Consider the following 139887-nt stretch of genomic DNA (forward strand, 5'->3'; position numbering starts at 1 on the left):
CCCAGGGTCTGGGGCGTCTGGGGCGTCTGGGTCCACCTCCTCCCCTTCCCCTGCTCCTAACTTCCCTCCCGCAGGGTAAGAAATCACATTTACCATGGCAACGTCCCTGGGTCTTAGCTGGCCACCCTGCTGCCCAGTCGTGGCCCGATGTGCAGCTGGACGCTGGCCCGACAGGTAGCCATGCCGCCTCCCCTACTGGCTTCCTGCTCAGGCCACCACCGGCCCTCGCCCGCTCCCCCTGGCCAGAGCCGTTCTCACCTCACCCCTGTGTGCAGCACACCCTTCCCTGGGTACAGAGGGTGACATGACTGTCCCGCAGCATTTAAGTGGCCGGAGGCTCCAAGGACAGGGAAAGGGGCCTTTCCCGTGGTGAGTCTGGGGCCGGCCTCCGGCTCAAGTCTGTTTGGAGCTCTGCACCCTTTACTGCTCAGGGGACCCGACAGAGCAACCCCCGGCCAAGCTCAGGTCAGACACACCCGCAGGCCCCTTGCCACCAGGGCGGCTGGAGGCTCCTCTCTCCCGGGGCCCTTGGCCCTCGCCAGGCCCTCGGCACCCTGTCCTGTGCTCAGTGTCTGTCTCTCTTGGGTGCCCTGGTGGCTGTCCTGGTACCTGTCTCGGCAGCACATGCTGCACGCCCCAGGCCGCGCAGGGCTCGGGGACAGAAAGATGACCGAGACCCAGTCTGTGCTGCAGGAAGACCCCGTGTCCTGCGTTCCTGGGTCCACGGACAGAACCCAGGGGTTTGCGAGTTTTGACTGGAATAATTACATCTTCGTTCTCTCCAGCCCTTCACCGAAGTCAGCGTTTCCTTCCAGGATGATGGAGGCCAGGTGCTCCGGGGTGCGGGCGCAGTCCCCCGTACGTGCTCCCCGGCACACACAGGCGCCTTTGTGTCTCTCTGCCACAGCCGGAGGTGACCGGAGGTGCTGCCTCCGCCCGACAGGACATGACAGCGGTCAGCGCCATCACTGCGCCTCGCTGTCGAATCGTGTCGTTTAATCCATCATGAAAAAGCACGTAAAGGACCGGATTACAAATGTGCTCTTTCAATGTTGTGATCGTTGCGTTTTGACAACGATGGCTTCCTTTGCGATCCTACGTGTTTTCTTTTATGTATTGAGAAATGCTATTTTGAGCAGGGGTGTCTCTCAGGTGCCCAAGGGGTTCGTGCTGCAAAAGCCACGAGTAGCACTGCTGGGTGGGGGAGGGGAGCAGGGCCTGGAAGGCCCGCGAGGGGTGATCCCGCCGGGCAGGTTCACCCGGCCAGAGGTGGGTGATTTGAAACACATGAGGGTCGAGCTGGGCACTGAGGCTGGTGAGGCCGATGCCACGGACGGACGGTGATGAGGAATAGGCTTTGGGGGGAAACGTGTTTGTGTGGTTTGCAGCATTTAACTTGGGTAACTCCAGCTGGAGAAGTCCCAGGCCCTGGCCTCCTCGACCGGCAGCTGACGACGGCCGAGCTGGCGATGCCAATTAGGGGACCCTTGCAGGAGCTCACGTGTCCTCACAGTGACCCACGTGGCCTGTCACCCAGGTTCTACAGTCTCACTTTACAGATGGCCTTTGGAGATTATGGAAATTTACCTTAGGACTTAGCTGCCCCCATTCCGTCCTGGGATCTCAGAACTCACAGACGCCCAAGGACCCCTCACTGTGCAGCCACGCGTGCCCGAGCACAGCTGTCACCAGGATGCTTGAGGTCGCCCTGGGTGGGGCCCGGGGCTCGGCAGGGCCCGAGCCCGCCCAGCTCCGGGGACGGGAGGCCTTCGGTGTCGGTGCCTCTCCGTCTGGCTCTGTCTCTTTCTGTCCCCTTCCCTCCCCCTTCTCTCTCCGTCCCTCAGAGGCTGCCCCCCTACTTGCACATGCACACACACACACACACACGCGCGCGCAACCTCACAGCCTCGCACCCACACTCGTGTGCAGAGACACGAACACGGCGTCGTTCAAAACAACGTCAGAGCCGAACGCGACATGTGACGGGAATGACATTCCCGCGCGAGGTTCGTGTCCAGTCAGCCGGCCCACTCAGGAGCTTCCGGTCCAGTTTTAGACGACACCTGGGTTTTGAAGCGCCTGTGCCGAAGATGGAGCCCTCGGCCCCTCCCCCGCAAACGGCTGATTTTAGTCCCCGAACAGACCAGGAAGCCGGAAGCCGGGCTCCCGTCCCCTCCACGCCCCTGCCCGCCCCGCCCTCCCCGAGGGCCCAGACTTCCTGCCGCTGGCTGTGCCACCCCCTCCGAGGCTCTGCCGGGCGGGCAGCAGGGGACCCGGGGACCCAGGCAGGGGCTTTGCGGGCACCAGGGACAGTGAAGGGAGGGAGGGGTGCTGGGTCAGCAGGACGGGTGGCGGGGGAGGGGGCGCGGAGAACCCAGGGAGCCCCACTTGCATCCGGTCCGTGTGGCTCTCCTGCAGACCCCTCAACACGGCCCCCTCCGTCTCCAACACTCCCCCTAGGAGCTGCCAGCCAGTCTCCTGAACTTGGCCTGACCCTGACCCCCGGCCCTAGCACCGAGCTTTCCGTGAGCTCCGAGGTAGCTGGCAGTCGGCTCAGGTGCGTCCTGAACCCCACTAAATAGGGAGACTCAAGAAAATGGGTGCTATCGGAAGTCACTAAGCGTGGGGTATTCGTCATGCAGTGACAGACACCAGAACTGGGACATGTGGGGACCACCCCCCAGTCCTGCCGCACCCTCTGCTCCAGCCTCCGCAGAGTCACCCTCAGAGACCCGCGGGCCCGTCGTCAGGGTGATGACGGTCAGAGTTTGCAGCAGGCCCCGGCCAGACTCCGCCAGGCGGCTCTGCGGGAACACTCGCCCCTTCTGCACAAGGGGTGCTGGCCACAGGGTGCCTGCTGTGCCCACAGCGCCCCCCATGTAGGGGAAGGACTGCTCACCGGTAGGAAGGATTCCAGTACTTTCCACAGTGGGACAGCCTGCTGGGGAATGAACAGCCCCAAGATATGCATTTTTTTACACTGTAGGAAAAAAAAAAAAAAGCAAAGTACAGAAGAAAGAGCTAATGTGTTCACTGTCATGTGACAAACTGGGGACTAAGCATCCTCGTGACTTGTCTGTGCACGAAGGCTCTGGGAGGGGACGGGGGACGGTGATAAACGCGGTTCCCTGTGTGTCGGGGGCACAGGACGGGGCACAGGTGCGAATCTTCAATGGCCGGCCTTCCTAATGTGTGGCTTTTGAACCCTGTGAGTGTTGTATCTGTTAACGGTGGATACAAAGTTCCAGATTGAAGCCGAAGGTGAAGGCGAAGGCGAAGGCGAGTTGCAGCCCGTTCTGCGCCCTGCCCCCACCCCCCTCATGAAGGCTCCCAGTTCCTAGACCTGTGGCTTCATTCTGGGCCGTGACAGCCCCACGAGGTCGAAGCCGTCCTCAGGGTCTCTTCTTCTTTTCCTAGTGACCCGTGCAGCCTGGTGACCCTAGGGAGCATCTGGGCCTGAGGGCGGCAAGCTGGCCTGGGTGGGGTGGGGGTGGGGGGCAGGATGGCTGGGGGGCTGGGGGAGCACTTCCTGCTGCTTTCGGTTTGGATTCTTGGGGTTTGAAATTGAAACTACAAAGCCAGGGTTCATCTTCAGCTAGCGTGGCCCCCTCCCCTTCTGGAGAGTTCTCTGGTCCTGAGGCCTCGGAGCACAGGGGCAAGGCTCTCTGGAAGTTGGTGGGACCCCGCAGGACATCCTGGGTGCCCAGAGGGGCTCGGGCAGCAAGATGGCACGATGCCAGGGCTCGAAGCCGGTCCCCCTTACACCCCCATCCCCTCCACCTCGTGGCCTGCAGGCCGCCGTGGGCCCGGACAGGGGTCCACACCCCCTCCATGCGATCATCCCGTGACCTGGCCCCAAACCAGCCACTTAGTCCCTGGGAGAGCAAAGGAGAGGCTCCGCGGGTGCGACCAGGGCCCCAGTCACCCCTCTGCATTGCAAGACCCCGCTGAGAGCCCACGGCTGAGCCCGCGGCTGCCCAACTGGCCGGGTCCCCGGGGCATTCCAGCTGTGTGACCTTGGTCAAGCTACTAAACCTCTCGGAGCCTCGATTTTCTCCTGTACAAAATGAAGAGTCTCAGGATCAGTAATTAAAAGAATGTTTACAAAGCGCTTGTCATGAAGCAGGAGCTCAAAACACAGTTGTCAATATTTGCGCTATCCAGGGCAGGGGTCCTTTGTCTCTTGGGGCTCATAGGGCCCCTTGGGAATCTGAGCGCGCCTGGACTTTCTCCCCAGACGAGTGCAGGTGCACACCTGATTCCCGGGGCGCTGAGCTGTGTGGCTCACATCCTTGGCGGCCGACCGAGCATCGTCACTGTCACCAGCAGGATCAGCTTGGCACAGTCGTCGCCGGTGGGATCGGCCTGGCATAAGCTCCCTTCTGGAGCCTGGGGCCGGGCACGCCGTGCCTGGCGGGCGGCTCCAGAGGAGGAACGCGTCTGCAGACGGGGAGCTGAGCAGAGCCGCGCACTTGGCCCCCGCCGCGCGGCCCCCCTGTCCTTTCCAGCAGCCTTGGGGCTGTCCGCCGTGGGGCTGTTGGCGGCGGACAAACCAGAGCCCGGAGGTGGAGTGGAGGGTCAGGGGTCCCCTGTGAACTCCTCACATGCACCGATTCCCAGGGGGGACCAGCCCCAGCTTTCGCTGGCTTCACTGCATCCAGGGAGTGACCCCCACTCCCGGCCTTCTCCCCTCCCACCCCACCGTCCTGCATTCTGGGGCCTGGTTAAAATATCTTAGGAAAAGACGCCACCACGAAGCCTTTTCAGATGCCTGCCCCGGGCACGGCCTGTCTCCACTGCCCCTTGTCTACCCCCAGTTCCCAAATCACGTGCGAGCCTCGGGTCGGGCAACTCTGCAGGCAAGCCTGGGAACTCTGACGTCGAATCGATCAGTCCATCGGCAGGCCTCAGGCTCCTGTACTCTTCCCCGGTCACGTCTGTCCCCGGCTCTAAGTGCTCACAGGGAGCACCGTTCCTGCGTGCGGAGAACGCGTCGTTTAACGCGAAGCTCCGACACGCGGAAGCGGAAGCCCCAGCTCTCCTCGGGCTCGGCCGTCCTCGCGGCGTGGCTGACCGGCCCTCACAGCCACCGCGAGCCCTGGGGAGTCACGGCCCTGCCGGGGCCCAGCGTCTGCCCACTTCTGGGGGTGGCTCTGCAGTCAGAAGCGCAGCTGACCGGCCCTTGGAGGAATACATTTTGCTCGTACAGGCGTCAGTCACACTCCCTGGCAGACTCGGGCGGTGTAGACGTGGATCATGGGTGGAGAAGACCCCGGCCACCCACCTGCACCTCCCGGGGCTTTGCGGTGCTGACTTGACCTCCGAGGGTTGGGATGCGGTAGGATGCGTGCTGTTGTGTTTTTTTTTAGGGCATCTATTAACAGTTCCTTATTCATAATTCATATCTCGACCTTGTGGCGAACCTAGCAGGGGATCGACTCACGTCCCTGGTGTCTGGAATTATAAAAGGACGGACTGCTCCTTTACCTGTCAGGGATTCCTCGAGGCTGCAAGTAACGGAGAATGGAAATAACGGCCCCTTCGGACAAGAAAAACTTCAGTGAAAGAAACCCAAGCAGCAGTCCCGGGGTCCAAGGTGCGATCGGGGAGCCTGGCTCCTTCCGTTTCTGTTCTGCCATCCTCTCAAGTCGCCTCAAGATCCAAGATGACTGCAGGAGCTGCAGCCATCACGTCTGCATCCCGGACAGGAACCCGGAGGAAGGGCTGGCCGTCTGCTTTGCCTCGCTCCCCCAAACCTCGCTTCACATTTCCTCCAAGGCCCTAGCTGCGAGGGAGGCTGGGAACTACGACCTTTTAGCTCTGCAGTTTGCCAGGATGAAGTCGGACTGTTCGTCAGGAAGGGAGTATGGACGCTGGGCTGCCGACCAGCAGCTGCCCCCAGATCCCATCGACGCACAGACCGGTCCGAGCCCCAGCCCGCCGCCTGCCGCCTGCTGGATGCTCAGCACTGCGCCAGGCTGCAGCGGGCCTGCTTTGCCCGCGCCCTTCGGCCCACAATGCAAGGCTTGCATCAGCGGGTTCAAGGAGCAGGTGGTTCTAGAACCCACGCGGCCGTGGTGGAGGGAGCTCGGCTTCCCCCCACCCCTGGGGCTTGGGCGGTGGGACCTCCCCCCACATGAAGTGAGGCTGCATGCGGGAACCGCACGCGCACAGAGACGGGGAACACGCGCCGGGGAGTGGGGCGAGGGGGCCTGGCCTCAGGGCCGGAGTTGGGGGACTCGGGTACGGACAGCGAGACCTCCCAAGCCCCCTGCGAAGGGCGGGCCTTTCCCAGGGTGGCTGCAATCTACCGTCCGAATCTGGATGCCTCTTAGTGGACGGGGGTGTGGTCAGCAATCAGCCTACGCCCTGGCGTAAGTCCCGCCTGTCCCGGGGAGCGGGGGCGTTCGATCCCCGCTTCACCCCACGCGCTTTACCCCACGCACGACATGCGGCCGGAGCTAAGCGAACTGCAGGTTAGGAGGGTGGCGAGAGATGAGAACCTCTCTAGCGCATCAGATTAAAAACACAGTGGAAAACACGGAAATGGAAAACTTTAATGCAAAGGAACAACGGCGCGGCGCACGGCGCCTCCGCCCGAGTCCCGCCTGCGCGTGCGTCGGGCGCGTGTGCGTCCCGTCGGGCGTCCCGGGGTCAGAGCCCCGCCCATGGGTCGCACACCTGCGCCCGCGTTACATTCAAGTGCTGCTCTGGCTCGTGCGGGCCGCTGGCCTCGGCCGGCCAGTGCCCTCCGGGGGCCCTGCCTCTGCCTCAGGATGGCGGGCGGGACGCCGCCGGGCCGGCCGGCAGGACGCGCGGCCCGCTGTCCGCTCCGGGCGTGCGCCCCGGGCCCGCGGGCGCGGTCGCCGGGCCGCCGGGTCCCCTCCGCCCGCGAGTGCGCCTCACAGCTGGTCCTCGTCCACCCAGACCGTCTTGCGCTGCTCCTCGCCGATGCGGTCCTTGACCACGCGCAGCAGCTCCTCCACGCTGCCCCACGCGTCGGCCTCCACCGTGGCGTACAGGCACGGCAGCGCCTCCAGCTCCTTCTCCTTCAGCCGGCACAGCCGCAGGAACTCGTCCTCCGTCTCGGGCCGCGGCAGCATCTTCCTGCGGGCGGAGCGGGCGCGGTGGGTGGGCCGCAGGGCGCGGGGATGGGCCCCGTGGCCGCAGCTGCCCCCAGGCAGAGCGCAGGCCCCTGGCCAGCCCCTGCTGCCGGCCTCCCCACGCCGCGGGGGCCACACTGACCGCCACCTTCTCCGCCCCGTGGACTGCTGATCACGGAAACCCCAAGCGGTGGGGATTTGCAAACATCGTTCTAATTTTTAACGGTGGCAAAGCGCACTCAACGAACTTTGCCGTCTGAACCAGCTTTAAGGGTCCTGTTCACAGCATTAAATTTCCTCCCGCTGCCGTGCAGCTGTCACCACCGCCATGTCCACAGCTTGTCATCTTGCAAAACCGAGACCCTGTCCTGTCCGACACTAAGCCCCACCCCTCTCCAGTCCCCGCGCCCCCACTCCTAGGTCTCAGTGCATCTGACCCCTCTGGGAATCACGCAGGGTTTGTCTTCTCGCGCCTGGCTCATGTCACTGAGCATTAAGTCCTCTGTGTCGGATTCACCCCTAAAGGCTGAGTGTGACCCGCTGCCTCGTGGCACCCATCCTGCCCATCCGTGCATCCATCCGTGGACGCCGGCTGCCTCTGGGCGCTGGGGACGTGGGGGCTGCAGGTGTCACTCCGAGTCCCCGCTCTCGGTTCTCGGGGCGCAGGCCCCGAGGCAGGAGGGGGGCTGCTGGCCCATGGCACCCTGCGCTTCACTTCCGAGGACTGGCCCGCGGTCTCCACCGCAGCCTCAGGGCTCCTGCCCCCAGCCCCTGACCCCTGCCAGCTCCGGCTCATGGCCGGCGGCCGTCCCAGAGCCGAGGCGAGGGGGGGGTTGGGTCTCGCGTGCTCCCTCGCGGGCTCCCTAGAGCCTGGCAGGTAATGGGCAGCACACCTGTGGTAGCAGGGCGGTGTGGCCTGCCCGCTCTGGCCTCGGCTGTGGTCGTGGGCAGGGGAGGTGGGGGTCAGACACTGCCATGCCACGGCTAGGCCCTGTGCCTCAGCGGCGCCCCAGGTCCTCTGCCTGTCACACCCCGTGGCCCACCCTTCGACGGAGCAGCCAGCGCCGGACCTGGGTGCGGCTCCTGCCGGGCTGTCGGGTGCCCGCCTCACACCGCAGCCAGGGCAGCCCTTTCCCCTGAGAGGTCACGTCACAAATCTGCTCACAACCTCCAGCGGCTCCCATCTCAGAGTAAAAGGTCACCCTTCCCGTGACCTCAGTGACCAGGGGTGGTCTGGACAGCCCTTGGCCGCAAGGTCGCCCCCACCACTCCGCCGTCACACGGGCCTGGCCCGGCGGCCCCGCCTCTGATCTGCTGCCCGTGTGTCTCCTCTCGGAGCTCTGCCCGGCCCCCTCACCCTTCCCCGGCCACCCGGTCCTCGTCCCCTGGGGCACGTTGTGTGTGTGTCACTGTCTCCGTGGCTGTTGGTCGGGGCTGTGTCCGCCTGGCCTGCAGGCCGGCACTCGGCAAGGACGCGCCGGGGGTGTGGGGGTGGGGAGTGTGGGGGGCCCCAGGGCGCCCGGGGGCCTACCTGAACCTCTTGATGTTCTTCTCGGACACCCGGATGAAGAGCACGATGGGGTAGATCCCGGACTTGATGAGGTCGCGGGAGCAGCCGATGCCCGCCTCCAGCAGGCAGTGCTTGTTCTGCGGGCGGCAGGCGGCGGTCAGCGGCGGGCCCGCCCCGGTCGCCACCGGACGGAGGGCGCCGCCTGAGCCAGGCCACACCTCGCGGCGAAGCCTGACCCCGTGGACAAGGCCCCCGCCCGCGCAGACACGTGGTCCCCTCCGTGCACAGAGACGGGACCCCGCCCCCCGCCACCAGGTGGACCAGCGGCGTGACGAGTCTGATGAACGTCAAAATCAGCGGCGGGAGCCCCTGCTGCGCCACGCGGCCTGGAAGGCGTTCCTGGCCCTCGGCAAGGGGAGGGGCCCCTTGAGGGACGGGGCGGCCGGACGGTCCTGGAGTGTCTGCGAGCGATCCCTGGCATGCACGGACCCACCGCTTCTCTTTGCTTTGCTGAAGGCGTCGCCTCAGCGAACGCAAGCGGCCCTCGCGCGTAACCAGCGTGGGCGCAGAGCAGGACACACCCCCAGGCTGGCCCCGCGCCTTCCACAAACCGAACGTGCCCGTGGGGCTCGCACCCGAGGCCAGAGGTAGAAACGAGCGGCCCAGAGCCCCAGTGCTCCTTCCGGCCACTGCCCCCCACACCCCCCCAGTGCAGCCGCCGCTCCGACTTCCGACGGCGTCGCCTTTTCCCCCAACATGACCGCGCTCCAGCCCCGCGCGCCCACTGTCCATCCCGTCCGCCGCCGGAGCCCCCTGAGCGGCCACGCCCGGCCTGGGCTAGCTGACGGCCCTGGCCCCGCTTTAGCCTGTGTGCGTGCCACGTGGGGAGAGTGGCCGTCAGCTGGACGGCAGGGGCGGCGCTCCTGGCTGGGCGTCTGCTCCTACCACCCCGACGTCGCTGCCCACCGTGGGGCCGGCCCCCAACTCTGAGGCAGCTCGCAGCCGCCGCAGGCGGGAGCCTGGACCGAAAGGGAGCTCAGGGCTGAGGGCCGAGGGGGTCGCCTGGCCCCGCAGGCTCGAAACTGCGTGCAGCCCTTTTCTGCACCGCGGCCACCGGCCCTCTGGTGCTCCGCGTCCCCCCGCCTGGCGAGCACGGTACCATCGCCCACTCTCCCTGTCTTTCCCCCTGAGGCGCTGTGTCTCTGGCCCTTGTTATCACAGCCAGACACGCGCTCAGCCCCACGCCACGGGAACTAGGACGCCAGGCGGCCGTCGGGAACGGGAGGAGGCTTCAAAATCCAAGCGCACGTCAGGGCCGCAGACAGGTGCGGAGGTTAACACGGGCGGGGCGGGGCGGGACGGCACACGGTCGCCCGCGGGGGGCGGCGGGGGGAGCTCGTCCGCGGCCGCGGTCGCCGCGCAGAGCCCTCCGGGCAGGTGTCGCCCGCCCAGCCCCCCGCCCCTCACCTTGGCTGCCACGGCCTCGATGTTGGCGGGAACGACACACTCGAAAGTGTTGGCGTTCTTTTCCCGGGAGTAGATGATGGTCTCCGTCTTCTGCTTCCTAAGGAACTCATCTCTGGTGACGACATCTGCGCACAGAGAGGCCAGTGCTGAGGCGGCACGAGGCCACCCTGGGCCGACGGTCCTGGCCAGACCCCGCCTCCCCCTCGGGCTGGACGGGACTCCACGCCGATCTCCCTCGGGCCACATCTAAATGACTCTCGCCCCCTCCACTAGACTGAGGCTCCTCAGGGGCCAGGGTCAAGGACATGCTCCTTCACACCCCCGGCAGCCCACAGAGGAGCTGGTTAGTGAACCCTCGTGGATGGGATTCTCTGCGGTCCACTTCCCCGGACAAAGCAGCTCAGGCACTTGGTCAGGCACCATGGTGCAGTCCTGATCACCAGATGCTAATCAAGAAGGACTTCCTGCTCCAGCCATCCGCTGACCCACCTATCCACCCACCTGTTCGTCCATCACCCATCCATGCACCCATCTACCCATCCATCCATCCATCCATCCGTCCGTCCGTCCATCCATCCGTCCATCCATCCATCTACCCATCTACTTCCCATTCACTGATCCGTCCACCCACATATCCACCCATCCATTAATTTAATAATTTAACATCTACTGAAAAATTACCAAGACCCAGATGTTAAGAATAAAAATACAATTAAAAAAACAGTTGTACTTAAACTGCGACCTAGCGGAGGAGATGAATGTGGGATACTACTAAGTATAAAACGGGTTAGGGGTGCAGTGATGGCCTTGTTGTGGAAGCACTGAGGAGGCATGGGAGAGCTGGGGAGAGGCGAGCAGGCGGGCTTCCTGGAGGAGGAGGTACAGCTTGGAGGCCCCACGCACTTGCTGGATGACCCTGAACGCATCTTTGACCCAGCTGGGCCTCGGGCTCTGTTTGTGAGAGGAGGAGGGTGGGACAAGCCCAGGCCACACCGTGGCGGACCTCGGGGACAGTGCGCCGAGTGACATGGACCAGTCGCGAAGAGGCAGACGCCATGCAAGGCCAATGCCACGTGAGGCCACCTACACTAGGCCCCGAGAATCACAATCAGAGACAGCGAGTAGAAGGGCGGGGCGGGCATCCAATGGGGACAAAGGTTTGCTTTGGGAAGATAAGAAAGTTCTAGAGATGGACGCGCAACGGTGCGAACGTCCCTAAAGCCAGAGAACTGAACGCTTAAAAATGGTTCAAGTGGTGCATTTTACGCCGTGCTGATTTTGCCGTAACTGAGACGCTGCCTGGACGCCCAGCGAGCGCGACACACAGGCGGCACTCAGGACGGTCCTGCCGTGTGGCCGGGACCAGGGCTCCGTGCTCCGGGGGGGGCCGTCGTCCTCCCCCTCCCACGAGGACACGAAGCCCCGGCGGCGGGGTGGCTCGCCGCCCACAGAGGGGCCCAGCGGGGGTCCCCAGCCGAGCGCCCCGCCGCCCCCGCACCCCGCGCCCACCTGGCTTGCACATGGTGAACTCCATCGCACCGCCCGAGTTCAGCAGCTTCTGCACCAGCGCCTTGGCCAGCATGGCGGGCGCGAAGAGCACGGGCCTTCGCCGCTCGCAGTGGACGGCGCGCACCAGGCTGTAGGGCGCCAGGCTGAGGTTCCGGCTGAGCTCGCTCTCGGGGTCCAGCTCTGGGAGGGGGCAGGAGAGGGCGGGCAGTGAGACCCCTGCCTCGGTGCTCCCCGGGGGGGCCCGCGTGGTGGGAACGAGCAGCAGACACGGGCCTGGTCACTCCGCGGCGCCGAGCCCCGAGGAGCAGGGACCGAGAGGGGACCTGGAGCGAGGTGGGTCTGAGCAGAGGGAGGAGAGCGAGGGGCGGCCAGCAGGGGCCCGGGAGGCCTCCAGGGCCGAGGCCTGGTCAATGCCCTGAGGCTGCTGGGCAGCAGCCTCCCCAACCCCCACGGCTGGAGGTACCGCCTGCCCAGAAACCAGAGCTCGTCCTCTGGCCTGGCCACGCCAACGCCCGAAGCCCCGGGCGCTCCTCCGGCCATCAGCGGGGCTGCTGGACGCGCAGCGCGGAGCGGGCGGTCGGCATGCAGACGGCGCACAGCGCACACGGCAGTCGGCCCGGCGCTGGGCCCGGCCAGCCACGGCGGGCGCTTGCTGGGCCGAGCCTGGCGGGACGCCACGCGGGGGCTGTGTGGCCCCCAGCCGAGGCCGGGCAGATCCTCCCTGGGGGGCGCCCATTTTGGGGGAGATGTCCCAGCCCCCCTCGTGGGGACCCCTGAGGCCGCCGGGCCTGCGGGGCAAGAGGGCCGGGGCGGTCAGTGCCGTACCTTCCTGTCGGTCGCTCAGGAGCTTGGTGGCGTCCGGCGAGGGCCGGGCCAGGCCCCCCCGCGGGCTCCCCGGCACCACCCGCACGCGCTCATTGCTGTTCATCCTCTTGTACTTGTTCTCAGACCTGCTGACGAACTGGGGGGTACGGGGGGGTGCGGAGGTGGCCGTCGGCCCCACATCTCTGTCCGACCCGAAGAGTCCCTCGCCCTGGCCTCAGGCAGACCTCTGTCACGGCCCAGCTCTGCCCTGGGGCCCAGGTGGTCCCCCCGCCCCGTGGACACCGGCGGTCCCCGGCAGCTGGTGTGGGTCCTCGGGCGGTGTGGGTGTCATCAGGTAGCTAAGTGGACAACACCTGCTCCCTCTTTCTTTCCCAGGCATGGGGCCCGCGGGGCCTGGCTCTGAGCAGGCCTCCCGGAACCCCCCCCACCAGGCCCTGGAATGCCCCGCCGCTGAAGGCCCTGGCGGGGAGCCCCCGCTGGCCACTCAGCCCAGGCTGCCTGTGGACCTCATGTGAGTCGCCCGGGAGGGTCAGGTCAAGGTTGCGGACTCTTGCAGGACGCGTGGGCAGGACCTCAGACTTCATCAGGGTCCCCTTCCACGTCTGTATGTATCTTTCTGGCACCTGTTTGCATCTACGTGGGTTTTAGGGTCACACCCCCTTAACCATGTGTCTGGGTCTCCCACGTTCCGACATCAGGACAGCACTGTGGGGTGACATGCTAGCTCTACCGGGCCCTAATTAGCACAAAACCTACACGGAACATCCCCACAGGTCACGGCTTAACGGGACTCCCTCAGCTCTCGTCAGCTCGCGACAGAGAAAGGGCCACGCTGGCTGCTTTCACAGCAGTTACGCGAAACAATTTCTGAAGATGTCACCCACTGTGCTACTCGACGGTCCTTGGATGTGAGTTACGAAAAAAAAATCCCTTTTAGAATTAAGTATAAGAAAAACTTGTTTTGGCCCCAAAGAGCTAAAATGTTTTTATTAGGTAAGATTATAAGAATCTGCTGGCTTTCCCTTTTTCCCTTGGCTGCCGGGATGCTCACAGATAAATTTATTGCTCAATCTGCGAGACTCAACTGACCTGGACAACTAAAACGTTTATTTTCCTTTCCGGATACACTGTTTGATTTTTCTATTGATTTTAACAGCTAAGTTAAGCTTCTTTTAGCGATAAGTTTCATCAAATTTCTTATGAAAGGGGTTTGCTTCCGACAGACAGAGACTGTCTGCTCCCCTGTCATGGTGAGGATGAAAGGGCGCGGGAGAGGGCAGAGCCGCGGCAGAGTGCAGCTGAGTCAGTGGGCACTCTGCAGGGCTTTACCTGGAGGAGCTGGCCGAAGAGGAAGCTCGCTCGCGAGAGGCGGGGACTGACCCGCGGGTCACTGGTGGGCAGCGGTTCCTCGGGCTGCAGAGTGTTCTGAAACCAGCGTGTCCATCAGCCAGACCCCTGGGCTCAGCAGGACACGCGGGTGCCACTGAGAACCAGAGCCGTGTCCCCGAGCCCCTCCGTGCTTAGGGGGTTGAAGTGGCCATTGGGGAATCAAGGTCCTCCAGCCGGGAGCAGCTGGAGACGGTGAGAGGTGCCCGAGACCCGCTCCGGCAGAGCCGGGCCAGCAGGGGGAAGGCCCAGGCGTCGGCTGGACCGCGGGCCCTGGCTCGGCCACCAGCGTGACCTTCACTGTCAGGGGCTGGGGAGGGCGCACAGGGCGGGCTCCTCCCCGAGCATGTCCCGTGCCTGAGAACCCGGTCCTTGTCACCCTTCATCCCCACGCACTAACGGCTCCTGTCTGCGACCCCCCGTTCCAGGAGGCCCGTGTGGGCGGGGCGAGGACCTACCCGGAGCGTCCGCAGGGTGTGGTGGGCGCTGTCGGCCTCCTCCCGCGTGCCCCTGTGCACCAGGCGCTGCAGCTTGACCAGCAGGAGCTGCTGGGCTCTGGGGGACGACAGGGGGCGGCGGAGCCTCAGGGCCTGAGCCGACCTTGGGCGGCGGGGCCCGTGCGGGCGGGAGCTCTGAGCTCTGGGCACCCCGGGGCGCCCAAGGCACCTTGAGTCTGGGCTTGGGTCCCGCCTCTGCTGCTGACTCGAGCATGGGCTGTGAGCCGCGGCTCGGTCACTTGGCTGTGGGGAGCTGTGGTTTCGTCCGTAACCCGTGCCCGCTGAAGCGGCCCTTGGGCTGGTCCGAGCGGCACCGCTAGTCTACGGGGCTCTGACGCTGACGCTTGGCCCTAGGGGCCACCGGCCCCTGCCGAGTATGGAACCGCGTCGGGGAGGGAATGGCTAGCGGGCGGGGCCTGACCGTGCACTGGGCAGAAGCCCCCCACCCCGTGAGCCCACGGCCGAGCTGCCCGGCCCCCGGCCCCGGCCCGGGTCCCGGCCGCACCGGCTGTAGCTGGGGATGGTGCCCTGGTCCAGGTCGTGGTCCGTGAAGGGGTCGACGCGTGCGCACAGCCACTCGTGCCTGTCCTGGTACATGGTGTCACGCACGTGCACGACATCGTCACACCGCAGGGACATGGAGCAGGCGTCCAGCTGGCTGGAGATGTTCAGGTTCAGCCGGATGTAGAAGGAGTCGCCGGAGGTGATGAGGCCCTCCTCCATGTCCTTCAGCAGCTTCCGGTACCCTGGGGAGGGGCGGGAGGCGGGAGAGGGTTCGGGGGCCGCCTCCCCCAGATGACGCGCCGTGTGATTCCTATGGGAGCCGGTGGCCAGCGAGGTGTCTGTGGGTTCCCCTTTGTCTCGGCTGCCAAGAAGCTCAGGGCTAAGGTCTGTGCCAAGCTGCAGCTCTATGCTCCCTGCTGCTCTCCACGCCCCCTCGCCCCCCGCCGCACGGTGCTCGTGTTCAGCTGACTCCCCTTAACCGACGCGTGACTGACACACGGTAAGCGGCATCGTCCTTGAGCATCCAGCCTGACGAACGCCCATAGGTGTCCGCACCTGGGCGAGCACCCCTCAGCACCCTCCCACACCTCGCTGACACCCTGCTCGGTGGCGGTCCTCACCGCGCCCGCCCGGGCCGCTGTGCCACGCCGCACGGACTCGCGCCCGCAGCGGGAGCCCCGGCGTGTGGCTGCGGCCGCGCGCGGTGCCTGAGCCGCCTGCTCTGCTCTGCTCCACTGCGGCCCGGAGCACCACGCGGCGCCGTTCCCTCCTCGTGTGCCCATGGGCACCGGTGCCCGTGCCGGCTCCTGCGCCAGCCCTGCCGCCGACACCCTCGCACGTGTCTCCGGTGGCCGTGGGTCCCTTCTCCCCCATCTCGTCGCCGCGGCCGCACGATCGGGGCGCTGGCTGCGTGTGCCGGAGCTTCCGCAGACGCGGCCCAACGGCCTTCCGAAGCGGGAGGACCACGGCACGCGCCGCTTTAACCTCGTCTAACGTCCTCGTCCTTCAGGGCCGATGTCCACAAAGCCCTTTGGAAGGGGCACGGCGTGCGCCGCGCACACGCTCACGTAAATCGTAACGTCCACTCTGCAGTCCGGCCACACGCACAGAGCTGCACGACGCAGACAAAGCCCAGCGGTCAGCGCCAGGCCCGGAAGTCACTCGTCACGTGTCCGCCCCACACTGGGAGACCTGAGCCACGGGTCGCCTGGTCATGCCCACGGGAACGGGGGATTCCTGGCCAGGCCCCCACCCCACGGGTCGTGGTAAGGCTGATTGCCTGCCGAGCTCCCTGCCGGAGGGAGCCGTCCCTCCACCGATGTCCAGAGCACGGCCTGCGCCGCCCGCCACACACCTCTGGGAACCACCCAGAGACTCTGCTAGCTGGAAAAGCCCGCCCGGGCGAGGGGAGGCGCCTGCCCCGCATGAGGAGAGGGGCCTCGTTTGGGGACAGCCTCGTTAGCATCTTCGCACTGAGACTGAGCACTGCCAGGAAGGAGTGCGGGGGGCGGGCGGGCGGCAGTGGGGAGCGGCCAGGGAGACGCGGCTGTGTGCACTCTGCTGGGACACTCGTGAGCCCCGGTGGTCAAAAACAGCGTCCAGCTGCAGAGCTGTCACGCCGGACGAAACTCGGAGGCGAGGAGGAGGACGCAGGCTGCGGGAGCCGGAGGACAAAGTCGGGGCTTGCGGCCCGGCGACCGGGCCCAGAGGCGCGGCTCGGGCAAGAGGCCGCTGGGGGCCAGGCCAGAAGTGGGGTGGCCTGGCTGTCTGGGAACCAGGGACCGCAGTGCAAAAGGCCTGGCCTTCAGCGTGGCTCAGTGGCCGAGCTTGTGCCAGAGTGGCCACCCAGAGCTGCTGCTGACATCACGGCTGGGGAGCCTGGCAGACGAGGCAAGCGCTGGCCTGGCAGCCGAGGGGCGAGCGGGCCAGCGGGGTACGCGGCCCTGTCCTCCTCCCGCGGGGCCCGGCGGCCCGCCTGTGGCCGGGGCTGCTGTCCGCACCGCGAGCTGGGCGGGCGGCCGAGGCGTGCGGGCAGGCGTGAGCCCTCCCCTGCCCGCCCTCCTGCTCCCGCCCCGTGGAGCCCGCCGACGGGGCCGGGGGCTTCTTCCTCCGCTGAACGGATGGGGAAGCAGACTAGCCCCCCCGGTTCCCGCCCCCCGTCGGGTGTCCGGCTGGCCGCGGCCGGCGCGGGGGACTCTGGCGGCCTCACCTTCCTGGCTGACCTTGTAGTGCAGCGTGACGGGGCCGCTGCACCGCTGGATGGTCCAGTGCACCTCTTCCTTCGTGCACGCGTCCAAGGGGACACTCTGCCGCTCGCCTCTGATGCAGCCCTCTAGCTGGGTACCAAAGACGCCCTGCTGCTCTCGGCTCCACGGGGAGCAGAGCTGCCGGGGCGAGCCTGCCACCCAGGGACGCGGAGGCGCTTCCCCCCAGCACCAACCCGCCCAGCGGTGCTGAGCGCGGAAAGCGCCCCGCTTCGACGGGCTCATCTGCCTGCTGTCTACCCGCCCACCCCCGCCCAGAGCACACGCATGCTGCTGTGTGTGTGCGTGCACGCGCGTGTGCACAGGGTCTGGGAACACAAGCAGGGAGCTGCGGGGAGGAGCCTGGAGAGGGACCCCTGGAGAGGGACCCCTGGAGAGGGACCCCTGGCGCGGGCTGACAGCCCTGACACCTTCCGGCTCCCTCCTCCTGGCCGGGGGAGGCCTGGGGCGGGGTCGTGCCTGCCGGCCGCGTGCAGGGCACAGGGAGAGCCGCGTGCCCGGCCCCGCCCCGCACTCTCACCAGCAGCAGCTGGTGGCCCTCACGGAGGCCTGCCTTCTCGGCCAGGGAGCCCGGCTTGACCGAGTGCACGAAGCTCCCGCGTGCGTTGCCCCCGAGCAGGGTCAGCTGCGAGATGAGGCTGTCGCCGGCCAGCGTGGTGTGCTGCACGGGGGCCCCGGCACCCCGCACGTGCCCCACGGACGTGACAGACGGCCGGAAGGGTCTGCGTCAGGAAACAACACAGGGGTCAGGCGGCTGGAGTCAGGACGCCCCTGCCAGGGCCGAGGCGGCCTCAGGGGCGGCCCCCTGGGTTGTCCGAGGCCCGGGAAGTTGCACCAGCAGCCACCGTGAGAGCCACGCGGCCGAGCTGCCCACCCGGCCACACAGGGACCAATGGGAGATGCTGTGGCTGGGAGACCCGAGGTCACGCACAGGCCCCCTGCGGGCACCAGGCGCACTGGCCACGCTGTCACAGGTGGGGCCGGGCCATCGTGACTCTGCAGTTTTGCTGCTTGGCCCCTAGAAGGTGTGTGGCCCTGAGCAAGGCTGTCCCCGGAGCCTGGCTGAGGAAGCGATTGATCATTCTGTGGGGTTCCCGGACAGGAATTCCAGGGGGGGTCGGGGTGCCGATGGACCCTTTGTGGGGGACCTGGGGCACGAGTGGCTGTGACCCTGGCCTGCCTCAGCCCAGCCCCGGCCCCCGTGATCACTGTACCTTTCTAGAGAGAACTTCCTGAACATGAGGTTGACCTGCTCCAGGTCGTAGGCGTCCAGGCCCTCGGACTGGTGGGAGGAAGAGGAGGAGTGGATGGAGGGGGGGCCAAAGGAGTTCCGCTCGTGACTGTCATCTGCAAAGGAGGAGGGGCCCCTCAGGGCCAGCGGCCACGTAGGGCAGGCAGTCAGGGGCCTGGGTCCTGGGAAATCCCCCTCTGGGCAGAGAAGCTGGGAGAAGGGGCCGCGTCAGTCCGCACCCCTGGTCTGAGGCACCCAGGGGAGTGGGGCCCAGCCCGCACACCCGCTTCGGCAGAGCCACTCCCCTGCCTCTGGGAGCCCCTCTTCGTAGGAAGCTCGCCAGCTACCTGGTTTCTAAAGACCCCTTTTGTTGTCTGGAAAAAGGCTTCTATTAGCAGCTGTTAGTTCTGTTTCTGAATTGGGGTTCATGTCTCCATTTTGGGGCTACCTGAGGTCTCTCTGCCCCTCTCAGCTTCCTGGCCTGGGCCCACACAGAAGCCCCCTCCCCAGCTTGGCGGGTCCGAGTGCCTGGGGGGAAGGCGCCCTGCTTAGCTCAGGCTGCAGGCTCCGCACGCCTTGCTCTGGGCTGGTGACAAGCTCTTCTGCAAAGGGAATTTGTCCCCGCACTGCAGAACGCTCTGGACAGCTGCCCGGAGTCCTCGGCAGGCCCCCTCCCCCGCCCAGGACTCCACGGTGCCTCTCCTCACGCAGCCCCCATTAGGTGCTAACCTCTCTTTAACACTCGATGGCTCCTGACGGCCCCCAATTAAAGACAGCCACTAATCTTTCACATCATCCGCTGGCAGCCTGAGCCGGCGGCAGCAGGGCAGGGCGGGGGAGCCGCCTCCACGCTGCCGGCTCTACGGGGGCCGGGCCCGGGGGCCAGGCCGGCGGACACTGCCGCCATCCCAGGGCGCCCGGCCGCCTCCTGAGGCTCCAGGTCTGTAAGTCTGCCTGCACTGGCGCTGCCCGCAGGTGCCCGGCTGCGCCCAGCCTCTGCCACGGCAGGACGGGGACGTGAGTCTGTGTCCTGCGCTCCCGTAACAGGGCCTGGCGAGGCGTGGAGACGCGGGGTGTGGGGCGCAGACTGGGCCCCCCGGCTCTGAGGGGAGTGGCCAGGGCCACACTCTCCCCCGAGGCCGAGCCGCTGTTCCTGCCTCTCTGTGCGGCACCCTCTGGGCCCAGGGAACATCACACCAGCGCTGCGGGGGGCGGTTCGGGGCGACTACGTACCCCCAGTCTTCCCAGCACTCGCCAGCCCAACTCCTCCGAGCTTAGAGGATGAGAAACAGCCCCAGTCGGCCGCATCTCAGTTCCGACCCCCTTGCCCTGTCCCTACTTGTCCTGCTCAGGTTGGTTAACAGCTTAGTGCGCAGGTTCTCACAAGGTCACCCTGCTCCGGGGCACCTGTGCCCTCCTGTTCCTTCACCTGAGACTGCTGCTTCTGCCAGCTCTGGACAGAATGGCATGTCTGCGAAGTCACTGAGTCGATTAACCGGACCAGGCGCACGGGGCGGGCCCTCGCGTGGACGCTGGCCACCAGCACGGGCCTGGCCTCTCTCTGAGTGCCAGACGCAGCTGTGACATGCATGTGCAGCCGGGTGGCTGCTGCCTGCGGAACACAGGCCGGGCCCCCACGGGCGCCTGGGACCCCGGCAGCTCTCAGGGACGGAGGCCCGGCCGCCGGGCACCTGTGCACGGCTCCCCGTGAATCCACTGCACGCGCGTTTCCTGAGGACCCACTATGCGCAGGGCTCCCGTGAAGCCTCCTGGACCCACTGGGCACCTACCGTCAAGGTCCAAGGCATCGAACCCGCCACTGTCATTGTCCTCTTCAATTGTGCTGCAGGACACAAGAGGGGCAGCGAGGGCCAGCGTGTGAGCAGCACGTGGGGGGCAGCGAGGGCGAGCGCGTGACAGCTCCGTGGCCGCGAGCCGCCGGTGGGGGAGGGGCGTTCCCAGAGCACCCTGGCTTCCGGGAGGCGGGGGGCGCAGGACAGCGGGTGGGTGGAGGGAGGGCTGGGAGGCTGGACGCCCTGCCGGAGGTGGGGAGGGGCAGGGAGAGCAGGCGAGGCGTCCCTGGCACCCCACTCCCCCTCGCCTGACACACAGGACTGACACCCGCTGGGACTCGGTGGGCCGAAGTGTGTGACAAGTTGAAAGAGCTGTCCCCAGAGCAGAGGGTGGCTCCTGTGCGGCTCTAGCGGCTCTAGCGCGGGAAGCAAAGCGCGTGGGCCCTGGCCCCGCCTCCGGCCTCAGCCCCGCCCCGGCCCCGCCTTCGGCCTCGGCCCCGCCCCCGCCCTCGGCCCCGCCCTCGGCCCCGCCCGGCCCCGGGTCCTCTTGAAACCAGCCTCTTGGACTTTGAGTGTGATGTGCACAACATCTGGCCGCTTGGTGACAGCTGGATGCCCAGGCCTACCTCTACTGTCGTTTTGCTAGTGGGGGACACTGATGGTTTCCAAGAGGTGAGGACAGGGGAGACGGGGCAGGGCCCGGGGGGCCATTCATGGGGGGTCTCACTCTTTGGCAGAAAAAGCCCTGGGGCCTTGGAGCAGAGGAAACTGATTTCTGGGTAGCACGGGACAAAGCGATGGAGGTTTGTCACTCGCTAGCCAGCTGGGTGCCCCTGCAGAGGCCAGGTCCCTTCTCTGAGCCTTAGCCGCCCCGTCTGTAAGGCGGGCGTTGTCCCGCCTCCGCGCCCCGCCTGCCGCCCACCTCCGGTGAGGCGCGTCTTCCTTGCAGCGTCTCACGATGGAGTCGTTCCCCGGGGGCTCGGCCGTGATGGACATGATGCTGGACCGGCTCCGGTGCGGCTGCTGCAGACGCACACACGGGGCGGGGCAGGGGGGTCACGGGGCGCGGGATGACCGCACACCACGCCCCACCGCGTGGACAGCGCAGGGCTGCCGAATCTAACTCCAACGCGGCCTCGCTCCCCTGCAGGGCCCGGGGCTCGCAAGCTGGTTCTTGGCGGTGACCTTGGCCAGGAGAGGCTCGAGCTCGGCCTGGGGTGGCCGAGCTCCGTGGCCATCTGTGTGGCCATCTGCGTGCACATCTGCTTGCCTCAGGAGGGAGACGGGGAGGACACAGGCGGGAAGAGCCGAGGCTCACGAGCCAAGGCGCTACTACCCTGGGCCCCAGATGCGCTGGGCTCTGTGTCCCCAGCTGTGCCGGCCCTGGGCCCCTGCTCTGGACCTGAAGACGACCTGTGGGCCTGGCATGTGCGGGAGCACTGGGAGCCCCCAGACAGCCGGAGGCTCGAGGGTGACATTTAAAACTGGACCTGCTGGCTCCTGGCAGGGGCTGCCCTAGAGAAGAGCCTAGATTTCACCCCAGAGCCCCATCCGACAGGAGTTACTGTCATCAAAGCTCTGGCGCCCCCCGGGCCTGAGTTTGGAGGCTGAGCTGACAAGCTTCCTCGGTTTCCCACGGGGTTAGAATCGCTAATCCCAAGCCTTCTGCTTCCTGGCTGCAGGAGGGACACTGGATTTGGTGGCTGAAATCCAGGCCGGCCCTTCCCGGGCCAGCCAGAGAGGAGGCGGCAGGGCGCTGGCCGGAGGGGGACGCGAAGCCTTTGCTCGGTGGCATCTGTGCTCCAGCTGCTCGCCGCTCTGCCAGTCCCCGCCCCCCAGGCTGCCGGAGCTGCCGGGCCTGAGCAGTTGTGGCGGAATTTTCCGCCGCCCGAGCAATTCGCTACAGCCCCTCGGAGGCCCATCTCTTCCTCCCACCAAGTGTCAAATTGGGAGAGGAGGAGGCAAGAAGGTGTAAATACATCATGAGGCTGTGGGAGCATCTTTAAATAAACATAAGGAGGGCCTGGGCTGCAGCCCCGGAAGGGGGGTGACGCTGGCACAGGCCGGGCCCAGGGGAGGTGGGCCCGGGCCGGGGACCAGGGGAGGTGGGCCCCGGGCGGGGCAGGGCGGTGGGGCGGCGTGGACCACACCTACCATCTTGGAGAACGAGTTGGTGATGGGCAGGGACCGAGAGGAGCCGGGGCTGGTGTCCATGCCTTCTTCTTCCTGTCCCCTCCCTGTCCTCAAGCGGACAGGGCAGGAGAGGTGGGGGGAACGGGGAGGGGACAAGGAGTTGAGAGCCATGCGGCACTGAACACAGGCGCTGTCCCCTCCGGGGTGGCTGGGCCTCCTCTCTCCCGGGGGGCGGGGGCTTTCTTCTCATTTCTCGTCCAGGAGCCTGGTCTTGCTCGTCAGCATGTCCCTGGCCCCGCCAGGCCCAGGGAGACCTCAGTCAAGGTCGCGAGCTGGCACTCTGGGAGAACACGACTCTCGTGGAGTGTTCCTGCCCATTACCCTTCCTCAGAGTGGAGCCCGTGGACAGGGCCGGCGACCAGGGGCTGGGCCGGGGGCGGGATGCCCCTCCTGCCTCAGGGTTCCTGGGGCCTCGTGCACACCTCCCTGAGCCCTGTCCTGCTGCAGAGCAGTCAGTCTCTCCGGCCGGGTCCCTGCAGCTGGCCGGGGGTGGACAGACACACGGACGGACGCGTGCACTTCCCTGACTGCAGCACCTCGCTCCAGGCAGCCACAGAAGCCTGGTGAGGAGCCACAAGGTTCCAGCACCCCGCTACACCCTTCCCTCTCTGTGGGGCGAACACCCTCTCTCCTTCTCGGGGCCCTTTGCACCTCCCTTCTGATGAAGACGGTCCTCAGGACACCTGATCAGGTCACCAGAGGGGTAAAGAGGTGCCTCTACCTTCATCAGGCCCCGGGAGACCGGCCCGGATCTGGACCCCTCACTGCCCTGCCCACCACATGGCCCCTTGGAGGGACTCGGTCACACCCTGGGCCGGCAGCTACTCCTGGCACTCCCTGCTCCGAGCTCCACGCCTGGCTCTGCTCCCCCTCTGCCCTGGGCTGCCCTTTCGGACACTGTCCACTGGCCGAAATTCTGTTTCCAGGCTCAGTCTAAGCATCTTCTTGATGGGGCCTTTACCCTTCCCCCAAGCTGACCCTCAGCTGTGCTGGGCACTGTGCCCCTCTCCCTGACGGCCTGAGGACACAAACTTGGACGGGTCTACTTGGCACACAGTAGGTGCTTGATTCACCAGGGCAAACCTTGCTAGCCAACCCCTGCCCGAGGGTCATGGTGGGGACCAGGGAGAGGATTCTGTCTCGGAGAACCCGGGGACCACGGTCGGACCCACAGGGAGAGGCGGTGGGTGGAGGGAACGAGGACGAGGCGTGGCTGCGGTGGCGGTGCCTGCCCTCTCGGGTGACAGTGAACCTTAATCGCCATCTGGACACCCTGCCACCAGGGGCCACGAGGCCCGTTCCAGGTTTGCCCACAGGAGGGATCACCCCAGTGGGAGGGACGGATGGACAGAGCGCGTCAGTGACCAGCAGGAGAGGGACCCGCGAGTCTCACTCACCCAGACAGTCTGACGTCTGCTTCAGGCTGATGGGGGACTTGGCCCGCTGCAGCTGAGGGGGGGAGGGGGCGGAAGAAGACAGGCCACCAATCAAACAAGGTCTGAGACACGTGTCACCGAGTGAAGGGAATGAGCATCTGGAGGCGAGCCCACGTGGCCATGTGGCCGCGGAGGCGCTGGGCAGCTGCTGGTGCCGATGTGGCCCGGATGGCACGAGAACCCGGGCTGGTGGGGGCCGAGCCGAGCCGCACGTGACGTAGGGGCCGCAGGAAAGTCAGGGCTTCCTGTCCCGACCACACCTGCACGACACGGCGTGCTGGCGTCTCCCCGCTGCCCTCGCCCTCGAGCCTGCTGCCTCTGGTCCCGCCTGTGCGGGGCGGGGCCGGGCCAGGGGCGGAGGCACCGTCAGCCCTGCGGGTCGCCGCCCCCCCCCCCACTCGCCCAGCCGGCCACGCCTCACGGATGCAGTGGGCACGGTCACTGCTGGAGGCCCGCTGCCCCACGGCCGTGCACCCGGTCAACAAGCTAACGGGTGACAGACACACGACACCTGGCTGCTGGGCACGCGAACGCATTTGGGAATAATGACTATTCCATTCTCTCTCTCTCTCTCTCCCCTACTGCATTTAGAAGAAACGGGAGAATTGGTCGAAACAAAGAGGCAGGCCCCATCCCCAGGGCTGAAACAGGGGAGGCTGTCCGGGGTGTGACCCCGTGTGTCCCTGCCCGGCACCCCGCCCCGCCCCACGCAAGCACCTGGATGCCCTTCAGATTCATCCTGCGCTTGGGGGGCGGGCAGGACAGGAAGTATCTGCTGTCTTCCGGTGACTCCTCCGAGGCCGAAGAGTCGTCAGCTTCCTGACCATTGGTCCTAGGGCTGGAGTCCCCAAAGCTCTGAGAGATGATGGTCACCGGCAGGTTCCTGGGCAGGCTCTGGAGACAGAGAAGCCCGGGCCAGTGACGGAGCACGAGGAGCAGCCACCGGTCAGCGAACTCGCCCTGCTCATGACGCCATCGGTCCCTTGGGGGGCTGTGCTCAGGACGGTGTGCACTGCCCTCCTGACCCTGCGCCCGACCCACACACGGCGTTCGCTCCGGCTCGGCTGCCTGTCCTGCCGATGACCCTGCCTGTCCCCATCGCCCCCTGGCCAGGGGCGTGGAGCAGGCCCTCGCGGTCTTGGTAACGGACCGCCACCCCGGTCTTAGCTCGTAGATGTGTCACCGTCATAGTCTAAATGTCCAGCCCCGTGCTAAGCTACAAGTGTCAAAAACACTGCCCAATGACGATGACGACATGAACAGCACCAGGCACTGTCCCCACGGCTCCCCGCCCACCATGCGAGGGGAGCCCTGCGGCACCCTCAAGCACACGGCCTTCCTCGCCCGCGCCAACTCCTGCATGGTCCAGGACGAGGAACTCGGGTCCGCGGCCTCCGAGCCCGCCCGGCCCCTCCCGCTGCCCCCGCCAGCCACACCTCCTGCCTGTCCTCGCCTCCCGGGCCACGAATGACAGCTGCCATCGTGGCTGCCGATAACACGCCGCAGGTGCCGCCCTGGCCCCACCTGTCACCCACACGCTCGGCAGGTGTCTGGCACCGAGCTGGGTGCTGGGCACGCTGGGGCCTTGCGGGCCCTCCGCGTGAGCGCAGAGTGGCTGACAGGTCGCGGGGGCTCCTGGTTCCCACTCCGGCCAGCGAGGGCCTCGCCCGGAGGGCAGGGCAGCGACGGGGTGTCTCTCGTGGGGAGTCTTCCCTGCAGCCCAGCAGAACGCAGCCCCCACCCCAGCTCCCCTCAGCATGTAACTACAACACTGCCTTGCTCCGGGCTCTGCCTCCAGGCCGGACGCGGGTCCTTGGAGGGGACAGGGCGCCTGTGCTGGTTTCCCCAGGCCACCGCCTCGGGGCGTCCCCAGACAAGCTCCTCAGCCGCTTGTATCTAGCCTCCTTCCTCGGCAGAGGGGTCCTCTAGGGGGCCGGTCCTGCGGGTTAGGTGCGCCCACGTGGAGAAGGCGCTCAGGACCATGCCTGCACGCGACAACGTGCAGACCCGAGCCGCCAGGGCGCCGGCGGCTTTGCGGCGGTGTGTGGTCATCTCTGAGGGCCGGGCCTGCTGAGCCGCGTGCTCTGAGCTGCACCCCTGCCCAGAAATGCACTCTCCTCGCGGGCGCAGATGACTTTAGAGGGCGTGGGATGCTTTAAACCCCATGACCGGCCTGATGGGGGCGGGACCCCGAAGGGTGGCCAGTGGCCGGCTGTCGGCACATGAGAAGGCGCTGAGGCTACGCAATGCTTGTCTGAGGTCGCCCAGCGAGCAAGTGGCCAAGGCAGGGTTTTCTCCTGCATTTCTAACCTCAAAATTAAGCTTCTACTCGCCACTACAGAGACACACGTGAGGCTCAAGAACACGGATTTCTCTGGGTGTGGTAGGAAAGGGTGGACTTCTGCCTGCCCATGTCTGAAGAACCGCCAGGTGCGAGGTGGTGACAAGGCCTGCCGCCCCCCCAGCGTGGGGGGCACCGGGCTTGGGGCGGGAGGCACCAGGCTTTGCCCCACTCACCCGCCCCGCCCCCTGCCCTGCCCCTGCCCTGCCCCGCCCATCGGGCCCGCCCCGCCCCCACTCCCGCTCACCTGCCCCGCCCACCCCCGCCCGCCCCGCCCACCTGCTCCAGGCTGCCGCTGTCCCGCGACAGGCGCCGCAGCTTGCTCTCCAGGTTGACGATGCAGGCCTCCCGCCGGACCATCTCGATGCGCATCTCGTCGTTCTTCTCCTCCAGCTCACGGATCTGCTTCCTGTACTTGTCCTTCTCGATCAGGCACTGGGAGTACTGCGTCTGCGCCTCGTCCCGGGAGTGGAAGGCCTGCGGGGGGCAGCGCGGGGCCGCTGAGCCCCCCATCCCCCGCCACAGATCAGCCGGGCCGCTCCCCACCCAGACGCCCGCCCCAGGCCGGCAGCAGCTGCGTCTCCCCTGCTCTCGCCTGACCCCAGCTCCTGGGCGACTCGGTCACACCTTCCTCTTCCACATGCATCGCGCTGCGGCCCGCCCAGCCCTGCGCTGCCGAGATCGCCCACGGTCTGGCCCAGGGCCCGCCCCGGCCCCTGTGAGGACACAGTTACTATCATTTGCCTTTCACAGGTGAGGGCGCCAGGGCTGCCAGGGGCGGCAGCTCGCCTGCGGTCGGTCACCTGCAGCTCGTGAGTGACAGGGCCTGAACGTGGCGGTGCATCTCTAGAGACCAGGCATTTAGGGCCCAAGCTCTGGTACCCGAGCTGTCAGAGTCCAGCTCAGGCCCCACGGCAGTCAGAGGCCTGCGAACCGTGAAAGCCCTTTGGACGGACTCCACCTCGAAATGGAGGCAGGACAGACGGGTTCACGGGTGAGTCCCGTGCGTCGCGCCGGCCCAGCAGCTGGCCGCCACCTGCACCCTGGCCCCGCGCACCTGGTCCCGCTCCCGCTCCACCTCCTCCAGCTGCAGCATGACCGTGTTCATGCGGTGCTTGTACATCTCGCAGTCCTTCCCCAGGGTCGAGCACTTCAGCTCCAGGTCCTCCTTCTCCTCCAGGTACTGGGGCGACAGGGGAAGCCAGCACATGCATCAAGCACTGGGCAGGCCGGGGCCGGCCAGAGCCAGCCGGCCCCTCCCCACGCGGCCTGTCCTGAGAGTCAGCTGTCTGACCCGCAGGGACCCCGCAGGAAGCCAGGCAATCAACTGAGATGTGCTCTGGACCTACGTGCCAGGGAGGACGGCGGGGGCAGCGCAGAGGCTGCGAGCCGCCCTGTGGCCTTCGCTCTGGCGGGGACGACGGGCGCCCCATGGAGATTCACAGGTAACGCAGGTAACGGCTGGGTGCCGAGAGCGGGCGCTGGGGGGCCTACCCCAGGGCTGGGAGGAGAGCGGGGCTGGGGCGGTCCCACTAACGTGCCCCCACTCGCAGTGACCGGGGCCCCCTGCGGGCACCCACTGGGTGGCCGCTGCCTGCCACCCGGGGCTCGCACCTTGTCCCGCAGCTCCTCCGCCTGGCGGACTTCCTCCTGCAGGTTGTAGATCTTGTTGACCAGCTCCTGCCGGTCCTCCAGCGCCTCCCTGCGGTCATGCTCCAGGATGTCCAGGATGGCCTTGTCCGAGTCCGGCAGGCTGCGCTTCCCGGCCTGGGTGGGCGGGAGGGTTTAAGGAGCTGGGGGGGGGGGGGCGGGGGCGAGCTGGGCCCAGAAGCCAGGGACAGAGAGACGGGCAGGCTCTGTGCCAGGAGCGCCCGGGCACCATTCGCTGTCCCCTGGGTTCCTTAGCAGGATGTAAGGACGTAAGGCCTTTATCGCCCGGGGAAAAGCCTGCTGGTCTGCCCCAGCTCTCATCAGAGCCGAGGGGCGCTGCTCCTCCAAACGCGACTCAGGTCACAACGAAGGGACAGCTGAGCCGCCTTCCGGGCGGCTCCCCGGAAACATCGGTGAGCCTGCTCCGCCCAAGTCGGGCTCGTCCTCTGCTCCGAGTCGGAGGCTTCGGCCCGGGCAGCCAGCCCTGGGGAGTGACTCTGAGGAGGGGGACGGCTGGCGTCGCCCCGCTTAGATGCATTCTGGGGTGTCACTCCACAGCGACTTGCCCTCCCCACGTGCTTCTGCGGCGATGCGTGCAGGGAGGCACCGGGGGTTCACTGGACCGCGCGGACCCAACCGCTGAGGTTTTGGGGTCTCTTGGCACGCAGGTGTCCCAGGGGCACCCTCCTCATGGCGCCCGGGGCGCTGACATCCGTGTGAACGATTGTCACGGAGAGCTCCATCAAGGACACTTCACACAGGTATTATCTCACGCGACGCCACGCCCGTGAGCGGTGGGCGGTGTGGTCACCCGGGCTGCGGAGGCGGCGGCTCGGGTGCCCGAGGCCGACGCACCCTGCCCGTGGCTCTGCAGTCGGGGAGCAGCGGCCGCGGCCGCAGCCCCGGCAGGCGTCCGGCCCCCCCCTCCGTGCCCCCCCCCCACCCCGCCCCGGCCCTCACCTGTATGATGGACTGCAGCTCCTGGATTTTGGTCTTCAGCATCTCGTTCTCTCGCTCCAGCTCCAGAACCTGCTCCTTCTTGGGCCGGTTCTCGATGTCGTTCTTCAGCTTGAGGGACTGATTCCTCTCCAGCTTGCACTCCTCCTCCATCTTGTTCAGCCGGTGTTTCAGCTGATCGATCTGAAACAGCCCAGGGGCGCCGAGGGCGGAGGGCGGTTGGCAGGGGGCACCCGGAGACGCGGCCCCGTCCCACCCTGCCGCACGTCGGGCGTGACCCGTGTCATGCCCCGTCTCTCCTTCCGGGCGGTGACAGAGAGGGGCTCGAAGAAACCTCTTCCGGTAGACCGGGCCGCCACCTCCTTGCTGATGAGGAGCTCCTGACGAGTTCATTTAGAATAGCTCTAAAGGGGCACGATGTCCCTTAGGGTAGCGTCCGCGGGTGGGACGGCCACGGGTGAGGAGGGACGCCGCCGACTGGCACGTCCCTGAAGTGTCATCCGCGGCGGTGCCCTTTTACGGTGGGCTCCGGACTCTGGTCCGCGGAACTCGGGGCCTGCCCGGAGGAGCCCCTGCCTTGTGGAGCAAGGGGGGAGACGGCCCGGAAGTGAGGACTCGGGCCGCCCGACCCGCAGCGGCTTTGCCCACCACTGCCTTGTCCTCTTGGGTTCACACGAGATTTGATTTGAACACACAGCGCGGGCGCTAAGGAACAGTTCGAGACCCACTGGACCCTGCGCTCACGGGCTCCCTGGTCTAAAGGACCTGCCCAGACTCAGCGCGAGAAGGAAGAGGTGGCCGCTACACCTGGACACAGGCCCCTGGGGCGAGCTGGGCGTCCACCTCCGGAGGGGAGTGTCAGGCGCGGGGAACCGTAAGACCTCCTACACCATTGTGACCAAGTGTGTCTGCGCCCCCAAACCTGGTGGCTTGGGTGAAACACCCGAGACCAGAGGCTCGTCTCCAAGGGCTGCGGGGCGTGCCGGGGCTGGGCGGTGCTTGCGGGGTCCCCCGCTTTGCCAGGCTTATGGTGCAGCGTCTCAGCAATCCTGGGGTGTAGGTGTTATTTTCATCATTGCCATTTACGAACGAGGACACTGAGGCTCAGAGCGAGAAGCCGGGCTTGAACTCAAGTCCACAGGCCTTAAAGGCTCACGCTCTCAGCGGGATCGCCCCACTGCCCGCCAGGCCACCGACTCCGTTCTCCCATGTTCTAGTGATTGTTCCCTGGCCCGTCTGCTTCAGCCGAACCGTATGCGACCTGAGCAGAAATCAGGTTATTTATTGCTGGGCACCCCCCAGCACGCTGCGCACGGTAGGTGCTTAATAAATATTCCGAGAGCCTATTCTCCACCCAGGAGGCAGGGTGATCCTTGCAGATATAAATCGGCCGTCACTCCGCGGCTCTCAATCCTTCAGGGTCCTCCCATCACTAGGGTAAATCGCAAAGTTCCGACCGAGCTCCCACGGTCGGGGCCGGCCATCTCTCCCGCCTCCTTCCTTGCCACTTGTGCATTCGGCTCCAGCAAAACAGAGAGCATGCCGCCTCCTTGGGGCCCCGGCAATCGCTCTTTGCTCTTCCCCCAGCCTTGCGAGGCTGGCCCCCTCCCTCTCCTCAGACCTCTGGTCCCGTGTCCCCTCCTCGCTGACCGCCCTGCCTAAGGTGGGGCCCCTCCCTCGCGTCCTCATGCTGTGTTTGTCTGTTATCTGATTAGCACGTGAGCTCCGGGGAGCAGGGCCTTGGTTTTGAGACACGTGTCCCTGGAAACGAGACTGGTGGCCCTCGATCAGTGAACGGGCTGAAGGCGGTAAGAGATGCCCCCCCCCCCCGTCCTCCGCGTGGTGTAAACGCGTGCGTGGCGCTCGCCGCCTGGCCGGGGGACTGTCCCTCGCGGACTGTGCCGCGGCTCCCGCTGCGCCGCGCTGAGCTCGGCGGGCACCGCCGGCGAGGCCTGGCGGACCGCGGGCCTCCTGGCCGCCCTCCCCGCGGCCAGCGTGTGGTCCCTGGGAGCTCCCACGCGCCACTCACCTGGCAGGCTGCGCTACCTGGGCGTGCACGACGGACCCGGGCCCCGCGCAGGGGAATCCCGCAGGGTCCGCGTGCGCACAGCTGCGCCTGCGCGTGACGGGCCCGCGTCCCGACTTGCGTGGAGGGGACCCCCGCTGGCACCTGTGCGCTTGCGGCTCTGAGCCCTAAACCGCCGCGCTGCGCGTCTCCGCGTCCGTGCGCGCACGCGCGCGGGGCCCCTGCCCTGTCCCCCGCCCGGCCCGGGAGGCCGGGGTCGCGCCCGCCGCCGCGCCGCGCCTCACCTCGAGCTGCAGGTCTCGGCTGCGCATGACCGCCATGTTCTTCTCCTCGCTGAGCTGCGCGTAGCGCATGGCCAGGTTGTAGTTGTCGTCCTTCACCTTGACCAGCTCGTCGTTGTAGCTGTCCCGCTCCTCCTTCATCTTGTAGTAGCGCTCCTGGAAGGTGAGCAGCTCCACGCGCGTCAGCGTCAGCTGCTTCTTCTCGTCCTCCAGCTGCCGCGACTTGGCCAGCAGCTCGCAGCGCTGCAGGTCCTTGGCCTTCATCTGCTGCTGCAGCTTGATGACCTCGTTCATCAGGAAGTGCGTCAGGCCCTCGTGGCCCTCCTCCACTGGGGAGAGGGGCCCCGTCAGGCCCCGGCCGCGCGGGGTCTGACCGGGGCGGCATCGGGCACGCACGCACTCACTCACTCACTCAAGGACACTCTCCCGGGTCTCACTACCCCCCGGGCGGTCGGGCGACCAAACGCCCGGTCCCCGGGCGCTTGCCGTCTGGGAAGGGGGGCAGACATCGGGAAAGCAAGTGATCACACGCAGCTACGTCCAAGACTGTGAGTGAGGGAAGGAGTTTGTGAGCGTGACAGGGGCCACTCCTGCCCGGTGGCCGGACGCGTCGGGGAAGGCTCCCGCAGCCGGGCCCCGCGCGAAAGCAGCTCTGGGAAGGAGGAGCAGCGGCAAGGGGCTGCCGGGAGGAGAGCGGGACCCGGTCCCAGTGACCGATGGCAAGCGGAGGCGGCCGGAGCCCAGGCAGAGGCTGCGGTGAGGCCGGGAGTGCCCGCGGGGCCTGGCCCTGGACGGCCCTTGTGGGCCGCGTTAAGGGTCGGCGTTTTCAGAGGCCGCAGCGGACAGGCGCTGTCCTAGAGGAGCAGAGAGAGCCCAGGCGGGAGGAGCCGTGCAGGGCTGACGGGGTGGCGGGGTCTGGACGGGGCGTCAGTGGAGACAGAGAAGCCTTAGGAAGGACAAGCGGGAGGACAAGCTGACCACGGCGCCGGCTCAGGGACGCCGGCGAGAGAGCAGGCCAGGCCAAGAGCGGGAGGGCAGTACGGTGTCTGTCCCTCCCGGCCGGCACCCACGGGTGTTCCGCAGGCACCCGCTTCCCTCGGCTCCTGCCTCAGGGAGCCCTGCCACCTGCCTTTCATCATCAGGCAGAAGTGCGTGGTTCACAGCCCGCAAGTGCCACAGGGCACTGTCCCGATGTCACAGACCCACAGCTTTAGAACGGCCCCACCACAGGACAGGGGCGCACGCACACGCACACGCATGCACACATGCGCACACATGCGCCTTCCCCCGCGGTCCCAATGCCCCGGATGGCCACGCCGCTCACCCACGATGGTGGAGAATCTGCGCGTGGGCTCCTTGCCCGTCACCAGTTTGTACAGCTCTGGGTAGTAAAACTCCAGGCTCTCCAGGAAGACCACGTAGCCCCTCTGGCCCTTGGTGTGCAGAATGTCCAGCAGCCGGCCTAGGGGAGAGGCCCGGTCACTCAGGGAGAAGGGAGAAGAGGCGTCCGTGGCTGATGGGACGTGCGCGCCCGCGTCCAGCCTCTTCCTGGACTCGCCACGTGCCGCCACTCCCGAGTCGGGTTTCGGAGCCCAGGCGACATGAGTCGCAGCGCCAGGCCCTCAATGGGGCTTCGGCGAGGGTCGGTCCCCTTCCTCTGAGAAATGGCAAGGGCCGGAAGAGGCAGAACTGCAGCCTCAGGAAACGAAGACTTTCAGAGAGCTTCCCAATTGACCGGGGTTCACATGACCCATACGGGTGTCTGCGGTTGAAGGAGGCTGGACGTACAGCGGCAATCACGGGGTGATGTGTGGTGCTCGGGGCCTCCGGGCCTCCGAGCAGGAAAACAGGTGCTTGAGTGGGGAGCGAGGAGTCGCAGGGAGCAGCACGGCGGCCCGTTCCCTGGGATCATCAGTCTGGAAACATCCTTAACCTAAACGCGCTTTGCCCAGCAGTTTTCCGTTCCCACCTACTGGTTCCACTCACTGTTGACAGTCCTCGGCCCTTCCTTACACCGTTTGGTTTCCGACGTTTCTTCCCTCGAGGCCCCGCAACTCTACCTTTCCCTAGGACAGACCTAATAAGTAAGTTTCATCTCGTGTCAACTGATTGTTCGGCGGAGCGGCCGGGAGCACTGTGCTGAGACGGAGTGTGAAGTCACCTCCGAGCGCAGCGGGGATGCCTGCTGTGATTAGTGATGTTTGCCGTGCGTGCCAAGGAGAGTCACAGCAAAGAGCCACTTGTCACCAGCCACACTGTGGGAACGTGACTGTCGAGCCCTCAAACCGTGAGCCACAGAAAGAAAGTCGTTCACACTGTGACCTCGTGCCCACACTCAAAGACAAACGCATAAGCATATGCATGTTTACACACACATGCACGCACACGTGCACACGTGCACACACACGTGTAAACCCCAAACAAGTTCCCCAAGCCACACTAATTACCATTAATGAATAGGGTGGAGGGTCGTGGACCACTGGGCAGTCTGGAAAAGTCTGCGGACCCCTTCTCAGAATGACAGTTTTAAAAAGGTAAATGATTTGGATTACCATGAAATACATGATCACATATTAAGTTCGGGATTCCATGTGCTTCTTCGTTAATGCATTAAGGAGCACGACCTCTCGGCGGGGTTCCTGACTGCTGCGGCAGCGAGGACGTGGCCGGGGAGGTCTGTAACACTGTGACGCGCCACGGGGCGCTCTGGTTTGTATGGCTGACAAAGTCGCAGGTGTCCCTAATTGCTCCTGTGACTTGTCGCCGGCCCCCACTCGTGATCGAAGGGGATGCGGGATCCCGGGCCGGTTAGTAAAGTAAACGTGATTTCGCCCCTGCCCAAGCTCGTGGACCCTCTCTGTTCTCTGCACAGCGCGGGCGGTGGGGAAGGGCTGGCAGAGGCCTACCGCTCGAGAAGCTACCTGAAGGGCACGTCCTGAGCCGTCCCCAAGGCCGCCCACCCGCCCGCCCTGGGGGCGGCCCGAAGGCTACCTGCCCGGTTGATCTTGGACGGCAGCATGGGGGCGTTGAGCACCTCGTCCTCATCCTGCTCGTCGATGACCTTGCACTGGCGCAGGTAGGGCGTGAGCTTGGCGGGGTTGATGTAGCGGCTGAGCATGTGCCGGTTGCACTCCACGTTCTCCCAGAGGGCGTCCTCCTCGTCCTTCAGCGTCTCCATGTAGTCGTCCATGTCAGGGCCCTGCTCGCGGAAGGAAGCCCACGAGGCCGGCGACTCCTGCAGGGGGCCCTCCAGGAGCCCCGAAGTTAAAAGAAGCCGATGGGAGGCACGTTACCTGGGTAAGAGGGGGGGGGGGGCGTGAATGGGGACTTCTGGGGGGCGGGGCGTCACGTTCTGCGGGGCGGGGCGTCATGTTCTGCGGGGCGGGGCGTCTTGTTGTGGGGGGCGGGGCGTCTCGTTCTGGGGTGCGGGGCGTCTCGTTCTGCGGGGAGGGGCGTCTCGTTCTGGGGGGCGGGATGTCTTGCGGTTGCTGCGTGTCCTTTCCACCCAAAGTTTTGTATCTTACTAAGAACTGACCTTTCCCCAAACTGTGTATACTATTATATTTTGCTGGACAGTTTCACATAACGATGTCATACTGTATGCTTCCTCGCTTCCTCTTTTAACTTGCTTTTCTGTTTTTTGAGATTTATTTAGGTTGAAACATATACATCAAATTTGTTCATTTTTAAACAGTTTTAATGAGATACAATTCATGTGCCATACAGGTCACCTTGTTACTTAATGCACCAATGCAAAGGTTTTTAGTATATTCACGGAATTGTGCAGCTATCACAATTAATGTCAGAACATTTTCGTCGCCCACAAAGGAAACTCCACACCCTGCGGTGGTCACTCCCCACTTACCCCAACACCCGGCCCCCCAGCCTCGGGCCACCGCTGACCTACTTCTGCCTACAGACCTGCCCGCCCTGGGCACCTCACGCGCCGCGGGCCCCGAATGATGTCATCCTCCAATGACATCCCTTCACTCAGCTGTCAGTGGAACAATCTCTGAACTTCAACCGGTTTATTAATTTTTAACTGTTGCATATGTTACTTCGTTGCGAGGATATGCCAAAATTATTTCTCCACTTCTACGCACTCAAAACATTTGTCATGGGGCTCCCTATCGCCGTTACCATAAAGTTCAAAATCTGTATCTTGACCCCCAAGGCCCCGTGCGGTTTGCTTCCTGCCAGCCCCACAGCCTCCTGCTGAGCACCCCAGGCACGCTGGCCTCCTCCGTGGCCCCTCGGCCCGGCCCGCTCCTCCCTGCTCCCTGTCGGGTCTCAGGGAATCCTCGCGTGGGTGTCCCGCACGAAGGAGATGCCACACGCGAGGTACCTGGCATGGAACAGGTGTGGAGACGGCAGCCGCTCTCCGTGACGGGGCTCGATCTTCACGCCCGGCGGCGGGGGCTCGGCCCGCCCTGAGCCAGGCTCCTGGGTCTGGAGTGGCGATGGCCGGGATCTGCAAGAGGAAAGGCAGACGGGCTTGGCATGGGGGTGGGGTCTGACACCGTTCAAGCACCAAGGCCATGCCGGGGAGCACACTGCTCCGGGCGACAGAGGCGTGGTGGGCCAGGCCCAGGAGCTGCTGGGGATGAGGGCTTTCGTTCCGCCCGTGGGCAGCCTGGAGGCCCCTGGCCGCAGGGTCTGAGACCTTGCAGACGGCAGCTTTAGGGTGCTCGTGGCGGGGGAAGGTGTCTCCCCAGCTTTGAGGTCGGGAGCAGCGACCTCCTTCCTGAGCCTGGCAGAGTCCCCTTCACTGTGCCCTACATCCTTGGGCCCTGGCCTGCCGTGGGTTTGGGCGGGAACAGGCCATGGCACGCTCATGTCCCCGAGGTGGCATTCCTTACGGTGACTGCCAAGGCCATCGCAGTGTCCAGCTCGGCTGGGCCAGGAGCCCGGCGGTGGCTCGGCGTTTTACGGGGAATGGCTGGTTCTCCTGGAGAGAGGGGGGCCGGGGATGGGCAAGGGGAGGCTCGGACCCCGAGGGCGTGAGGAGGGGGCCTGACTCCGGTCCTGACAGCTGCCGGAGTCCCTGCGGTGCAAGCCTAGGCCGCTGCTCCACGACCGCTCTGCTCGGGAGTGACAGGGATGCCGAGACGCCACTGTTTAATCAGGAACTCGCTTGGTTTTGGCTTTGAGGATTAATCACAGGTGACACCAGCTCTCCCAGAGCTGACAGAAGCTGTTCTTGTCTGGTGTCAGCTTGGATCGGAGTGAGCTGTCACAGGCCCTCGGCCACACGCTTCTCTGGAGGACACTGTCTCCTTGGTCTCCCCGTGGCCCCCTGCCCTGTGGCGGGGACAGGAGCAGCCGCACTGCTGCGGGCGCCGTGGGCGAGGGCTGGGGCGTGACCTGCAGAGCCAAGTGCCCAGCCAGGGACAGCGGGGCCATCCCGAGGCCGCTGAACAACGGTCAACGGAACAGACTTGTCTGCATTTGCATTTAAAAAGAGAGAACGTGTGTTTACAATCAGAAAAAAGGCTTTTAAAAAATTAATCGTGAGAGAGGTTTGAATCACAAAGAAAGGAAAACAGGTAGGTGTAGGTTGGTACAACTACCGGACACGCCACCACAGGTTGGGACAACTGAGGCACAGGAAGCCTGTCACGAGGCTGGACTTCCTATACCTGCCCTTAGAATCTGGGTTACACCCTTCGGAACTTGGCCCTAAGGCTGGGGACATGCACAGAATACGTCTCCTCAGAGACTGACCTCTGGGCGCAGCATTCGGCTGGCACAAATGTCACCCCGAATGCTTACGGACCGTTGACTGTGGACTGTGTGCCAGGTACTTTGCTAAGCAAACAAATAAACCTCAAGGTCTCTTTGAGATAAGTGGTATCACCATCACCATCATCACCATCACCATCGCCATCACCATCACCACCATCACCATCACCATCACCATCACCATCACCATCAACATCATCACCATCACCATCATCACCATCACCATCACCATCATCACCATCACCATCACCATCACCATCACCACCATCACCATCATCATCACCACTACTTTATAGCCAAGGAGATCAAGTCCGGGAGAGTTGAAGTCATAATTAGCATAGAAGGCAAGGTTTGGACCCAGGGTTCTCTGACTTCCTCTCAATCACCACTATACAGACCCTAGAATTGTCTTTTTTTTTTTTTTAAAGTTTGCTTTTTAAATGAGTCTCACCAGAAAGCGTATGTACAAAAGCTCCCTGAAATACCACTTCAACACAACAGCTTAAGACAGAACTAAAACCAAGTTCAAAGAGGGCAGATATTGGCTCCGAGTAAAGAAGAACAACTATTGCTTCACAAAAAAGGAATGGATTGCTTGGGCGAGTTATCGGCGTGTAATCCAAGCCTTGTAGGTGAAGCCCGTCCATCGGCTGGCAGGCAGGACTCACACTCGGTTCGTGCTGCCTCCCGCTCAGGAGTGAAGAAAGCCTGAGATCTCGGGACGTTTAAGGGCCACACCCATGAGGAAGGACGTGAGCAGGTGAGACAAACTAACCTGGGGAGTCTGCAGGAAGCAGACGATGCCCAGAACACGACAAAACTCTAAAAAGCACGATTTAGTCATGAAAATCCATCCGCAGATTAGATAAGATGTTGTAGCCATAAAACAATATTAGGATGCCATAAAAAGGGAGTAAGGAATGAATTCTTGGCAATTAAAATAAGGCAGCAGATATTCATAATTTGTAGAAGATTTGGAAGATAAAGTCAAAGAAGTCTCCCAAAAACTTGCCAAAACACAAAGAGGAGGAAGATGAGAAGGGGGAGGGATGAGGTCATCTTAGAAGGTCTAAAATCCAATAAACAGACATCCTGGAAAGAGATTACAGAGGCGGTATTTCCTTTCTTGTACATCTTTTGAGGATATAATATAAATTGAAGGATGAAATGATCAGAGAAATAATATTGGAAGGTTCTCCAAATGTAAGAGCATGAGTCTCCGATTTAGAGACTTGGAGCAAAATCAGTGGAAAAGAACCTTCTCAGACTATCACCAAGAAACCGCAGGCCACCAGAGCACGAGGGGACCGAACGCTTCCGCACAGGACGCATCGGGTGTCCGCAAAGGATGGGAGGTGGGTGTGGCCTCAGAGCTTTCAATGTCAACACCGGAAGCTGGAAGACGATGAGGCGACGCCTTCACATTTTTTGATGGAAAATGCTTTTTAACCTAGACTTGTAAACCCACCCAAACTATTTATTACGTGTGAAAATATAATGGAATTATTTTCAGAGAGGCAAATGCTCTGAACATTTATCTCCCAGGAGCCTTTCTTAGGGAGCCGCCGGAGGGCACACTCTAGTACGATGACAAGGAGGAGGAAGGGATGGGGCCCTGGAAACAGTGAAAAAAACCCCAAAAACCGGACGGAGCATTGAGGAGAGCCCAGGGTGCCACAGGGCGGCTGGTACGCCTCTGCCCGGCTCGGAGGGCTCAGTAGGGGAGGCCGCCGGGAGGAGTTCTAAGTGGCTGTCCAATGTAGTCGCTAGCTTAGGAAATAGTATTGCTAGCAAAGGACCGGTCTGAGAGTCAGGGGGAAAAAAATTCAGGACGGGTACATAAAAAAAAAAAAATCTCAGCCAATGAAAAATGAGAGAAAAGCAAAAAACAAAAAGAAAGGAAAACATCACCACAGCATACGAGTTGCCTCGGTGTGAACGATACGGACCCAGTCACGGCACGTAACACAAAAACCGTGAGCTGAATGCGTCGCGGGGACGGAGGGCGGGGCTGGGGCAGCGGGGTGCCCGCCGCAGACGGCTCCGTCCTGTCTGTGCACAGCGCGCCCGCGGGTGGAGCCTTGGGGCAGATGCCGCGGTGCGGTGACGCGAGCGTGTTAGTTACAAAGACGGACGTAAGGGACAGAGGTGGAGGAGGACGGAGCGCGGGAAGCGGTGGCCTCCGGGGACCAGGACGGGGCGCCCGCGGCCAGGGAGGGGGCCGACGCTGTCGTCACAAGCCTGCTTTACTTCTTAGCTCTGCGCGACACGCGTGTTAGATTAATAAATAACACGTCGACAGCTGGCCACGTGGATCCCTGCGGTACAAAGAACCGGTCACGCCCCTTCTCTGCACGCTGCCGCATTCCGGCTTGTGCAGCGCTCGCCGGACGGCTCGCCCCTGAGTGAGCCAGAGGGGCCGACCGCGTGCTGGGCGCTTCGCAGCTGTCACCTCACGTGACCTTCACAGGTGTGAGACGGTAGGTTCTGTCGTCCCCTTTCTGTGATGAGGAGGCGGGATCGGAGAGTTAAGTAATGGGGCGAGATCCCACAGCCACACAGTGGCAGAGTGGGGGTTCCCACTGGGCCCTCACTGACTCCATGTCGTCCGATCTAATCAGACTGGCGATCGGCACAGCTCACGGTTATTAAGCACACCCCTAATCTAACCAGTTAGAGTGCTTGCATCCCAGGCTCCCTCTCCTCCTGTTTGCTGCTTGCCTCTCCCATCCGGCTGGAGCACACCCTCTAACAGCTGTCTCTGAGAAGGGGCGGACACCATGTGGGCTGTCTCATCGGACACGACCACCCTGTGAGGTAGCTGCTTCCACTGCCCCATTTTATAGGGGAACAAACAGGTTCATGGGAGTGTGGCCCCCTGCCCCATCTCAGCCCCCACCACGGGGGGCCTACTCATAGTGGGTGCTCGATATCTATTTGTTGGATGAACAAATACAAACTGAATCCTGAAAGACATAAACCGTGGGGCGGCTGTTACTTCCCATGCAGAGTGCCGGTGACGTCCCTGGGGGACAGACGCCCTCCCCCTCAGGCGTCGCCCAGGGGGCCCAGGGCGGGCTGGACGGCCCGCTGGGGAAACGCGGGTCTGGTTAATCGATCTGCCCGGACTGGAGCGGGCGGCCTGAGACAGAGGGTGTAATTATTCCAATGAAGCCTCCACTTAACTGAAAGGACTTCTGGCAAAAAAAAGGGAAAAAGGTTATTTAAAAGGACGAACTCCTGCAGGTGGGAAGGGCCCGAGGTGACGCTGGCACCGGCCGGCACCGCGGCCGCCACGGCGTCCGCCGCCCCGGAACGCAGGCTTTGCGGGAGCCGTGCCTTCCTGCGAGCTCCCCACGCTCCCTTTCCTTGCTCCGAGAGGGGCCCCCGGCAGCAGCGAGAAGGGCCCCCCCGCCCCGCCGTGTTCTTCCTCGTGCCCGGTTTGCTTTTTAACTGACCCGGGCCCATCTCAGTCCATTCGACCGGAGTATCGAGAGGATCCCGCTTCCTGTCAATGAACACGTGCACAGCGACCAGCAGGGCTTCACCGACGCGCGTTTCGGAAGCAGCGGTTACCGCTCTACGTTCCCGGCGGAGCGGCAGGCATTGCTGACCCGACGCCCGTTTCCCCCACTCACTGACGGCGGCCTGGTTCTGCTGGGAGCCTTGCCGCGCCCGCCTAAACACCCGTGTGTCCAGCCGGCCCTGCAGCGGGAGGCGGCTGTGCGACACGGTGCTGGCCAGTGAGGCCTGAGTGTACGTTTCTGGACGGGGCATTGGGAAGGCTCCGCGGGGCAGGGGGCAGAATCGGGTGAGTAGAGGCTTTTATTTGCCCCTGTCTTCCTACCTGGAAGGCGGACGCAATGCTCTGAGGCACAGCGGCTCTCTTGTGAGCATGAGGACAAAGGCCGCCTAGGCTGCTCTAAGGACTTTGGGTCCAAGCTGGCCTTTGAGACCTTAGTCCGTGAGAAGAATAGAATCCCTAATAGGCACAAAACTCTGATTTCATTTCTAGCACTTGCAGTTAGGAAAACCCTCCTCCCAGATACATGTGATGAATGAGATCCAAGCCTCCGAAGACGGTCATCGCGACCTCAGCCACAGACCCCGAGCCCTACAGTCTGAGCGGCTGACGCCTTATCTATTCGTCCCGGCTCCTTTTACTCTGGCTACAGAACCAGACAAAGCAGGCGATCAATAGAGACTGGAGACTGCCTGTGAGCAGAGCTCTGCGGGGGACAGAGACAAATGCTGTTCGACCCCCCAAGGGTTACATGACCCGAGGAAATGAGGCCTGGCCCGGGGCAGCAGCGAGCAGACCACACTCCTGGCCTGGGGTGTGTGGGCAGGAGGGTCTGCCCCAGCTGCCCGCCATGGCCCTGCCTTGAGCCATGGGCCAGGCCCACACTTCCCAGCTCCTGCGTCCACCCTGCCCACCTCCCCCCACCCCCGGAGTCCATCTCTTCTCTCGCTTGGCCCTCACCCTTCCCCGTGTGCCCACACTCACCCCAGCTCCCGTGACAGCCAAGCTTCTCGGCCGCCATTGTGGGCATGCCCTGCCCGCCAGCCAGGCCACTGCCCGCCACCCCGGCCGTCTCCCCAGCCTATAATATCTACACCTGGGACTCCTCGGGGCACTCCATCATCTACGTTCAGGTGACCCGGGCAAAGGGCCAATGGTTTCTGCAGAATAAAAACATCTTGGTATCTTTTATGAAAAGAGGCGGTACCGAAAGGAGGAATTCAGGATTCGGGGGTGAGGGGGGCATGTGACACACCTACTAGACCCAGGGACCAAGCGCACGGCCATGTCAAACCCGCCCCCCCCCGCTGGGCCAGGCCCCGCCACACGTCCGTCCACACTTATCCCTCAGCGGCTTCCGGCGGGCGCAAGGCAGGGAGTGGGGGGGGGGCGCTTGCCTCCGGCACTGCCGGGCCGCCCTCCGCTCCTCCCGCCCCGTCTGCAGCCTCGGCCCCCGGGGAGCTTCTGAAAGACCACGATGAGGAACGCCAGATTGAAAACGCTCCGAAGTGCGTGTCCCTGGGTCGCACTGGGCACGGCGAGCCGACCACAGCCGCGGCTGCACCGTCTCCCCCGACCCCGACGCCAGAGCGAGGTCGCCCTCTGCTGCCGTGGGGGGCAGCCGGGGAAGGACGCCGGCCTTGGCGATGACCGAAAGCCTTCTCCCCGCGGCCGCCCGGCAGTCCGCCCTGCAGAGGCGCCTTCGCCACGGGGACCGGGACGTCACCGAGAGCAGCAGCTGGTTCCGACGCCGGAGCCCTCTGTGCTTTCCAAGACGGACCCTTGGCTTCGCCCGTGGGCTCGATGACGTTCTCCTTTGCCGGCATGTTTGTCAAAGCCTCGGCCGCCGTGTTATTACTTGGGTTGGAAGCAACTTGGAGAGTCCATGGTCCCTCTTCAAATTTGTCATATCGGTCCCAAGACCTGGTTTGCAACCATGCTGTCTAGCACGTGGCGGGTTTTCAATAAATGTCTGCGAACTGCGAGCTCTAACGACCTAAGGTTTAACGATGAAGCATCCCATCGGTACGGAGCCAGGTTCAGCCATCAGTCAACCAGGAGGAACTTGCGGGAGCAAGCGATCCGGACGGGCCAGGCGGTGCTCTGGGACATCTCGCCCGGCCGTCCTGTGCTCCTCACGCATCTGCCAAGTGAGCGGACGCACGAATCTCCCCCCAGAGTCCGGCCCGGGAGCTGGGCTTGCGACTCCACAAAAGCGAGCCCGCGGGACGCACAGAGCACACGGCCTGCTGCGCGAATCGCACAGAATCAGGTGCCTGCACGGGAGGGCGGAGGAAGCCGCGACCTCCTTGTCGGCTTTGGGAACTGAAGAGGTGGTTTGGAACGGACAGAGCTGGACGGGGGAGCAGGGCCCGGCCTTGGACTTGACCGCGAACAGGCAGAATCCGGAGGCCCTGAGGACCATCTGCGTGACAAGGCTGGGCCCTTGCGTTTCACGGAAAAGGTCACCGGGACCATCAAGCGAGAGCCCCTCTCGGAGAGCAGCCAAGAACGAGGACCGGAAAGTTCCATGGGGGCCGCGCGGCGGCTTAAATCTTCCCCTCCACCCCCTTCTCGTCTCCCACGGGGGGCGTGGGACAGGTTAAATGGCAGAGCGGGCGGCCCGAGGCCGGGACGCCTGCCTGGGGGACATGGGCACAGTGCCGAGCGGACGTGGAGCAGGACGCGGGGAGCCTGGTCGCCCACTTGCCACTCGCTCCAATCAACATGGCTCGCCGTACGGGAAAGAAGCCGGCTGTGAGGATGTTCAGCAGGAAGAGAGACAAGGGTGTTCATTCGGGGTGTTCAGAGCGGGGTAAAGGCCGCAGGCGAGGAGGGGGACCCTGGCGGGACGAGGGCAGGGGAGCCTCGCAGGCGCATGGGGAGAGAGGGAGGTGGGACAGGGGGCGTGGGCCGGTGCCCAGCAGAGGGCGAGGCCCGCCTGGCCCGCCTGGTCGGTCTGGCCGTGTTCCAACTGCGAGCCTTAGCGAACCAGGGGCGCGGGAGAGGCGGGGCCGCCCCCCGCCTAGATGCAGGGGCTGCCGGGGCCGCGGCTGGTCCCAGGGGCATCACGGTGTCCTCTGAGGCCGCGGCCCGAGGGGCATGCAGAAGCAGCGTGGCTCCCCGCCGCGTTCACGAGCATGAACGCGTGCTGAGAGGCGACGTGGCCACGACTCTAAAACGCATTTCTAGCCGCGGGGCGGGCCAGTTCATGAACCGCCGTGGGAACCGGTGAGCGCAGGAACCGCTAAGCTCGTTGCCTGGGTCTGAGGAGAGCTCTGCCCACTGCTTCAGCCCACGGGCGGGCGGTCGGGAGCCTGGGGGAGGGGCGACTTCGGGCCTCCTGCCTGGGGCAGGGCTGGGGTGCTGGGTGCGGGGCGCGGGGCGCTCCCACCTCCCGCCTTCTAGCTCTCCCGCCAGCATCGTCACGGTCACCACCGCCCGCTGAAGTGTGTGGGGGGCGGTGCCCCAAGGAGAGGCCGGAGGCTGCGGGGACACGGCTCCCGGCACCTCTTTCTGCAGAGTCCACAGGTCCGTTGCAGACCCTGGGCGGGGAGCAGCAGCGTGAGCTTTACATGGACCTCACCCCCCCTCCCCAAGTTCAAGGGCGGGGTCAGGCCTGTCTCTTCTCCTCCCTGAGGCCACTGGGCAGCCATCTGGGGGGTGGAAGGAGGAGGGGGAGGTGTTCTGAGGTGACGGTGAGTTTGCTACGCCGCCCTGTCTGCGAAGAGTCTGTCGGCTGTCGACACAGAGTTGGGGGGCTGGCATTCTGGGTGCGGGGTGCCCACACATGGCAGGTGGTGCTCCTGCTCTAGAGAGGTCACACTTCGTCGTGCCTGTCGGTATGAGGTGACGTCATTGCCCCAAAAGACAGGGGTGGAGCAGAAGGAAGCAGGAATTCTCTAATCAAACAGTTAAACCGAAAGACCGTTGCACAGAGACCAGACGGCCGGCTCCTGCCTGTCCGGGGAGGAGGACTCGTCCCAGAGCGGGGCCCGGGGTCTGAACTGCTCGGCCTCCCGTGGCCGTGTGGCCTCGGGCACGTGGCGGGACCTCTCTGAGCCCCCATGTAAAACTGGACAAGTGGCACTTACATCGTAAGGCGCGCAGGGCACACGGTGGGCACTTAATCACTGCGGCTTAGTCCCCGCCGTGTGAGGCCCGTGGAGAACTCGAGATGGAGGTGGGAGTCACCTCTACCCGACAGAAACTGGGGAGGAGCCCAAAAGGTCCGGCTTCGGCGCTTTTCCCTGGGCTCCCCGCGTGCAGCTCGCCCTCGCGACCATCCCCTGCTGCTGGCGGCCCCCCGGGCAGGGACCGTCCCACACGCTCTCGTGTGGCCTGCGGCCCCCTGAGACTTTCTCTCCCCCGGGAGGCATTCCACGGGCACACTGTGGCTCGCGTCCGACCGGGAAGCCCCAGCTCCCTTCCTCGCTGCCGTGGACAGACGTGACCTCCGCACTGGTCGGTCTCACCACGGCGGCCTGTGACGGGGCCGCGTGCCCTTCCTCTGATTTCACCGTGTCCCGAGCACCTCTCGGCCGGGCACGAGCCTGCCATCTCTGACCTGCAGGACAGAGCCAAAGTGTCACCACCTTCGCTGGGTGGGACACGGCCGGCCGGCCGCTCCTCCTCTGCTGGCCGGAGGAATCCCGATTCTACGGCAACCGATAAGCCAGCACCAGCAGTGAGCCTCGCACGGCACCCGCTTGTCGCGTCCGACGACAGAAGTGCACGGGAACGTCTTTGCTGGCTCCGCTCCCTGGACCAGCGGTGCAGGACGCCCCTGGTGCTGGACCCCCAGGGGACACTCAGCCTCAGGGATGGGACTAACAACTCAGGAACAAACCCCACCAGGGACGGAGGCAGAGTGAGGCGAAGGGAAAATGTCTGCGGCTCGGAAGAGCTGGAGCGACCCTCCGGCCTCAAGTGCTGGCTGCTCCTGCCGAGGTCCGGCTCCCGAAGCTGGGGTCCCGCGGGCTGTGGCCCCGTGCGCGTCCCCGGAGAGAAGGGGCCATCGCGGAGCCGGCGAGGGTGAGCGCTGGGGCACACAGGGCCGCTCGGCTTTTAGCCGGGCTGCCTCCCCATCCTCCAGGGAGGTGATGCGTGGTCACGACCGCCCCCTAGTCCTTGCGGGGTGGGGGACCCAGCCTGCGGCCGGCCCACACATGCACGAACCCTGAGCCTTAAGCAGCCCCGCCAGGAAGGCGTCCCCAACCCTGAGGATGTAAGACTGGAGGCCAGGGGCGGGGGGGTCCCAGGACGAGGCCGGGGGTGGGGGGGGTCCCAGGGTGAGGCTGCAGCGCCCACTTCCTCTGCATCCCTGGCTTTGGAGCCTGAGGCCCCGGGAGCTGTGGGATCCGGACAGTGACCTCTGTCCACGGGCCGGGCCGTGGTGTCAAGGAAACAGCCTGGAGAGGGATGGACCGAGGGGTGGGACGGAGGACGAGGACAGAGAAAAGGGAACAGGAACTCGGAGCCCTTTTCGGCGCCTCCAGGTGCATGGCCCAGAAAAGGGAAGAGAAATGAAGCAAGACACGGCAAAGGGCGGGGCGGTGGGGGCGGGGCGGTGGGGGGCCGGGGCGGGGCGGGGCGCGGGGCGCGGTGCGGGAGGGAAAGCGTCTCCAGCGGGGCCGTCTCGGCCTGTGTCAGCCTTCCCTCCTCTCAGGAGCGCCCGCGCACGTCTGGCACACGCACCCGAGTCCCTCCCCTCGGCCGGCGCGCCTGTTTGAAAGCCCTGCGAGGGCCCACAACGTGAAAACACAGAGACTCACATTTTCCACGCAGCTGTGTGACGCGGGGCCGCAGAGGAGAGCGTCCCCGAGCCCCTCTCGATGACGACACTCATTTTCCCCAGGAGGAGAGGGTTCCGCAGCCGCCTCCCTTTTGAGCATCTACCTGTAAAAGCGTCTTCACACGGAGTTGCAGAGCTCGCCGGCTTGGAGGCCGGTGGGCGTTTCTTCTCACTTTCCCTATGACGGGCGCCGGCAGCACCAGGCTGTTTTTCTGCTGGTGTTTTTCGCGGCCCACACAGTTGCGAGGAAGATACCTGGCCGAGCCTCAGAGAGACGCGGCAGAGCTGGGGACTCTTTAAGCTCAGAGATCATCTCTAGCTTCTTGCCACGGAAGCGAAAGCTTATAAATCAGATGCACGCCTGAAAGCCTTTTTATTCCGGGGGTGGGGCGGGGGGTACCCCACATGATGCCCTCGCCAATAATTAAACAAGGCGCCGTGAAAACTGCGCCCGGACACGCGGAGCAGAGCTCGGAGGCCTGAGGTCCGGGCGAGCGACCCGGCCGCGCTGACGTCCGTTCCCTTCTGGCCTTGCGAGGGGCTCTGCGGGAAGCCGGCCTTGAGGGCTGGCCGCCCGGTGTCACACCGGCATGTCACAGGCCGGGCCGGACTTCGTCCGCAGCCAGTGTAGCTCCTGCATCGAGGGATGTCATCCGCTGGTGACTCTGGGACACCATGAATTTATCGATCGTTTCTCATTTTAAAGGATGTCTCGACACCCCAGCCAATTTCTTCCAACCAGTGACATCGCCCCAAAAAGTAGACTACATCTGTAATAAGCAAAAGAACCCCCATGGGGGGGGGCTGCAAAGGTTTCCTCGAGCCCGTGGGACTTCATGGTTTCCTGACGCATTTCATTAGGAAGCCAGGACCTTCTCAGAGGCCTCTAGGAGAGACCCCGGTCGGGGTGAGCTTCCCTTTGGGGGCTCTGGTCCCTCTGCCTCCTGGTGAACCATTTGCCCAGGCTGTGCCTTTGCCCCTCGGAATGTGGACTAAGGCCCCCTTGGGCGAACCGTGGGACGACACTGCCCACAGGGGACCTTACTGAAAGGCGCCCCTGGGGAGGGCGGGACCCCCGGAGCGGGCGAGCCTGCAGGGCTGCGAACGCCAGATCGCGGCCAAGGCCCGGCTTCGGGGGGCAGGGCTGCACCCACTTCCGCTCCGCTCGGCTGGGGCTGTGGCCCCACACTGCTTCGCTGAGAACACCCTCCGCGCCTTCTGCACCGACCGTCCCCTTCGGGAGAAAGCCGGGAAATCCAGCACACCACAGCAGGAAGCTTCCGTCCAAACCGGCGGCCGGGCACCGACAGCCTCCTCTGGCCCCACCCCAGGCCCCGCGCCGTCCATGGCAAGACGGTGGCAGTGGCCGCCGAGGGCCCCCCGTGATAAGAAATGATGGAAAGGAAAACGCACGAGGCCATCGGAGCACGTGGTGTGGACGAGAGCAGGAGAAACAGGTGTTGGGGTCTGCACGGCGGCCCCCCACCCCCCGAACGGCTCAGAGATTCTGCACGGCATGCGGCTTCACCGGCTCGGGACGCGCATGCCTCAGAGGAGAAGGACCGGCCGGCCGGGAAATAGACTCACGTGTGTGCAGACCCGCTCTGCCCCGGGCCCGGCTGGAGGGCTCTCCGTGGTCCTCTCAAATTCCTCGTCCTCAGGCCCCCAGAAAACACTGATGCTGCAGGGAGCAGTGGCCTCCCCCGGAAGCCCACACGGCACCCGCTCCGGAGCCGCCTCTATTTTTAGCAGGGGCAGAGGCGGGGGCTGGGTGGGCTGCCTACTTCCCTTTTTATTTCTGTTCTGAGTAGTCTGTGGGTGACCTTCGGGGAAGGCGCTCTCTCCGGCTGACGGTCAGGTGGGGGCCGTGTCAGTCATGGGGGCAGGGAGGGAGGAGTGGCCAGGAGCCCAGCGTCACCCTAGATCTGCCTGTCCTGCTGGACCTCACCCAGGAGACCAAGGTCCCCGGACAGAACCGCACCGAGGAGGTGGCTGGTTGGCAGGTAACGCGGGGCCTAGAATGTTCCTGGATGACGTTTCTGAAAGCCTCACGCCGAGGTGCCCGGAGCCAAATGCACCGTCCTGTGCATTTCCTCCTGACGTCCTGGGCTCCCCTGTCTGCGGCAGAGACCTGATCCCCATTCCCCGGCCAGCCTGCGGCGTGGACATGCGGAGTGGACAGGCTGGTGCAATGCTCGGCGAGAGCCGGCGCGGGCGGCGGGTCGAGGTGGTGCATGCGGGTCCCATCTGAGCACCCGCGCCGCGGGTGGTCTAGAGGTTGGCCCCACCCCCCCTTCCTGGAGGCTGCGCGACCCCCCTTCCTGCACAGCCCCCCATTCCTGCGCAGCCGGCGCCGGCCCCACCCTCGGCCCCGTCCCCGTTGTCCCCGGCCCACGGCCCCCCGCCCACGCCGCCCACGCCCACGTTTTGGCCTCATTCCTCTCCTTTCCCAGCCTGCGCCGGTCGTGAGGGAATTTACTGTTCCCTGTTCTTTTCTAAAGAAGCTTCGGGACGGTCAGCGCGCGGCACCATCTTGAGCGCACAGTCCTAGGAGTCTGGGAAAGATGATGCCCCGGGAACCAAGACCCCAACGGAGAGAGGCAGCAGGCCTCAGCCGGAGGGCACCCCCCACCCCCCCCCCCCGAGGCACCGCGCCCGCCATGAGGATCCTCGGGGCGCGGACGGCTGGCCCCCCCGCCCGCCCTTGGTGGCGCTTCCGTCGGGGGTGTCGGCGGCGTGCGCCTCTGCTCCTGAGCCGGGCCCCCGACGTGTGGCCGCCTTGGCCTGTCTGTTCCCCTGCCGATCGGCGTCGGCGCTGTGTCCCGCGGTCATTCACTGGCCCGCGCCAGGGCCATGTTCTCACGAGCGTGAACGCCGCCGGGAGGGGCTGCTGGGTCGCGGGAAGGCTGTGCCCAGCCCGTAAGGAGGCGCCACCAGCCGCGGCTGAGAGGGCCAGGCCCGCACCCCCGTGGGCGCCCACGGCCTGCCAGCCGCGCCCCTCACCCTGTCACACCGGCCCAGGGGCACCGGCTCCGATGGCGTCCCCCAAAGCCCACGTCCGCCGGGACCTCGGAGCCTGGCTGCCCGGGCCTGTGTCCTTGCTGATGCGCCTTTGGGGCGCCCTGCCGCGATGCCGCCCCCATTTCTCACTCCCGGCCTCCGGGAACGTGACGGAGGGAACTTGGTTGTTTCAAGCCGGCCAGTCTGCGGGACAGCAGCTTTGGGGAGCCCTCACCCACCCCGCAACAGCTCCGGCCACGTCCCCAGTCAGATGCCCACCCCCCTGAGCAACGCCTCCTCCCACAGGAAGCCCTCCCTGGCCGCCCTCGCGCCTGCATCCTCCTCGGCCCAGCACCTCCCGCCGGGACCCACGCGGCTGGGGCGGGACCTGCAGCCAGTGGGACCAGCCGGGCGGCCTTGGGCGGCACCTGACCTTGGCGTCCGTAGGGGCTGGCGGACCACGGGCCGTGAAGCTGGTTCTGGGGGGCGTGACACAGGGCCAGCCTGCAGTGTGGCTGGGAGCCCCTGGGGGCGTGACCCCTGGAGTTCCTGCTGGGACTGGACGTGGGGGGCCGGGCGGCGGGGGGCACGGGAGCCTGGGAAGGGCTGCTGCACAGGAGCGGCCTGCGGGACAGGGCGTGGCCACGCACGGTCACCCCCAGGGCTGCCTGCCCCCCTGCTCCCCCGAGTGGGGCTGACGCCGGCTGGACTCCGGGCACAGCAGGTGGGTGTGTCCGCGGCCGAGGGAGGCCGCTGCGACCCTGCGACCCTGGAGACCCAATCAATGCACCGCCCTGAGCCTCCCCGCCGCCCAGCCCCGGGCCAGGTCCGCCCCGCGCGGTCCTCCTGGTCCTGTCCGCGCTGCTATTTATCTCCCATTCGAAGCCCCCGTTCTAAACAGTGCAGGCCCTTGACTGCTGACTCAGCTGCTGGAGCCAAAACTCATAAAATCCTATTTCAAAAAGGTCCAACGATTTTATTTTCTGATCGTAAATATGAAATTTAATTAGCAGCTGGCCGCTAACGAAGTCGCAGTGGAAGCCGGCCTGGGCACAGCGAAGGCCCGGCGAAGCGGCCTGCGGCCCCGTTACCTCTCGCCTCCCCCGGCCCTCGCCGCGCCCCTGCAAAGCGGGTACTCGCCCCCCCCCCCCCGAGCGGGCCGGCGCACACTCGAGAGTGGGTCACGTGCTGCCTCCGTCCCTGCCCCAGGACTCCTGCCCGCCCGGCGGGAGGGAGGGGCCAGGGGACCCCGTCTTTGCAGAGACGCCGGAGCCGGGAAGACGGTGCGCAGTGGGCGACCAGCTTGGTGCTTGGCGTCCACGCTGGGCCCCCGCTGCTGCCCCGGCCCCCGCCCCGGCCCGGTGTCCCGAAGCGGGGACCTGCGTGGCACCTGCAGATGGCTTCTCTGTGAACTGGGACTAACGCCGCCCTGGCTCACGGGGTCTCCTGACGAGTACGAGCGCCTCTGAAGCGCGTGGCTGAGATACAGCAGGTGCTCGGCCGGGGGAGTTTCCACGATCACCGTCCTCGCGCGAGCTCACTGGTCAAACCCCAAATCCAGGACTTGCCACGGACCTAAGGTCCTGCTGAGAAGGAACGGATAGTCCCCAGATGGCCCGGGGAGCTGCCCTACCACAGGACGGCGGACTTCCTGACCGAGACGGACAGGGCCCAGTCCGTGTGGCGGCGGGGACGCGCGGCCACCGCCAGCCCCTGGCGCGTCCCGGGCTGTCTACGGCCCGAGCGCGGTGGGTGGGCGAGGATGCGTCCTTCATCACCGAAGTCACGGCGACGCACACAGCCCGCGTGCGGGGACCGCGGGAGCAGGTGCGCCGATGCCCCGGACGCAGACCCCGCCGGACGCGCCCCTCCTGACGGGGTCGGTGGCCTCGGACGCCAGGCCGGCTCTGCGGTCCGGCGCGCGGGGCTGGGGTCCGGGAACGCCGCTGGCAGAAGGGGACAGAGTTTCTGAGCCTGTTTTCTGTCTTGCTTTCTGCCCCGTTTGGCAGAAGCAGGTGGCCATGCCGCTGGCGTCTGGGCGCCTGAGCAAGTGGGGTCGGCACGTGCATTGGCTCCTTGTGGCTCTGCGGGGGGTTCTCCCAGCGCCGCGGCTGAGCTCTCTGGGATGCCGGGGCCTGACGCCCTCAGGGGCGACCGTCAGCCCTGACGGGTGCGGCCGGCTTCAGGGATGGAACGTCGCGGGTGAACCGCGCTGTGTAAACCGAGCCCCCCTCTCTCTGCCTCCGGGGTTCGGCGGTGTGGTCCCTGTGGTCCCCGTGCCGCGGCATCGGCTGACGCCACGTGTGACAGCCGCCCCGTGGGAGCTCACGCTGTGCCCCTCACTGCTTGGCGTCCTTGGCCCCCGCGTGGCCCCCAGGCCTCACCCGCGACCCTCCGGGCCAGCGCCTGCACTGTCCCGGCCCCCCCGGGGCTCGCGCACCCCGACGAGCTCGGCTCGGGCTCGCCCAGTGCCACCGGCAGAGATGTGGCTTGTTGCTTGCCTGCTCGCTCCCCTGCTAGGCCTGCTGGGACCTTGGCTTGACACGCGGGCCAGCCTCCCTGTCGATGGCGCTTCTGACCTCACGGTTCCTCGTTACACACTCTGGGTTCTTCTGGGTGCCCGAGCCCCCGGGGGCACCGGGTCTCCGTACCGCATCCCCATGTGGCTGTCACCTCGCCTTGGACTTGCTGGTGAGCCCCAGATGCCGGATGCCTCGGCGGTACCTCAACTGCATTCCTGGCTGACGCCTCCCCAGGAGCAAGCCCGGGCGTGGGGCTCTGCTGCCCACCACCCACCTCCGATTCCAGCCGTCACCTTCCATCTCTCGGGTGGGTCAGGGAAGGTTGCTGCGTGCTGGAAGCTGATCCTTTCGTACGCGGAGTAAGATTCTTACCTCCATGAAGCAGGGATCAAGCCCCACAATTATTTCTAACAGAAATCTAATACTTCATACAAAAAGATATTTGGGTGGATTTGAAATCTCTTTTGGGGACAGGGTGTCTAATGAACCCCACTTACGATAAATTCTGAATCGCTGTCAACCTTTTGTAACACCCTCCTCTCTGCCCCGGTGAATTCGGATCGGTTGGGAGGCGTGTGGCAAGTAACATGTTACGGATGATAGTGAAAATAGTAAACGATCACGGAACGGGACAAGCCGTTTGAAACGGCTGTTTGTAGGCACCGGCCAGCAGGTGGCCCAGGGCGCCCTGAGGGTGGTCCGGGCCTGCGCTGGATTTCTGCCTGGACGCACGTTGCTCACGCAAGGGCTGCCGGGGCCTGGGAGATGGACGCCGAGCGGAGGACCACACAGAGCAGGGGCGTTCGGCTGAACGTGGAGCTCCACGTGCACAGGCAGGAAGGACTCCGGGAGCCTGGCGGGGGGCCACCACCAATGGGCTGTGCGCTGACGGGTTTCAGAGGACACACAGGACTGCGTCCTGCCCCGCAGACTGGAGCAGAGACCCAGACGGCCGCACCTGGGAGTGGGGGTGGGGGCGGGGCCCCCCCCAACTCCAGAATAAGGACAGCTGCAGATGCATCCAACAAGGCCGAAGAACCACGCCTGTTCACACATAAACTAACTTATCGCAACTTACAGACAACAAAATCCAGAGACGTGGCCTCCACCATGGCCGGAATGCGATACAGTTTCACCAGGCACGTGCGTGAGCTGACGAATTTGACTCATCACCAAGAAGAAAATGACTCAGTAGAAACAGACCCAGAAATTTGAGAAACGTCAGAAATTTCACACAAAGACTTTAAAACAGCTATTATAAATGTCCCAGATTTGAAGAAAACATGAACGCAATAATGCAAAAAGGTGTGAAACAAGAAATAACCAAGCGGGCATTCTAGACCTAAGAAATTAGAATATATGAAATACAAATTTAACGGATGGGCTTCGCGACCATGTGGACTTTGTGGAAGAAAAAAAATGAGTGAATTTGAAAATAGGGCAATAGAAACTATATGGCTGAGGTACCTGGGGGACAAAAAGGTCGAAAAGGACAGAACACGTGATCAGTGAATTGTGGGATGACATCAGGGGTCTAACATTCCTGCAGTTAGAGTCCCAGGAAGACGAGAGAAGGGGAAACTGTGGAAGAGAATGTGTTTTAAAGAACTTCCAAATTTGGTGAAAAGTATCAACTCACAGATCCAAGAAATTCAATGAACTATAAGCCAAATAAATAAATAAATAAATAAATAAAGCATAATAAGGCAGATCTTAATCTTAATCAAACTGCCCAAAATCTAAAGAGCAACCTTAAAAGCAGACAGGGAAAAGACACACCACATACAACGGAATAGTGACGAGAATCAGAGGTAACCCCTCACGAGACACGGTGCGAAGAAACGTCGATGAGCCGTATACGTAAAGTGCCGACATGAAATGTTGAACTTGGAATTCTTGACCCAGTGAACTATCTTTCAACAATAAGATGAAATAAAGGCCCTTTCTTCAATAAACCAAAAGCTGAAAAAGATTCATCGCGGGCAGACCTACGGCACGAGGAGTATGAAAGGGTCTTCTTCAGCCCGAAGGAAGATGATACCAGGTGGAAACTTGGACCTGATGCGGCGAGTGGAGGGAGTGCGTGTAAGATATTTTTATTTGCAATTTCTTTAAAATATGGCCGAGAGCAAAAATAACGACCATCTGCTGTGTGCGCAGTTTATAAAACATGTAGAAACAAAACGTACGACGATAGCATGAAAGCGTGTCGCCGTGAGGCGCGCACCGTGCGGGAAGTGAGAGAGCATCAGTACGAGGAGGGCCGTGACTGAGGCGAAGATGCGCTGTTGTTTGTTTGTTCGTTTGTTTGTTTGTTTGTTAAATAAACCATGGAGCGACCGTGTACTTACATGAATCGAACAAAGCAGCAGGCTAACAAGTCACCAGAGATAAAATGGAATACCAAAAAGACCTCGATTCATCCGAAGGAAGGTAGGAAAGGAGGAAAGATGAACCAAAAATCGGGGGCATCGGAAAGAAAACGAATGCTCAGCTGGCGAACGCACCTGGATCAAACTCGCCCGTGAAAAGACAGAAATGATCAAAGTGGACGAAAAATGGTTAAACAACACGTCGTTTGTGAGAGACACACTTTAAATATATAGACACGGATAAGGCAAAGTAAAAACATGGAAACACTTCAGAAGAACTGGAATGGCTATTTTACTATCAGAAAAGTAGACTTCGGGAAAAGGAGCATTATGAGAGCTACAGAGGGACATTTTCTAATAAGAATCGAGTCAGTTCAGCAAGAAGATATGCCATTCCTCAATGTGTACGTCCCTAATTATGGAGTTTCAAAACAGGAGACAAAAACATAAAACTGAAAGAATTAGCCCAATTCACAATGAGAGTTGTAGAATCAATACTCCTTTCTAAGTAACTATTAGAACAAGTAAATAAAAATCAAGGATATAAAAGATTTCAACAACACTATCAACCAACTTTACCTAATGAACATTTACAGGACACTATAGCTAACAACTGCAGCACACCTGGGGAATACATAAGCTTTTCGAGTGTATGTGAAACATTCACCGAGACCTGGTGTTGGCCATAAAACGAGTCTTCATAACTGGAAAAGGATTAAGGTTATATAAAATATGTTCTCTGACATTAGGGAATTAAAAATAGAAATTGACAATTAAAAAGTACCTGGAAAATCCCTAGAATTTGGAAATTAAATGGCACAGCCCTAAATAATCCATTGATAAATGAAGGCACCATAAGGGAAATCTGAAAATATTCTGAATTGAATAGGAACAGAAACAAAACATCAAAATTTGTGGCATGCAGCTAAAGCAATGCTTAGAGGAAAATTTACAATTTGAATGATTATATTAGAAGAGTGATTTCAAATTAATGATCTAAGTTTTTACATTAAGAAGACAGAAAAGTCAAAGTAAGAAAGAAGATAATAAAGAGTGAAAAACAAGAAAGTGAAAAATACAGAGCAATATGGAAAAAAATTAATGAAATCAAAAGCTGGTTCTTTGAAAAGTTCAGCAAGATTATAAACCTCTGGCTAGATAAATTAAGAAAGAAATTAATAAACTTCTAGCTAGACTGAGTAAGAAAAAAGATAAATATCTTTCAGCAATATCAGGAAAAAGATATCAGATATAACTACAGACTCACCAGGCATTGAGAAGTTAGTGTAGGAACATTATGAAAAACTTTATGCCCACAAAGTCTACAGCACAGATGATAAGGACAAAAATTATTCGAAAGACACAAATTCCCAAAATTGACCTCAGAATAAACAATCTGAGTTAACCCGATTTATCTATAAAAAATTTTGAAGTGATTATCAGAAACCCTCTGACAAAGAAAGCTCTAGACTCATATGTCTTCACTGGTAAACACCTGTCAAATGTTTAAGTTAGAAATAACACCAATCGTACGTCAAACCTTTCATAAAACGGAGAGAGAATACTTCTCACCTCACCAGATGCGGCCAATGCTATGCCGATCCTCAAGCCAAAGACAACATGGGAAAAGTACAAACCAGCACCCCTCGTGAACACGAAACCAAAAACCCTTAGCGTAATTTCAGCACAAAATTTCAGATGCACATAGAAACGATAATGTATCATGACCACTGGACGAAGGCCAGTCCCCTCTTGTTTTCACAGGACGTTTATATGTCGTGACTAAGCGTGATTTCTGAAGAGTGCCTCGTATGTTTTTAATCGCCCTGTTTGCCTCAACGTCCTCAGTTTTCATGGTTTACGACGCTGTGTCGTCTATATACACGTGGGATGGGTTTTTTCTGCTGCATGCCCTGGTCCCACGGACATGTGAGCGCCACCAGCTGTGGGAACAACTGGGCAGCTTTTTTTTGTTCTTTTGAAGAACAGAGTGGTATGCAGAAAATAAACTGCCCCGTAAAGCTCTTAAAAAAAGAAAAAAAAAAAAATCTCGTCCTCTTTGATTGATTGACTGAAAAACTGGTTGATTCCAGGAACACGACTGGTTCAACATGCAAATATCAACCAACGTCATTAACCACGTAAATGGAGAATAACGCAGGTGCGGACGTCATCTGGAAGGATTCGACGCCTGTTCTGTGAAAATCTCACGGTGGATGAGGATGGAAAAGCTGGCCCCGACCCGACAGCCACTGCCATCAGACTCTGGGATGAAAAGCAAAAGGCTTTTCCTCGAAGACTGGGAACAAAGCAAGGATGTCCACGCGAACCGCTTACACTCAGCACTGTTCTGGGGTTTCAGGGGTAGCGCGACGAGGCAAAGAAAAAACAAAAAAACAAAGAGAAAGGAAAAGGGAATGCAGATTAGAAAGGAAGGGGGAAGGCTCGTCATTTGCAGACAACATGATCGTGTAAAAAAATCTGATTGAATCTATAAAAATCTACTAGAATTAATAATAACTACGCATAATCATTCACTAATTTAGCAAGGACAAGGTTATAAGGTCGAAACGTGAAGATTAAAAAGACTCTAATACCAAAACAAAACATAAAATACTTAGGAGTTAATCATAATGAAAGATGTATAAAGTGTCTACAGTGAAAACTACAACACATTGCTAAAAAAAAAAAAAAAAAAAAAAAAAAATTAAGCCCCAAATCAAATGGAGTGATATATCATCTTCACGGACTGGAAGACACCTCGATATTGTTAAGATGTGAGTTAGGTCCAAATTGACCTCCAACGTCAATAAATCCCAATCAAATACCAAAAAGCTTTTTTGGCACAGTATGAACAGACCATTTCTAATATTTATATAGAGGGACAAGGGCGAGAGAGCTAGAACAATTTCGGAAAAAAAGAGGAAAATGGGAAGAATGTAATAAATATTAATACATGCATATTAATTATATATCTCTTTGTATTATATAATTATTATATTACAATTTATATACAGTTTAGATATAATTATGATATACATATAATTACTCAGTTTCGAGGCTTGCCGTAGAACTATAATCATCAAGACAATGGTTTTTGTGTGAAGAAAAGCTGTAAATAAATCAATGGAACAGATCGGCGAGTCCAGAAATAGACCCGCAGCTCTACAGAGGCGCGAGAACCACTCGAAGGTGACTGGAAGGTCGTCTGCACGGGGGGCGCCGCGGGGGCTCGGACGGCCCCGTCGCGGGTTTGGGACACACAGGCCCAGGGCACGGAGGGGCGCCGGGCGCCCGCTGTCCTGCACTGGTGGCACGTTCGGGCCAGCGCCCCACCCGGCGCAGGGCTGCAGAAGGCAGTCTGGGGGAGAGAGGGTTCCGGTGGCCGTCCGGGTTGGCCAGTCCACGCGTGGGCGACACTGAGGTTCGTACTCGGCCCCGAGAGAGCCTGTGAAGATGCCCGGCACTGGCAGATGTGACGGGCAGGAGCAGCGCGGTGGCCGGGGAGTGGCCACGTCCACAGCCAGAGCTCGGCCTCTGCTCTGGCTGCAGCCGCCTCCGGCCTCTGGCCGGCCGGCGTGGGCTACTCGCTGTCCCCACGGAGGAGCTACCGGGACTCGGGGCGCACGCCGACCCTGGGCTGGTGCTCTCAGCAACCCAGTGCCCCACACGCCGCCCACCGACCCCATCCCGGCCACTGGATGCCGAGTCCTGGCGGCTCTTTAATCTCGTCCCGTCCGCTCTGCCCGCAGCAAGGGCGCGATGAGCTCACCGCCCCGCGGGGCCCCTCCGATCGCCCACCCCGCCCGAGGACACATGCAGGGCCCGGTGGCCGCCAACTGTCCAGTGCGTCCCGTCTCGTCCCCTGCAAGCCGTGGCTTCGGAACGGGGGCAATGGCCAGCGCTGAGGACCCCCAGGGTCTGGGCGTGTGTGTGTGCGCGCGTGTGTGTGCACGCACGTGTGTGCGTGAACGGCTAAGGGCCGCAGGAGGCCGCCGCTGACACGGGAGGGCTGAGCCGCGGCTCCACACGCCGCCGCCCTCGCCAGGCGGAAGCTCTGACGTCTGCGGTGTCCTGAGGCCCCGTTCGAGACGCGGGGTCCCCTGTGGCGTCGTCCGGGTCAGCTCGGGCCACCGTGACAGAATGCGCAGGCTGGGCGGGGGACCCGGGTTCTGCCCCCGGCTCCAACGACAGCTCGTCAGAGCCACAGCGTCCCCGGTACTCACAGGACACACGCGGCCGCGGACAGCACCGAACCCCCCGCAGGCCGCGTGTTTTCCCGTGGCGAAGCGTGATTTATGAAGCAGGCACGGTAAGAGATCGACCATAACTGATAAAATAGGACAATTTAAGGACTACACCTTAATGGAAATTACAGGAATGGCTTTGGGGCCACAGCGAAGTAAATTCAGGTGACCCGAACGAGCACTGTGGTCCCATGACACTTGCTCCGATGACCGATACGGTCACTGAGGGACCGAGAGTGGAGTGTGCACAGCACGGAGCCGCCGGACAAAGGGGCGACTCACGTCCCGGGCAGGACAGGGCTGGGCGGAGTGAGACTTCGTCCCGTTACTCAGAACGACGTGCAAGTTACAACCCAGGAATTGCGTATTTCTGGAATTTTCCATGTAACGTTTTTGGACTGCAGGGCTACTGAAACCGTAGAAAGCAGGACCGCAAATGAGGGGGGACGACTGCAGCTGGATTCAGACTACACGACAGCCCCGAAGCCGAATCGCAAACTAGCAGCACCTCAGGCAGACGACGGCCGCCTCTCGGGGCGGAGCCGGGACCCCCGGAAGCTCCCGCGGCCCGGTGCACATGGGGGGCACGGCGAGGCGCCGGGCCGGACGGGCGAGCAGACCGAGTCGGCCGGGTGGCACGTCCCGTCGCAGGCTTGTGTCCGCTCAGAGCCAGTTCTGAGATGACCAGGCCGGAGCCAGGGAAGCTGCCATTGCCACCGGCCCCAAGCGGAGACGTCCCACGCGACAGGTGCCTGGGCTCCTTCTGGGACCAGGGCGATGACGGCCCTGGCTCTGGTGCTCGGCTCATGCCGCCTCGTTTTATTTCTGTGCAGAATCGAGCTGGCAGGGTCCCGGGGGTGTTCGGGCCACAGCGCTCGGCCAGCGCGCCGCCTCTGCGGCCTCCGGCAGACGCCTGACCCATGCGGAGCTCACCCCACTCGCCTCTGAGAGGAGGATTCAGAGGCTCCGGTCCCCTCGGCTCCGAGCCGAGAAGCCGCCCACGTGCACGGGTCCCTCCCTGGTCACGGTGCGCAGGACGCCCTTTGTCCGGTTCACGGAACGGGCCCTGCGCACACGCGGATGCCGAGTCCGTGCCTCCCCCACGCCAGCGTCTGCCGCACGCAGAGCCCGTGCGGTGGGGTCCGAGCTGGGGCCTGGGGCTCCACGGTCTTCATGTGACGCTGGCATTTTGAGTGACGAGGCATTCCCGCCCCTTTGTCGGTCACCGGCAGCTGCCTGTAGCCACGGGACCGAACACGCAAAGGCAGTAGCTCTTCTGATCGCTGTGACAACCCTTTGCGGAGGGCTTTGGAGTCAGCCACCCTTGACGGACTGGAGCCCCGACGTCGGGGACGCTGGAGGTCTGAGGTCACGGCGAGTGAGCGGCGGGGCTGGGCCTGGGATCCGGGCCGGGGCTCCGATGCTCGCCCCCTGCCGCCCTCTGAGTGGCCTGAGAGCCGCCACTCTTGGGCGCGACGTCTCCCCTCTGTGCGGGGGGTGAAGAGCTCGCCCAGCAGGACAGCAGCGGGGACTCGGGGACTCGGGGACACGTGGAGAATAACGAGACGGAGTCAACAGAGACAGAGGTGACTTTTCGGGCTTCCTAGCGCCGGCCGTGATTAATTTGCAGCTTTTTACATGCTAATGTGTCCCTGCCCCCCGCCAGTAATAAATAACCAACATGCTTTAATACCCAGTTAGCATTCATCCCTTTCAGGTGTTGGGAGTTTGATTCTTCGCCGCAGTTCAATCACATTGAATTTCTTTAACCAGGACGGCCCCATTAAGAGTCTCCTCCAAGGACATCCTGGCAGGGTGGTGACAGTAATGGATAACGGCTGACAACAGAGAGTGGGAGCTACGACTCGGAATTCAGCAGCCACGGGGGAGAGGAGGGAAAAGCGTAAGGAAAACCAGCAGCCAGCGACGTTCGCGGAGCACGGGACTGTGACGCGGACCGACACAGGCGAGAAGCGCGGTCTCCGCCGCCGCGCCCTTGGTAACACGCCGCGCTTTGCCCGTTGCCACGACAGCAACGCGGGGCCTCCCGACCCGCGAGCGAAGGGCTCGCCACCCTCGCCGTGCACTTGAGTCACCCGGGGCCTCCTCCATCGGAGCCTCCTCAGAGCGCTGTTCCGGCAGCGAGGCCGACCGCCGAGCCGAGCCGAGCCAGCCGCGGGAGGGTCCCTTCCCCTGGGGGGGGGGGGGTTGGTTGCCCTTCGTCCTCGGAGCCCAGACTCTGTCCACGTGCCGCCATTCAACACGCGGCTACTCACACCTCTGGGGCCGGCTGAGGATGGACGCAAGCTCCCCTCTGCCCAGGGGCCTCTCCAAGAGCCCGAGCATCACTCCCGGGGTCCCTGGGGGCCCCCGGCCTTCACGGCCGGCTGGGCCTCCGGCCACCAGCCCTCTCTGCCGGCTTGGGTCTGCCCACCGCGTCCCCTGCAGGAACCACCGGACGCTTCCCGGAGGGCGCCTCTTAACTCCACTGAACCCACGTGGCCTTGGGAGCGCTTCCCGGGCGATGCTTTTAAATACCCGAAATAACGCACGGAGGATCACAGAGGAACAGCGGTACAGCCACGTGGAGTCATCAAATACCCTAAACACGCCGATATCCTAACACACGTGCTTCCTTGTTAATGCATCGAATCATATCTAGCCCTGGGGTCGAACGGGGTCCCTGTCTGAGACGGAAACGTGCAGTGTGTCAAGGCATCTGCGAAAATTAAAATATTTGTGCTTTCCGTTGGTGGCGTGGGTAAAAGTGCCACGGATGCTGCTGAATCCATGACGGGGGAGACGCTCAATGCTCGCTGGCCCGGGGAGAATGCAGGCGCGATGCCTCCCGTCGGGGTCACGGCGAAGAAGCCCCGCGCCGGGGCCGCGGCCCTGCCGCATCCTCTGAGCGCTCGCAGGCCGCCTGTCTCCCCTGCGGGACCCCAGAGGCCGGGGGCCGTCTGTCTATTTGTAGCGGCCGCAGATGTGACAGGCGTGTGACGGGCCCAGGGCGCGGGGCAGCTCTCCTCTGCGTCCGCGCGGCGGCGGGCGCCGGCTTCCCGCGTCCGTCTCCGTGCGCCGCGGTTCAGTCGCCGCCACGTGCACGCGCTGTCACGGAGGCCCGGCTCACACCTCGCGGCTCCTCGCATCGCGCATGCGTCAGCGCGTCTCCGTGGCGCCCAGCACCTCACGCCGGGGCGGTTCCAGCGCCCGGAGGCGCCCGCGAGCAGTGCCCCGCCCGGCGCGCCCGGCCCCCTCCCGGGACGCGCGGGCACGGAGCCCCCCGACCCCGCGCGGCCTCTCGCGTCCGGGTCCGTCGCGGGGCATCGTGCCCTCGGGGGGCCCTGGGGGGGGTTCTGGGGGGGCCCTCGGGGGAGGGGGCCGTGTTCACGGCCGTAGCGCCAGCACCCGGCCCTCTCCGTGGTCGCACTGTCCGTCTTGTGGCGAGAACCCGCGCCGCTTAGTGCGTCACCTGCCGAGGGACACCGTGGCTGTTAACGGATAGTCGCCCAGGGCCAGCGTGAGCCCCGCCTGCCGGGACGAGGGACGACTCCAGGTGGGACGCGTGCCCCCCCCCCCCCCGGCCTCGCAGGATGTGGGAAGCTTTTCCCGGGGCTGCTGTGAGGCGCTGGGGAGAATCCACGTGGGCCTCAGCGCGGGGCGGGGTGCACGGGAAGCGCTTCGGGGAACTGAGTCCATCAATCATCAATCACGCGGGCGCTGCGTTCACATGGCGGGACAAGCGCCAAGCAGGAGCTCGAGCGGCAGGGCGGGAGGCCTGACCTGTCCCTGCTCCAGGCCCCAGTGGGAAGAGCCCGCCGGGATGAAGCATGTGGGGGAGAGGGGAGGGGCGGGGAGGAGTGGGGGTTGGGGGGGCAGAGGACGTGAGGAGCAGGCACCAAGCAGGCCGCCTGGGGAGGGTAGCCCCAGCAGGGGCAGGACGTCCGGGCGGGACCAGGACCAAGTCTTCCGACGGCACCTACTTCTGAGCGCCCACTGTGCGCTGGCACTTTGCGGGCGCTGCGTTCACAGCGGTGAGCGGTGTAGGTGTGACCCCGCCCGCACAGCCCCCACGGTCCCGTGGGGGGATCGGGACGCAGGGGGCAAGCGCAGGGACAGACCGTGCTAGGGAGCAGTGCGGAGAGATCTGACGGACCTGACCTCGGTGTGGGGAGTAAGTGCGGGGCGGGGGTGGGGGGGAGTGGGGTTGGGGAGCTGTGGGGGGTGCGGCCAGCGGATGAGCTCGAATGCGAGCAAGGGCGCGAGGTCTCCAGGGTTAGAATTCCCTTCAAAGCGTGTTTAACCCAAAAACAAGGTGAAGAGCGGGTGGGTGACGGGTCAGGCCGACTGGAACCCTGGTGGCGGCAGGAGTTCCCGGGGCCTCCACGTGCGGACACCCCTCCCCCGCCCGCGGGCGGAGCGGCAGGCGCTGTCCCGCCTGCCTGGTCCTGGGCCCGCCCAGAAGGAACCCTGCTCCACGTCGCGGCCACAGGCCTGGGGCTCCGTGGCACGCACTTTGAGAAGAGGTGTGCCACATGCACCCGCCACCCCGGAGAGGGCGCTCCGGTCTCTGCTCAGCAGCTGGGACTCGCCAGTGGCACCGGTCACGTCCTCCTCAGGACCGGAGTTGCGTCCACAGTGCACAAGCTCAGCGACGGGGCTCCCAGGGCTCTGGCCACCCCGGGGCCTGCCGCCCGGGGTGCGGGAAGGACCCTGCCGCCCGGCTTCCCCCCTCGATCAGGGGGCGCCCGCTGTGTCGTCCCCCCATCCCGCCTCGGTTCCCGCCGGGGGATTTCAGGGGTGGCGGTTCTGAGTCCGTCCCGCATGGGGGTGGGGAGGAGGGTGCCGCGCTCGGCGGGGGGCAGGGGCAGCGCGGGGCTGGGTGGGGCTTCTGACAGCCGCGTACACCCCACCATAGGCAGCCCGCACCCCAGGCGAGGCCTGTCCCTGTGAGCGAGGTCACCACGGCAGCGTCACCCCCACTGTGGTGTGTGGCGGGTTAGCACTCGCAAAGCATCGGGCACAAAGGCTCCGGGTGAGAATGAGTGTGTGTGCCAGGCCGCGCCCTCCCCCAGGGGTCACGCCCTCCCCCAGGGGTCACGCCCTCCCCAGAGGTCACACCCTCCCCCAGGGGTCACGCCCTCCCCCAGGGCTCACACCCTCCCCAGGGGTCACACCCTCCCCCAGGGCTCACGCCCTCCCCAGAGGTCACACTCTCCCCTAGGGGTCACGCCCTCCCCAGAGGTCACACTCTCCCCTAGGGGTCACACCCTCCCCCAGAGGTCACATCAGTCCCCTCCCCCAAGAAACTCCCGCTCCAGAGGGGGAAGCACCGCTGTGCCAGAGCCATCAGGAAGCGGGAGACAAGGACATGCTGACCCGCCGGGATTAACACACAGGACGGCCTGATTTTAGCTTCCGGCTGATTTTCCACCATAACCTTGAGGACAGGATGCTAGACTCCGGGCCGACTGCTCCCCCCGACAGGTGTAATCACAGGTTGTGCAACCTAAAGGGGACGGATGGCCCCGCTGCCCTCACAAACGTTTGCTGAGTAAACACATAAACCTTGGGCAAGGGCCAGGGCCGACACCAGTGAGCTCATTTCTGGGCCCTGTAGTATTCAACATTTTTGGCAACGATGTCGGGGAAGATATAAAGGAGAATTATATCAGATCTGCAGGTCCCACAGAGTTGAAAGAGATAGTTAACATGATAAATGCGCTCATCATTATTCAAAGAGATTTGACAGGCAAGAATGTAAGGCCCAAGCCACAGATGGAATTCAATAAAAGTAGATGCAAAGTGCTGAATGTTGCCTTAAAAACGCAAGCACAGGAGGGAAGGGGCGTGGCAGGAGCCTGTGGAAAAAGAGGAGGAAAGGAAAAAATCTTGCGCGTTGACTGACTAAATCTTCAAAGTGACCCAGTAATGTCACACGGGTACTTACAAAATAGCGTAAAGTTGTACGAAGGAGGAAGACAGTGTGCGATGCAGTTCTCCATGACCCCCGACCCCAGCTCCAAGCGTGACAGTGACAGGCACGGGAGAGGTGGCCCTGGGCGACGGGTCAGAGCCTGGACAGGGGCAGCCGGTCTGGCTGACACTCTGCGAACCCTCCGCCACCCATGTCCAGGCAGCAAGCCAGGGGGACGTCTCCCTGCCAGCGTCCCCTGCCATCGGAGGGGACGCTGTGACCATGGCCTGGGGTCCGAGAGGCAGGGCGGTCTTTGGGGTGAGGGTGGGGGTGTGGCTCCCGGGTTAGGGCGGGGGCAGTGCCGCATGACCAGGAGGAACAGGACACCTGGAAGCCTCTCTCACAGACGGCCGCGGTGGACAGAGCGGCCACGGCAGACAGGACACAGAGAATGTCCGGCGGAGACGGCGTCCCCGCCCCGAGACACATTTGAGGAAAGGCAACCTGACCACAGAGAAACGACCCAGTGCGGCAAACAGGACCTGTTCACGGAGCCGGCAGAATAAGTCACCTGACTGACGCGCACACGTAGCGTCCTCAGAAAGACGCGAGAGATGTTGGCTCGACCAAGAGAGATGGAAAACGTCGCCCAAAACGGAGGCATCGGCAGGAATTTCTGAACCTGCAGGACGGATGGAGCTGGCGGCCGCGTCACCGAGCTGCAGGACTGAACGGAGGACCTCTCCCGGCTTCCAGAAACGAGGCGCCGGGCAGAGGGAAGGAGCGGTCGGGGGAAGGGGACGCGAGACCAGGCGTCCCGGCATGTCTCGCAAGGCCGATGCCGAACACAACGAGGATGCAGAGGGAGACAAAGCCAGAGAGAGTCCAGAGGAAGAGTTTCCAGAACTGAGAAGAAGACGCGCCCTCGGCTTCAGCGGACACACGGAGTGCCGGGCAGGTGGGCGGAAGACCGCGTGGGCTCGCGCGTGGGGGGGTTTCCGCATGCCGGGTGCGCGGGGGACCCCGAGGGCTGGCGGGGACCCATGGAAAGGGAAGCAGGCGGCCGGCCGGTAGCACCGGACGCGAGGGGCCGCGGGGGCAACACCGTCGTCGTTCCGAGGATAGACACCGTTCAAGCAGGAACTATGCTCAGCTAAACAGGGACACAGGGTAAACAGGGGAAAACGACGGACTGTTTTTGACACGTGCGAAGACTCAGAATGTTCGCCATCCGGAGACACATAATGAAACACCAAACGGCGCGCATCGTGAGGAGGGAACGACTCCGAGGGGAAGAAGCAGGTGCACCAACCGACGGCACCACCGGCTGCGGTCTGGACCGTGGCCCCGAATTCACACGCTGGGTCCCCCGCCCTGCGCCTCCACATGTGAGCGCCTTCGAAGGCCTTTACAGAGGCGATTAAAGTGGAAACAGGGCTTAACGAGGGTGGGGAAAGATATTCCATGCAGAGAGTAACATGGCAGGATTTTTAACAGGGACAAGCTGATTCTAAAGTTGATATAAAAATGCAAAAAAAAAAAAAAAAAAGGAAAAACTAGGGAAGTCAAAACAATATTGAAAATCTGATTTTGAAACTACTATAAAGTACAGTAATCAAGAGAGGATGGTATTATGAAGGGTCTGTCACATATATCAAGGGAACAGAACACGGTGGAGAAATAAACCTGCAGAAATATAGCCAATTGATTTTTTTTTTGGCAAAGGTTCAAAAACTACTCAACAGAAGGACAGTCTTTTCAGTAAATTGTAATGGAATAACTGGATATGCCTATGCAAAAAATGAACTTTAACATACATCTTACACCTTGGAGAAAAATTAACTCGAAGGCGATCACGTATATAAGGCTAACAACTATCAAACCTTTAGAGGAAAATGTAGAAAATATTTGTGACAATGGGTTAGACAAAGAGTTCTTAGCCAAGACACCAAAAACACAGTTCATGGAAGGAAAAATGGACAAACTGGACTTCTTGGAACTGAAACACTTTGTTCTGCAAAAGACCCTGATAAAGGAATAAAAAGACAAGCTACGGACTGGCCAGGGAAGCTGGGGGGCACATCTGCATGTCGCCCGGCTGGCAAAGAACTTGTATCTGGAATATGGAAAGGACTCTCAAAAGTTAGCTCTGAGAAAACACAAACCCAAGTTAAAAAGGAACAAGTACCTGAACAGACGCTCGGCTAAAGGGGTATATGGAAGCTAAGTGCACCATGAAAGACATCGACACCGTGAGCCATCGGAGAAACGCAGATTAAAACCGGGCTGAGACCCCACCGAACCCCTCTCAGCATCCGTAAAATGCGGCGCGCCAAATGGCCCCTGGCACTGGCGGCGGCGGAGCCACCGGGACACTCACTCGCCGCCGTGGGACCGAAAGGGTGGGCGCGAGGTGAGCCGGAGCGAGTCCTGGCGGTTTCTCGCCGAGTTCCGCGTGAGCGTCTCCAGCGGTCCCACCCCTGGGTGTCCGCGCGAGGCAACGAGACGCACGTCCCCGCGGGGGCCTGCACCCCGACGTTTCCAGCGCCGCGCGCCGTCACCCAGGCCGGGGGACAGCGCCGGCGTGAGCCGACAGGCGGGGCGCCGGGGCCCGGGGCGGCTCCGTGACCAGCGGAACACGTCACTGCTGACGGTGGCCGGGCCGCGTGTCCAGGGCCCTGTGCCGGGTGAGCGGGGCCCGGAGGTGGGGTGGGGCCGAGCACAGGCGCAGGAAGTGTGGCCGCTGCTGGAGACCACGGCCGATGAGAGGCGCCGGCAAGACCCGGGGCGGAGGGTGGGCCGACGCCCCTCCTGAGAAGGCGACGTCTCGGGACGCCTCGCGCAACGCAGCTCACAGGCCAGATAGAACCCTCGGGCCACCGCGGTGCGTAGCCGACCCCGCCAGACAGCGCAGTCCCCAGGGGGCGAAGGGGCCCGCGGGCTGGGGAGTCAGGCGGCCCCCCGCACTGCAGGGCCCCTGAGGGGCAGCGTCCCCGGGGGAGTGACGGGTCGCAGACCCCGCAGGTGCAGACAGCGAGGCTCTCGGCCGTCCCAGCGTTCGCCGAGCGGCGGGCCGAGTGCCAGCTCTGAATCTGCAGCCACCGCTTTTATGTGACTTGAGGGTCTTCCTTCACTGGATCCAGGCACCGAAAAGCGGCGGGCTGGGCGTTTGCTTTAAATCACCTGTACTCTAGCACTGCTGGTGGAACTGTGAGTTAGCGCGACCATTCTGGAAAATGGTTTGTCAGTATTAGACAGGACGACAAGTATTTGTAACCCTCTGAATCCGCTCGTGGACATGCGGCCAGGCAGAAGAGCCCGCCAGGGTGACGCGAGGCAGCCCGGGGAGCCGAGGCCGCGCCGACCTCCCCGCCGACCTCCCCGCCGTCCTCCCCACGCCCGGCAGACGGCGCTCGCGCGCTCACCAAGCACAGGCGAGAGGAAGGAAGGGGACCGTCGCACGGCCATGCCAACGAACGCCGCGCCCACACGCGCCTCCGCGGATGGAGCTCACGGGCACGCGCGGAAGGGAGGAGGCCAGGTGCGAAGGAAGCGTGCATCCCGGACGACGCCGCCCGTGTGGCGGCAGGTCACACCGCGCCGCGTTAGGTTAGCGTAAGCTTTGGGGGAGGAAGCGGTTCAAAGGGGCGGGGGGGGGGGGTGCAGTTCGATCGTTTTCTGTTTCTGGGTCACACGAGCTGTCCACGCGTGATCCGCACACTGTTTTTGTATGTATGTTACACTTCGATAAAATGCTCACACTATAAACAAACGAACAAAGTGATCCGGTTCCGAGGGCGCCCGGGCACCGGGCGCAAGCAGACCCACGCTGCCTTCGGAGGCGCACGTCCTCGATTCAGCCCTCGAAGCTTTTCCGAAGATGACGTTTCAAAATCTGCGAGCTCATAATTTAAAAAGTCATAAAACGAAAGAAGGCCCAATCACCAGCCGTTAGCGGAAGGGCGGCTGCGCCACCCCGGGAGTTCACACGGCGAACACGGACCAAATTCAGCATCTTCGATGTGCTTAAATACACGAGACCCAAAACAGAAAAAGGAGAGACCTGCTCAAAATAAACAGGCAGCTTTCTCGAAGAAGCAAATAAAACTAGAAATTAAGAACCTTACCGACTGAAGTTGAAAGCTCTCTGGAACTAGAATGGTTGTGGACGAAACACTAAGGGGTTTGGCATTTGCTTCAAAACCTCTCGCCGAGGGGAGGCGCGGGGCGTGTGGCGCCCGTGGAGACGTCCGTGACCTGGGGCAGAGGGAAAGGGGGGCTCGTCCCCTCCGTCTATCTTTGTATGTTTGAAAATGCCCATAATGATATGGCTTTTAAAGCCTTAAAGGGTGACCGCACAGTAGAAGAGATGCATCTGAAGTGACAGACAGTCAACCGAACAATAGATACGGAGAAGTTACTAGATACCAAAGCAAGACCGTATCAAGAGCGAGATGCGGGGAGGCGGAAAGGCGGGGCCGTCCGGGCGGCCGAGGCACGTGCAGACGTGCCACGCGGGGCACGAGATGGCCCGGGGAGCCGACACGCGGGGGGGGGGGGGGTGCGTAGTTAAGAAGTTTCCAGAACGGACGAAACGTGAATTTCCGCATCTGGGATGCACGACGAGCCCCAAGATGAGAAAATGAACCGTCGGCCACACGACCGCACTTTGTGGTGGAGCCGTGATGTGAACGCCATCGGGCACGACGGTGTGACGGCCGCGGGGGTCGGGCGGTGGGCCCAGGGGCCTGCGCAGGGCCCTGGGGCAGTGTGGCCGGGCCAGGCGGCCAGCGGCCGGGGGCCGAAGTGACGCACCCGTCAATGTGGCGCTGTCGGCCCCGTGCCGTTCACAGGAAAATCGAGCCGTTTTCAGACGCACAGAAATAGAGACTTCATCCGCAGCGGGCCCTCATTCGGGAAACTTCTTCGGGATGTGTTTCCAAAAGAAAGAGCAGTGCCGTCCCTCAGAAGGGAGGCCTAGAAGCAAAGGGGGCACTGGATTGACTGACGAGGTCCCTTCTGCAGGATTCGAAGACACCGGTGCGTGAACCGGCTCGGCATCTGGGACGGAATAATGCCCCTGTATCAGGGGCCAGGAGGTCAAAGAGAACAATTAACTTCACACTTAATTACATGTGAACGTTAAATGTCGAGCCTATCCACCGAGGGAGTGAGACATGCAGTGTGTAAGTTCCAATCCAAAGACCAGTGGGTGGGGAACAGATTCAGGAGGAAAACGAAACAAAAATTTCAATCAATCCTTAAGAAATGAGAAAAAAAAAAATCAAAGACGAGGAATACAGAAAGCATAAAACAAGTTAAAACAAAAGGACTGTCCAACTAGAAAATAAATCCAGCCACAACAAATAAAACCAGGACCATGCTGGGGTCGTCCCAGAAATACAAGGTTGGTTTACCTTTAGAAAATATTATGTTGAAATTTGATTCATTAGCAGAGAAAGGAAGAAGTTGTATATAGTCACTTTCGATACTGTAGAAAAAGCAACAATAAAATGCAACATTCATTCATGATGAAATACATTGGCAAGCTAGAAAAGGAAAGGAAGTAAACGTTTTTAACCTAATTAACTATATCCACGAAAATCCTCCAGCAAATATAGCAGTTAGAGGTGAAACTCTGAAAGTTTTTCCTTCAAGATGGAGGCGGAATGCAGACACCCACTGCTCCTGTTCAGCGCTTTACGGAGACGCTAGACGGCGCAGTAAGAAAGTAACACTCATAATTCACGAATGATATTGTTGTCTACATAGAAAACCAAAAAAAAAAAAATCTAGAAACTAATTATTAGAATTAAAAGCAGTTTAGGATAACTATGACTCGAAGATTAAATATTTTTTAAAAATCAGCTGTTTTTCTAGCCGGCAGCTAACATAAATGCAGTTTTAAAAGATACTCTGTAACAGCAGTAAAAACAAAAGCTGCTAGGATTAAGTTGGAGAAAATCCAGGTGAGACTTTTACAGAGCGATGCAAAGACGTGATGAAAAGACCCTGCAGAAGCCCTCAACGAACGCGACGACAAGTCACGTTCGCGGATGGAAACAGTCGAGGTGGTTAAAGGTGCCCGACGTAGAGCTACAGCCACGAGACGAGTGGCCCCCCCGGAAGTTTGAGAGACGGGGCATCGGGAGGGACGCGGCGCCTGAGACCGGCTCGCGGGGAGCGGAGACCGGCAGGGACGCCGAGAGGGGTGCCTGGCGAACCGCGGGGGGCTGGGCGTGGACTCGCGGGAGCATGAAAGCTCCGGGGGCCGCCGTGCTTCCCGGGGCTTTCCCCCAGGAACCCCGCTCCGCTCGCCCAGGTGGCTCTGGCGGGGGCGGGGCGAGAGGAGCCCCTGAGACGGACGCGGAGCCTCCTCGCGCCAAAGGGTGGCCGCTGCGCCTTTACCGTGCACACGCGGTACCTGGGCATCCTGTTAAAGTGCAGAGTCTAATTCAGCGGGTCTGGGGCGGGGCCTGAGAACCTGCATTTCTAACCGGCTCCCAGGTGAGGTGATGATGCTGGTCCACGGACCACACCCCGAGTCGCAAAGGGACGTGAGGCAACTTTATGAGGTGACAGAAATGTCCTACATCTTGATTGTGGTTGTGGTTAATCTGGGTATAAACATTTATTAAAACTCACTGGACTGCACATCCACAGCGGGTAGGTTTCATTGTATGTAAATTATACTTTAACAAAGTAGATTTTAGAGGAAAAATCATTCTAGATGTCTTATAGCTCTAAATGTGAAAGAAAGGAAACTAAACTTGGGGACTCGGGGTAGGCAAATCTTTCTTAAACAGGACTCAAAAAAGAATCATAAGGAAAACACCTGCATGACTTGGACTACGTCAAAGTTTAAAAACTCCTGTTCATCAGTGGACTCTATTAGGAGAGTGAAAAGGCAAGCCACAACTGAAGAAAGAGATCTGCGATACATACACCTGACAAGGGACTCCTACTTATCATATATAAAGAGCTACTACAGTTCAATAAGAACGAGATAACCCAAGAGGAAAATAGGCAAAATGCTTGAACGAGTACTTCACAAAGGAGGAGACTCAAAATGGCCAATTAACACGTGGAACGATGCTCAACTTAGTCACATGTGAAACGCACATCAAAACCACAAGATTATTTGTTTTGGCTGCACACCCACCAGAGGCGCTACGACGAACAGACACGACTGGGCGTGGGCCAAGGTGTGGAGCGCCTGGAGCTCCCATCCGGCGCGGACGGCGGTGCGGGCCGCGCCTAGAGCTCCCATCCGCCGCCGACAGCGCTGTAGACCGCACCAACACTCCGGGAACACCGCCGGCAGTGTTTATCAGTGTTTACTGGATGTGAGCACACGCTAAGATCCAGCAAACCCACTCTCGGGTGGAAATATAAACGAGCGTCTCCAAAAGGTACGTATAAGGACGTTCGTAGCAGCCTCATCCAGAATGGCCGGAAGTTGAAAACAGCTCGAACACCCGTCAGTAGTAGAATACACGAAGTGTGGAATATTCATAAAACAGACTTATTGGCAAAAAAATACGAAAGAACTATAGGCAGCGACACGGGTAAAGCCAGAGCCGACCTGTTGAATTTGCATTTTGAACAGATGAGCACCGCTTTTGGAAGACATGGAGGTCCCGCGCACTATTTGGGACATCCCTATACCAAAATTTATTATTCTATTGAAAGTCGTCATTAATCGCGATGTTATTTTAGCGGGTCATAGTCTGTTTCCTGCCCCGGGTGCGGGTGACACTTGCTGAGGACCCGGTGAGCTTCGCGCCGAGCATGTGCACACGTCTCTTGTACCTGCTTCAGTACAGAGTTTATCTGAAACAACGAGACTGATCCGGGCCCGGGTCCCACTGGGGGCGGCTCCGCCTCTTGCCAGGTCCCCCGTCTGCTCTCCTCGCTGCTGCCCACGAGCGTTTGAACCCGCACATCCAGCCCGGCTCAAGGCCGCTGCTCGCGACCAGCGGGTGGGCCTTGCCCATGGGACAGCGTCTGCCTCCTCGGAGCAGCACGTGGGGGCCCTCGGTGGCCCTCGGTGGCCCCCTCCTCCCTGTCCCCACATCCTCACAGCTCCTTCCCAGTACGGACACTAACCACGCCCCCGCTCTGCCCTGCGTGGCCTCCCTGCCTTGGCGGCCTCCCCGCAGGTCTCTGCTGGCAAAGGCCTCGTTACTGTCCCAGGCTCGGTTCAGCGTCCACCGGCTCTGGGGCGGGGGGCTTTCCTGCTCCCTCGGGCAGACTGGGGTGCTCCTGCCCCTCAGACCTGTCTTCGCCGTGTGCCTCATTTGTCACAACTGTGTTATCTTGCCGCGACTGTCTCAGCAGACCACAGGCTTGCCGGGGTGGGGACCCCGGCTTTCCCTCTCCCTCTCCCTCACCGAGCGGGGTGCCCGCGGAGGGCAGACACTGGGCGTGTGCCGAGGGGCGAACGAGTGGGTGGTACTGGACGTTAACGTCCGGGCTCAGGCAGGGGGACGCTCGCCGATGTTCTGCGAAAGAGTTCGGACGTGGCCGGGCCCTTCAGAAATGGCCCCAGGTCACCCTGCGAATGAGCAGCCCACGGCTGTCTCGAGGGCGCACTGATCACGTGTCTCCCGGAGCGACGTGCTCGCCGCGCGTGCTGGGCGCTCGGTGGATGGCGGCTGGTTCGACGTCCCGTGAGAAGGGTGCCGTGGTCCCCCTTCCACAGGAGAGGGAGGCGCGGAGAAGCCCGGCGGCTTGTCCAGGCTCACGTGGCTGGCCGGAGGCGGGACCGTGCCCGCCGCATGTGCTTATCTGTGAGTGCGCCAGGCGCCAAGTCACGCCAGTGCCAGGGGACGGGGGAGGTGCCCGCTCTGCCCCCGGCGCCGCCTGACTCAGGCAGCCTTTCTGTCCCCCTCAAATCAGTCTCCGTGGGTGGCCAGCCCCTCCCCCGTGGAATGGTCCCTGGGGACGGAGCACGGACCCAAACCCCGAAACGCAGTGTTCAGCTCTGTCTAGAGCCTCTCAACTCCTGCCTGAGGTTTTCAGGTTTGAAGCAAAACAAAAATCTGATTCACTGTTTCCAGTCCTACAGGAAACGCAAGTGCTTTTTCTGCCACTACCAAAAAAAAAAAAATAATAATAATCAGAAAAAAAAAAACAACCCTTATGTCGTAAAAGAGGTTTGAACGCTCCTTGTTTCACTCGGCAAACATTGTTCATGACCAAGGCCGCGGGGAACGGGGGAAGGGGGCGGCACACACTCCAGTGGACACGCTCGCTCATGAGTAAGAGCTCCGGCAACGCGCTCGACTCGGAACCGCCGCCGGCGAGGAGAAGTGCCCCAAAGCTGTGCTTAGACCGAATAACGGGAGGACAGATGGGTCCCCCGGGTCTCCGAGGCGCGTCCGTGCCTACGGGGGGGCTGGGCGCGGAGGCTGCGTGTGGAGTCCTGGCAGAAAGCAGGAGGCATTAATGACACTCAAGGTGAAAGAGGGGAGGCGCGTGGATTTGGGGACGGGGGCGTTTTCTCATCAGCTAGCGAAAGTAGATGTTTCTGGATATCGCCACTGCATGCCCACAGGCTGCAGGGCACACGCCCCTCCGGAAATTCTGGGGAGACCTGCTGTTCCCAGCTGCAGGGCGCAGTTAACCCCGCAGAGCTGGGTAGGAAGGGCGCACCCCTCCGGGAGCCAAAAACTCACCCTGGGAAAACTCCCCCCACCCGCTGCGTAGAGGCGCCATGAAGTGTTGGGGACACAGGGTGGGGGGGGCGGGTGGACTGCAGGTGCACTCTGCCGAGGAGCCGGCAGGCGCCGGGCGAAGCTCCTGGCTCCCCCCGCCCGCCTGGGGGCCGTGGAAAATGCACAGGCAGATCCCACCTGCTCCCAGCGGCCTCGCCCCGGCCACCGCGGGGGAGGGCGGGACCCACGGGAATGCGTGACAGGCAGCCATCCTGTCCCCTCCCGCCCCCACGCTCCTCGGAGCAACTCTGTGCTGTGGGAAGGGATCGTTTAGTTCCATCTTGCTTGTGAAGAAACAGAGCCTGAGGACAGTGGTTTGCTCAAGGGCACGGCGCAGTCGTGGATTTTCAAAGCTGGGCTCCTGCAGGCGAGCAAGGGTGGGGATGGCTACGGAGGCCCCGGGCTGCAGTGCCCAGGCCCAGCCCACGTGCAGTCCGGCCGCTGCCCGCCAGGCCGGGCCCTCAAGGAGAAACCCGATCGCCACCCCACGCCCTGTCTCGGCGTCGCACTGCACACAGAAGAAGGCTGAGGCCCTAGGGAGCAGGGACCCGGCCGCGAATGCCCGGCGGGTCAGGGGCCCAGGGCCCCACGGTGTCCCGAGCATGCCATACCACGTGCCCCGCTGCGGGGTAAGCAGGTCCCCGTGGAAAGATGCACAAACGAGGCCAAGCACGACGCTCTTCCCGACCCGGCCAGAGCGATGGGCTTTCTGCGCGGGGCGGGGGTGACTCCTCGCCTCAGGCGGGAACCGAGGGTCCCTCTGGGGGTTTTAGCCTGAGCGCCTGGCAGGGCGGGCAAGAGGACTTCGAGATGGAAAAGTCAGAAGCCTGTGAACCTGCCCTGGCCTGGGACAGGAGCCGAGACAGCTCCCGTCAGAGCCGGGAGTCCAAGGGCGGTCTGAGCGGGAGACGCGGGCGCAGGGCCGGGCGGCCGCGGAGGGAGCAGCGGCCCAGGCACTCTGCCCTCAGAGGGCCCGGACGTGAGCCATCAGGAAGGAGACGCTGGGAAGGGGCGGCCAGTCAGGCAGGAGAAAGACCCGGGGCGCGGGGACCCCACAGCCCAATGACGCCGTGTCCCGGGAGGAGAGACGGACGGACTGCGACCACGGCCGCCGAGAGTCGGGCGCTAGAAGGACCCGGTTCCCGCGCTGAAGCTCTGACCCTCCGAATGCGGCTGCCGTTGGAGACGAGGCCTTTGAAGAGGGGACCACGTTAAAGCCAAGCCATCCGGGCGAGCCCGAATCCAGAACGACTGGTGTCCTTGTCACAAGACATGGGACGCACAGAGAGACAGCGGGGGCCGTGCGTACAGAAGACGGACCTCGCCGGCGGCTGTCCACAGGGCAAGGGGCTTTGCCGGTGGCTGTCCACACGGCAAGGGGCTGGCGCCTCCGGGGCTGAGGGGATAAATGTCCGCCGTTTAAGCGCCCCCGAACTCGCACAGGAGGGGTGCGGACCGACAGCAGCAGGTAACAGGAAAGCCAGGTGGGCGGTTCGTGTGTCTGTGTGTCTGTGTGTCTGTGTTTGCTTAGGGGTGGGCGGAACGGCCACGGGTCTGTGCTGGTGGGAATGTCCCTGTGGGGAAGGGAGGAAAAGATGGCGGCGCAGGGGAGAAGGGACAAGGGGCAGCCGGCGGACGAGTGTCTCCGGGGGCCCCCTGGACTCCGTGCCTTGTGGGGGGGGCCTGGGGGGTGTGGGGGTAGGAGGGGCTGTGGACCCGGACACCCAGGTAAGAGGCAGGGTGGTCGCCGGCGGGAGCGAAACTCGAGCTGGGGCCCCGAGAGAACGCGAGTGTGACTCCCTTTACGCGGGGTTCAAGGACGGGCCGAGGGGGCTGGGGTTAGTGACTGGGGAGGGCCCTGAGGACCCCCCCCTCCCTGGGTGCCTGGAAAGGCCCGGCGCCTTCTTGGCCTTGATCTGGGCTGACCTTGATCAGGGGCGTGGCCGGCATGGGCACATGTGAACACTCAGCCAGTCCCGCACCTCAGACCTGGGGCGTCTGCAGCGCGTGCTGCCCCTGATAGTTAAAAGTCCTTTTTTAAAATTGGTTCTGCCTTTCGCCAGGAGCGCCATGGCCCTGGACTCCTCACTGGGACAGGGCCGAAACTGGAAGTCGCTCCCCGAGGAAAGCCGTTCCCATAAGTGGGCAGGCTCGGCTGCGGCCAGGGGCAGGAGGCGGGGCGCACGCCGGCCCCTCTGCGTGACCGGGCTCTTCGCGCCGTTGTCTTCGTTATAGAGACAGTAGACACCCATGGTAGGAACAAACGAAAGAGAAGGACACGCAATAAATACTAAAATCCTCATCCTTCGACCAGACCACCGAACCCGCGAGCTGCAGGTGCCTGCACTGTGGAAGCCTTTTCTTCTATTTGCTGGAGTTTTCCTCCAGAAACTCCCCATAGTTTTCCTAGATCCTCCCCACCCCCAACTCTGGCTCACTGATGGCCTCACAGAATTCCACTGTATGGACGGACCTTGCCTTTGAGGTCATTTGTGTGGTTTCAAGCTTTTCCCCATATAAACAATGCGACAATTAATGGAGGGAGGGAAATGATGGACAAGTTCCGAGCCACCGTTTCTTGGACGCGAACTCCTGGGCCCCAGGGTTTCCTCGTTCATCGTGCTGGTAAATACGATGGCCGAATCCACACATGAGGGCGCCCGCTTCCTCTCTCCCCGGCCGACAGCTGCTTTTATCAAACCTTTGATCTTCGCCCAGCCGACAGGTGAGAAGTGGCGAGTCCCTGCGGCATCGCTTCCCATGTTTTTAATGAGAAACGAAGCGTGTTGGTTGCTGTGTTCATTCTCTTGGTTCCGATCCTTTCGGCATCTGTCTCCTGGGGGGGGGTCTCTCCTCAGTCCAGCGCTGGGGTCTGCAGGCGGGGGTGCCGGCCTGCGCCTTTCGCCGGCTCTGCAGAGCCTGGCCACGCCCACCCGGGCCACGCCCTGGCCAGCCCACCCAGGCCACGCCCACCACCGCAGAGCCTGGCCACGCCCACCCCGTCTGCAGCCTGGCGCTTCACAGAAAAACACTTGCCGACTGCTGCATCTAATTGGTTTTTTTGGAAGAGTTCCTTGTACATTAAGGAAATGGCTCTTTGTCAGACACATTCTGTTTTGCATGTAACTCGTCGCTCTGTTCTCCTTCCTATCCTTGACTCTAAAAAAATAAAAATAACCGAGTCGGAGGTCCATACTTAACGGCAGACGGCCCCCGAGCACTCGCGTGTCCACCGTGCGTCTGGGAACACTTAGCTCCGTGTTAGTTTAGGGGGGTGTTCCATACCCAAGTCACATCTGCGGCAGTCGAGGCTCAGAGCCCTCGGTGGCTTCCCGGGGGTCGCACAGCGCGTCCATGGCGGAGGCGGGACGGACGCCCTCCCCGCCTGGCGCCAGCCGGGGCCGCAGGTCTCCCCACCAGGGCATCTCGCTCTGCGGGGATGGAGCCAGCCCAGGGGTGGCGGCGCCGCAGAAAGCCGAGTCTGCCGGGCGTTGCCTTTGCCGCCCGCAGGGTCCGTGAGGGACCCAGGCAGAGGGCGTGGGAGTCCCCGCCTTGCCACTGTCACACTGGGCTGTGGAAACTGCACGTTCCTGAGTTGGAGTGAGGCAGGAAGGAAGGTCACAGCCTCTGAGCAGAAAGCCCAGGGGACAACCCTCCTTTGGGTTACGGGGTTTGCCTGCCAATCCCTCCAGCCCACCCACTTGTGAGGGGTGCATGGCCCACTGAGGAACAGGCCCCAGTGGGGCAGGGAGGGGCAGAGAACTGTGGGTAACAGGTGTGCCTGGGGGGGCCCACGATGGGGGGGCCACAGGGAAGAGAGAGCTGGAGCCTGAGGAGACAGGGCTACACCTTGCCTCTGGGCCACGACACCCATCCTGCAAACCTGAGGGTGACCATTACAGCCTCAGAGCCCTGGGCAAATCACAACCAAAAATATTACCCCGGAGATCAAGCCACTGGCTCAGAGCAGGAGCCGCTGGATGCGGCGGTCAGGGAGGTGGCCCGGGCCGAGCTCTCTGCCACTCGCGGGGGCCGTGTTCGTCCACACCGCGTGGCTCACCGGGGCAGCTAACGCCTGTGAATCTGCCCGCTAAAGTCTTCTTCAGCAGAAAAGCGTTTTTACAGGGTTTCCTTAAAAGTTGCTTTTACAGGGTTTCCTTAAAAGTTCCTTTTCTTTCTGTTTCCGTATTTAAATCAATTCAAATGTTTTCTGGACCGATGGGGAAATGCAGTGTATCCACGGGGTAGATGTCCCTAATCCTCACAATGGCCCTGGAAGACGGGGACCGCGGACCAGGAAACGGGGGCCACCTTCCAGCCCCCCATCTGGACCTCACCGTCCAGCCTCTCACCCTCCCCAGATCTCGGGAATGACAGCCAAGGTAATAATGTCAAGTGTCATGTTTTCTCATTTTATGCTCCGTGTGACTGACGAGGCTGGACGTGATCAGTGTCAGCGTCCTGACTGCCCTGGGGAGAACAAACGCCCAGTGCTGCCTGACGGCCGGCCTGGCCCAGGTCCCAGGGCCCGCGCACACGCGCAGTGCTGCGGGCCGCGGCCTGTGCGCCTCCCACTCGCCCACGCAGCCGCATGCCGGAGGGGGCGGTGCCTCATGCCGCCTCCCCCCGGTCCGGCTTTCATGTGAAACACGAGTTCGTGGACCTGGACTTGCGGTCGGGCTGAGTCAGGGTGGTCATCGGGGCTGCAGCTGAGCCCCGTGCGCATCTCCAGGGGCACTGCCCCCGAGGCCGAGCCCCGCGCTCGCCGGTTTTCAACGGATCTCAGGAGACCCCGGTCTGCAGGGTCTGATGCCCCTTTATGTCGTGAGGGTCCGAGCTTCAGGACTGGGCCCGGCCTTTCCTGTGTGAGGTGCTGTGAGGAGCTGTACTGACGGGGGTGTCTTCATTCTCCACACCCCCAACCAGAGCGCCCCCCCAAACCAGAGTGCCCCTAAACCAGAGCACCCCCAAACTAGAGCGGCCCCCCACAACCCATAGCACACCCTGCAAATCAGAGCATCTTCATTCTCCACACCCCAAACCAGAGCAGCCCCCCGCAAACCAGAGCACCCTCAAACCAGAGCAGCCCCCCAAACCAGAGTGCCCCCCCAAACCAGAGCATCTTCATTCTCCACTGCCCCCCAAACCAGAGCACTCCCCAAAACAGAGCATCTTCATTCTCCACTCCCCAAACCAAAGCAGCCCCCTGCAAACCAGAACACCGCCAAACCAGAGCAGCCCCCCCCAAACCAGAGCAGCTCCCCCAACCAGAGCATCGTCATTCTCCACCAGTACCCCCCCCCCCAGACACACAGAGCCTCAGCCCTGGGAAGCAAGTCTTGTCTCTGAAGGATGGAGAAAGACCGCATCGGAGAGTGGGGGGGCGGGCAGCACCGTCCCGGCCTGGCCTGGCCTCGCCCACGAGTCTCTGGCCCTCTGGGTCCCACTGCCTCCCCTCCCGTGATTCTGTTACCTAGTCTGAGTCTCAGCCACACCCTGGACATGGCGCACGCGGTCCGTGTGGCCCGAGCGGCTGAGGGCGAGGACGCCTGGGTCTCGCATCGGTCCCGCGCGGCCCCCACGGCGCCCGACACAGCATCTCGTACGTGGTGCCCGCTCACGGATTCAAGCGAGGGCCGCCATCGTTAGAGGAGTCAGGTCGACAGATTCTTTTAAAACATCACGTAAAGGATGAGTGAGCAAACAAAGCGTGGTCCATCCAGACAGCAGGTCGTCCTTCAGCCTTAGAAGGGAGGTTCTGACGCACGCTACGCCGTGGACCGACCTGGAGGACGTCGTGCTCAGTGAAAGGAGCTGGACACAGAAGGACCCATGCTGTGTGATTCCACTAGCCTGAGGTCCCCAGAGCCATCGAATTCGCAGGCAGGAGTAGCAAGGTGGGTGCCGGGGCTGGGGGCGGGGGGTGGGGCGTAGTGTTTAATGGGGACAGAGTCTCGGTTTGGGAAGGTGGAACATTCTGGAGAGTGAGCACAGCGCTGGGAGTGTGCTCAGCGCCACGGAGCTGGCCGCTGGCAAGTGGTTACGATGGCAGATTCGTGTCATGTCTACTTTATGACGGTTAGAAAAGTCACACAGAGGATCGCTGTACACAGACGCAAGACTTTGGCCTGGTGGGCCACCAGCCTTCCCTGATGCAGATGCTGGTGACATCTAGGACCGTCCGCAAACTTTCCCGACCTGATAGGGCTGAGCGCCTGGCTCTCAGACCCCTGGCCCAGGGCGGAGGCATCACTTCCTTACAGCTAGCTGTGCACAGTGCAGGGAAGTGCAGAGAAGCCTGATTCAGGGAAGGAGGGGAGCACGGAGCCGGGGTGGCACCCCTGTGTTCATGCTAGCGCGGGGCGGGGATGGGGGGGCGCGTTCCCCGCAGCGCCCAGCAGGGCCCAGGGCCGGCGCGCCCGGCCGTCTGGCGCCAGCCGCCTCTTTTCCTGGCTGGTACATCGGCCCCCTCATACCCCCACATACCCGAGGGGTGACAGTGTCAGGAGAAACGACTTTCGACTATAGCGCGGAGGCTTCGGGAGCGCACCCTGCGCACGCTCCGTGTGGTCCCAGGCCGGGGCTGTGCAGGTGGCGCTGGCCTGACCCTCACGACCATGCGGGAAGCGGGGCGGTTCCGGCGGTTCCGATGGTGCGTTCACGGCACGGCGCGGGGCAGGCGGGGCCGCGCAGGCCGCTGCCGCCCCCATCTGTCCCTGGCCCCCCCGCGGTGGGGCGCCCCGGGGAGGCGCTGGCCTCTGCCCCTCCCGGCCACCTCCCAGGAGCCTCTGAGTCAGGCCCGGCTGCGGCATGGGGACTTCCTGTCCTTTCAGGTGTTAGAGAACGTTCTTTTCCTCCCTCGGCGGCAGGTGCACAAGAGGCGCCCCAGGCCCGAGCCCCCATCCCCTTCCCCTCTGCGAGGTAGGGGGACTTCGCCAGATGGAGACCCTCAGACTGTCCGCGGGGAAACACGAGGAGGGGTACAGGAGGTGCAAAGGGGAAGAGAACGGCCTGGCAGGGGAAAGGGGGAGACGGCGGGGGAGGGGGCGGGGGGAGTGGGCCCAGGCGGTGCAAGAGTGGTGTGGGCCAGGCCACTCCCGTGCGCCCCCAGTGCACCCCCAGAGCGCTCCCAGCCCACCCCCAGCGCACCCCAGACTTCCCCCTGCCCCCCTTCCAGCTGCGATGCCCCACGGCGCCCCCTTGCCCAACCCGTACACCCCGCGTCTTCCCCCCCACCCAGTGGCTTCCCCACCACGGCCGCGGCCCTCCCCCGACCGCCTCCCCCCACCCCGGCGTCCGCCCGGCCTACCTGGGGCGCTCATGCTCCGCGGCCCGGGCGCCCCCTCCGCGCAGGCTGCCGGCTTCCTCCCGGACCCGCCGCTCTGTCCACGCCGACCGCGCGGTCCAGGGCCCGAAGGGCCAGGAGGGGGCTGCGCCTCCTGGCAGGAGTCCGGAGACCAGAGAAGGCAAAAGAGAAAAAATGAGAGAAAGTGTGTCACAGGTTTGGAGGGGCGGGGGAGGGAAATGCAAAACCCGACAGGAAATGAGACTAAAAAAAATGCAAAATGCTAGAAACGGAGATAAGGAAGAGGGGAGGGGCGGAGTCCGGATCCAAGGCCCTGGGAGGAGGGCGGTAATGAGGTGGGGTGGCGGGGCTGGGCCCTTGGGTGGGGGCGCTGTGGGACTAGGGGTGCGGCCCCCGGTGGGCAGTGGAGGAGTCCCCGGGGGCCCTGTGGCCAGAGCATCTGCCCCAGGTGGGAGGAGGCTGGAGGCCTGCCTGGGGACGTCAGCCAGAAGGGGCTCTGAGAACCTGCTGGAGCCCCCAGGTGTGGCCCTGAGAGGGGGCGCCATACTGGGGAAGCAATCCTGCAGCCTCGGGCATGCCCAGGCCTCTTCCCTGCCTCAGCCTGTGTTCTGGAAGCTTCTTGGTCAGCCCGCCTTGAAGGGCTTCTCACGCCCCTCCTGGACGCTCCATGGTGACAGAGGTGACCTGAACCTTCTTCGCCCACAGCACACGCTCCTGTGCGTGTGCCCTCAACGTTTTGGTGACCTGCACTTGTGAGGGAAACTGTGATTTCTGGGTGTTGTCATTTTGAAAGCGAGCGGCGAGGTCTGGAGAGTTCTTCTGAATCGGGAACTTAAAAATCCGGGTGGACCGGCACCTCCAGAGAATCCTGGGCTCTAGTCTTCCCACTGCAAATTCGCTGCAGCGTCCTGGCCCCACGCCGCTCGTTGTACTCTGCCTCAGTTTACCACTTTCTTCTCCCCCTTCTCCCGTCAGCTAGAGAACACACCCTCCTGTTCGAGAAAAGTTCCTCGAGCTCATGGAGGGAAAGGCATTCTATAAAGCAGCCGAGCAAACAGATAAATAAATAATAGCACCGCGGGCCAAGCACAAGAGAATCTGAAATTTTGGCAGTTTTGAGGGGTGTGGCCGCCCCGATGCGCGTGGGCCAGGCGCCAAGGAAGACACAGGCTCGTCTGCAAAGCACCTTCGAAAACGTAATCGAGAACCGCAGAGAAAGTTCATGAAATAAATTCCAAGGCCCACGGCACGTGCACCCTCCGTCTTCGGTGACTTGCCGGGGACCAGGCAGGAATCGCCTTTGTGCTCGGTGAAGTCGTTAAATCAGGCGTGTGGTTTCACAGACACTCTCTGGTTTCCTTCAACGACAGCAAAACCGATGACCGAGGTATACTTACGGTTAGGTGCACACATTCTGCTAAACGCTTGCACAAAGCGAACACACCCACGAGACCCACACCCAAACCAGAAAGTGGACCTCTGCACCCTAGAACGCCCTCTCATGCCCCCTTCTTGCCATCAAAGAGGCCGCATTCTGACCTCTCACAGCATGGATCAGTTTCGCCTGATCTACTGCCCATAAAGTTTAAAAACTATACAAACAGAGCTGTGCGTAGGTTCTCATGGGGGTCTGGCTTCTTTCACCTGACGGTCTGTTTCTGAGATTTAGCGACGGGATTTCGTACAGGCAGGGTTCACTGAGGATGTGTCTCTTTTTCTCTCTGACGCCTTATTAGAATTTTTAAATATTTGGAAGTTAGAAGGATTGTACAGCGAATGCCCGTGTATTGTTTATTATTCTACAGTAAACATCCCTATGTTGGTTTTAATCACATATGTATCCATCTATCCCTCTGGTCATCAATCCTTATTTTTCCAAACACTTTTCGAAGTAAGTCGAAGACATCAGTATACTTTACCCTTCGATACGTCCTCGTGCACATCATTAAATAGAGAGGTTTATTTAGTTAGGTAAAATTTACATACAGATTTTGACTAGATCACAAAATGAGTTTTGACAACTGTGTATGCTGTGTAATCAGCCCCTCTGCAGATACAGACTTGTGTGGCCTGGTGTGACAGCCGTGCTTGACATGAGACTGGTGTGACTGAGGAACCAAATTTTATATTTCACGTAATTAATTTAAATCTAAGAACCAATGTTTCACTGTTATTGGAAAACATCTTTTTTTTAAGGCATGCTGTCGGAAACCATTTTAACAGTCTCCGACTTATGATGGTTAGATTCACAATTTTTCGACTTTATGATGGTGCAAAAGTGACATGCATTTAGTAGAAACGGTGCTTCAAATTTTGAACTCGGGTCCTTTCCCAGGCTGGCGATACTCAGTGTGACGCTGAGAGCCACCGCTCCCAGGTGCCCCACGGTCACGAGGGTGAGCGCGATGCCGCAGGGTGCGTGCATCGTGCTGATTTTGCCCGGCTGCGGGCCAAGGAGATGCTCCGAGCGGGTGCTGGGTAGGCTCGACTAAGCTACGGAGTTCAGCAGGTCCGATGTGCTGATGTGTTATGACTTAATAATATTTTTAACGCTTGATGAGTTTATTGGGACGCAACTCACCCCAAGTTTAAGATCATCTGTATATTAATCTGCTTTTCAACCGTAAGTTTTACAAAACCTGAACGTAGGTAACAGAAGTTACTGTCCGAATCGAAGTGCTGTACGTATAAAAGACACACTGGATTTTGAAAACACGGTTTGTCAGTGTGGGGGAGGCAAAAACTGTCCTCTGCCTCGAGGTTCTTGCGGCTGGTCTAATAATTACATCTACACGAGACAGAGTAACAAGAGAGAATAACTAAATTTAGTTACCTATGTACAGATGGGAACCCTGCATACACGAGCGAGTCAGGGACAGCAGGGCAAACGAGGTGTCGGTGACATTCGGAGCTAAGGACACGGGAAGGCACCCTGAGGCTGCAGGATGGTGAGAAAGGATGGTCAGTGATTAGGAGTGTACCCTGCCCTATAGTTGAGTCATAAAAAGTTATCTCTGGTGATAACTCTTTATTGGCCAGGCCTCTAATTTAAATTCTTTAAGGGAGAGAAAAAAGTTTCTTGTGAGCCTGCAGGGTCTCGACTGCCTTCAGCTCAAAATAATTCATGTGCCAAAGAAGCCCGCCTTGGGGAGGCCTGTTCTGAACCCCTTCGCAAATAAGAATGCAAAACACCTCACTCATAATTTTGATATTGATCGAATGTTGAAGTAATAATATTCTTGATATATTGGGTTAAATAAAATATTAATATGAATCACACCTTTTTTAAAAAATATTGCTGCTAGAAAACTGTGTACATTACATTTTTATGGGGCAGTATTGATGTGCTACGGACTATTACCATCACGGAGAAAGCCCCCACCTGCCCGGCATCGATCCCTCTGTGACCCCCAGAGCGAGGTGATTCTGAGTCTTTGAACAAAGACTTCTGGTTCAGGACGGTGAACGACACACAGACCTTCGCCTCCTCCTGAAATGACAGCAAAGAACGGTGCGCGGTAAGGTAACAGGTGCCAGGATCGCAGGCGAGCGAGTGGCCCGGGGCGCGAGGCCGGGGCCGAGGCAGGGAACGGAGCCCCTCGGAGCACGCGGATGGGCCACGAAGGTGGCAGTGCCCACCCCCTGACAGCCCCGGACCTCCGGCTTTGACGGGGGCCGGCATGGCAGGGCGGGAGGGCTGCCTGGCATGACCGCCCCCCGCAGTCCTCTAACCCGGCCCCGTGTGGCTCCGGCCCAGCCAAAGAGGGCCTCAGACTGGGGACGGCAGCCCCGAAGACCCCTCTGCTTGGGACATTTCTCAGACGTACAGCCTGCAAAGGCCCCTCTCTGCCCGGGCCTTCTGAAGCAATGCCCTGGAAACATCCCCCAGACCCGCCCCCTAAAATGTGTCTCATCTGTTACAGACGGATACTTTTATAAAATATAATGAAAACGAAGTAGTGGACATAGGATTTTTTTTAAAAAGGCACTCGAGATACGAGCCCGGTTACCACGGTAACGTCAAAATGCTCTGAAAGTTCCAGATGCTCGGTTTCTGTTCACACATCAGGAGGACGCGGGTCCCCGGGCGGCTGTCGTGTGGCCCCTGCCCAGGCACCGGGCTGCCCCTGGGGGCCCAGCCAGTCCACCTGCAGGGACCGGCGCGGAAGGGCGTCACCTGGATGGACGCGGAAGGGCTGTCTCCGTGGGCGGCGCACACAGGGAGCCGCTGGGACAACGGGCGTCGGGGCCACAGACCCTCTAAGGAGCTTCTTCGGAGGGATCTGAGCAGAAACGGCACCCACGGGATGCGAGCGGCTCGCTAGGAAGCGGCCGCCCGGGTGAAGCAACGGCTCGTGGAGGCTCTGAACGCGACCGGCGAGACAACGGAACGCACGGGTAATCGAGGACGAGCTGGAGAGAGGCTGGTCGCGTCTGTCTCGCGCGCGGGGAGCCGGCACGACGTACAACCCACGGAGGCAGGGAAAGCGCGAGGGAAAAGTCGAGGCACGCCCGGCCAGCTCAGAGAGACCGAAGAGCGTTCAACAGTCATCCCAGGCAGGAAGGGAGAGCGAGGAAGAGGAATTCATCACGAAATGGTAACGGTGTCTGTCGGAGCCAAAGAGTGACACGATTCTCCGTAACGGGAGGGCCCAGGACGACGGCGATGAGGAACGCAGTCCCTCCCAGACGCGGCTTCGCTGCACCGCAGGGGAGGAGCGGGGGGATGGGTAACGAGAAGGTTCTGGAATCTCTCTGACGGAACGAATGTGTGCGGAAGCCGAGGGTCGGGGGCGCCTGGGTGCTCGCCGGGGGCAGTGGGCATCCTGGGGCACGGAGGGGGTGGAGCAGAGCCCCCACGTTCTCGGGGGGAGGGGTGGCGGGGGGACTGGCTGTCAACGTGGAGCTCTGTGGCCCGGCCGCCGTTCACCTGCTGGAACTCCTGGGTGACCTCTGGCTCCCGTAGCCCCCGGTCTGCTCGCCCGGCTTGGGGGAGCCCCTGCCAGCGTTGCTGGGCAGGAAGGCCACCTGCAGCCGCCGCTGCGGGGACATCTCATGCGCCACCCAGGCCGTCACTCGCGGTCCACGCCATCGGGACCTTAGGGCAGGCTGGGAAAGGTTCTCATGGTGGCGTGCAGGCTCTGGGGGGCCACTCGGAACTCACGGCGGCTCTCTTGGGGTCCGGCCTCCGTGCCCCTTGTACCACCACAGGGAGGGCTCCAGGATGGCGTCTGTCCCCGGGGCTCAGTGAGCTTGTGCGCAGATGCCCGCGTGTGTCCTGCCATCTGGGATGGGGACGCGCGTGTGACGGGGGAAAGGGCCACTTTCGGGAAGGAAGGCGGGGCGAGCGGGGGGTGGGGTGGACAGGGAAGAGCTGGACGGGGCGGTCGCCCCACTGCGGTCCGCCGCGAGGGCTGGGCCAGAGGGAGCTCGCCTAGAGGCAGCGGCTGCGTACCGGCCGGGCAGTGCCGGAGGGCTGCCTGGGGGCGGTGTGTGGAACACGGCTTCTCTCAAGATGGGTCGCTCTGGGCTGGCATCTCGGATTTGAAAAGGACGAAACCGCGGGGCCGTGTCACAGCCGTGGCACATGAGATCCGTCCCCGGAGGGGGCGGCTGTCTGCTGCACCCCGCTTCCCACTGTTGTGCCCCGACGGGGCGCGATGCTTCTGCCGACGCCCCTGAGTGCAGTCCTCTTCCCCTCGAAAGCCTAGCTGTAGACAGCGGCTTAGGAGCCGCCCGACTCTGGCAGGAGATCGGAAGGGGGAACAGGGGGGGCTGGTGTCCCCGAGCCCGCGCCAGGCATCTCTGCCGCCCGGCGAGCCAAGGGGGCGACAGTGGGGCCCGGGGCTGACGCGGCTCTGTCTCTGAGACGGCCCCCTGGTCCCCTCCCTCCCTCGGAGAGCAAGCTCAGCCCGTGCTGGCTGCCATCAGCGCCAAGGAGATCATTCCTCATCAGTGGAACAGTCACACGCTTGGGACAGCAAAAGGCATCTCACAGACTATTGATCTGAGAATTCGCACATTGCTTTTCCCCAGACGTCACACCTCACTGCCACTGTACATAGTAGTACCCACCAAAACAGCATCGAGAGCAAAACGGAACCTTCCAGGCCCTTGATTGTGTTTTACGTACTTTGTACTTTTATACTGTTACTGCTCTCTCTGCCCCTTCGAGCTCATTCCTCTTAATTTCAGATTCTTTCCATGCCGTGTCCCTGTGCAGAGACGATTCTAGAAAGGCATCGATATGTCTACATCTCCTCACACTGGTAAAACACCACCCGCTGAAAGGGCCACTTACGTTCCTGTGCGCCGAACACCTTAAATGACCCTTGACTTTTTTTTAAAAGAGAAAATATTGCAGAAAGCACGGCTTCGCTCCAGGAGACGTGGCCGTCTGTGGGCTGGCGACACATGCGCAGCCTTCGACCGGCCGAGCTGTGAGAGGCGGCGGCAGCTGTCCGTCCGTCTCGCCATGAGCCCACGCCACCGCCGCCCCGGTGGGGAGGCGGCCGGCGCGAAACCTGCAGGGGCTGAGCCCGCAGCCGGCTCGCGACGGCCCCGCGGGCCCCTCTGTGTGCAGCGGGCAGGTGCGGGGAACGCGGAGCCGGCCCACCCGCCGCAGGCGCCATGGTCCCCGTGCACGGGATGGACGCCGGCCTCCAGAACCTGGCCGTTTTCCCTCCCGGTTCACCACCCCTGGGGGAATGGGCACGTCGCGTCCGGTTTAGGGTGGTGCGTGCGCTCGGGGCTCTCTGTAGGGAGTGGGTAACCGCGGTGACGACCAGGAACCCGCGTGCGTTGCTGCGACGAGCGCACGATGGACGTGCCGTGTGTCCCCGCGAGCCGCGCCACCAGCCGGTTCCCGATCAGGCCTTAAGACGCTCTGGGTTGCCTGAGCCCCAGAGGCGCTCCGTCCCCTCCGAGCTCACTCCTCTCGCACGGCATGCAAGAGCCGCCCAACGTCTGCCCTTGCGCCTCCTGTTTAAAAATGGGGAGCAGTTGGCTCTGCTCGTCAATCGCCATGCCTGCTGACTGCTCCCCCCCTCCCGAGGCTTTTAGAGAAAACAACGGGAAAAACCCAAGCACACTAACGGCCCTGAGTTATGTCGGGTCTGTTTTTAGCACACAACGTTTGAGCAGGAACGTCAGGGCTCATTAAAAATACGAATGTTGTAGCTTACGGAATTAGCCACTTTAAACGCAGTCGTCCACACACCAGTGGTTCTCAAACCGCTTTGTAGTCTGGGGTTTTATGAGGCATCGCTCGGCACGTACGTGCATCACGAGCTTCGGTCTGCTCCCCCAGAGTTCGCTGGGCATGGCACGCAGCAGGCCACTCCGGCCAACAGGGAGGCAAGACCCCCGCGACCCGTGTGACAAGCACCTGTCACTGTATGAGCGTCGCCACGCGGAGCGTGACAGGTATGTCATGACTATTTAGAAGTACACGCGTTTCTGACTATGCGACTATTTACTCCTTTCAGCTTAAGCCCGTGAATACATTACATTCTATAAATGAAGTGCACTGTTATCTACTTCGAACGTAACCATGCGTAGAGTTTTGGGGACATTTGTGCTCCCGACCTTCGAGTTTCTTAAAGAACAGTGTCCACTGGAAATGTCTGTACTGAAACGGCGGAGCTCAGTGTGCACGAACGTGGAGCCACCGCACGAGGTGCAGTCAAGGGTGAGCTGAGAGAGAAAATAGAAGAGAACGAGGAAGTCCGACGGGGGGCGCCGAGGAAGGAAAGGGTGATCGGAAATGGGAGGGAGACGCGCACACCCTGGGATTGATCAGACAGACGCAAACTGTGGCGATAGTCCACAAGGTTCATGGTACTCGGCCCCGAACATCAGGACCGAGATAGCGACACACGGAGCAAAACCCTTAAACACCGTCGAGGTGGAAGGGTCCCACTTGGCACGCGTCTGCGGCACCCCCGTGAGCACCTCCAAGAGAGGGGACACACACACACACACAGCCGAACACGAACAACCGCGCAGCCCGACGCGGCACACGGCCCGCGGGGGTACGTACATCATCTGCACACGCCGTTTTCGGCCCTGGCCTTTGTACTGGGGCCGCTGAGATGAGCGTATGATGCGGCCTTGGCCCATGCGGGGCGAAGCGCCTGACTGGAAACAGGAAGTACGCCAGCGTCTTATTAACAGCTACCGAGACCCGGCGGGCCCAAACGCGGGACGGCGGGCAGATCGTCTCCCGGAGGGGCGGCATTCCAGTCCCTCGGGACACGTCCCAGCCTGTTTGACACCTGGAGCGGATGACTTCTGACCACCTCCTCTGTGTTCCAAATTGGTTTTCAGTAATAATTGTATAATCATCGGTAACCATTATTGTTTGTTTGTTTGTTTGTTTTTTGTTTTTAAAACCGTGACCAGTTAGAAAGAAATTAAATTTCAATCTTAAAGATAGTATTCAAAGTCAGGAAAATATTTCACATATGAACTAAAATTTGTACTTAACAAACAAAAATATTACAGCATACGATTTGGCCCATTTCACTGTTTTAAAATTTAAACATAAATAAAGCTCCCAAACGGTTGCTAGAATGGCAGGAACGAGGCGATTCGAGCGTTTTATTTTCTGTAATCACTGTGCTGTTTTCGTTGTTCTTCGCATCCACGTTTAAAGACAGCATGCAAAGCGCCCCGGGGGTTGGAGGCGAGAAGCGGCCTGGAATGCGCTCAAACAGTTCTGAGTCCTTCCGAACTCTTTTGTTCTAAATAGCTTTATTGAGATGTAAGTTACGTATCATAAAGTTCAGCTATTTAAAGTGTATGATTCAATGGTTTTTAGTGTATCTACAGGGTTGTGTGATCACACCGTAAACCAACTTAAAAACATTTTCATCACCCTCAAACAAACCTGGCTCCCACTGCCAGTCATCTACCAGCCTCCCCGCCCGCCCCCCCAATCCCGCCCTACCTCCGGCCACCCGCTAGTCTACTCCTCGTTTCTGTGCATTTTTTTATTCTAAACATTTCTCGTAAATGTAATCATACACCATGACTTTTGTATCTTTCACTTGGCGAATGTTTTTTCGGTTGGTCCATGTTGCAGTATATGTCAATATTCTCTTTATTGCCAGATATTATCCCTTTCTATAAATATACAATGTTTTGTTTCACTTTTTATCAGCTGATGGGCATTTGGATTGCTTTCACATTTTGGCTCTTAGGAATAAGGCTTTGAACATTCACGGACAAGTTTTTGTGCTGACATATGTTTAACATATGTTTTTGTGGTGACTCTATTTTTAACACTCCGAGGAACTGCCAGAGAGTTTTTCAAGGCAGCTGCACCATTTTACATTCCTACCAGCAGCGTGCGAGGTTCCATTCTTTCTACTTCTTTGCTGACTCTCGCCGCTGTTTTTTTAATTAAAGCCAGGCTAATAGGTGTGACGTGGCATCTCATTGTGGTTTTGACGCTGAGGATCTCTTTATGTGTTTATCTGGCCATTCGTTTCTCTTCTTTAGAGAAATGTCCATTCAAAGCCTTTGCCCACTTTTAAAATGGGGTCATCTTATTATTATTGAATTGTAAGAGTTCTTTATATAACTGAATACAAGTTCCTGATCAGATTTATGATCTGTAAATGTTATTCCCATTCTCTGGGCTGTCCTTTCGCTTTTCTGATGGGGTTGTTTGCAGCACAAAATTTTCGATAATCTATTTTTTCTTTTGTCCCTCGTGCATTTGGTGAATATCTAAGAAATCGCTGATGAAACCAAGGCCACAAATATTTACTCCCGTGTTTTCGTCTAGGAGCGTTATAATTTTAGCCCTTACACTTAGGTCTCTAATCCACGTTGATGTAATATTTGTGTGTGGTGTGAAGTTGGGTCCAAATTCAGTTTTTGGCATGGGGATACCTGTTTGTCCCAGAACCATAATTGAAAACACGATTCTTTCCTCACTGAACTGCCTCAGCCCCTTTGTTGAGAATCGGTGGACCACAGATGAGGGTTTACTTTTGGACTCTCAATTTTCCCCACTATCCGTATGTCTGTCTTCCTGCTGGTAGCACTCTATCTTGATTGCAGTAGCTTTGAGATGTTTTAAGATCGGGAGGGGTGAGTTCTTCAACTTCGCTCTTCATTTTCGAGATTGTCTTGGCTATTCTGGACCCCTTGAATTTCCGTATGAATTTTGGGGTCGGCTTGTCAATTCCTGCAAAGAAGCCAGAGGAGATTTAAATAGGGATCGTGGTGAAATCCCTAGGTCGATTCGAGGGGCACGAACACGGGGTGTCCTCCCCCTTGTCTGTATCGTCGTTGGTCTCTGCCGGGGCTGCTCTGCAGTTTTCCGTGTCTAAGTCCTCACCGCTGTCATGAAGTTCACTCCGAGGCACCCTTCTTTCTTTTCTTTCTTTTTCTTTCGATGCTGTTGTAAACGAGCCGTCTTCCCGAGCTCGTTCCCAGGCTGCCATCGCCAGCGCACAGAAGCACAATCGGTTTGCGCACATTGACTTTGTATCTCTCGGTCTCGCTGAACTTGTTGATTAGTTTTAAGAATTGTTATTTTAGTGGATTCCTTGGGATTTCCTTTGTACAAGATTTTCACCTGCAAACAGAGGTACTTTTACCTCTTTTTTCCCCCTTCCAATCTGGATGCCTTGTATTTCTTTCTCTTGCCTAATTGCTTTGGCCAGACCGTGCAGCGGAAGCGCTGAGACAAGGACCCTGGCCTTGTTTCCAGGGGAACTTACTATTTACGGGAGCAGCTGGGTGGGTGTGTGTTGGGAGGAGCTGCAGAACTGAATGCAACCTTTATTAATGTTCAAGTAATAGAAATGTGCCAACCTGAGGCTCACATACCTGTCACTGAAACCCAATAGTAACCACAGCAATTGTTTAAGACTTGGACCAAACGATGGTATTTTCCAGGGGAGGTTTACCGCAGGCATCCTGGAGAGTTGCTAGTTTGCCACCGCGGCAGCAGGATGGCTTGCCCTTGGTCTTGAATTCCCTGTGGACGACAGGCCACCGCCGCCTGCCCCGCCCCGTCTTCGCAGCGCGGGCGCGCACCCCACTCCTCCGGGGTCCCTGGGGCCCCGCGCGGACATGCGCCGCTCTCCGCCCTGCGCCCTCGCCCTCCCGGGGGCTGTTCCGCCTCCTCCCCGCCCTGTGCGCAGACGGCCCCTCATGTGTGCGTGGAGTGCGCCGAGGGGCTTGGGGACGCGCCGCGTGGCGCCCTCTGCTCTCGGGGCCCGTGGTCGGAGGGCGCAGGACCACGGCGCAGCTCGGGCCGGGGTGGTGAGTCTGCGCACCCCCGGCTGAGCGGTCGCGTGAGGATGACACGGTCCTTCCGCGGCCCGCCGTGCAAACTGCAGCCCGCGGCGGCTGGCTTTCGGTTTCTCTTCTGCGACGGGGGGTCACGACGCAGTCCGACCCGCCGCCGCCTCTGCCTGCTTCCCCTTTTGCTGCCCACCTCAGAGTGGAAAGTTTTGTCAACGTGGTTTCGTTACTGAGCTTTTGGAAAAAGTATTATGAATAAGAAGAGCGAGAAAAAGCCTGTTCACATCACCCCTGTCCCCCTGGGGCTCACGGCGTCAGGGTGTCAAAAGTACATTTTCAAATGTGTTTCATTTCTCACATGCATTGGGGGGAATGGAGAGCATGGTTTCCTTGCGTGAGCCCGCTCACCGAGGCCAGCTGTTTCTAGGAAAAAAGGGGAGCTGTTCGCACGAGGAAGGGCGCACTCCTGCAGACGCCGCCGGGGGCCCGCCCCCGCCCCGGGCCCCACCGCTCCGGCTGCGGAGCCCCCAGGCTGCAGACCCCTGGGAGCAGCTGTCGGCGGAAAGCTGGGGGGCTGGGGGACGGTTACCCCGGGACGGTCGCCTGGCCGCATGGCGACTCGCAGCTGTGCTCCGCCCGCCTCCCGGAGGTCCCCGTGGGACCAGCTCCAGCCGCCCCTCGCCAGGGAACTGGAGCACGAGGCGCCCCTTACTCACTGCCTCCCCTCGCCCCTCACCCCCACCCCCCGCCGCGAGTCTGAGGCCGCCCCCTAGAATGACTCACCCTCAGACTGTTTCCGGATCTGCTTCTGGGGTCTCCAACCACGACAGAGTGAAAGGCGAAGGGCAGCGGCCTGAGCGGCCTGGGCCGCTTCCGTTTTCCTCCTGACGATTCCTCGGCCACGAGAGTGGGGGTCGGCCAACCCCAGGCCCGGACCCAACGCCCCGTCCGCCAGCTGGGAGTCCGTCTTGCTTCTTTGTTTTGCTCTGTCCGGTGAGGACCTCCCAGCCCAGACACGGTCGCCCTCGGGGCACGGCGCTGAAGAGCTCCTCCCTGGCTGCATGGGGACCTCGCTGGCATGGTTAAGCCGCACGACATCGGATTCGTGTCCGCGTTGTGAAGCGGTCGCAACGGTTTCCGCGAGCATTCGGCACCTCGCGGCTACAAGCTTTTCCCCTTGTGAGGAGCCTGAGACTCACTCTTAGCAACTTCCACGATTCCGTATTTTTACACCTCCATATTTCAAAGTTCCCACAATTCTTAATGTGTGACACCATGCGAAAAGTTACAGAATTACATGTTGAAAGTATTTTCCTGAAAGCAATGAACTGTGACCACTCGGTGAGATACGCTGGCGCCCCTGCGGGGTGGCCAGAGGGCTCGTCCGGGCGGCACCGACGCGGCGGGCGGGCGGGCGGCGGGGAGAGACAGCGCCCCGCGCCAGCGCCCGGCACGTGCGGCCACCCCGGCAGGCGGCGCGGGAAGCCCTTGGGGAGGTGAAGTCTGGGGCACGCGGCCTTGAGCTGAGAACCCGGTAGGTTCGCTTGCAGCGAGCGGGTTCCCGTGTGCGGGGTGGGGACAGGGGTTCCTGCCGCCCGGCTGTGCTGAGGGCTCAGTGAGGAGCGTGACCGTCCCCTCCCCGCCCCACACGTGCCTTTGACACGAGGGAGGAGCCGAGTGCGGCTCCGTGATGCTCCTTTAAATTTCCAGTCTTCGGCGAGTGTCAGACGAGAGTCAGACGGAAGAGGGTTTACGGACGTAAAATGCCGCCCTGGTGACAATGACGGTTTAAGCCCGAAGCGATACAGCAAAGGACGGGGAAAAAGACGTCGCTCAGCTGAAGGAGTCCGCGCTGCTGCCCGACGGGGCTCGGGGGCCACGCCAGCCCCACCTCCCTCCAGGAGGACAGGGCCACGCAGAGCCGGGGGCCACCGACCTCGAGAACGGAGTGCAGTCCACTGGGAATGAGGAGTCAGGAGCTCAGAGACCTCGCTGTCCCGTGCCCGATGGCACTGGCCAGCCTTGCTGGCCTGCTGGCTCCCCCTCCCCCTCCCCGAGGGGGTGCACCTTGCCCCCTGACCCCGGGCGCTGCCCGCCCTGCTGTGACTCAGCCACCTGCTCCCTCCCTCCCGGGCCACACCCACTTGCCCCCCGGGGATGGCGTGTGAGGGAGGAAGAGCTCGGGTCGGAGCAAGGAGACAGCTCCACGGTGCGCCCCGGGCGCCGGCCCTGCGGCTGGGCTCTGCTGAGGGAGGCGATTGAAGGCACGGCCGGAAGGGGGGCAGGTGTCCCATGGGGGGCCCCACCTTCACGCCCCCACGAACGTCTCCTAAAGCCCCTTCCTGCCGTCCCCAGTCCCCGGCTGGCCCCAGGCCCTCAGGTGCCCAGCCTGCCCCACCCAGCTCTTTCCTAGAGACTGAGTTTGGTCCTGTGACCGATGATTCGATCACTCGTGCCAGAGGATGGAAACCCAGCAGAAACCCTGGCGGCCGATGCTCGGATGAGGTGCGGCTGGCCGACAGCCAAGGGTGGGGAGCCCGCCTTCGGGCCCTCTCAGTCCTCGTCCGATGGGTCTCTCGTCTGGTCCTAATTCGTGTCCCTCATAATAAAACGGTCATAGTTGGTGAGAGCGCTTTTTGAGTCCTCGGAGTTGTTCTAGGGTACCGTGAGCCCTGAGCAGGGGCTGTGGGTCGAGCCAGGTGGTCAGAAGTGCAGGTGGCCTGGGGACTTCTGAGCTGGTGGCTGGTGTCTGACCTGAGGACAGTCTTAACCTGTGAAACCTGGCCCAGCTCTGGGAAGTCAGTCTCAGAATCGTATCACAGTGTGTTTTCTCCTTGTCCTGGGGCTAAGATGATACAATATAAACAAGAAATGGTCAATTCTGTTTGGAGAAACCACTTCTCAGGGTATGACTAATTTGTCACTCTGGGACCCAGATTTTCCCCTCAGATTTTGACGTTCTGAACTTGTGTTTTGTTTTCCATTTTTGACTAAAGATGAGAATAAGGGTGGAAAATTATTGTGCAGGGATTGAGAACCGGGCCACGAGGACCCGGCAGCCCAGAGCCTGGGTCCTGTCTCTGTCCCCCTGTGAGAGGAGAGGGGCCGTGCGGGCCGGACGCCGTGCCCGGGGGGCGCCCCGGCCTCCCTGCTGTCTGTAACGCTTCCTGGCCCCGCGTGAAGCCTTCTCCACGAGCCAGCCAGCTAATGCCCCCCCTCCCCCCCCCCCCCCCGAGACCCTTCGAGACCTTGGAAGCTGCAGAGAAACTCAAAAGACGACCCGAGTTGTTTGGTTCAGCGTTACTGGGATCGAGATGGGTTTGGTTTCTTTCATTTACTCATTCGTTTCCAAAAATAAACTTCGGGAGGACAAGCCATTAAGAAGAGAAGCTCCGGTGTACTTGAAACTGTTTTGAGAACCAGGTTAAAAGGCAACGAAATATGGAACTGATTGTGGCCGAGGGTCTTTCTGATGCCAAGGTCAACAGCAGCAGACAGACGCCCCAGCCCGGTTCTCCCCGCCCTGCTTCCCAGGGCAAAGGTCCCCGGCAGGCTGATGTGAAGAGAGACGCCTTGCTTGTGACCAGAGCAGGTGTTTTGGCTTCGTGGAGGTCCCTTTGGGTCCGTTGGGAAGATTCGTTTGTCACATGACAAGCGGAGCCCGAGTTGCACCTGGCTGGCCTCGAGCCAGTTCTGCTGGGCGCCTTCTCAGAGGCTTCGAGGCCCCATGCAGTGGGCCCAGGGGATGCTCAGAGCTGCCAGGTCCTGGAACCCTGGCCTGGAACCCCGCCCTCCCCCCGCGGCTTGGGGTCCTGGGCAACCTCAGTCCGTCGTTCGTAAAAGGGGAGACTGGTGAGTGCGTGCAGCGGGGGGAACAGTGTTTCCCCCTGAATTCGTGGCCATGCAAAACCCATGGGCTCATGTGGAGACAGGGCCTTTGCAGACGTAATATCTAAGGGTCAGGCGGTGCGTGGAGCCTAAGCGGCCATGTCCCCACTGGGAGCGGAGAGCCCGCGGGGAGACACGCCGGCAAGGCCGCCTGCAGACGCGGGCAGAGCTCGGAGGGGCGCGTCCAGCGGCCACAGGGGGCCGGGCGCTGCGGGCCGGGGGAGGGCTGGGAGGCGGCCGCTCCTCACGACACCCTTCCCCGGTCCCGACCTCAGAGCTGGGGGGCACATTCCTGTGGTTCGAAGCCGCCCCGTGTGTGGCAACGTGTCACCCCCCCCCCACCCCCCGAAGAGGAGGGCACAGGACGCGCGAAGATGGTCAAGAGTTTGAGCGACGTGGACGCTGCACGGTGGCCGGGCCGGGCCGGTGGCGCTGAGGCTGGGGCTGGCGCTCAGCCCCGGCGCCGGCTCCGAGTCGCTCCCTGAGAAAGGCCCCGGCGCCGGCTCGGCCTGCGTGCCCGAGTCGCGGCTTCGCCTGCGCGGTGTCCACTCAGACGCCGCCGGGGGCCGCCGCGCTCTGCTCTGCGTTTCCGCCCGCGCCCGCCCGCCGCAGCGCTGCGACCCCTTCCAGGCACCTCTCCGGCTGCCGTCACCGCCTGGCTCGCCCGGCTCCCTCGCTGCCCCTTCGGGTTTCCCAGACGCCGGGACCGCCCCTCCTCACAGCGGGCCCTCGGGCGTCAGCCTGCGCTCCCCACCGACCCGCCACAAGGCACTGTCCTCTCCAAGGCCCGCCCTCTGTCCTCTGCAGTCTGTATCCCAGAATTCTCAGGCACGGTCTGTTTTTAGGTAACTTACTCAAAAAACTGCCGCTTCGGCTGCCCCAGTCCCCCGCACACTCACCCAACCCAATGACTGTCACTTCCACGTTACAGAGACAGACCGAATGAGCAGAGAAAGGGGCTTCATCTTTTTTTTTTGCAAATCATATAACTCTAAATTACCTTCAATTTCCTAAATGGAATTTGGCTCGAGATTCACTGTGGTATGGAGTAGACTATAATGAGATTATATTATGTTTTGGGGAAAACATTCAAATGACCGAGATAATTAATTTTGCATGACAACCAACACGCAGGAAGACCCAAGGCCATAACTCGAAGTCTACAACCTGCTTGGGCCTTGGGGGGCGAAATGTTCCCTCCAAAACACGGTGACAAAGACAGCCCCGGGGCCTGGGAAACACAGAGATCACGGCGCTGGAAACGCCGTCTTCTGTTCTGGCCATGACGCTCCCGTCTTCTCAGCAGCGTCATTTACCGCGGGAGCCCTGAGGAGCGTCGGGAGGGACTTCGCCGGTGGGGGGCGGGGGAGGGAGTCTTCTGGGAGCGGCTCCCAAGTATCCCAAATGCTGGGTGCTGTGCCGTGGCTCGTCTGAGGGCGGGGGAGGGAGGGAGGGAGGCTTTGACTCCTCATCGCCAGGTGGCTTTATTTGTCTGGACACCTGGGAAGGCTCCGACTCAGCAGCGATTTTCTGGTTCTGATTCGCTGTTAAAGTCACCTCGGAAGGAGCCAGGGGCGGGCAGCCGCCCAGCTCCGTCCTGCACCTTGGCTGCACCTGACCCCACCGCGGTCCAGGGACACGTGCCAGACCGGGAGCCCGAGACCCACAGAGCCGCTTACGGTCCGCTTCTAGCTGCCTGCGCCGTCTCCGAAACCGTCCCTGCACTCAGACGCACACGCGGAGGCCCGCAGCGGCACCGTTCACAGCAGCCCAGGGATGGGAAGGACCAGGACGTCCACCGACGCCCGGCGCATCCACGTGACGGAACGCAACTCGGCCGTGAGGAGCGGGTGACGCGCGCCACGCTGTGCACGAGCCTCGGAAACACGATTTTGCGTGGGGGACCAGAGACGGAGAGTCGCTCGTAGCGCACGGTTCCGTTTGCGGGGCGTACTCAGACTCGGTGAATCCGCCGGGACAGAAAGCAGGTCATGGGGTGCCGGGGTTGGGGGGGGGAGCGGGCGGGGGAGCGGAGCGCGACAGCTTCAGGGTGCAGGGTTTCCTGCTGCGGTGACAGTAATGTTTGGGGTTACGGACGATGGCTGCACAGCGTCACGAACGAACTCACGGCCACTGAACTGTTCACCTTACAATGAGCTGTTTTGAATTTCAATTAAAGCAAAGTTCCTCCCACCTCTATCACATCTTGGGGACTTCCTCTGGGAAAATCAGGGTGTTCGACCACAAACATCAAATGTGCAGGCTGTGGGCCAAATTTGGCCAGCCACTGATTAACTGGGGCTAAACGATGTTTTCTAAAATTCTAAATCTGCATTTTCTTTCGTGGCAGTTAGTTTCCAGAGACGACCCTGCCACTCTGCACCCAGCACCACCTCCTGGTCTTCACGCCCCGAGTGGTGCCCTCACGCGTGGCCCGGCCTGGCCCCGTGCCAGGCCCTGACCTGCAGAGGCCAGAGAGGCGACACCGTGCAGAGTCCAGCGCTGGCCCTGAAGGCGACCGCAGTTTCCACGTACGAAATGCCGCCTTGTGGAACCCGGACGCCGTGCCGTGAGGAAGCCCAAGCCACACGTGGGGCCACGCAGACGAGCCCCGGGCAGCAGCCATGCGAGCGAGCAGACCTCACGTCCCCGCGCATTCGATGGCCCGGCCCTAGCTAACCTCGTGCGGAGGTTTCGTATAGATGCAGAGTTAAGTATAGATACCTGCAACTATGTGCGTAATCTATGGAGAGTCTATGCATATAGCCGTGTACGTAATCTATAGCGATACATGTAGCTATGTATGTGATCTGTTGGTATTCATAAAATTGTGTATGTAACCTATGTGTCTACAGCCATACCCACCACTGTGTCTAGATACTTATACAGTCAGCTGTATTTTTGAACTGCGCGTGGGAAAATGGGGAGACAGAGAGCCGACTTAAGTTACACGTACATCTCTAACCGTGCAGGTGGCCGGCCCCGCTAATCCCCACGGAGTGCCAGGGTCATCTGCAGATGTGATTATACACATCTATCCATCTGCTGCCCTATCTACCTACCTACCCACCCGCCTACCTGCCGCTTGTGAAGGGGCTCGCACAGTTGCGGGGTGGCAAGGCCAAACCCCAGAGCAGGCTGGCAGACCTCCGCCCCGGGAGGCGCTGGTGTCGCGGCTCAAGTCCTTAGGCAGTGGACGGGCAGGTTCCCTCCCCCAGGGGACGGCGGCCTTCTTCTCACACCCTTACCCGCCGGATGAGGCCCAGCCGTGGAGGGTGAGCCGTCTTCCTCCAAGCGCATGGAAGTCTCGTCTGAAAACCCTCAGAGCAGCCTCCGGACTGGTGTTTGACCACACGTCCGGGTGCACAGTTAGTCCTCATGGGGGCAGGGCGTCGACCACGAGGGACCCCGCACTGGCCCCCACACTAAGCTCTCGTCTGTGCCCTGCCTGGACCCCCGGCCCCTGCCTGACTCTGGGCGGCTCTCCCACCCAGCTTCTCTGCTCCCCAGAGTGGCCCTTGGCCTGCGGGCGAAGTGGACAGGAGGGGAAGCCCAGCCCCTCGCCCTGGGCCGAGACGGCTTGCGGGCCTGATCTACTCCCCAGGGGGTGCCCGAGGCCACCCCCACACCGGCCTTGCCCCTCCTTCACCCGTCCTGGCCTCTCCTCCCTGCAAGCCCCTGGATCCTCGTCCTCGGCTCTGCTTCCAGAAAACCTAAGGCAGACCCCATGCGAACAGGGGACCAAAGAAGTGTCACCTGCATTCACGCAAAGGCTTACTGACCACCCGCTGTGTCCAGCGTGATTTCTAGGCACTGGGGACAGAGCTGTGGCACACCCGGGCCGAGAGGCCTCTGCTCAGAGTCGGCAGCGTTTCGGGGCCGGGGCGGAGTCTGTGTCCGCCCGCTGGTCAGTGTCGGTCCGGCCTCCTCCCCAGGGGGCCTTGGTCAGTCCCGGGGGGCGGCCCTCAGTTCCGGCCCGGTCTGGGCACATCATGTTTCTCTGTTCCCACTGGGGCCTCGCTCTCGCAAGCGGCAGTCAAGCGCGCGCCACACAGAGCCACCAGCGGGACGCGGGTCTTATCCTTTCCAGCGGTCCCCAACCTTCGTGGCACCAGGGCCCGGGGCTCCTGTGAGCATCTAGTGCCTGAGGACCTGAGGCGGAGCTGAGGCGGTGATGCTGGCGCTGGGGGCGGCTGCAGATGCAGATGGAGCTCTGCTCGCTCGCCCGCCGCTCACCTCCTGCTGGGCGGCCCAGCTCCTCACAGGACATCGACCGGTACCAGTCGTGGGTCCAAGGGTTGGGGACCCCTGCTTTACACCACATAACCAAGCCGCGAACACTGTGCTCCGCACGCCGCCCCGGAGGCTGAATCGGAGCCTCCCTGCACCCCCGTGCCTCCCTTCCTCCTTCCTGCAGCCCCCCCGCCCCCACCCCAACGCGCCATCGCAGGATCAAACCACAAGCCAAGCACCCGACGTGAGCCACACACTTCCTTCCCACGGCCGGAGGTCCCACGTGTCCCGGGGCACCACGTGGTACGGTCGCCGACTTCACAGATGCTCGCGAAAGTGCGTTGGTGTTTGGTAATGAACGTTGAAATCCATTAAAAGGCGAGTTAATTAAAACAGAACAAGCTATTGCCTGGGGCGGCTTATTATTTGACTGAATATTAAGATCCGAGGGGAGTGAGATGTTTTCTCTTCCCACTGCGTTTCTTAGAGTCTGTTGGGCGAACACAGAGCATGAGTCAGCCAGCCGGGGGTGGGTGGCTCCCCGCCGGGACGTGTGTGCGGATATGGCCGCGGTCGGCCCCGGGTACAGGTGACATAGGAAGAAAAACCCACAGCCCCCCAGCCCCTGGGCGGGGCGCAGTCCCGCCTGGCGTTTGTTGACAGCCCCGGTGCAAACGCGGGGCCTGGTGGCACTGACGGGGCCTGGCACCAAGTGCCACCACCGTGCCGCGAAACAGGACTTCCCGCTTCGGGAGGGACTGCGGCCCCACGAGTTCCCCTGTTAAGGTCCTGGCCCCCAGGACCTCGGAATGGCACTGTCTTGGGAGACGAGGCTTTTAAAGAGGGATTTATGCTGAGATGAGGGCGTACGGGGGCCCTGACTCAACATGACCGGTGTCCTCGTAAGAAGAGATTAGGACGCGGACGCACAGAGGGGCGGCCGCGTGAGGGCGCAGGGAGGAGACGGCCGTCTACACGCCAAGGACCGGGGCCCGGGAGGAACCAGCCTGTCTACACCTGGACCTCAGACTCCCGCCTCCGGGGCCGGGGGACACAAACGTGTGTGCCCGCCCGGCAGACTGGCACGCGGCTGGCCGCGGTATCGCGCAGGGCTCTGCAGGTGGGCCGGCTGGCTCTGCGGATCCTAGCGCACCTGTGTCGGGCCTTGGCTGTCCACGGTCCTCAGTGGCCTCGGCTGGGACGAGCGGCAACGCGGCCACGCTCCTTGTGGTCCACGCCCTGGCGGGGAGCCCAGGCTCGTCGTCCCGGGGACAGCAGGGGAGAGAGGAAGCGGAAGGCAGGACGAGGCGGAGAGCTTTAGTGCACAGGTCCTCCGAGGCCCGGCGTTCCGAGAAGCCCACTTCTGTGCGTCCCATTGGCCAAGGCCACTCACGTGACCAGCCCCGTTTTACGGGAGGGAAGAGGCCGCTTCTCCATGGGCGGTGCTGAATCTCAACTTCAAGTCTGAGTAATTTAGAGGCGCTTAAAGGGGACCGAGACACCTAGCAACAGTCAGGGGTCCCTGCCAAGCAGCTATCGATCAGGAGTGAAGATACGGTTCCCTGACGTGAAGTCCAGGGGAAAAATCAGAACCAATCCGCAAAATCTCCACCAGTTCGGTGTAAAGGACTGCGGCGTGCCAGGCCCACACGGGTCAAGTGACGAAGCTGGCGGCAAACCCTGGTTTGCATCCAACAGAAAAACGCCCACCTGGGCTGCCAGAGTTCAGGTTTCTGGCCCCTACTGAAATGTCGCTTCCTCAGAAAGCCCTTGTCTGGACCCCCCCAGACTAATGGGGAATCCCGTTATGGGTCCTGGGAGACCCAGATCTCTCCCCCGTGGCGCTTCCTGCCCTGGTCCGGGTGTGCGGCTCTGTGGCCGTATGCGATGCTAGACTGCAGGCCTCCTGGGGGCAGGGACCTCGCCGGTGGCTCCCCCAGCCTGTGGCAAGCCCACCATCGAGACGTCGAGACCGGCTGGCTGACTCCCTGCCCCTCCCCGGGCACAGAGCGCTCTGGCTTTTTTCCTGAGAAGCGGAGACCGACCTTGTTGGGAAGGCACCAAGCCCTTCCTTGGCAGACCCCTTCTCTTCTGGGCGGCCTTGGAAAGAAGCGGAGATTTATTTCCAAGGAAATAAGAAGGTCTGCATTTCTAATGGGCTGGGAACCACCAAGCCGGCGCTACCCCCACTGCCCGCTGGCCAGCGATGAGAGAGACAGGCGGATGGCAGAACTGTGACCGGCTTATGCAACTAAAGCGAGCGCCCGGCCCCCGCCCCCCACCAGGCCCGCGGTGGCACCAGTGGCCTCCCTCTCCAGGGGACCCTCAAGCTAACAATGGTTTGGTTTATAGCTTTGTTTGAACCCGGCTTTGTCCGGCTGTATGTTTCTCAACGGCTCTGAAATATGTGAGCACGTTCTTTGAACACTTGTAATTTAGTTCCAATTGCTACTTGCTGGTGGAACACGGCGAATGAAAATAAACAAGATTCATACTTATTTTCGAGCACGTTGCAATATGAGCAAAATTAACTTTGGTAAATAAGACCCTTCTGAAAAAGGATGGAGTTGGCAGAAACTACTCTGTACCCTGAAAACTAATTCTGAGGCTGAAAAGACCCGGTAATCAAGACAAGAATAGCAATTTTCAGGACGGTAATGCAGCGGCAAGCCGGGCCGGGCGTGAACGCGCCTGCTCAGGAGTCAGGTACAATATGATGCCATTTATTCTTCTCTAGCATTTCACATGGAAGTTTGACCAAAAGCTCCACAGTTAATCACCGACTTTCTATGCAAACCTAAGCAGAGCACCTGGCGCAGTTCATCACACGGATGGGATCGGAGTCGTCCGACAGTCCCAGAGACGGGAGCCGGGCAGGACTCCACGCCCACCAAGGCGAGGGCTGGTGGCGCCGGGGACTGGGAGCCGGAAGGCCATGCGGGGGAGGACGTCGGGCCAGAGGGGGCTTGGTCGGGGGCGGGGGCTGGGCGCAGACAGGCCGAGATGCCTCGACGACCAGGCGTCAGGCCTCTGACGGAGACGGGATCGCTCAGAAGATTGGAAGAGATGCTGAAATGCTGATGTGGACAAGAAGCCACAGTTTTATGGTGACTAAACAGAACACACCGTGTGTCTGGCTGAAGAGACAGGTGGATGCGCGTGGCTGTCTGGGGGTGGAGGGACCACCGGGGGGCTCTGCAGGGAGAGATGCCCCGGGGACGACGCGGCAGAGGCCCCCTGGGGGTGTCTGACGGTGGGTGGGGTTAGGGGCCCAGCCTCACGGGAGGCGAGAAAGCCAGACCCACACACACTCTTCACGTTCCAGAGGGCAGAAGAGGAAGCTCGAGGTGGGGGGTCTTATTCAAAGGACACGGGAGTGACCTTCGGTAGATCCTGAAGTCACCAAGTGCCAGGCGGTAGCACCTGGAGCTTCATCATTTATGGAGCACTTTGAGTCCTTGGGGCACGGACAAATTGGGGCTCAGAATGGGGACCCTGGGGGAAAGTCGACCCGCGCCTGATTCCAAGTGAAGGGCTCCTAAGAACAGAACTTGCAGCTCAAGCCAGATGCGAGCAGACAAAGAACTCCGTGCGTGACGCCCGTGTGCCCGGGGCTTTCTGGAAGCCACAGGGAAACCAATCTAATCCGGTCTCGGCATCTTAAGGATCCAAAATTACGAAAAAGAAAACGAACCAAGACAGAAACACGATGAGTTGGCCGATATTGTCCCGTTGCGTCTTATTGTTTTTGGTGGTAGCTATTTTTTTCGGACTCCGCCATCAGGCCCACATAGTTCCAACTGCTGTAGGTTTAGCTCGCTTTCATTTTTAAAAATGTAAACAGGCTCAGAGAGTCACAGACGTGAGCCTAGGGTACTGGCTGCCAACCCACGGGCTAGCAGAGGGAGGACACAGGTCACACCTGGACGCGTCAAAGGCCCTTTTAGAAATGACTAAAAGACCAACCGAGCCCGAGTCACTGTCGGACTTAGTTAACACCCTCGGGAGCGCTTTCCACCGTCACAGGGGAGAGTGACGGTGCTCTCTCCCTCCCGTCCTCAGCTGATGGCCAGAGAAGAGAGAGAATATTTACTATTTTGTCCTTACAAAGCACAGAGATGCCGACCACATACATGAGAAGCAACAAACTTAATATTTTGAGATGGGGCGTTGGGCCAGGGAAGGTGGACGATTTCACGTACTTTATTTATTTAGCTGTGACGATGGGGCCTTCTCCCAAGGAACTCAGTGTCACACCTGCAAAAGGCCCAGACAGGGAACAAGCTGCTGCTAGCTCGGGGGAGCAGGGCTCTGTCTGACTTAACGAGGGGCCGCCGGCGCCCGCCCTCGGCCGAGTTTAGCCCAGAACGACAGCTCTGCCCGGAGGCTGCACGGCCGGCGCGTGTTCTGAGACTCGGGCGTGGCCTTTCTCTTCTGTTTCCCGAGCCGAAGAGAGTCAGTTTTCACCTGGCGTTTGGGAAACGCACGTCTGCTCGTTCTCATTAGCCGAGGCTGCCGCTCTCCCTGAGAGAAGTCGGGGCGTCTTCGATTGCGACGGTGGTTTCTTCCTGCCTGGCGGTGGCGGTGGGGGGGACACCCTCATTCTACACCGAGGGAAGCAGCGTGGGGCCGTTGGGGCGACACCTAACGGGGCGGCAGGAGATGCGGGGTCCACTCGCGACTCAAGCACAACACAGCCCCGTAGGCGGCTTTCCCGTATCCGGATCGAGCGCTCGGCCCTCAGCCCTAACGAGGTGACCTCAGAGCCCCGCTGGCGACAGTGGGTCGCCCGGGGCTGACGGAGACCCTCTCGCTGGCCCCGGGAGGAGCAGCTGGGCCCAGCCCTTGCCCTCTGTGGAGCCGTGTCCCCGCGGTCGCGTGTGCTTCGGCGGCAGGTTTTGGCAGGAGCCCCGCGCCCCAGGTCCTGCCGGGGGGACCCGCCGCGGCCCCGCGCTGTGGACGTGTTAGGAAGAATTTCCTGCGTGACGTTCCCTTTCCAGCGCCGCTCAGTGTCCCCGCTGCGTCCGCTCCCTGCGGGGAGCAGTCTGTGACCCCGGGGGAGGAAAAGGGGCTGGAGAGGGCGCAGGGCGGAGGAGCGGCCAGTGCGGAAGCCGGTTCCCTACGCCAGGCCGGGGGCTGGCGGTCTGCACTGGGGTCGGGGGGGAAGCAGGGAGGGGCCGTGAGAAGCCAGGTTGGGTTCTCCCCAAAAGATGCCACAGCCCCGACCCCCGCGCCTGTGGATGTGACCTTGCGTGGAACTAGGGCCTTCGCAGGTGAGCGAGCTGCGAGCAGGTCCCCAGGGTGGGCTCCAGGCCAATGTGACAGGCGTCCTCACCCAAAGGGGCCACTGGGACACGAGGACTCGCCCAGCGAGGACGCCGTGTGAGGGCGAAGTGACCACAAGCCACAGAACACCAGAGGGCCAGCGAACCCCCGGGAGCTGGGAGAGGCCTCGGGCGGACCCCCTCACGCCGCGGAGGGAGCCGCCCCGCCCACACCTGACCTTGGACGTCGAGCCCCAGAACCGGGACCGCAGTTCCTGCCGCCGAGCCCCGCAGCGTGAGGCGCGTGGTCACGGCGCGCTTAGCGGACCAGAGCTCGTGGGAGACGCGGCGAGCTGTGTGCCTCCCGCCATTCCTCAGCTCAGTGACAAACTCGGACGTTCAAAAAGAGGCCCAGACTTAAAATGCTGGGTAAGCATGAAAAAAAGGGACGCCTCGAACACACCTGCTGCTGTGAAGGGAAGGAGCACGGGCTCCCGCTCCGCCCAGCCCCGGTGTGCGCCCCGGGACGCGGCCGGGCCCCACTTCCTGCACCGGCCGCGGGGCGCGGCGCACACGCCCCGGCCAGGCCTCGGGCCTCCTGCAGGAAGCTGGTGTGGCTGCTGCAGGACGGCGCCCGATCCCGGCCCTGCCTGCTCCCCACTCCCGCCGGGAGCCCCGGGTCCCAGGGGCAGGCGCTCCCCAGCTCAGCGACACTGACCGCCGTGTGCAGCGCAGGACGCCGCTGCCCACGCACCGCGACGAGAGCAGAGCCCGGCGCGCTGGGCGTCTAAGCGGATTTTCAGTCCCGCCGGCTCCGAGACGCATCCCGTGTGTGTCTGTGACCGCTGTCAAAGGCGCGCTAGCTCCTCGTGGAAGTCAGAATGCCACCAGAGAATGCCGGGGACAAAGGCCCAAATAAAACCTCCAAACGACAATAAAAAAGGCCCCACAACCAGCTCTTATCTTTGAAACAGAGTAAGGTTAAAAAAAGATGAATACAATCACAAAGGTCTGATTTAATCCTTATAACGTTAACGTTATAAATATTAATATGGAAAGACCTTATATTGGGAAATGTTATTATGCAGTATAATGTTAATTTTATGAAAATCAATTCATTTGGCGCTTGCAGAGTGTTGACTTCTCCCCTCGGCTTCTGCGGGTGATTTCAGAGCTGCGGCCCAGGCACATGTGTCCCCCACCTGCCGCCTGGCCCTGGGGCGCACGGGCCTGGCACCCCGCAGCCTCCCTGACAGCGGCCTGAGGTTTCCCACAGGTGAGGGTTGCGAGCAGCTGAGGACGGCAGCTCAGCTGTGGGCGGAGGGTTTTACGGGAGAGAGGCTTGCGCCGTCCCCCCTCTGCAGGTGAGGAGACGGGCTCTGGAGCTAAGAACGCACCTGCGAGCCGGCCCGAGTTGGAAAGCCAGGTCCACTGAGCTCTGAGGCCGGGCCACGCGGACCAGGACATTAGTTGCTACCTGTTGTCACTGAGCCCGGTGACCCGCTCAGTGAAGACTTTGATTCTACGCATCATTGCGGTGGCCAGAGAGGCATTTAGATGCCGCCCCCCGGGGGCACTTGTTACAAAAGCTTCGTTCACTCTGTAGAGACCCGAAGCCCTATTCCGCTTGGCACGAGACAGGTACTTAGGAGAGGTCCTTTGATAAAATGTGGCAGCACGTTTCACGTAGCAGAGGCACAGACGGGGAGGATCACACACGGAGGTGCACGGGGAACCCGCTGCCGCTCACGGAGAAGGGTCTGGAGGCCTGGCGGGGAGGCTGTCGCGGCGCTGAGGCGAGAGCACGGGGCGCGGCTGCCGGGACCTGCGCCCCGATTCCTGATTTGCAGACCGAGAGCGACTGTGCGGACTCGTCCGTCCGGGGACTAACGCACGTGAGCGTGGGTGCCCCGCTGGCCCCGCCTGCGGTCAGGGTCCAGGGAGCGTCGCGCTGAGTTAATTTAAAACAAACTCCGAGACGGAGCCTCCCAGGGGCCCCAGGGAGGGAAACTGCGGGTTCGTTTTAGTGTCAAGTCGGGACGTGGCGGCCGCGGGGCAGATGGCTGTGACGGGCGCGGAGGAGGGGCCACCAGCGTTAGAAACGTCCCGGCCACTGCCCCGGCCGCCGCGGCAGGCGCCTTCGCTCGCGCCCCTGCGAGGGGGAGGCCGGGCCGTGCGCGCGTCTCCGCAGAGGGCCGGGGCGGAGGACGCAGGGACGGCAGGACGAGGGGCGCTGCTCACGCCCGGAGCCCACAGGGGCTGAAAACACGGCAAACACTTGTTCTGTGAACAAAGGAAAACGAAAGACTCGGTCTTGGACCAGATAAACGCGCCCGGGGGCAACAGGTCAGCAGAACCAGAGAATCCAGAGAAAAAGCTCCCGGTGGGATCTCCCCACGTCGACAGGCGCCTCTGGCTCATGGGCCCCAGGATGGCGCTGAACTTCGAGGGGAGAGGGGTGGCGTCCTCACAGCCCGTTCAGGGACCCTGCGGGTGGAGAGAAGGGGTGGGCTGGCCTGGCGGGACGGCCACCTAGAGGCCGCCTTGTGTGTGGGGGGGCAGGGACCCAGCCGCAGCTGCAGGTGTTGGGGAGGCCGCCCAGGCGCAGAGAAACAGGGACAGGCCTGGACCAGTGACGCAGGGCAAGGAGGGTGGGGACACAGATCGGGACCCCCTCGGGGGTGCAGCCATCGGCACCAGGGAGTCTCATGGCGGTGGGGGGGGGGGCGCAATGTCCAGCCAGCATGCAAGGCTTGGGGACCCTGGAACCCTGGGGGTTTGTGAGTTAGGCGGCAGTCAGCATGGCTACCCGCACTCCTGACGCCGACAGGAAGTGTGCGGAGGGGTCCCCGAGGCCACCCTCAAGTGGGACCATCTCCTAGGACTCGCAGAGCTCAGCGAAGGCAGCTGCCCTCATGGCTACAGTTACCGCAGCAAAGGGCTCGGAGGACACCCTGCCAAGGGCAGAGGCGCGGGGGCCGGAGTCCAGGAGGGCTCCCCACGTGGAGCCTCTAGCTGTCCCCTCCCAGGGGAGGGAGGCCAGTGCCGACCCCGCCCAGCGATGGTCGGGGCAGCGTGCACTGCTAACCGGGGAGCCCCCCGAGCCTCGGCGTCCAGAGTTCTCACCAGGCTCCATCACGTGGGCACGGCTGACCCCCACCTCTGCGCCCTCCTGAGGTTGCGCTGACCCCATATGAACCAGAGCCCCATCCTGTCGCATCGGCCGCTCTCTGGTGTGGCCCAAAGCTCTCAAGGAAGTGAAGGTGCTCCCCTCAGGCAGGACATTCCGAGAGCCCAGAGAGGCGCCCCCAGGAGGGGACCGGAACAGAGGCTCAGGGCTGCGACAGTGAGGGGACCAGGTCCTCCGACGAGGCCGCAGCTGGGCTCAGAGGCGGGGTGCCAGGTGCGGCCTAGAACTGGCTCCCCCGTCCCGGAATCCTCTCTTTCAGGTGAGAATTGGTGTGCAAGAGCGCGCAGGCGGGAGGGGAGAAGGGGCCTCGAGGCAGATGCCCGGGAGTCGGACCGACTGACCCGGGTCACGGTGTGAGCTGGGGGCGCAGAGCAGGCCCCTCTAGGACCTGCCAGGAATGCAGAAATCCCTTCCCAAGGAGAAAGAACTTTATCCCAGAGAAGGGATGAAACACGCTCAGGTGAGAGCCACGTGGCGTCTCTGCTGCCAGAATTATTAGGACAAGGAATGAAAATTCAGATTTGTCCCGTCTGCCAATGTCCATGGTGCAAACACTCACATCATAGCTGGTTTCACGCGACGAAGATGAGCCCGAATTCAAAGCTGGAAAGAGGCGCGCACGTCCGGCTCTCGCGAGCTGGCGGCAGCTGGCTCCAGCGCACATGTGAGAGCTGGCGGGGAGACGGAGCGGAGGATGGGACGCCATCGGAAGGGTTTCAGGCAGAGGACGGGACAGAGGACCGAGTTAAGTTTTTCCACGAGCTGTGAGGTTAGAAGAATGGGACGAACTGGAGCGTTTAGGACCCGAGACCCGAGATCTCTCCACTTCCAAACCTCGGCAGGGGGCACCCACGTGCGCCCTGGTTCTGAGCAGCACGGCTTCGGAGAGAAGAGAGAGAATGACCCCTTCTTCCGTGTACACGGCACTCAAGGTCTTCCATAAATCAACAACACGGGGCTGCAAATAAAGACGAACGCACCCCATTTCCACGGGCAACCTGCTCCATTCCCAAAGGTTCCCGTGCGCCCGAGCAAGTTAAAGCCTTAACACAGGTTTGGGTGACTTTCGTCAGTTTGAGTTAGACCTTTGACACTCCTTAAACATATCTTTCTGTGAGTAATAGAATCACGGCAGAGGAATGAAGCTGTCCGTCATGGGAAGGCGAGCGGAGGAGGAATGGCCGTGTGGTGACGGGGGTGCCAGGCTTCCAGAATCTCTGTGCAAATGAAAATTGATTTTGTTGAGAATTCTTGGCCTGTTGAAATAAATTAAATCTGCATTTACTTCTATTTGTTTAAAAACCTCTTTGTTAAAATAAGTGCAGCAGTGTATAGACATAATCTAATAAATTAGAGGAGGATGAATTATACTTAATAACATTCTGCACAGAGGCCGTGCGCTGAGGGGAGGCTGCAGCGGGGCGTCTCGCGGAAGCCGCGGGAGCGTTTGGGCTAATTCTATTTGTAACGGTAAAGCTGACAACGGTTATGTTCAGGCCTCTTCGAGCTTGTTTTATTTTATTTTTTCCCCCCAAGTCAGTTCTATTATTATTTTAATTGGGAAAAAATAATCTACCAAGTTTCCACTTAGCCTGAAGAAATACAAGTTGAACTAGGCCCTAAAATTTGATGCCGCTTGAATGGTGCACCCCGAGGAGCAAATGCTCCGATGAGAGCAGGCGCATTTCCGGCCTGCCACGAAAACTCACCTCCCGCCCTGCGCCCGCGCTGCCGACTCTCAGACCCGCACTTTCTCTCCCAACAGAGGGACACTTTACCAGGCGGTAGTGTTTCCCGGCCGTCTGGGAAGTACCTAGGACTCGCTGTCGGAAATGCGTCCCACGGTGAGGCTGGGGCAGGCGGGCAGGCTAGGGCCCGTGCGAGCCAAATATCAAATATTTTGGGCTTTGCGGACTCCCCGATCTCAGGCAGCTCCCCCTCCATGACGTGAGAGCAGCCGCAGACGGCGGCACCTAACGAATGGACGGGCCGCGTCCCAGTGAAACTGCACTACGCGTATCGAAATTTGAGTCCCGCATAGTTTTCACACGCTTTCGATTCCCTGCCCTGCCCCCGGCCATTTAAAAAATCTAAAATCACTCTTAGTTCATAAGCTGTACAAACACAGGAGGTGGGCTGGGTCTGGACCGAGAGCCATAGTTTGACAACTTTTATTCTAAAAGGAAACAGGAGAAAATCTTATAAGCTCGGCAAAGATTTTCTGGTCAGGACACAAAAAGCACTTACCACAAAATTAAAAATTGGATAAATTGGACTTTGTCAAAATTAAAAGTTTCCGTGTATCACAAGACGGAGTTAAGAAAATGCTCATCAAAAGACATCATTAAGATAAGCCACAGACTGGAAAAAAATTTGGCAGCACGTGCATCTGACAGAGGGTTTATATCCAGAACATGCAGAGAACTCCTACGAATTAACAATAAAGAGACAGCAACTCAGTTTTAGAAATGAACAAAAGACTCAATCATGCCCCTCACAAAAAAAGATCTAAGAATGGGAAATAAATATATAAAGGCTCTCCACATCTTTAGCCACTGAGGAAATACAAATCATAACCACAGTGGAGAGAAAGGCTGAGATTAAAAAGATGAACCATAGCAATGTTGGCAAAGACGTGGAGAAACGGAACTCACAAAGGCTGCCGTGAAGTTCCTTCGAGGAACCGTTTCTTGTAGTTGGACACGTACGCCCCACGCAACTCGGCAATTCCTCTTTGGTGTTCATCCGAGAGATGTGAAAACAGGTTTTTGAAACGACTTGTACGAGAGTGTGTAGAGCAGCCTTATTCATTATAGCCCCAAACTGAAAATGGCCCAAACGTGCATCGGTGGGGAAATAAATCAATAGTGGGATATTTATGCAACGGGATGCTATTCAGCAATAAAACATACCAAACCACTGGCACATACGACACACGCGATTCTTTTTAAATTAATGAATTCATTTTTTAACTATGGCCACAGCACCCTGAACAAGCCCGATCCTGTCTGATCTCGGAAGCTAAGCAGGGTCGGGCCTCGTTAGTACTTGGAGGGGAGACCACGTAGGAAGACCAGGTGCCGTAGGTGTATAAAAAACACAAAAAACATTATGAATTCATTTTTTAAAGAGCAGTTTTAGGTTTACAATAAAACTGAGAAAAAAAGGCACAGAGAGTTTCTATACTCCCTACCCCCACCCCGCCTCCCGGATACAGCCTCCGCCATTATCAACATCATTTACCAGAATGGTACGTTTTTCACCAAAGACGAACCTACGCTGACACATAATCACCCAAGGTCCCAAACTCACCCGAAGGCTCATTCTCAGTGTTGCACATTCTGTGGGTTTGGACCGCTGGATGAGGACACGCATCCATCGCCCCAGTATCACGCCCCGAGAATCCCCCGTGACCTGCCTCCCCATCGCGCCCCACCCCACCCCTGATCTCCCGCCTCTCCCAGAATGTCGCGTGGGCGGAGTCACACAGTGTGCCGCCCTTTCACTCTCTAAGGAGCGTTTACGGCTCCCCCACACCTTCTCATGGCTCGACAGTCCATTGTCTGGATGGACCGCGGTTTGTGTAACCGTCATCTACTGAAGCACGTCTTGGTTGTTTCAGGTGTTGGCGGTTACGACTAAAGCTGCTGTGAACACCCATGCACAGGTTTGGCGAGGACATAAGTTTTCATCTCTTTTGGGTAAACGTGAAGAAGCCCAATGGCTGGATTGTACGGTCAGCGTATGCTGAGTTTTGTAAATAACCGCCACGCAGTCTTTCGAACCGTCTGTGCCACTCCACACTCTCGCCAGCAGCGACGACATTCCTGCTGCTCCGACCGGCATCGGCGCTTGGTGAGGTCAGCGGGCCAGATGCTGGCTGTGTCTGGTGGTGCTGGGTGAGTCCTGGAAACAATTATACCGCGCCAAATAAGCAGGATGTAGAAGAATATATCCGTGCAATCACAGTTATAGGAAACCCACGGACAAATGACACGCTCCACGGTGGCAGGCGGCAAAAAGCGGTTTGGGGGGTGTGAAGGAAGGCGAGTGACTGGAGAGGAGAAGAGGGAACTTTCTGGGCTGCTGGAGACATCCGCATTTTTACTGTTCACTGTGGTGGCCTCTAGGCACATGACATGCGACTCAAATTGTGGCTAGTGCCACTGAGGGACCAAATTTTTAGTTTTATTTAATTCTAATTAAATTTAAAAACTGAAGCGGTACAAAATATTTTTCCCTTAAACACAACTCTATTGTTTCGGCAGGACATTGTTTCATGCTAACTGTTCGAAAGCATCTGATCTGAGTTGTGCTCTAAGTATAAAGTATGCATCAAGTTTTGCAGACTTATTACAAAAAAAGGTAAAATTCCTTATTATAATTTCAATCTTAACTATGTGTTGAAATGATCATTTTTTGGCTTAAACAACCAACATTTCTAATAAATGATAATTTTAAGTTCCCTGGGCTAGAAATAGTATCAAAATTGTTTTTACCTGTTTCTTTTTACTTTTCCTCATGTGGGTACTAGAAAATTTGAGACTACAACGTGGCTCTCAGTATATTGCTACTGGACAGAGCTGGTCTGTATCTCGTTTTGGGTGGTGGTTACCTGAGTGTCTGCGATTGTTAAAACTCATTGAGCTGCATGCTTACGATCTATGCATTTTATTCTTATACTTTAATTAAAGACACCATATGACTCCTGCTTGACTAATTAGTGGTGTCAGAAATTAGGCCAGTGCAGGGCCGGTGACTGCTTGGGAAATGAGGCGACTTCCTGAGAGGTAGAATGTTCTTTTTCTTGCTGTGGATGCCGATTGCACAGGTGAGCTCTTTGTGAAAATTTAGTGAGCTTCAGACCAGAAGTTCAATATATGCATCCTGAAGGTATATTGGTGATGTATATATGTATATATGTAGATAGATATATATAGATCTAGACATATGTAGAGGGAAGATATGTGTGTATTTAATACAAAGTTAAAAACACCTGTTTGATCCTTTCTTGAGCAGTACTCTAGAATCAAACCTGCCTTTACGGTGTCCACGGAGCTTAATCATTCCCATTTACAAAGCAAATGCATGCATAACACCTGGCTAATGAGTGCTGCCTCAGAGCTGTGAGTCGGAAGCAGGAAGGCTCCGCGGCCCCAGGCCTGGCTTCCCTCAAACCCGGGTCTCTCTGGGATGGGCTGGAGAGGACCCGCCCTGTTGGAAAGGGCCCCGGTTCTGGACCCCGGTTCTCACTCAGATCTGGGCTCAGATCTGGGCCCCTGTTCTCGCTCTGCGTGAGAGTGGCCCCGCACCACGCCCTGTGCCCGACAGACCTCATCCTCAAAGACAAGCTGGCACCCGCGTGCTCAGGCCCCAGCAGAATTCTCAAGCAAAGCGAAACCTTTTGACCGAGGACAGCCCCTTCCGTCTGCTGCTGCCCGGCCGGGCGCCTTGTGACATGAGGCCCACAGACTCCCTGACCCACAGGGGCCGGGGCTGAGGTGGCCGTGTGACGGGGGCAGGGGTTAATTGCTCGGATCTGTGCGGCCACCACTCTGGGCTGGCGCAGGCAGGAAGGCCAGGTGTGGAGGCTTCCCACTCCGGGCACGGGGGCACAGGAAGTCGGCGGTGGGCAGCAGGCGGCGCGGGCCCCGACCACAGCGGGAGGGCGTGCCAGCAGCACCGGGGGATGTGGTCACCCTCGGCGCCGTGCCTGTCCGTGGGAAGGTCAGCCCTCCAGACACAGCTGGCAGCGGCCGGAAAGGGTGGCGGAAGGATAGCTGACCACAGGACGGAAGTGGACGCGGGCTGGAACCCTGTGGGCTCTGACGCCGGCGACTGCAACAGGCACGAGTGGCTTAATTTCCCTAAATCTCAGTTGCTTCTTCCGGGAAAGGAGCTAACGACGGCCGATGGGCTCATGCGGGAGTTGGGCTAAGCAAGGCGAGCTTCGCGGAAGGCTTGGTACAAGATACTGTTGGTCCTGGGGGGTGTTTGTGTTCAGCAGGACCCCAGCCAGGGGCTGTCGAGACGAAGAAGAGACTCGCATGTCCTGTGAGCGCGCCGCGGCCACCGCCGGGCTCCGAGGCCTGCAGGGAGCCGGGGCGCTCGCTGCGCGCGGAGCAGGGCTGGCGTGACGGCGCGTGGCTCTGGCCGGCTTCTCCGAGGCGAGTCCGTGCGGAGGGGCCGCGTGGAAGGCACCGTCTTCGGACAGAGCATGTGCTCAGGACACGCGGGCAGCCACGTCGGAGCACGGGTCCAGGCAGGGGAGGAGGCCGAGCCAGGGCGCAGAGACAAACGGCCCCATGGAGGGTGCCCTGGAGCCTGCCCCCCGCACCGATGCCCTTGCGTAGCCCCCGTGTGGGCAGTGCAGGTCACACCTCAGAGTGTCCCCGTCGGCAGGAGCACGTACACCCCCAGGCCCGTCAGTCACTGGTGAAGAGCTGGTGGGTGGGGTGCAGACCAACTCCCCGGGGCGACGGCCCTCCACGCCGGCAGGGAGGGGGCTCCCGCGGCCGGAAGGCGGACACAGAGGTCCGGGCGCTGGCCGCTGGGATCGGATGTGCCGTGGGGGCCTGTGTGCACATCCGGCTGAGAGACCGGAGGGGACACCGGCCACGGGCACGAGCCCAGCAGCTGCAGGGCGGGGGCGGGGGCCCGGGTCAGGAGCACGTCTCACCCACCTGCGGGAGGCGGCAGCGAGCACAGTGGCTCGGGGCGCGGGCGTCCTTCGGTCTCCCTGAGCCTCACCTGTAAAATGGGGCGATGGCGGGTCCTGATTCTCAGGCTCGTCGAGAGCGGTGGGGAGCGCTCCCGGGCTTCTCGGTCCGCGGTCAGCGCCAGCATGCCAGCTGCCGTTGGGGTCACTGCTCCCAGTCCGAGCAGGACCAGGGCGAGCCAGGGTGAGGGCGCCGCTGCCGCCGCTGAGTCGGCGACGGGGAGCAGGCCCAAGGCACCTGCGCCTTCAGGACACGGGACCTCCCTCCGGCCTCGCGGGGTGGACGGGGGCAGCTGCGCTGTGACCGCCCCTCCTGTTCCCCGGCCACACTGAGACGCTCCCGGCCCACCCTCAGGGCGACACGAGAGGGCACCCACTAGCAGCACGGATCCCCAGACGGCACGCCCACGTCCCGGGCCCGAGCCCACACGGCCTCGCCCGACGCCGGCGCTCGCCGACCGGCCGCGCCGTGGGCTCAGAGGCGGCACGGCGGCTGCGTGCTGGACCGCGGCCCCCTTCACGCGCCGTCCTCCGCCGCCTTCTGTTTACGAACGGCGGGTGCAGCCCGCGGGCCCTGGCTCTGAGGAGCCTCAGCTGTCCATCCAACGGAAGACAGGGCAGGGGAGCAGCGTCATCATTCTGGAGCAGCATCGTTAGACTGATGGGAAGCCCCAGCCGCGCCGCCGGCCACCCACGGGACAAGTCTGCGGAGTGACGCGCTGGCCGTCCCCCGGCCCGAGAGCCGCTTCCCAAGCACCGTCCCCTTCACGGCCCACGCGTGGCTGTCCCCCTGTGCTCGCCCGGGCGAGCCGATCGCCGTCCCCAGGGCTCTGTGTCAGCGACATAAACCACCATCACTGGCCCATCTTCTTCAACGCGCCCACCAGGAAAATCAGACAAAACTCCGTTGCTTTGGGTCAGGCGGAGCGGAGACGTTTTTCACGACACTTCCAAAAGAAAATTTTACCCCACCGCGATCGATCCTTTGCCTGTAATTTGGGAAAACACAACCCTCAGGGCCATAGATGGACAGTCGGCTTCGGAAACGGGACCCCGGGTGGGCTGCTCCTGTGTCCTCCCCGCACTTTCTCCACGTCATGTCTCGTGACCACTTCGGTGGCTTTCAGTTTTACGCTCTAGAGCTATTCCTCAGAGTCATCGTCTAGGGTTATTTTGGATAAAGGGGGCGGGGGGGCTCTCTCCAGCGGGCCTTTGTTTCTGACTGTGGGGACGTGACTAGCCCTGCTGTCCGCGGTGGCGACGGGGGCGTGGGCGGCCGACGGCGCTCGGAGGACCTGCGTGGAGTGGAAGTGGGGACGGCCCGGGAAAGACGACTGGCGGCGGGGACGTGCAGCGTCTCAGTGCAGCGTGACCACTGGCCCGCCTCGCACGGCTCCTTCTGGCCGCCGCACCCACGCCTGCGTCCTGGACCACGCCCCGTCCGGGCGAAAGGAAACCGGGGATCCCTGCCTGACCCCGACGGCGCGTTCGGGGCCGCGTCCCGCCACCTGGCTGGGAATCCTCCGGCGTCTCCGCCCGTTGGTCGTCCAGGGCTCCCGTGTCTCATTCCAGCCTCGCCTTGCCCTTTGGGCTTGATGCTTCGAGAGGACTTGGTGTTTGTCTGGAGCTGTTACGGACTCAGGCCACGTTCCCTCCTGGTTCCAGGAAGCCACGGCACCCCGCTTCTCTCCTCGGCACCATCCGCCCCCCACGCAGCCTGGGCGAGGCGCCTGCCCTGCGCTGCCCCGGCGGTCAGCAGATGACCGCCACCTCCGGCCCGGGCGGGCGGTGCTCTTTCCGGGGTGCACCTGCCCAGCGCTGCCCTTGGGTGCGCAGCACCCGGGAGGCTGCTTTTCTCCCGCCCACTCTGTGCGTCCCCTTGGGCGCTTTGCCATCTGCCCTCTTGCCCCACTTTTTAACGTTCCAGCCCAGAACCGCGGACTTTCCACGAGCAGCCTATTAAAATGTGCCCTTTGATGAAAACGTGCTGCTCATCACCAAACGCGCCAAGTCAAGACGACACGGAAAACGCAGGTGGATGGCGCCCAAGGTCGCAGCTATTGTGACGCCGTTCCTCGCTCAGGACTTCCGGGCTGAAGCCCTCGGAAAGCTGGACCCGATCCGAGCGCTCACCAGTAAGGGGGCGACGACCCGCCCCAGCCCTGCCACGGAACAGCGGCCAGCGAAGCCCGCCTCGCGGGAAGAGCGGAGGGGACAGGGCGGGCTGCAGAGGCGCCTGTGCGTAAGGCCCACGGTGCCACGCCCCGCGGCCCCCGGGCGCTGGTTTGCAGGCCGAGCAGCTCCTCTGCGTCCCACTGGGCGGAGGACCTGGAGTCAGCTGCGGGGGCTCAGCTGGGAGTGGGGGCTGGGGCGGGGCGGTTGGCCGGCCATCAGCTGAGGGGGGGGGTCACCTGCCCAGGGGTCGGGGGGGGGGAGCGTGGGGGAGGGGGGCAGTCTACAGTCTCCGCAAAGATGAATCTCTTCAGGTGGTGCTGTTCCAGGCTGATCGTTATTCTTTAGTGCGCATCTTGATTTTTTAAAATGTGATTTATACTGAGGCACAGAATAGATAGAATCACGCCATGCTTACAATTTACAGGGCCGACTTCACGTCCTGTTCAGTTTCATATTCTATCATGTCCCAAGTGTGCGCCCGTGCACGCACACACACATGCGCACGCACATGCACACACACACGCACACACACACGCCCCTGTAAAGTCCCGGCGGGCTGGCTGTAAGCTGAGGTGGGATGTTGGTGCTGTCGTGAGGACGGCCAGGCAGCGTCCCCTGGACTGAGGGGCGCCAGGTCTGACTTGGATCTCAGACAAACGACACATTTTTTTAGTGCGAACATTTTTATTTGCTCTAGCGGGCGACGCTGCCAGGACCCCTGATTCACAGTAAGAGAAGCTTCGGTGGGGGTCCGCCACTTCTGGGGGCGCGGGGGGGAGGAGGCCGCTGCTTCTGCGGCTTCTTTCCGGAGCACAAGGAGGGGGCGGGGGGTTCTCCAGTCACCAAGTCCTCTGCGGTTCTGCTGCCCCGTCTCTCCCGAATCCCGAATCGAATCGTTCCCTTTTTGAGAAAACTCACCTTGCCTGGAATTTACATATAATGAACATCTCCTGTCTCCCTAGCAACGGGGCCTCGCCTGCAACTTTCTCAAACAGCCTCGGACAGAAACGCCAGAGAACCGGTTTCTGGAGGAGCCGGGACCCTCCCCCGACAAACATTCTCTAAACAACACTTAAACAAGACCGGAACTGGTTTCATCACATGGGGAGCGCCCTCTTTCCATTTCGGGGGGGGGGGGAGGCCCACAGCATCTTTCTAGTACAGAACAGGAGCTGCTGTGTGCTCGGCTCTCGGTCCTGGGTGACCTGACACGGGACTGTCTACATCGTGCTGAATTGTCACACTCGCCTGGAGCTTTAGGAGGACAGGGGGTTCCGGGGATGACGCCCGCACTTAGGAGTGGGGTAGACGAAGACCACTTTGTTGCGTTCCTCACACGTGATGTACTTTAAAAGATTTTGGTTACTCAGGTGCATTTATTAAGAAATAATTTGTTTTTCAGTTATTATTAATCGAAACGTACGACAGGCCGTCAGCACTTCTGCTGAGCCCGTGTGGCCGCGGAGCGGGTGGGGCCCCAGGCGACAGCAAACACGCTGGGCACGTTGAGGCTCGAGCGCCATCATGCGCGGCCCACGCACGGCTCCTTCCAGAAACAGGACGAAGCCTCCCTGGCCACCTGCCTGAACGCCGGGGCACAGCTCAGCTTGGGAGGGAAGATGTCGCTGGTCCCTGGATGCAGCGAGCTCAGGAAGAGACTGAAATGCCAAGCTCATCTTGGGGGGACTTGACGCCACCCCCGGTAAGCACATTCTTAAGGCACGACAGTCACCACGTTCGGAGGTTTGATGCACAGCTGCCTGGGCCCCGCTCTCTGCTCTGCGCCTTGGGCTGTGCAGCTCGGGCCTCACCGCCTGCTTTCTGTGAACTGGGGCTGACGACAGGCACCGCTCGCACGGCTCGGGGTGCAACGAAGGGAAACGAGGTGCCTTGTCTGTCCCTGTGTGTGGGCCGTGCTGGCTTCATCAGAAAACGACATTATATATAACGTGGCTGCCGCCCGATCCTAGGTCCAGAAACATCTTCACGGAGAGGGCGAGCGAGTGTCCCTTCGGGAAGTCCTCGCAGTGGAGTGTGAATGCGGCCCACCCAGCCCTCAGGGACCCCCCCGGAAGGGTGCTGCGGCCACGTCGGAACCAGTCAGGGTCCAGGGCGCGCGCGCGCGCCTGGGTCAGATCGGGCCTGGCCACCTGCCCCTTCTTCAGAGCGGAAGCGGCATGGCCTCGAAGGACATGCCCGAATGCAGAGCAGGGGCTCATGGGGAGTCACGGGGAGTCACGGGGAGTCACGGGGAGTCACGGGGCGCACAAGGATTCGGGGAGAAAACGCGTGAGAAGTGCCGGGTGCTCGTGAGTGCTCAATGTTACGGCTATTTATTGGCCGTTATTTTCATTGTTTCCCAACGAAATCTGGTTAACCAGTCATCATGTGAAAAACGTATTCCACTGAAAACGTCACGTCCATGCCCACCACCAGCGTCATCTCCCTCATCGCCATCGCCATCGACACCGTCCCCGGCTGAGGGCCTACTGCGTGCCGCACTGGACGCTTTACGCACCTCTGTCTGAGCCCTGAACAACCCGTGAAGTGGCCGCCAGTGACCCCTACGTGCGCCCCCCGTTCCGTACCGTGCAGACCCTGGTTTTGTTTAGCACGGCAAGGCGCTGCAATTTTAAAGCCTACGTTAATAATTAATTTTTAAAAAGTCATTCCTGCTTTTAGGTGTGATCATTGAAAACTGTGAGATAGTTTTTGAAATAAAATAATATGTCCCATAAAATAAATAAGCAAAGGAAAACCCCTCTGTTACCAGGTGGAAGTGGCAGGTGACACACCTTGGCCTTCGGGATGGGAGAGGAAGTGCGCCTGTCCTCAGGGAAAGGTCTGCCTCCTCCACTGTGGCGGCTGGACCTAGCCCTCCTTCCGCCTCCACGTGGTCCCGAGGACAGAAGCCATCGCGAAGGATCATGCAGCAGAAAGGAATTTAGGCCACCGAGGTCCTGCGCGCTCCTTGCTGGTCCCGGGCACCTCCTCCGGGCACCTCACTGTGTGGGGGGGACAGGCGAGAGCCCTCTCTGCCGAGGCCACCGAGTGGGGTTTCTGCTGCACTCGAGGGAACACCCCAGCAAACGGCCTGTGGCTGGACACTGTACCTGCTTGACAGACAGGGAAACCAAGGTCTGGAGAGGGGAAACAGTCTCCCCGAGCCTGGAGTCCAACGGCCGCCAAAGCCAACGCCCCCACCTTAAACGGGATGGAAATTCTGACGCAGGCGTCGTGAGGACGGCGTCCGCGGTGAAGGGCGCCAGACGCAAAGGGCCAAGCACCGTGTGGTTCCACTCACAGGAGGACCTGGAGGGGTCGGACTCAGGGACTCACAGACGGAGAGTGGGGGGTGGGCAGGGGCGGGGCCAGGGTGTAATGGGGAGTCCCTGTTTCAGCGCGAGCCTCTACCCACGGCTCTCGAGGCGGGTCGGGGCTCCTGGTGCTCGAGTCAGGAGCTCGGGGTGGCGCTGAGCAGCCGCTGGAAGCCGGGGGGCCGGGAGGCCGTTGCTCGGGGAGCGAACCGGGCAGGGGGCACGCGATGACATTCAGGACGTGCGCGGGGTAGTCGCGGTGTCACCGAGGTCCCACTGCGGGGAGATGCTCTCCGTTCTCCAGGTGAAAACGTCACGGCTTTGCTCCCTGAAAGAGGCACGAGGCGCCCAATGCCCCTCGGCGGGGCCCCCGAGGCGGCTGGCTGGGTGACAGGGTTCACGCGTCCTCCTTTCTCGACTTTCCTTCGTCGTTTGGTCGATGTCTCAGTGCGTGAGGGGTCCAGCTCCGAGTCGCCTGTCCCCTTCGTGGGAGAGGGCCACTTACAGGGGGCTAGAGAGTCCGTTTTGCTCTCTGGTGTTCGAAGCGAGTCTGTGTGGCCTGAGGGCGCGTGACGAAGGGCCCTGGTGCCCAGCCGCTGTCCCCCAGGACACCCTGGGCAGCAGGGTCTTGCAGGTTGACAGGCCTCTCGGGGGTCTGCGTGCACATCAGCGTGGGCAGCACTGGACGGGGCCAGCATCGGGAGGAATCCGATCACCACGGGCCCCTCCGAGCCCTGGTGCCCCCGACACTGGTGACTTGCTCTCTGACCTCTCCCACTTTTAGGGAGGCAGGGACCAGTGACACTGGCCATCCCAGGGGGCCCGTGGTGCCTCAAGGTCAACTGAGTTCTTCATGGTGTGACGCAGAGGAGGTGATGGCACACGGGGCTTGGCACCTGCGCCAGTACCAAATGCCACCTCTCGGGCCAGGTAACGCCCACACTCGTAAGTCAGTATCGCTGTCCCCGATTTACAGGTGGTAGCGGCAGCTCAGAGGGGGAAGTCGCTTATCCCACGAGTTCACGCAGCTGGTCCACAGCGGGGCTAGGCGACTGGAAGCCTAAGGGCGGGTGAGAATGGACAGGCGCTGGGCAGGGGAAGGGGGCGGGGCAGACGGAGGAGGGGCGCTGAGCAGAGCAGCTAGAAGAGGCGGCCTGAGGACTCTGGGTCACAGTGACGGGAACCCGACAGACACCGAAGCAATCGCGCGGGAACCTGTCCACTCACCCGGACCTCTGAGGAGCAGCTGGGCCTGAACACGCAGGTCCCCCAGCTGTCCTGGCCTCTAAGATGACTTCCTTCCCCGGCAGGGCGGGCTCTCCCTCACGGTGACAAGGACGCTCACCAGCGAGTCAGCCTTACCCGCGCTCTGCTCAGCGCCCCACAGCATAACTAGCCAGCAGCTCTGCTGAAACCCTGAGGGGCGCCGCTCTCCTGCAGGCGGGGGGGGGGGGCGCAGGGCCTGGGGGCGCTGGCCCCGCACTTGTTCCAGGAAGAGCTGGAGCTGCCATCCAGGCGGGGGAAAGACATGGGCCCCGCGGCTGCACCCTGCACCGGATGCTCTGTGGGCTCCCGGGCCACCCACTTCCCCCTCCCCTGAGAATGATTTCCGTGCACTGCACCAATGGCTCTTCACAGCTTTATTAAGGTGTAATTTGCATGCGTTGCGGCCTTCCGTTACAAGTGTACAATTTGGTGATTCTTAGTAACTTCGTAGCATTAAGCCACATCACAATCCTGTGGCAGAACTTGTGTGTAACCCCCCAAATTCACTCCAGCCTGTTTGCAGTAGCTGCAGGCAATGTCCAGAATTTTCCTTTTCTTACCATTTCATATAAGTGGAATCACACGGCATACAGTTTTTTATGTCTGGCTTCTTTCACTTAGCATCATGGTTCTGAGGTTCATCTATGTCGTAACGTAGATTGTAAATTATTCCTTTTTATTCTATATAGTATTCCGTTGTATAGATACACCACATTTTCTTAATTTGTCAACTGGTGGACATCTGGGCTGTTTATAGGTTTTGGCTATTATAAATAAGCTGTTATAAACGTTTGTCTACAAGTCTCTGTGTGGAGAGGCGTTTTCAGTTCTCTTGGGTAGTGTCTGAGAAATGGAATCACTGGGTCTTATGGCGAGTTTATGTTTGACTTTTTTAGAAACTGTCAAAATGTTTTCCAAAGGTACAGTATCATTTTACGTTTTCGCCGGCAGTGAACGGGAGCCCCCATTCCCCCACGTCCTCACCTATACTTGGTATTGTCTCATTTTTAAAAATGACAGCTGTTTATTAGATGTGTAGTGGTATCTCATTATGGTTTTAATTTACATTTCCCCAATGACTAATAATGTTGAGAGCCTTTTCACATGCTTATTAGTCATGATTACGTTATCTTTAGTGAAATGTCCATCAAGTTTTTGCTCATTTTTAATTTAAGTTGTCTTATTATAGAGTTGCAAGAATTCTTTGTGTATTCTGGACACAAGTTCTTCATTGGATATGTAATTGGCAAATATTTTCTCCCAGACTATGGCTTGTCTTCATTTTCTTAATGGTGTCTTTTGAAGTACAAAAGTTTTTAATTTTAATCATGCTCAATTTATCAACTGGCTCCTGCTTTTAGTGTCAGGAAGCTCTTTGTCTAACCCAAAGTCTTGAGGATTTTCTCCTAGAAGCTTTATAGTTGTAGTTCTTACATTTAGGTCTATGATCCATCATGAGATAAGGACCTGAGTTTTTTCTTTTTTTTTTTTTTTGTATATAAAGATCCAATTGTTACAATGTATTTTTTAAGACTATCATTTGCCTTGTTGAATTGTCTTGGCATCTTTGTCAAAAATCAGTTGACCATGAATTTAAAGGTTTATTTCTCCATTCTCACTATGTTCCATTGAGCAATATGATGGTCTTTGCTCCCATATCACATGGTCTTGATTACTGAAGCTTTACTTAAGTTTTGAAATTGGGTAGTGTAAGTATTCCAACTTATCTTTTTCAAAATTGTTTTGGCAATTGTAGGTCTTTTGTATTTATGTATATATTTTAGGGTCAGCTTATCAGCCTCTTCAAAAAATCCTGCTGGGATTCTAGTAGGTACTGCATTGACTATAGATCAATGTGGGGAGCTGGACAACTGGACAATGTTAAATCTTTTAATCCATGAACATGGACTATCTCTCCATTTATTTACATCTTATTTAATTTTTCTCAGCCATGTTTTATAGTTTTCAGTGTATAAATCTTATACAATTTTTGTTAAATTCATTCCAAAGTGTTTTAGTCTTTTTAATGCTATTGCAAATAAAATTTTAAAAATTTCATCCTGAAATCGTTTGTTACTAATATGAAAAAAAATGTAATTTATTTTTTATTTTCTATATTAATCCTGTGTCCTAAAATCTTGCTAAACGTATTAGTTCTCAGACTGTGTGAGTGTGTAATCTGTAAGATTTTCTAAATGTAGGATAAAAAAACTGAATAAAGAGTCTTCTTTCTTTCCAATCTGGATGCTTTTAAATGTTTTGGGGGGGACGGCTTGTTTCACCGGCTAGAACGTTCAGTACAGTGCTGCCTAGAAGTGGCGAGGAGGGACGTCTTTGCCTTATTTCCCACCTGGAGAGAGCGGTCAGTATTACACCTTTAGATATGATGTAGTTGTTCTTCATCACGTTGAGGAAATTCCCTTACATTCCTAGTCTGCTGCTGTTTTTTCGTGATTGGGTGTTGGATTTTGCCGGGTGTTTTTCGTGAATAGGTGTTGGGATTTGCCGGGTGTTTTTTGTGAATGGGTGTTGGACTTTGCCGGGTGTTTTTGGTGAGTGGGTGTTGGACTTTGCTGGGTGTTTTTCGTGAATGGGTGTTGGACTTTGCCGGGTGTTTTTCGTGAAAGGGTGTTGGATTTAGTCGGGTATATTTCATGAATAGGTGTTGGATTTTGCTGGGTGTTTTTCATGAATGGGTGTTGGACTTTGCCGGGTGTTTTTGGTGAGTGGGTGTTGGACTTTGCCGGGTGTTTTTCATGAAAGGGTGTTGGATTTTGCTGGGTGTTTTGGTAATGGGAGTTGGATATTGCGCATGTTTTTCATGAAAGGGTGTTGGAATTTGCCGGGTGTTTTTCGTGAATGTGCGTTGGACTTTGCCGGGTGTTTATCGTGAATGGGTGTTGGACTTTGTCGGTGTTTTTCGTGAGTGGGTGTTGGACTTTGCCGGGTGTTTTTTGTGAATGTGTGTTGGACTTTGCCGGGTGTTTATCGTGAATGGGTGTTGGACTTTGCCGGGTGTTTTTCATGAACGGGTGTTGGACTTTGCCAGGTGTTTTTCCTGAAAGGGTGTTGGATTTTGCGCATGTTTTTCGTGAATGGATGTTGGATTTTGCCGGGTGTTTTTGGTACGGGGGTGTTGGATTTTGCCAGGTGTTTTTCATGAAAGGGTGTTGGATTTTGCGCATGTTTTTCGTGAATGGATGTTGGATTTTGCCGGGTGTTTTTGGTACGGGGGTGTTGGATTTTGCCAGGTGTTTTTCATGAAAGGGTGCTGGATTTTGCCGGGTGTTTTGGTAATGGGTGTTGGATTTTGCGCATGTTTTTCGTGAAAGGGTGTTGGACTTTGCCGGGTGTTTGTTGTGAAATGGTATTGGATTTTGCCGGGTGTTTTTCGTGACTGCGTGTTGGACTTTGCCGGGTGTTTTTCGTGAATGGGTGTTGGACTTTGCCGGGTGTTTTTTGTGAATAGGTGTTGGACTCTGCCGGGTGTTTTTTGTGAACGGGTGTTGGACATTGCCGGGTGTTTTTGGATAATGGTTGTTGGACTTTGCCCGGTGTTTTTGCTGAGTGGGTGTTGGATTTTGCTGGGTGTTTTTCATGAATGGGTGTTGGACTTTGCCGGGTGTTTTTGGTGAGTGGGTGTTGGACTTTGCCGGGTGTTTTTCATGAAAGGGTGTTGGATTTTGCCGGGTGTTTTTCATGAAAGGGTGTTGGATTTTGCTGGGTGTTTTGGTAATGGTTGTTGGATTTTCGCGTATTTTTCGTGAGAGGGTGTTGGATTTTGCTGGGTGTTTTTCGTGAATGGGTGTTGGACTTTGCCGGGTGTTTTTCGTGAATGGTTGTTGGATTTTGCGCGTTTTTCATGGAAGGGTGTTGGACTTTGCCGGGTGTTTTTTGTGAATAGGTGTTGGACTTTGCCGGGTGTTTTTCGTGAATGGGTGTTGGACTCTGTTGTTGTTTATGGTGAGTGGGTGTTGGATTTTGCCGGGTGTTTTTCGTGAAAGGGTATTGGATTTTGCCGGGTGTTTTACGTGAATGGGTGTTGGACTTTGTTGTTGTTTTTGGTGAGTGGGTGTTGGATTTTGCCGGGTGTTTTTCGTGAATAGGTGTTGGGATTTGCCGGGTGTTTTTTGTGAATGGGTGTTGGACTTTGCCGGGTGTTTTTGGTGAGTGGGTGTTGGACTTTGCTGGGTGTTTTTCATGAATGGGTGTTGGACTTTGCAGGGTGTTTTTGGTGAGTGGGTGTTGGACTTTGCCGGGTGTTTTTCATGAAAGGGTGTTTGATTTTGCTGGGTGTTTTGGTAATGGGAGTTGGATTTTGCGCATGTTTTTCATGAAAGGGTGTTGGAATTGGCCGGGTGTTTTTCGTGAATGTGCGTTGGACTTTGCCGGGTGTTTTTCGTGAATGGATGTTGGATTTTGCCGGGTGTTTTTGGTACGGGGGTGTTGGACTTTGCCGGGTGTTTGTCGTGAAATGGTATTGGATTTTGCCGGGTGTTTTTCGTGAATGGGTGTTGGATTTTGCCGGGTGATTTGGTGACTGCGTGTTGGACTTTGCCGGGTGTTTTTCGTGAATGGGTGTTGGACTTTGCCGGGTGTTTTTGTGAATGGGTGTTGGACTCTGCCGGGTGTTTTTTGTGAATGGGTGTTGGACATTGCCGGTTGTTTTTGGATAATGGTTGTTGGACTTTGCCCGGTGTTTTTGCTGAGTGGGTGTTGGATTTTGCCGGCTGTCTTTCATGAATGGGTGTTGGACTTTGCCGGGTATATTTTGAAAGGCTGTTGAATTAGGCCGGGTGTTTTTCCTGAAAGGGTATTGGATTTTGCGGGGTGTTTTTGGTGAGTGGGTGTTGGATTTTGCTGGGTGTTTTTTGTGAATGTGTGTTGGACTTTGCCGGGTGTTTATCGTGAATGGGTGTTGGACTTTGCCGGGTGTTTTTCGTGAAAGGGTGTTGGATTTAGCCGGGTATATTTCGTGAATGGGTGTTGGATTTTGCTGGGTGTTTTTGGTGAATCCATGTTGGACTTTGCTGGGTGTTTTTCTTGAATCGGTGTTGGATTTTGCCGGCTGTTTTTCGAGAAAGGCTACTGGATTTTGCCAGGTGCTTTGGTAATGGGTGTTTGATTTTGCATGTGTTTTTCGTGGAAGGGTGTTGGATTTTGCCGGGTATTTTTTGTGAATGGGTGTTGGTCTTTGCCGGGTGTTTTTGGTGAGTGGGTGTTGGACTTTGCTGGGTGTTTTTCATGAAAGGGTGTTGGATTTTGCTGGGTGTTTTGGTAATGGGTGTTGGATTTTGCGCATGTTTTTCGTGAAAGGGTGTTGGACTTTGCCGGGTGTTTTTCGTGAATGGGTATTGGACTTTGTCGGTGTTTTTCGTGAATGGATGTTGGATTTTGCCGGGTGTTTTTCATGAAAGGGTGTTGGATTTTGCCGGGTGTTTTTCATGAAAGGGTGTTGGATTTTGCTGGGTGTTTTGGTAATGGTTGTTGGATTTTGCGCGTATTTTTCGTGAGAGGGTGTTGGATTTTGCTGGGTGTTTTTCGTGAATGGGTGTTGGACTTTGCCGGGTGTTTTTCGTGAATGGTTGTTGGATTTTGCGTGTTTTTCATGGAAGGGTGTTGGACTTTGCCGGGTGTTTTTTGTGAATAGGTGTTGGACTTTGCCGGGTGTTTTTCGTGAATGGGTGTTGGACTTTGCCGGGTGTTTTGGTAATGGGTGTTGGATATTGCGCATGTTTTTCGTGAAAGGGTGTTGGATTTTGCTGGATGTTTTTCGTGAATGGGTGTTGGACTCTGTTGTTGTTTTTGGTGAGTGGGTGTTGTATTTTGCCGGGTGTTTTTGGTGAGTGGGTGTTGGATTTTGCTGGGTGTTTTTTGTGAATGTGTGTTGGACTTTCCCGGGTGTTTATCCTGAATGGGTGTTGGACTTTGCCAGGTGTTTTTCGTGAATGGGTGTTGGATTTTGCCTGGTGTTTTTCGTGAAAGGGTGTGGGATTTAGCCGGGTATATTTCGTGAATGGGTGTTGGATTTTGCTGGGTGTTTTTTGTGAATGCATGTTGGACTTTGCCGGGTGTTTTTCGTGAATCGGTGTTGGATTTTGCTGGGTATTTTTCGGGAAACGGTACTGCATTTTGCCGGGTGTTTTGGTAATGGGTGTTGGATTTTGCATGTGTTTTTCGTGGAAGGGTGTTGGATTTTGCCGGGTGTTTTTCGTGAATGAGTGTTGGATTTTGCGCGTTTTTCATGGAAAGGTGTTGGACTTTGCCGGGTGTTTTTCGTGAATGAGTGTTGGATTTTGCGCGTTTTTCATGGAAAGGTGTTGGACTTTGCCGGGTGTTTTTTTGTGAATGGGTGTTGGAATTTGCTGGGTGTTTTTCGTGAATGCATGTTCGACTTTGCAGGGTGTTTTTCGTGAAAGGGTGTTGGATTTTGCCGGGTGTTTTGTTAATGGGTGTTGGATTTTGCGCATGTTTTTCGTGAAAGGGTGTTGGACTTTGCCGGGTGTTTTTCGTGAATGGGTATTGGACTTTGTCGGTGTTTTTCGTGAATGGATGTTGGATTTTGCCGGGTGTTTTTCGTCAAAGGGTATTGGATTTTGCCGGGTGTTTTGGTAATGGGTGTTGGATATTGCTCGTGTTTTTCGTGGAAGTGTGTTGGATTTTGCCGGGTGTTTTTCATGAAAGGGTGTTAGATTTTGCCGGGTGTTTTTCATGAAAGGGTGTTGGATTTTGCCGGGTGTTTTGGTAATGGTTGTTGGATTTTGCTCATGTTTTTCGTGAAAGGGTGTTGGACTTTGCCGGGTGTTTTTCGTGAATGGGTATTGGACTTTGTCGGTGTTTTTCGTGAATGGATGTTGGATTTTGCCGGGTGTTTTTCGTCAAAGGGTATTGGATTTTGCCGGGTGTTTTGGTAATGGGTGTTGGATATTGCTCGTGTTTTTCGTGGAAGTGTGTTGGATTTTGCCGTTTATTTTTGGTAATGGGTGTTAGATTTTGCCGGGTGTTTTTGGTGAGTGGGTGTTGGAATTTGCCAGGTGTTTTTGGTGCGTGGGTGTTGGACTTTGCCGGGGGTTTTTCCTGAAAGGGTGTTGGATTTTGCGCATGTTTTTCGTGAGTCGGTGTTGGATTTTGCTGGGTGTTTTTCGTGAATGGGTGTTGGATTTTGCGCGTGTTTTTCGTGGAAGGGTGTTGGATTTTGCCGGGTATTTTTCATGAAAGGGCGTTGGATTTTGCTGGGTGTTTTGGTAATGGGTGTTGGATGTTGCGTGTGTTTTTCTTTAGAGGGTGTTGGACTTTGCCAGGTGTTTTTCGTGAAATGGTATTGGATTTTGCCGGGTGTTTTTCATGAATGGGTGTTCGGTTTTGCTGGATGTTTTTCGTGAGTGGGTCAAGTCCCCTGGGCCGCTGAGTCGTGCCGAGCAGATACCCGAGGCCCATCGTTTTTAACTCCTCCTCCTTCCCTGTCATAATCATGCGACGATCACTATTTTCTTGAATCATCTTTTCATTTTAAAACAGTAACAACTAAAAATAAACCTTTATTTTAAAGGTATTATTTCGTTTCAGCAAAATCTCTCTCATACACTAAAATTTGCACATACCAGACAAAAATGATACCACCTGGTTCTCCTTTTGTTTCACTGATTTGAATGCTGAACACAAATAAAGACTCCAGTGGTCACCGTGAAGGGGACTGCAGTCACTCAGACTGTTTGTCTTCGCAGTACCGGAGCTATCGTTTACTTTGAATCTACTGTTTAGTCGCGGGGCCATGTAATGCCCCAGGGGCTGGAGACCTGAACCACACCAGGGAGCCCCAACAGTTCCAAACCCTGGCGAGCTGCCTCTTAGAAAGAGCTCACGCGGCTGAGTCCTCGAATTGGGCCCACTGTATACCCGGGGCTTTGCCGCATCGCCCTCCGCGGGAAACGTGATGTTTATTTTAAGACAAGTCTGACAAATATGTGGATCTGAAGCCAGACCAATAAAATGCAACAGTAACTGTGGTAGTTGTTCCTGACTCAGACCCACGAAGGGTTTGGGGAGGAAGCCTCTGCTACCACGGGCATCGTGCCAAATGGTTGGTTCATGACGATGAAAAACGGCAGATTGATTTTAGCCTGTTTTATTATTACTTTAAAATTCTCTACGACGCGCCCTCACTGCAAGCTCCTGGGAGAGACTGCTCCCTCCCCAGACAGCCTTTGAGGATCTTTGCTGTCTACACTTTGGCGACAGTGCTCTGGGGGGCGTCCCTCCGGGGTGAGTCTAGGCCCGAGTGACTGGCCCGTGTCTGTCGCCGGCTGCAGCCCCTCCATGCAGCCCGCGCCTGGCTCTAGGCGGGCTTGGGGACCACGCAGCCTGGGCCCTCCCGGAGCAGAGCGCGGGCTGGAAAAAGACACTTTGAATGTTGTCAGGTTATAGATCAATTTCCTATGCAGTCTTTAAAATACACTTAAATAATTCAAATCATCTCTAAATTTTTTAGAATTCATAAATTTGGAATAGTAACAAGATCATAAAAGAGAAAGCTTGCTCCCGACCAATAGGAAACAGAACTGGCTTATTTATACGTTTATCATTTATTTCCATGCCCTGGAGATTTAATTTCTCGTTTCCTACAGGATCTAGACAGACAGAAAACGGAAGTCGGTGTTAAATAATCTTCACTCACACCTGTTCAAAATACCTGCCAGACACCAGTCATCTGTCCTTATGCACAAACATCAATCCAAGCAACATGAAATTTTAACTACCAATAAATATTCCAACACCCCACACGTGCAGCATCTAATTCCAGCATCACGATGCAGTTGTGATTTACGACAAAAGGCATCTCCTCAGGAAGCCCCTCTCAGGACGGTCTGGGTGCCGCTGTAAGATGTTTGGGATGATGCCGGCTTCCCTCTGCCCAGTGCTAAAAAGCTGGTCTGTGATCCTGTTTAACCAACAGCAGACAACGCGGGGTTCCCCCGCCCCAGTTAAATTGTGTTAGATATGCGGGGGCTGCATGCTCCTTATAAAAATGCCTTGAAATACAAACCACGTCAGAAACGAGTGACTTATCATCGGAGCAGGCTTTCCTCCCGGCCCACGCGAGGTGGCTTCTGCTCCCGGCGCCGCGCCCTCGGCCCTCCACCTGAACCCTGCCCGGGCCTGCGGCGGCCAGGCCGGCCACGCGGCCCCAGAGCCGGGCAGGGCGCGGGAGGCCCCGAGTCCTCATGGCTGAGGCGCACCCAGACCGCCGCGGGACGGCGCATGACAGAAGGAGAGTCCCAGGAAGCCGCGGGCAGCCCCGCAACAGTGCGCACTGCTCGTGCGGGGGTGTCTGGGCCTGGAGGCCCACGACCCGGCAGCAGACCGGGGCTGCCCACCGGGGGGCAGAAGGGACTGAACTGGATCTGTTATGTTTTCTTCATTCTCTCTATATTTTTTAAAAAGACAGAAAACGTTGGTATTTGCTACCTTTAGGTGGTGGGCACCTGAGAATTTGTTATATCTGTACTTTCCTGTGTTTTAAATGTTTCAAAAAATAAAAACTGACATGAAACGACGTGCTAAATTCGTGCAGCCCTCGTCCATTGTGGGGACAACTGCTTCGGAGCAGGGGCGGTGGCGGCGGTGGCGGCGGGCCCTTCCATCGGCGGTTGCTCGGCGCCCACACCCCCCGCACCGGGGAGGAGGCGGCGGCGGACCTCGAAAAAAATCTGGACGTTGTCGGCGATATCGATTCGCGTATACGCAGACACACAAATGGGAATGAGAGGGTAAAAGCTAATCAATAAATAAATGCATTCTCTGCTCCTGACCTTCGGTAATGTGTGCTGATCGAAGACCTTGCCACTTACTCTTAAAACCAGTGTTAAATATTAATTATGAGTCGTGTGGCTGGGCCCAGGAGGGGCCGCCATCCCCTTCCCTCGGGGTTCTCTGGGGGCACCCACGGCGTCCCCACCCCCACTCTGCCACCCAGTACACGGGCAGATTTAGGTTGGGAGCCACGTGGTTCGCGCCCCCTCCATCGGCATGGACGGGACAATTACGGAAACAGAACTCACTGTTCGAACAGGCTGAGCTCATAATATTAGTGTGGATTTAATGAAATCATTTTTTGGCCAGGAATTAAAAAATAGTTCGTTCTCCCTCCCCCTACCCCCACTCCTCTCTTTCCTCTCCCTTGCCAGATTTAGAATCCGAGAAACCTTGCTGGGTCACCTGCTAGTTAGTATTCCTGTAACACTTCAGATTTGCAACATGCTTGAGAATCATTTTCTTTTAAATACCAGATCTTCACACCATTCCTGTGAGGGAGTTCTGCGTTGCCAGCTTAGTTTTAAATGCAAGGAGATGGAAGCAGAGAGGCAAAGGGCCCTCCCAAGAAGCCTAAGGGAACAATTTGGAGAGTCCACCAAAACTCGGGACCTTGTCCCTAAGTTTGAGCTCTCACAAAGCGAGGAATTTCAGTTTCTTCTCCTCCTTGGCCTCCTTCGCCATCCTCAGTGGGTTCTCTTCCACCTTACAATGAAAGAAAAACACTGAACGAAGTCCCTGACGGCATCTTTTTAAAAAATACACATGGAAACTGACGCCCATGGAAGGTGGCGGCCAGGAGCAGAACTCAGGTGTCCTAACGCGCCGTCTGGGGTTCTCGCCGCTCCGCCACCTGCCTTCCCTGCGGTGTACATGGAACAGTGTACCTCGCAGCCCCCAAATTCACATCCGCCCAGAACCTCAGAACCTGACCTGATCTGGTGACTGTGTCTTTGCAGAAGTAACTATTTAAGTTAAGACGAAGTTATACTGGATTAGGGTGAGCCCTAAGTCTAATGACTGGTGACCTTATAAGGCCACACGAACAAAGAAGGGGGTGATGTGGCCGCAGCCAAGGACACCAAGGATTTCTGGAAGCCACCAGAAGCTGGAAGAGGCGGCGGGACCCTCCCCTCGAGCCTCCGGAGACGCACCGCCCTGCAGACACCTCAGGTTCAGAATTCTGGCCTCCAGACTCGAGCGTGCACATTTCTGTTGGTGTGAGGCCCCCTGGTTTACGGTACTTTGCAACGGCTCCACGGAGGCCAACACCCCCCCGAGTCTGAGCACCCCTTCCCGGGAGCACGTTCGTTCCCAAGGGACACTCCTGTCCTGGGCTCTGGCATGGTATGGGGCGGCGGTGCAGGGCGGAGCCAGCCAGCGCCAGTGCGCTCAGTGAGCCAGGCGCACTCATGGGGCCCAGGCTCGGGGCCGCCCTGCCTCCCATCGCCACTGTGAAAAACAAAATTCTTATAAACAAATAATTCTTCCCAACCAGGGCTAGGCTGCTTCTCAAAATCGAAAGGCAGGTTTTACTTTGCCTTGTTCTTTCCTTCTTTCTTCCTCTTCCCCTACCTCCCCTTCTTCTCTTTCCCTCATTCTCTTTCCTCCACACCCTCCTCTTGCCACTAGCAACAGAATGACAACCTGGGTCACCCGACGCCGGGACCTGAGCCACCGGGCTCGGTAAGGAGAAAAGCCGCCTCAGCCCTTCTTCCGAGTCCGCCCGGGCCCTCGGAAAAAGCGCGCAGATTCTACTGAGTGAAAGTCACTGAGTAACAAAATCATGTTTGTTAAAATTTCCTCCCAACTCCTCCTCGGGCACAGGGCTGAGACGCCCCGAAACTAGTGAGCGCCTGGTCCCGGGGTTGCCTGCTGTCCAAGCGCTCCTGCACCCCTCCGAGCGCCCCTGCACCCCTCTGAGTGCTCCTGCGCCCCACTTCGAGCGCTCCTGCGCCCAACCCCGAGAAGCTCCTTCCCCAGCCTGCTCCCCCCACCCCGCAGTGCGCTCGGCCACCTGCGGATCCTGACGCGCGGCCGTGTCTGACGGCGCACGTGTGGGAGCATTTCGAACCAGCTCCCGGGTGACGCTGAGCGGTGGCCTCAGAGCCCGCTTCGAGCTGACGGTTTTGCAGTCACCTGTGGTCTCTGGCCGTGGGTGGCTCCCTGGCTCACCTCTATAAAGCTGACAGGTCACTAAGGCCGCCTCATGGCCTCAGTGGCGGTGCACGACGAAGCAAACGGCACCTCGGGGCGAGGCGAGGGCAGCTCTTTCATGGCGGTGCCTCTCACCCCCCACCCGCCGCCCGGGACGCCTGGGCTGCGGAGTGACCCGGGGCGTGTGGGCGGGAAACACCTCTCGGTGCCCCCAGGCCTTTCTGTCAACAGGCGTCCTGGCCAGCGCCACACAGGCTGCCGTGCGGCCAGGCCGAGAGCCTCCCCGAGCCTCGATGGCCGCCCCGAGCGGAGCCGCAGCGCAGTGAACACACGGGCGTCTCCTCACCTGGCCAAGCGGCCCGGCCCGTCCGCTCAGTGCGACTCGCCTCCTCCTGCAGACGCTGCCGAGACCGCCCTTCCCGCAGGCGGCACCGCTCCTGGCGCAGGGGCAGTGGGCATCCTGCCAGTAAGGGCCGGGGGGCATCACACAGCCCAGCAATTATAGGGGGAGATAACACTTCCAAGGGGCAAGAAACATCGCACCAGCCTCGCTCACGTGCTCGGCCGTCAAGCAGAGATCTTCAGGGTGATGAAGCGCACGCCGCGCGGGAGAGAAATGAGAAGAAAAATGCCACCGCCATCCATTCCGAGTGCCGTCTCCCACGGAAGGCTCGCACGCCACTGCGATCACTCACTAGGGAAGTCATTGCAAATTGGGTGGGAAGGAGCCGGGCCGAGCGCCAGAGTTCGGGCTCTCCGGCCGGAGTCCCAGTTCTCACCCCGCACGGCGCGGAGGGGCAACGAGGAGGAGGAGGGGTGACAAGGGGGTCCCCGCTCGGCAGGGGCTGTCCCATGCCTCCCAGGTTGGAGCTAAGAGCTCAAGAAGGAAAAGGCCAGAAACGCTCACAGTGACTCACGGGGCCCTCCTGCGTTCTCACGGCTCGGGGCGCATTCACACGCCCAGGGAACACACTCGGGGAGGGCAAACGGCCGTCAGGAGGTCGCTCAGCTCAGTTGGCGGACTTCCTCCCCGAGACCGCCACTCACCACCTACCCCAAGTTCTGGATTAAATGGATGCTGCATTCTGAATAATTAGGGCAAAACTAGGTATCGACGATGAATTTCACGTCGCATAGAATTATTGTCAAGTGTTCCTTAATGCCATGAGCAGGGCGCCCAATAACTCCGCGCACAAAACGTGTTCTGGAGAGGAGGGAAGGGGAAGGAAAAGGGTGGAAGGGAGAGAGATCAGGGGAAGGAGGGGGGAGCTGGGGGAGGAGTCGGGCCCACATCGGGCACCCGGGCCCACACTGTCAAACAGACTCCCGCCTGCCACCATCCCCGACGCCTCTTCCTTCCCTGAGGGCACTTACTCCCCAAACGCAACACGTCCTGGAGGTTCTGCTCCAGTTAAACACCCCAACGGCCACCGCCACCCGCGGGTTCACTAAGCATGTTAGTGGTGTTTTAAATGCCTGACGTCATGCAAAAATGCCGGGCAGATTGTTACATGGGTGTTGGGAGAGTTGTAGTAACGTCCGGGACTTACTTCAGGTTTTCAGATGGGCTAGGGATGCATATTATACTACTTTAGATAATAAAATATAGTTTCCTGTTATCTAAAATGCGGCTCCATGACACATTTTGAAGGAGCAGCTGAGGCTGGGTTTTCACTCGGCAATCGAGCATGCGGAGCTTCCATTCATTCTTTCAAACTGCTACATCATGTTCCAAAATATGGATATACAAAATTTATCCGCTACTCTCCAACAATGACAACTTACTTTGTTTCCGTTTCCCCATGAGAAGGAACTCCTGAATGTCCCTGAATTGTTTCCATTTCTTCCCCCACTACGAACAACGCGTGGGAATCCTCATCTACCTACTGCGAACGACAGCGCCACAAACAGCCTGCACGCGTCTGTCACGCAGTGTGGATTTTCCTTCCGCAGGGCAGCTTCCCAAAGTGAGGGTGCTTGCTCAAAGGGCACACATTTTGGGGGAGGATGTGGAGAAAAGGGAACCGTCGTGCACGGCTGGCGGGAACATAAACTGGTGCAGCCTGTATGGCAAGCAGGACGGGGGAGCCGCAGAAATGAACAACTGAACGACTCTCCTCCAGCGATCCAGTTCTGAGAACACACCCAATGGATGCGAAAACTCTGCCTCAGAGATATCTGCACCCCACGCTCATGGCAGCATTATTCACAACAGCCAAGACACGGAAACAACCTGAGTGTCCATCCTGGGTGAACGGATAGAGAGGTGGCACGTTCATACAGTGGGACAGTATTCAGCCATGAAAAGAGGAAACGTGGATGGAGCCTGAAGGCATTACGATGCTGAGTGAAATGAATCAGAGGGAGACAGATACTGCAGGACCTCACTTATATGTGAAATCCTCTCTCTCTCTCTCACACACACACACACACACACACAGCATAGCTCAGAGCGGTCAGACCTGCAGTTACGAGAGGCGGAGGAAGGAGGTCAGAAGTCACACCCTTTCAGCCGTCAGGTACAGAAGTACTAGGGATGTAAAGCAGAGCACGTGACCGCAGTGAGCTCTGTTGTGTGACGCAGAGGAAAGCCCTTGAGAGGGTGAACCCCGAGTTCTCATCACGATGAGACTTTTTTTTCTCTTTCTTTTCTCTTTGTTGTATGCATGAGGAGAGAGGTAGCTGTACCTATGGTGGTAATCATTTCGCAATGCATGTAAATCGAACCTTCATGCCGTGTGCCTTAAACTTTATTTTTCAATAAAACTAGAGAAAAGGGCACACGTTTTAATTTTTCACAGGTGTCGTGGGGTCAGTCCCTGTGAAGGCTGCGTCAGCGCACAGTCGCAGAGGCTCGCGAGTGCCTGTTCTCCATGTTCTCGCCTCTTGGAAGTCATTGCCCTTCATCGTCTGCCAGTCTCACCGACGGGACATGGCACCTGACACTCGGTTTCGGTTGCAGTGCCTTGACTGTGAGTTTGGGCGACTCCGATTTCCTCTGCCGTGAGTCACCTGTTCACATGTCTTGGGACTCCTTTTCCCAAAGTTCTTGGTTTCCTCATCCGCCTATGGGGGAACGACAGGGCGCGTGTCGGGTCGCGAAGATTCACCGAGTCGATGTACACGGTCACCACTGGCCCAAGGTCACGCACAAGTGAATGACCCCTGAACCCGCCACTGTGCCATCTTAAGGGACTGAATCGACTGGTTTCCCGGCAACCTTGTCCTTAGGCAGAGGGACCCCAGACCACCTGCGTGATGCCACAAAGCCCAAACTGTTGCCTTTTCTTGATTTCTTTGCTAGAATTTCAGGAAGAAAATCGAAAGCTCCTGAAATCGTGTAGCTTCTGCATTTCTATATTAAGCAGGAGATGCATTTGCTGCCACACTAATTAGGGCAGAAATTAACTGAAATGCTGAGTTTTAGCAGAGCGGTTCGGCTGCAGGTGTCAGTAATTAGCGAAGAATGACTCATCTGATGTTTGTAGACACAGCCTTCTCGACTTTCTATTCAAAAATAAACTTTGTGGGCCCCTGCTAATATGTGTGTCTGAGCTGATGTTGTAATTAGGTATAAATATTTTAAATAAATCAACAACATTGTCCTCCAGTGGCAGTCCACAAATGAAATTTTCAGAAATGAAGGAAGAATATAATTTTTAGTGAAAAAGGCAGAAAACTGCAAGATGGCCATACAGAAATTACTGTTTTCTTGTTCTTTCTTTTTTCCTCCCTCTTTCTTCTGGCTTCTTAGGGGTATAAATAATTCACTCCCAATATCCTGCCCTGAGCAGGGACTGAGCAAATAAACTAAACGGAATGCTGGCGCATGCCCGCGGGCTCTGGAAACGGCGTCAGAGGCCCCGCTTGGACCAGACATTCGCTGGACGGCCCGGAAGTTCGCTGCTCGGTAGCACCTGAGTCCCGGGACGGGAGGAGGAGAAGGGAAACTGACAGAGACCAGAGGCGGCTGAGCCGGAAGCAGAGGCTCGCCCTTCGCCAGAGCAGGTGCGCTGGCCACCCACGAAATGTGAGCGCACCTGTGTTTTCAGCGGGTGAGAACAGGCGCCTGGACATGGTTCTTCCTCGTGAACAGCAGGTGTGTGTGTGAGTGTGTGTGTGTTAAGGCTTAGAATCGGTGTCTGCGTGAACCATAGCGCAGCAAGACACAACCCGCACCGAGGGAAACCGGCGTCTCTCACTCCTGACCGGGAATGGTGCCTGGCCCTTCCTAGACCTGGCTGGGTTCACGAACATTCTCTGCCCATGGCTGCTCCGTCTCTGAATCAAACACCTGCACATGGCAGATCTTAGACTGGCCAGGTGGAATGCTGCAGCCTGTGGCAGGATGAGGGGACCGTCTTTCCCGGAACAGCCCGATGGCTCCTGTGCCCAAGGCTGCCTGTTCGAGGGTGCAGGGCCTTGGTTCGACAGGCCTCCTCCAATGACACTGTCCTTAAGGATAACTAGTGCCCTGGATTGAAACACGTCAACTATGTTTAAACCCACAAATTCATGATACCTAAAGAGAAAAAAGTCCCTCGCAGGCCGCCCCTGAAGGATGCTAGGCTACCTGCTTATTTTGAAGACTGATCGTTAAAGGGGATGAATGTCAAGGATGTGCCCTGGCTCCTCTCTGGCAGCGGTGGATGAGGGGGAGGCTCTCACCGTAGAAGTATCGAGGAAGAGGAACGGAGGACTCAAACATGGCCATTTCGCAGCTGCTTCTGAATTAATGGGTCTGAGCAGGGAGGGTTAAAGGTCACACAGGACATAGACGGAGCACCCTGCGCCCCCACTAGAGGGAACGACACCGCACGGCAGAAGGTTCTCGCCTATAAACGACACCTGCATCTGGTCAAGCCCCCAGACCCAGCCGCCAGCTACAGACAACACAGACGACCGAGGGTGTGCGGGGCGCCAGCAAAGGGACGCCGTCGCCGAGACCTGGGCTGTGGCAAAGTCTGCAGGACAGAAGACCCGATTTCTGCATTGCATAAATAAGTTAAATAATTATTTAACCAGATAATTACAAAGGAGGGTACAGATGAAAGACACGAGGAACAGAGCGACATATCACGACGCATGGACCTCATCTCATTCTCAATTCACATTTAAAAACGATAAAAGAAAAAACATCTCGGAGACTATTAGTGAACGTGGAACAGCGGCTGGATGTTTGACGTACCGGATTAAGGAATCACTGTGAATGTCGCTAGCTTTGAGGATGACATTGTGCTACGTTTTTAAAGATGCTAAGCTACTTACAGATTCGATGACAGTGCGTTTGGGATTTGCCTCGAAAGAATCCAGGGCTCCTCAGGAACGGGCAGAGGAACGGGTGAGCCGGGCCGGGCCGGAAACTCCGTGCGGGTCAGCACGCTGTTCTCGCCACTGCTGCTGACGCTTCGGGTTTCCGCAGTGAAAGGCGTCTCTTTGGAAGGAGGTCATCGCTGTCACCCAGGAAACCCCAGGAGGCACACAGCGGG

General features: G+C 59.9%; 1 protein-coding gene and 1 pseudogene across 4 annotated transcripts; one reads left to right on the forward strand and one right to left on the reverse strand.

Annotated features, from left to right (window-relative positions):
* Positions 1–6543: 6543 nt before the first annotated feature.
* CARD11 (caspase recruitment domain family member 11) lies at positions 6544–81323 on the reverse strand. 4 transcript variants are annotated; one of them, XM_036224621.1, is made up of 25 exons: positions 81119–81323; positions 35319–35444; positions 33965–34266; positions 32298–32435; positions 30977–31302; positions 28670–28849; positions 27674–27826; positions 27117–27242; positions 26339–26536; positions 24436–24612; positions 23680–23731; positions 22244–22326; positions 21012–21112; positions 20087–20139; positions 18280–18412; positions 17586–17787; positions 17011–17137; positions 14803–15043; positions 14259–14355; positions 13744–13839; positions 12415–12550; positions 11590–11769; positions 10081–10205; positions 8635–8750; positions 6544–7107 (listed from the first exon to the last, which is right to left on the reverse strand). In XM_036224621.1, exons 3-25 carry the CDS (start codon positions 34161–34163, stop codon positions 6903–6905), a joined length of 3444 nt encoding a protein of 1147 aa, XP_036080514.1. In that variant the 5' UTR covers positions 34164–34266; positions 35319–35444; positions 81119–81323; the 3' UTR covers positions 6544–6902. The 4 variants fall into 4 exon arrangements, with proteins under 4 accessions (XP_036080514.1, XP_036080515.1, XP_036080513.1 ...); XM_036224622.1 differs by lacking the exon at positions 81119–81323 and adding an exon at positions 79283–79696; XM_036224620.1 differs by lacking the exon at positions 81119–81323 and adding an exon at positions 47620–48257.
* Positions 81324–111925: 30602 nt separating this feature from the next.
* On the forward strand, positions 111926–112044 carry LOC118606156 (annotated as a pseudogene).
* Positions 112045–139887: the final 27843 nt, after the last annotated feature.

The sequence above is a fragment of the Rousettus aegyptiacus genome, unplaced genomic scaffold (assembly GCF_014176215.1).
Source record: "Rousettus aegyptiacus isolate mRouAeg1 unplaced genomic scaffold, mRouAeg1.p scaffold_m13_p_7, whole genome shotgun sequence".
In the NCBI taxonomy this organism is placed as follows: domain Eukaryota; kingdom Metazoa; phylum Chordata; class Mammalia; order Chiroptera; family Pteropodidae; genus Rousettus; species Rousettus aegyptiacus.

What these genes read in the sequence shown, in the direction of transcription:
- CARD11 (XM_036224621.1), bottom strand. Translation starts at nt 34,163, where the DNA reads ATGGACGACTACATGGAGACGCTGAAGGACGAGGAGGACGCCCTCTGG. An exon ending in TGGAGCGGGAGCGGGACCAG is followed by an intron (nt 26,537 to 27,116) that starts GTGCGCGGGGCC and finishes TGCCCCCCGCAG; the next exon opens with GCCTTCCACTCCCGGGACGA. An exon ending in CGATGCCTTGGACCTTGACG is followed by an intron (nt 18,413 to 20,086) that starts GTAGGTGCCCAG and finishes CCTCCTTTGCAG; the next exon opens with ATGACAGTCACGAGCGGAAC.